Consider the following 141,393-nt stretch of genomic DNA (forward strand, 5'->3'; position numbering starts at 1 on the left):
TTTTGCCAGTACCATGCTGTTTTGTTTTGTTTTGTTTTGGCATGGGCAGAATCCGAGAATCGAACCCAGGTCTTTGGCATGGCAAGTGAGAATTCTGCCACTGAGCCACTGTTGCAACACCCAGTACCATGATGTTTTGACCACTGTGGCTTTATAATAAGTATTAAAGACAAGAAGTGTTAATCCTCCCACTTTGTTCTTCTTTTTGTTAGGATGCTCTTAGCTATTTGGAGTCTCTTTTCCTCCCAGATGAATTTGGTAACTAGCTTTTCCAAGTCTTTGAAGTAGGTTGTTGGAATTTTGATTGGTACTGCATTGAATCTGTAGATCAATGTGGGCAGAATTGACATCTTAACTATAGTTAACCTTCCTATCCACAAGCAGGGAATGCCTTTTCTCCTGTTTAGATATTCTTTGATTTCTTTTAGAAATGCTATTTAGCTTTCTGTGTACCAGTCCTTTATGTCCTTAGTTAAGTTCATTCCTAGGTACTTGATTCATTTAGTTGCTATTATGAATGGATTTTTTTCGTTAACTGACTCCCCAGTTAGGTCATTGTTTGTGTATAGAGACATTAGTGATTTTTGCACATTAATTTTATATCCCATCACCATGCTGAATTTGTTTATTAGCTGAAGTAACTTTGTTGTAGATATCTTAGGATTTCCCAAGTATAGTATCACGTCATCTGCAAATAATGAAAGTTTTACTTCTTCCTTTCCAATTTGGATGCTTTTATTTCTTTTTCCCTCCTGACTGCTCTAGCTAGAACTTCTAGGACAATGTTGAATAACAGTGGAGACAGAGGGCATCTTTGTCTCATTCCTCATCTTAGGGGGCAAACTTTCAGTCTCCCTCCGTTGAGTATGATGCTCGCTTTAGGTATTTGATATATGCCTTTTATCATACTGAGAATGTTATCTTTGATTTCTATCTTTTGGAGTGTTTTTATCAGAAAAGGATGTTGAATTTTGTCGAATACTTTTTCAGCATCACTCGAAATGATCATGTGATATTTTTCTCTTTCGACTTGTTAATGTGCTTTATTACATTAATTGATTTTCTTGTGTTGAACCATCCTTGCATTCCTGATATAAACCCCACTCGGTCGTGGTGTATAACTCTTTTAATGTGTTGTTGGATTCAATTTGCTAATATTTTATTGAGAAATTTTGCATCTATGCTCATTAGGGAGATTGGCCTGTAGTTTTTTCTTTCTTACAGCATCTCCACCAGTTTTGGTATTAGAATGATATTAGCTTCATTAAATGAGTTAAGTAGTGGTCCTTTTCCCTCAAGTTTTTGAAAAAGTTCGAGCAGGATTGGTGTTGTTCTTTTTGGAATGTTTGATAAAATTCCCCTGTGAGGTCATCTGGCCATGGGCTTTTTTTGTAGGAAGATTTCTGATGACTGATTGAAGCTCCTTACCTATGATTGGTTTATTGAGAGCTTTTATTTCTTCCTAAGTAAGTGTAGCTTGTTTGTGTGTTTCCAGGAATTTGTCTATTTCATCTAAATTGTTTAGTTTGCTGGCATATAGTTGTTCATAGTATCCTCTTATGATTTCCTTTATTTCCTCATGGTCTGTGGTTTTCATTTCTGATTTTGTTTATTTGCATCCTCTCTCTTTTTTCTTTGCCAGTCTTGCTAGTGGTCCATCAATTTTATTCATTTTCTCAAAGAACCGATTTTTTGTTTTATTGACTCTATTGTTCTTTTGTTCTCTAATTCATTTAACTATGCTTTAATTTTTGTTATTCTTCTCTTCTATTTGCTTGGGAGTTAGTTTGCTGTTCTTTCTCAAGTTCCTCCAGGTGAGGGGTTAAGTCCTCGATTTTTGCTCTTCCTTGTTTTTTGATATAGGCATTTAAGGCAATGTATTTCCCTCTCAGCACAGTATTTGTTGCATCCTATAAGTTCTGATATGTTGTATTATCATTTTCATTCATCCCCAGATAGCTACTGACTCATCCAGGAATTTCTTCTTTGACCCACTGGTTGTTTAAGAGTGTGCTATTTAATCTACATATATTTGTGAAAGTTCTTGTTATTTGGTAGTTGTTGATATCCGACTTCATTCCATTGTGATCAGAGAAAGTGCTTTGAATAATTTCAATGTTTTAAAATTTGTAAAGACCTGTTTTGGGCACCAGCATATGATCTATCCTGGAGAATGTTCCATGAGAACTAGAGAAGAATGTATATCTTGGTGTTCTGGGGTACAATGACCTGTATATGTCGGTTAGGTCTAATTCATTTATCAAGTTGCTTAAATTTTCTATTTCCTTGTTGATCTTCTATCTGGTTGCTCTATCTGTAGAGGAGTATGGTGTATTGAAGTCTCTTAGTATTATTGTTGAAACGTCTATCACTCCTTTCATTTTTTCCAATGTCTATCTCATGTAATTTGAAGCTCTTGATCGGGAGCATAAACATTTATGATTGTTTTTTCTTCTTGGTGAATTGTCCCTTTTACTAATATGTAGTGTCCTTCTTTGTCTCTTATGATGTCTTTACATTTAAAGTCTATTTTGTCTGATATTGGTCCTCCTGCTTTCTTTTGGTTACAACTTGCATGGAACATCTTTTTCCATCCTTTCATTTTCAATCTATTTGTATGGTTATGTCTAGGATGAGTCTCCTGTAAGCAGCATATTTCTTAATCCATTCTGCCAGTCTGCATCTTTTAATTGGTAAGTTTAGTCTGTTAACATTTAAAGTTATTACTGAAAAGGCATTTCTTGAGTCCACCATCATATCTTTTGGGCTTTATTTGTCAGATCTAAATATTCTTTTCCTTCTTTCTCTTTTTATCCTTTAAGTTATCCTTATTGGTACTCTTAAATTCTGTGCTCTCCTCCAGACCTCCCTCTCCTGTCTTTTTTTTTCTTCAACTGGCATGACTCCCTTTAGTATTTCTTGTAGAGCCAGCCCCTTGTTGACAAATTCTTTCAGGATTTGTTTGTCTGAGAAAATTTTAATCTCTCCCTCAGTTCTGAAGGACAATTTGGCTGGGTACAGAATTCTTGGCTGGAAATCTTTCTCTTCCAAGGTATTAAATGTATCATGACACTGCCTTCTTGCCTCCATAGTGCCAGTTGAGTAGTCTGAACTCAGTCTTATGTGGCTACCCTTGTATATAGTAGATTGTTTTTCTCTTGCTGCTTTCAAAATTTTCTGCTTCTCTTCAACATTTGAAAGACTAATTAGTATGTGTCTTGGGGAAGGCCTATTTGGAGTTTGTGCTGGTTTGAAGGAATTTATGTACCCTAGAAATGCCATGTTATAATACTAATCAATCTTGTGGGAGCAACATTTTCTTCTAATCCCTATTCAGTACTATAGGTTGGAAATTCGATTAGGTTATCTCCACGGAGATGTGACTCAGTCAATTGTGGGTATTAGACTTGATTAAACAGAGACATATCTCCACCCATTCTATGAGTCTTGATTAGTTTACTGAAGTCCTATAAAAGAGAAGACATTTTGGAGAGAGTGCCTTTTGAGAATGAGGAGAGAGCTGCAAAATGATGACAGAATGATGAGAGAACCACGGAGTCCACCAGCCAGCGACCTTTGGAGATGAAGAAGGATAATGCCTCTGGGAAGCTTCATGAAACAAGAGGCCTGGAGAGGAAGTTAGTAGGCATCGTCGTATTTGCCACATGACTTTCCAGCTGAGAGAGAAAACCTGTATGTCATTGGCCATTCTTGAGTGATGGTAATCTCTTGTTGGTGTCTTAATTTGGGCATTTTAATGACTTGATTTAATTGGAAAATTTTCTTGGCCTTAGAACTGTAAACTAGCAACTAATTAAATTATCCTTTTTCAAAGCCATTCTGTTTCTGGTATATTGCATTCTGGTGGCTAGCAAACTACAACAGATTTTGGTACCAGAGGAGTGGGGTGCTACTGCAGTTTGCAAATACCAGACATGTTGGAATGCTTTTTTAAATGGTTAAGGGGAAGATTTTGGAGGAGTTGTGAGGAGCCTGATAGAGAAGGTGTAGAATGCCTTGAAGAGACTGTTAGTAGAAATGTAGACTCTAAAGACACTTCTGATAAGGCTTGTTCTAGTTTGCTAGCTGCCAGAATGCAACACACCAGAGACAGATTGGCTTTTAATAAAAGGGGATTTATTTTGTTAGTTCTTCAGAGGAAAGGCAGCTAACTTTCCTTTTTTTTTAACGAATGAACATAGAGGGGTTTATGTTGTTAGAATGGATGATTGCCTCTGATAGTTTAGTTGCTGATGACCTCATGGTGCTTTTTGTTCTGCTTGATATTACAGAGGTATATATTTTTTGTCATTTACTATCTGGATAAAATACAAAACTAACACAAGAACACACACTTATGTATTTTCTCACTTATGTAGAAAATTAGTCATCCAAATAAGTAAGTGAAAAAATGTTTAACTTGCATCTTAGGAATTAAGTTCTTGTGGAATCATTTTTTTTTTGCAATTGTTGTCTTTTTTTATTAATTTTTAAAAAATATATAACAACAAACTAGCACAAACATTCTTAACTTATGATCATTCTGTTCTACATATATAATCAGTAATTCATAATATCATCACATAGTTGCATATTCATCATCATGATAATTTCTTAGAACATTTGCATTAATTCAGAAAAAGAAATAAAAGGACATCAGAAAAAATTCATACATGCCATACCCCATACACATTCTTTTCATTGATCACTAGCATTTCAATCTAAATTTATTTTAACATTTGTTCCCCCTATTATTTATTTTTATTCCATATATTTTACTCATCTATTGATAAGATAGATAAAAGGAGTATCAGACACAAGGTTTTCACAATCACACAGTCACATTGTGAAAGCTATATCATTATACAATCATTTTCAAGAAACATGGCTACTAACTCTACATTTTCAGGCAGTTCCCTCCAGGGAAAGGCAGCTAACTTTCAACTGAGGTTCTTTCTTATGAGGGAAGGCACAGGGTGACCTCTACTGGCCTTCTTTCCAGGCCTCTGGGTTCCAACATCTTTCCCAGTGTGATTCCTTTCTGCATCTCCAAAGGCCTGGGCTGAGCTGCGAGTGCTGAGATGAGGTATGCTGAACTACTTGGGCTGTGCTACAGTGAGCACTCTCATTTAAGCACCGTCAATTAAATCAAACATCATTCATTGAAGCAGGCATGCCTCCTAGCTGACTGCAGATATAATTAGCAAAAGATGAGGTTCACCCCCCATCGGCTCATGTCCACAACAATATAACTAGGCACCTTCCCAGCAATATAACTAGGCACCTTCACCTGGCCAAATTGACAACTGAATCTAACTACCACAAAGCCTTCAACAGAAATGAGGCATGTGTTATTATAGACTGAAAGGAAGGTGGGCCTTGGGTTAAAATGACAGATAATTTGGAGAAATTGACCTGTGGCTTTGGCAAGAAGGCAGATTGTAAAAGCCATGAACTTGGGTATTTAGCAGAAGAGATTTCCAAATTAAATGTGAAAAGTGCAGCCTGGTTTCTCCTTGCAGCTTATAGTGAAATGAGACAAGAAAGAGATAAGCTGAGAACTGACCTCTTGGGTACAACAAAAGCAGAAATCGATGTTCTTAAAGATTCTGGGCTTCCAGGAAGGGAGACCCCAGAGAGTGGTGCCCCATGTGAGGATTTGGCCAAATGTGGAACAAGACAGCCATTTCAGAGAAAGCCAGGGTTGAAGATGGAGTTATCCAGGAAGGATTTGTGGAAATTCCTTATGTCTGGTAGGCATGATCTGAGGCTAACTGCATAAAAAGCCAATGAGAGTGTTGCTGGATAAGTATAAATAGAACCACTGCCATTCAGGACTGAGAGGGACAGAGAAGGGACACAATGAAGGAAAAATAAGTTCAGAGGTAGAACCATGGAGGCTGAGGTCTGAAGCCAAGAAGCCTCAGGGTAGGAAAGCAGATCCACCCAAACACATGGAAAGGATGAGTTTGCCCCAAAGACAGGTCAGGCCTTCCACCTTATTGTAGTGGAAAAGTGGTGCCACCTCAGGCCTTGAAAAGTGTACAAGACACTCCTTAGGAATTGTGGAGAGCCTAGCTGCCACCATATACAGGGTTGAGCATGTGCCCCAGAGATGGCAGAGAGCCCAGATGCAGCCCTGATGCTTTGAGAAGGTGAAGCCAATAAAAAGTTGGTCTCCCCGATGTCCCCCAAGGTTGCATTTGGAGAGAGGTGGACCACTGCTTAGGCCCTTGGGAAGGGTGGGACTGCCAGTTTCTAAAGCCCCAAAGATAAATGACTCTCAGACTTTGAATTATAATGAACTTTGTCCTGCAGGTTTTCAAAACTGCTTGGGTCCTGTGACCCCTGTGTTCCTTCCTCCCTATGGAAATGGGTATATGTATCCTATGACTGTTCCTCTTTTGTATGTTGGCAGCAAGTAACTTGTTCTGAGTTTTACAGGTCCAGAGCCAGAGAAGAATTTTGCCCTAGGACTGTCCATGCCTGTAGCTGACTTTGATGAGACTTTGTACTGTTTTTAACCCTGTATTGCATTTGATTGTTACTGAAATGTTTTAAAGTTTTCTATATTGGATGGAATTGATGTATTTTGTATATGGGGAAAACATGTCTTTTTCAGAGTCCAGAGGGTGAAATGTGCAGTCTTGAAGGGATTTATGTACCCTAGAAAAGCCATTTTAATCCTAATCAATCTTCTGGGAGTAATGGTTTGTTCTAATCCTTATTCAGTACGATAGGTTGGAAACTTGATTAGGTCATCTCCATGGAGATGTGACTCAATCATCAGTATTAAACTTGATTAAAATGGAGACATGTCTCCACCCATTCTATGTGAGTCTTGATTAGTTTACTGAAATTCTACAAAAGATGAGCCATTTTGGAGATCCAGTGATCCAACATGTGGTCTATCCTGGAGAATAAACCATGAACATTTGGGAAGAATGTGTATCCTGCTGTTGTCCAGTGCAATGTTCTGTAAATGTCTAAGTCTAGTTCATTTATCATACTGCCAAGTGACCTTTGGAGATGAAGAAGGATAATGTCCCTTGAGCGTTCCAGCAGCTAGTAAACTAGAACAGAGTTCATTGAGCTTCTTTGACTTGCATAAATTTATGTCCTTTATAAAGTTTGAGAACTTTTCTCCATCGTATCCTCAAGTAATCTTCCTAGTTCTTTACTCTTCTCTTCTCCTTCTGGGATGCCAATGATTCTTATATTTGTGTGCATTGTTTTGTCCACCATTTCCCTGAGGTCCAATTCAAATTTTTCCATATTTTTTTGTCATTTGTTGTTTTGAGTGTTCGAAATCAGTTGTCCTGTCCTCTAGTTCACTTATTCTTTCTTGTGTCTCTTTAAATCTGCTGTTGCATGTCTCTAGTATGTTTTTTATTTGAAATACAGCATCTTTAATCTCTGTGCTATCTGCCATTTTTCTATTTATTCTTTCAAATTCCTCTTTATTCTCTTCTAGTGTTTTCTTGATCTCCTTTATGTCATTAGCACCCCATTTATTTTTTTAATAGAGTTATAGGAACGTCTTTGATTAATTGTTCCAACATCTGTGTCTCCTCTGGTGTTTTCATTTGGTTGTTTGGTTGGGTTATATCTATCTGCATCATGATATACTGAGTGATCTTCTGCTGTAAATATCCTGATTGGTTTACTTTGGAAGTAGATTTCCTTCAGTAGTCTAAAGCTTTTTATTTGAGGGATGGATGTGGAACAGGATGTAGGGTTCAGGTCAGGGCACAACAGCAGGGTGATGCATTGCAACGCAGATATAGTCACAGGTTGGGGATGCTACACTGATGCCTGTGAGCATGGGCACCCAACCCTATAGGTTTAAAATTTAATATCCTAAATATATAACAACCATTTATAAAATGATACCATTTTAACTATAATAGCATACATATACACTGTTCCTATACCCCTAAATCTCCCCACCTTTTTTTGAACTCATTGCAAGTTATAGTTTTGTATATGGTATAAAAAAAACTCATAGATATAACATTAATTTCCTTGCCCTTCAAGGAAGCTTGCATTTATTACAATGACATTAAAATATTAGACACCTTCTTAAAAGCTAAGCTAATAGTGTTGTGTTTTTTTTTTGTAAATAATTTTATTCACACTCCATACAATCCTTCCAAAGTGTACAATCAATGGCTCTGGTATAATGTCAGAGCTGCACATTCCTCACTACAATCAATTTGAGAATATCCTCATTGCTCCAAAAAGAAACATCCCATATTCTTTATACTGCTTTATTATTGACACTTTATCCAAAATGCTTACTCTTTTAAAGGATTCCAGTAAACCAATCAAGACCCATGTGGAATGGTGGAGTAACATCTTCCTCTAATGAAAGATTAATACCCACAATTAAGTGAGTCACATCTCCGTGAAGATAACCTAATTAAGTTTCCAAACTATAGAACTGAATAGGGACTAAAAGAAATGTATGCTTTTACATGGAACAGGATTAAAGCATGGCTTTTCTAGGGTACATCATCCTTTCAAACCAGCACAGCTCTCCATTCTCAACCCTCATTCTATTTCCTGGCAATGTATAACCTAGATTTTACTTCCATGAATTTGCTCCTTATAATTAGTTCTTATTGATAAGGCTATAAAATATTTGTCTTTTTGTGTGTGGTTTATTTCGCTCAACATAATGTCCTCAAGGGTCACCCATGATATCTCATGCATCAGGACTTCATTCCTTCTTACAGCTGAATAAAATTCCATCATATGATATACCACATTTTGTTTATCCATTCATCCATTGATGGACTTTTGGGTTGTTTCCATCTTTCAGCAGTTGTGCTTTGAACATTAGTGTGCAATATCGGTTTCCATCCCTGCTTTCAGTCCTTCTGAGTATATGCCTAGTAGTAGGATAACAAAATCATATGGTAATTCTATACTTAGCTTCTTCAGGAACTGCCAAAATTCTTCCACAGCAGCTGCACAATTCTAAATTACCACCAGTAGTGAATAAATGTTCCTATTTCTTCATATCATTTCCAACACTTTTAGTAGTAGGTGTGAAATGATATTTTATCATGGTTTTGATTTGCATTTCAGTAATAGCTATAGCTAGTTATGTTGAGCATCTTTTTATGTGCTTTCCAACCATTTGTATTTCCTCTTTAGAAAAGTGTCTAGTAAAGTGTTTTGCCTATTTTTAATTGGCTGGTTTGTATTTTTATTATTGAGTTGTGGTGTTCCTTTATATATTCTGGATATTAAAGTCTTATCAGATATGTGGTTTTCAAATATTTCTTCCATTGATTAGGCTGCCTTTTAATTTTATTGAAAAAGTTCTTTGAAGCACAAATGTATTTAATTTTGAGGAGTCCCATTTATCTATTTCTTTTCTTCTTTTTCTTTTGCATAAGCAGGCACTGGGACTAGAATCTGGCTCTCTGGCATGATAGGTTAGAATTCTGCCTGCTGAGCTACCATGGCTCGCCCTCTATTTCTTTTTTGCTGCTTGTTTTTGGGTGTAATGTTTAAGAAACCACTGCCTACCAGAAGATCTTGAAGATAATTCCCTCTATTTTCTTCTAGGAGTTTTATGGCCCTGGATCTCATGTATAGGTTTTTGATCCATTTTGAGTTAATTTTTGTATAAGGTGTGACATAGGGGTCCTTTTACTTCTTTTGGATATGGATATCCATTTCTCTCAGCATGATTAAGAGGCTTTTTTGTCCTAGTTGAGTGGATTTGTCAGACTTGTAACAAATCATTTGACCTAGATGTGAGACTATTTCTGAACTCTCAATTCAATTCCATTGATCAATCTATCAGTCTTTATGCCAGTATGCCAGTACCATACCGTTTTTTTTAGTTCGACCATGACAACATTTAATGTTTAAAATGCAAGTATACAGTTTTGGCAGCTGACCAAATGGTATCTAAGTTAGTGTTTAATACTTAGAATTTAAGAACCTTGCTATCTGAATATGTAGATTTGTTTCCTTAATTTTAAATTGCTTTGTGAAACTTACGGTGCAAATACAGGCTTTGCAATTATTATATGGATACTTTATTTAAATATGCCTATGGTTAAGCTAACTAATATATCTATTGTTGGTGGTTCGAAGTATATTGTTTGTTTTCTTATTAAAAAAAGAGAATAACCTCCAAAAACACATATAAAATAAAATGTATGTATCTTCTAATTAAATTTTGGTGTTGTGATTCATAAAATGTTTCACATTTTTCTAGCACTCTGTGCAATGTGTGGACCATGTAGAAAAGCCATAGATAAAAGCACAAAGTAAATTCCAATGAATTAGTATTGTTGTCTTGGCTTTATTGGTCAATTTTGGATTGTGCTGGAAGAAAGGGGTACTTGGAATCATTGTAGAACAGATGCTAAAAAAGGTTGAATCATCATTTCTTGGATTTTCTGTAGAAAAGAATGGACTCAGTGGCTCAGAAGTGCAAATTTTGGTAAATGTGAAGATATGGGATCCATTGCTAGTGTCACAAAAAGTGATGTTTCCAATATCCATATCCAGGAACATGCCCACTTGGTGTAACAGAGGGTTTACTCCTTGGTTTAGTGCTGGCCAAGGTTTCCTTTTCTCAAACTCAGTGTCCAGAATCCAAGTTCTTTGGTTATTAAGGTCTTCCCTTCTCATTGAACAGATTCTTTGTAGATGCCCAGATTCCATTCTTTGCTTGTTCCCATGTCCACCTCCCAGTCAGTAATGGTGGCCAGAGGTGAACCGAGAGGAGCCCAAGACACAGATTCCAATGCTGAATCTCTCGGCATGCTCTTCCCAGTTCTGTCTACTCTGCACACATCAGATGCTCCTCTGGTCCTCAGAAATAAGGAATTAGTTGAAGGCTGTGTCAACGCCCAAGGTCATGTCCATTTCAGCATCCTTGGGGTCATCTGTAATGCAGCTTTCAGGTGGGACTCCAGGTCCTTAAGTTTGGAAACCAGCTTCCCCAGCTGACAATTTGCCTAATGTCATCCTTCTGAGAAACCAAACAGCAGATGTGACACAGAAATCTATCCCTATGGGGGTCCTTCTGCAGGGAATTGATGCAGTGGTGGCAGCAGTTTTATCCACATTTTAAGTACATGGGTTTCTCAAAATAGGTCCAATACACAGGATATCTGCTTGCTTCTTGAAAGTGTTCTGCCATGTCTCCTGCTCTTGTATTAGTCAGGGTTCTTTAGACAAACAGAACCAACAGGAAAGATCTGTAATTATGAGATATATATAGGTGTCTCACACAACCATGGGAATGGAAGAGTCTAAAATCTGTAAGGTAGGTTGTGAAGACACTGGCTCTAAAGAAGGGGGTCTGGACGAACTTTGCAGGAGTGGCTCACTGGCTGAAGAAGCAGTGAGTGTCTCTCTTCTTTCTTAAAAGCCTTCACCTGATTGGATTATCTCATTGTTGCAGGTACATCTTAGTTGATCGCAGATGTAATCAGCCACAGATGCAGTCACCTGACTGACAACTTAATACACTGGCTTTCCAGTTTATCAACCAGCCACAAAATATCCTTGTAGCAATGGTCAGGCCAGTGCTTGCCTGATCAGAGAACTTGTCAAAATAATTTTTCTCCAGATTTGTTCCTGTTTATCAATATCATTTTGACTATTTCAGGGCCCCTTACCATTCCAAATAATTTTGATGATTGACTTTTCCATTTTTGTAAAGTAGGCCGTTAGAATTTTGACTGAGAGTGCATTGAATCTATAAATTGCTTTGGGTAGGATTGACATCGTAACATCCTGAGCTTTTCTTATTGGAAGGGTTTTTTGGGAGGCGGGGGAGGTTTTTGAAGATGCTTTCAACCCCTTGTGATTGTTTTGTTTGGGTTTTCTATTTCTTCTGGAGTCTTCCAATCCATGAACAGGAAATGCCCTTCCATTTTTTATGTCTTCTTTTTTTTTTCTTTTAGCAATGTATTCTAGCTTACTGTGTACGGGTCCCTTACATCCTTAGTTAAATTTATTCCTAAATATTTTACTGTTTTAGTTGCTATTGTAAATGGATTTTTTATTGATTCCCTCTGATGATTGCACGTTATTGGTGTGTAGAAACAGTACCATATTTTTGTTGTCGTTGTTTTGACTGTGTATCCTGCAACTTTGCTGAACTTAGTAGCTTTGTTGTGGATTTTTCAGGACTTTCTATATGTAGGATCAAATCATCCAAACATAGTGAAAAGTTTACTTCCTCCTTTCCAGTTTTGGATGCTTTTTACTTATTTTTCTTTCCTAATTGCTCTAGGTAGAACTTCTAGCAGAATGTTGAATAGTAATGTTGACAGTGGTCATCCTTGTCTTTTTCCTGTCCTTAGAGGGAAAGCATTCAGTATTTCCCCACTGAAAATGTTAGCTGTGGGCTTTTCATATATGTTCTTTATCATGTTGAGGAAGTTTTCTTCTATTCCTAGTTTAACTAAGCATTTTTATCAAGAAAGTATGCTGGAATTTGTGAAATGGTTTTTCTGCATCAATTGAGATGATCATGTGTGCTTTCACCTTTGATTTATTAATTTAATGTGGTATATTACATTTATTAATTTTCTTCTGTTGAACCACACTTGCATATACCTAGGATAAGCCCTCCTTGCTCAAGGTGTATAATTCTTTTAATGTGCTGTTAGATTCAATTTGCTAGTAGTTTGTTGAGGAGTTTTGCATGTATATTTATTAGAGAAATTGGTCTGTAATTTTCTTTTCTTATGGTATCTTTATCTGGACTTGGTATTTGGGTGATATTGGCTTCATAGGATGAATTAGGTACTATTCCCTCTTCAATTTTTGGAAGATTCTGAGCAAAGTTCATATTAAGTCTTCTTGGAATGATTGGTAGAATTCCCATCTGAAGCCATTTTTTCCTGAGCTTTTCTTATTGGAAGGGTTTTTTGGGAGGCGGGGGAGGTTTTTGAAGATGCTTTCAACCCCTTGTGATTGTTTTGTTTGGGTTTTCTATTTCTTCTGGAGTCTGTATGGGTTGTTCTTGTATTGTCAGGAAATTGTCCGTTTCATCTAAGTTTGTTGGCATACACTTTTTTGTAGTATCCTTCTTATGATCTTTTTTATTTCTATGTGGGTAATAGCAATGTCCCCCTTTCAATTATGATTTTATATGCACCTTCTATTATTTTTCTTTGTCTATCTAGTAAAGGTATTATCAATTGTATTCATTTTCTCAAAGAACCAACTTTTGGTTTTGTCAATTCTCCCTATTGTTGTCTTCCTCTCAATTGCATTTACTTCTGACCTAATCTTTGTTATTTTTTTTTTTTCATTCTTCTTGCTTTGGTAACCCCAAAGTAAGTTCTTTCTCTATTTCCTACAATGTGCAGTTAGGTCTTCAATTTTAAATCTTTCTTCATTTTAAATATAAATGTTTAGGGCAAGAATTTTCCTCTTAGCACTGCCTTTACTGCATCCCATAAGTTTTGATCTGTTCTCAGTTTCATTTGTCTCAAGATATTTACTGGTTTTTCTTGTAATTTCTTCTTTGATCTACTGATTGTTTAGAGTGTGCTATTTAACCTCCTTATGTTTGTGAATTTTTCAGTTCTCTGCGTGTTATTGGTTTCCAGCTTTATTACGTTTTGATCAGAGAAGGCACTTTGTATAATTTCAAAGTTTTAAAATTTATTGAGACCTGTTTATGGCCCAACATGTGCTCTATCCTGGAGAATAATCCATAAGCACTTGAGAAGAATGTATTTCCTGATGTTTGGGGGTGCAATGTTCCATAAATGTCTGTTAGGTCTGGTTAATTTATCATGTAATTCAAATTCTCTGTTTTCATATTAATCCTACCTAGATGTTTTATTGATAAAAGTGGTGAATTGTTGTATCCAAGCATTATTGTAGATATTTATTTCTCCATTCAGTTTTTTTTTTTTTTTTTTTTTTTTTTTTAGAGAGAGGGAGGAAAGGAAGGAAAGAAGGATGGAAGGAAGGAAGGGAGGAAGAAAGGGAAACATCTTTATTTTTATTATATTTTGTTTGTTTGTTTGTTTTTTACATGGGCTGGGGCCGGGAATCGAACCGGGGTCCTCCGGCATGGCAGGCAAGCACTCTTGCCCGCTGAGCCACCGCGGCCCGCCCTTATTTCTCCATTCAGTTTTTAATGTAATTTTATTGAGATATATTCACATACACTATTATCATCCAAAGTATAACATCAATGGCTCACAGTATCATTCATCACCACAATCAATTTTTGAACATTTTCATTATTCCAAAAATACATATAAGGATAAAAATAAAAGTGAAAAAGAACACTCAAAATATCCCTTATCCCTAATTAAATATTTATTTTTAATCCTTATGTTTTACTCATCTGTCCATACTGGTTAAACAAAACATCAGCCACAAGGTTTTCACAATTGTGTACATGATTATATAACTGTATAGCTTATATAATCATCTTCAAGAATCAAGGCTACTAGAATACAGTTCAACCATTTCAGGTATTTCTTTCTAGCCATGCACATCCAATAAAAATTCAAAAGGGACATCAAGTAATGCATAAGAATAACCTCTCAACTCTATGTGAAATATTTCAGCCACTGAAACTTTATTTTGTTTAATTTATCTTCATCCTTTTGGACATTGCCAGCGTGACTTACACCCCTGGCAGTTACATCCCACAGAGTGGGGAGGGCAGTGGGATTACCTGAAGAGTTGGTTTCAAGAGAGAAGCCACATCTGAGCAGGAAAAGCAGTTCTCTGGGGGTAACTCAGGCATAATTATAAGTACACTTCTGTTTTTTTTGTTTTTTTTTTTTTACTTGCCTCTTAGTTCATTTTACTGGGAATGGAATTGTGGTAGTTAGATTCAGGTTTCAACTTGGCCAGGTGAAGGTGCCTAGTTCCCTTGTTGTGGACATGAGCCCATGGCATGTAAACCTCATCTGTTGCTGATTACATCTGCAGTTGGCTAGGAGGCATGCCTGCTGCAATGAGTGATGTTTGAGTTAATTGGCTGGTGCTTAAATGAAAGAGCTCAACATAGCACAGCCCAAGCAGCTCAGCAAACTTCATCCCAGCACTCACAGCTCAATCCAGGCCTTTGGAGATGCAGAAAGGAATCACCCTGGGGAAAGGTGTTGGAACCCCAAGGCCTGGAGAGAAGGCCAGTAGAGATCGCCTGTGCCTTCCCATGTGAGAAGGAACCTCAGTTGTAAGTTAGCTGCCTTTCCTCTGAAAAACTATATGTTAAATCAATAAATCCCCTTTTACTGAAAGCCAACCCATCTCTGGTGATTTGCATTCTAGCAGCTAGCAAACTAGAACACAATAAATCATTTTGCAAGTAAAAACAAATCATGCTTTCTGATTCCTTGTGTGCAAGCTGGAAGAAAATGTAGGTCTATGGAAAAGGATCTAGAGGCCCTCTTCATGGGGAGCTAAGAAGATGGTTATACATGCAAAATATAAAAATTTTTGTTATCTGAAAGTTAAACTAGACCAATTTTTTAAAACTTGTATCTTTTTAAAATTATCTTTCTTCAACATGTGTTTACATTATTTAAAATTATTCTATAGTTATAAAAATTAATTTCAACATTGGAAAGAAAAAATCATAGTGATTTTTGGAAGGAGAAAGCTATGGCTTTTAAGGTGACATTAACATAGAAGATCACCTTTAGACTCACATTTCACTTAAACCAAGTTCACTTCTGTCAAACAAATCCATGCTGGCATTTTAATCTCCAAATAAACCTGTCTCAGCATCATAAACTTTTTGATGAAAAGAAAAATTGAATTTCCAAAAGTTCATCATATATTATTTTCTAACTTCTTTATGCACACTATCAAATTCTCTCCTGAAAATCTAAAGTGTGGAAGTCTATTTTTTCCTGTAAGAGTTACTTCTAAATCTATATGAAAGTTTATTTCACTACTATTAATTAATGCAAAATTCACAGAAAAACATTTGAACTTTATATGTTTAGAGAAAGTGGGCTTTTGACATTTAATGAATTAAAAATTATGAATTTCAACAATTACTTTTACTTTCTGCACTCGTTTTTCTTTTAATAAAATAAAAGCCAAGTATACTATAATGATTTTAAAAGTTGCAAAAATATTGTTATATATGAATACAAAATTACATGTGTTGTATAAATGAATAAGGTGACTTGGCCAAACCAGAATAAAGACTGTACTATGTTTGCCATCTGATGCCGCAAAAGCACCCATTCATCAGCAGGTGCACACTCCTAGAGGGAAGTGAGTGATGGGGAATCAACTCAATGCAGACTACATGAAACTGTGGGTTTTAAAAAGTGCTAATATAACTTAAATCAAGGCTTGTTACAATTATTTATTGAAAGGATCAGAGTAAGTCACTGAAAATATAGTGTGATAAAATTATGCAAATGCATAGGTGTACAAATAAATAGACATTATATACAGGCAGGAAAGTTACAACTTGCATGGAAAATCTTTTTCTGTCCTTTCACTTTCAATCTATTTGTATCCTTGTGTCTAAGATGAGTCTCTTGTAAGCAACATATAGCTGGATTATGTTTCTTAATCTGTTCTGCCAATCTGTATCTTTTAATTGCTAAATTTAGTCTATTGATTCAAAGTTATTACTGAAAAGGCATTTCTTGAATCCACCATCTTATCATTTTAATTTTGTCACACATCTATATATTCTTTTCCCTCTTTCTCTTTGTGTGCATTTAATTATCCTTAGTGCTACTCTTCAATTTTGGGCCCTCCTCCAGACCTCCCTCTCCAGTTGTTTTTTGTTTGTTTGTTTGTTTTTTCATCCAGCAGAACTCCTTTTAGTATTTCTTGTAGGGTCAGTCTCTTGTTGACAAATTCTTTCAGGACTTCTTTGTCTGTGAACATTTTAATATCTCCCTCAGTTTTGAAGGACAGCTCGGCTGGGTCCAGAATTCTTGGCTGGAAGTCTTTCTGTTTCAGGAAAGTTCTGAAACAGCTGACTGGTTCCATGTTTGGCTAAGTCCTCACAAGGGGCACTAATCTCTGGAGTCTCCCTTTTTGGAAGCCCATTTCTTTCAAGGCCACTGCCTTCTTGTCTCCAGGGTGCTAGTTGAGTAGTCGGAACTTAGTCTTGTGTGGTTTCTCTTGTATGCAGTAGATGGTTTTTCTCTTGCCACTTTCAGAATTTTCTGCTTCTCTTCAACATTTAGCAGACTGATAAGTATGTGTCTTGGGGAAGGACTATTTGGATTTATTCTGCTTAGAGTTCATTGGGCTTCTTTGACTTGTATATTTATGTCCTCTGAAAGGGTGGGGAGTTTTCCCCCATTATATCCTCAACTACTGTTCCTAGCCCTTTACTCCTCTCTTCTTCTGCTGGAACATCAATGATTCTTATATTTGAGTGCTTTGTTTTGCCTAATGTCCCTGAGATTCAATGAAAAATTTTTCATCTTTTTTGCCACTTGCTGTTTTGAGTCCTCGAAGTCAGTTATCCTGACATCTATATCACTTATTCTTTCTTCTGTCTCTTCAAATCTGATGTGGCATACCTCTAGTATGTTTTTTATTTGATCAACAGAGTCTTTAATCGCTGTTATATCTGCTATTTTTCTATTTATTCTTTCAAATTCCTCTTTATGCTCTTCTACTGTCGTCTTGATCTCCTTTATGTCATTTGTCATCCTTCTCATTTTATTAAGTAGAGTTGTATGAACATCTTTGATTAGTTTTTCCAATGTCTGTTTCTCCTCTGGTGTTTTAATTTCGTCATTAGGCAGGGCCATATCTGGCTGCATTGTGATATGCTTAGTGATCTGCTGTCTTTGTGGCATGTCAATATCTTGATTGATTTACTTTGGGAGTTGATTTCTTTCAGTAGTCTAAGGCCTTGAGTTTACAAGATGGATGTACATCAGGCAGCAGAGTACAGGGTGGGGCACTCAGTGCAGTGATTTGTTTCAGGGCAGGTATAGGTGCAGGTGGGGGATGTTATGCTGCTGCTTGTGAATGTGGGCACCCAGCAGCCAGGGAGAATGAAGCTGTGCAGGTGCACCAGTCTAGGGGGCATAACCCTGGTGTGCACTGGTATAAAGCATGGGGCCCTTTTTGTGTATGCATAGATTTGTAGCTGCAAGTCAGTGTTATGCCTTCATGGGTTGGGAGCAGATGTGATCTGGCAGCACAGGTCAGCACTTTCTTAGAGCTGGGAAGTGTGGCTGAGGACCATTTGCATGTGAAGTTCTAGAACTGCTGTAAACTGAGGTTCCCAGTGCTGAATGATGTGATTGGGGACCCGTGTGCATGTGCGGGTTTGGGACTGCCATAAACTGATGTGCAGAGCTCAGGGGGCAGGGTTAGGCTTTGTGACACTTTGGGCAGGGGGCAGGGGTAGCCTGGGTATGGAGATTAGCGTCTGCAGCCTTTATGCACTGGCAACAGCCTGTAGGGAGTAGGGAGGGGGAGGTAGTGCTCAGGAGGGGTGCAGGAGGGGTGGGTTGGTCTACACTTGGGGTGGGGGTGGGGGGCAGTTGCATGCACTGGGGGCTGGTGGGGTGGGGATGCCTGTGGCACAGGGAATGGGAGCAGGTGATGGGGTTCAGGTACATGGGGTGTGGGGTGAGTTGCCGGTCATGGGGCTGTTCCAGTGAGGGTAGCATGCCCAAGGAATATGACCTGACTTAATTCCTAGTCTCCAGCTCCCATCCATGCACTTCTGCAGGCTCCATGCCTCTGTGCCAGGTTCCAGCTTTCTGCCTCTCATTTCCTCAGCCTCTGAAACTAGGGCCACCCTATGTGGTGCAGAAGGTTCTCCCAGGTTAGCTGCACTCTTGAATTGCTGCCTCAGTCGCTCTCCTATCCCTTCTCTAACTTTTTGGTGGAGCAGGGCTGATCTTGAGCTACTCTATTTGGCCATCTTCCCTGAAGAGGATTAGCTTATCTTTTGCAGGAATAAATTTCATAAGGGCAAGTCCCAAGATCAAGGACTTGGCCTATTAAATTCATACTCCTAAGTGCTTGTGAGAATATCCGGAATTTCTCAGGTGGGGGAGTTTAATATTTCCACATTTTCCCCCAGTCCCTCAAGGGGGCTTTGCAAGTACTTTTTTATTCTCTGCCCAAATTACTCTGGAATTTTGGGGGTATCACATTAACTTGTACAAACCAACAGGATATCACTCCTTATTCAAGGTTCCATATAATTTTGGTGTTCAAATAAATGAGATAGTTTGCTACAGAAAATAAAAAAATTGTACCAAATAAAAATCTCTTCCTCTGGTCTCACACAGAAGTTAAAGTTTTAAGATACAGTCAATATAATCTTTTATCCTTTAGTCTAATGTATCTTAGTATTAAGCAGATCTGCTTCATTCGTTTCTGTAATTAAAGTCTGCTCTCTTTTTCAGTTTTTTAGCAGTTGCTGTATGACATAATGCTGACTTTCATAACTACAGAACTCTAGCCCTGAGTCTCATGTGTCATGCAGATACCCAATATTCCAGGGAATGACCAGGTTAGCACAAAGAGCTCTGTATTTCAGAATTTAGAAATAACAGTTACAACTCAGAAAGAGATGTGACTGCTGTAAGAGCTTACAATCTAGGAAACATTACAAGAAGCCTTCCCCTGATAACCTAGCCTCTCAGGTTCAATTCTTAGAGTTTGCACGTTATAATTATTCCATATTAGTGAGGCATTATAATGTCTTTTCATTTTTGGCTTATTTCACTCAAAGGTCCATTCACCTAGTTGTGTGCCTAACCACTTGATTCCTTCTTGCAGCCACTCAATATTCTATTGCATGTATACACTGGAGTTCTCCCTTCCACTCTTCAGCCAGTGTTTCCTTAGGCTACCTCCATCCATTGCAAATTGTGAATTCTGCTACCATTAACACCAGTGTGCAAATGTCCATTCACGTCCCTGCTTTCAGTTAAAGTATCTATCTAATAACAGAGTTGCTGGATGACATAGCAATCTTATACTTAGCCTCTTTTGAAAGTACCACACCACCTTCCAGAAGGGGCCTCTCCATTCTACTTTGATACTTCTTCAGTTTGCTATGCTGCCAGAATGTAGTATTACAGAAATGGGTTGGCTTTTATAAAGAGGATTAATTAAGTTACAAGTTTACAGTTCTAAGGCAATAAAAAGTCCAAACTAAGGCATCCAGAGAAATATACATTGATTCAATAAAGGCTGACGCTGCAAGGAAAAACTCTGTCAGCTGGGAAGGCACATGGCTGGTATCTACTGGACATTTGGCTTCTCGTTTCTAACAGCTTCCCCGGGGAGTGTTTACTTTCTGTACCTCCAAGCATCTCTGTCTGTGTTAGCTCTGAACTTTTTCCAAAATGGTTCCCTTTCAAAGGATTCCAGTAAACAGAATAGGAATCCACCTTGAATGGGCAAAGACATATTTCCATGGAAATAACCTAACCAAAAGGTCTCACACACAAATGGGTGGGTCACATCTCCGTGGAAACAATTTAATCAAAATTCCACACTACAATATTGAATCAGGATTGAAAGAAAATGGCTTTCCTGGGGTGCATAGTTTCAAACCAGCATATTCCACCCTCTGGACCCCAAAAGATATGCTCTTTCCATAAAGAAAATACATTCATTACATTGCAATATAACAAAGTCTTAAATCATTTAAGTAACAATACAAATACAATACAAAGTTTTTAAAAAGTACAAAATTTCATCAAAGTCAGTTACGGGTCTGTTCTAGGGCAAATTTTTCTGGATCAGGAGGTGTAAAATTTAGAACACATAAAATCTGCTGCCAATATAAAAGAAGGGAGAGTCATAGAAGAAATGTTCCCATTTCCTTAGGGAGAAGTTGGAAGGAGCATAGGGGTCACTGGACTCAAACAGTTCCTAAAGACAGCAGGGCAAACCCCATTAGATTTCAAAGTCTGACAGTCACTTATCCTTGGGTCTTAGCAGAGTGGCAGACCCATCCTTTCTAAGGTTTTCTGGTTTGAAGCTATTATGTATTCCTAGAAAAACCATGTCCTTTAATCCTCATTCAATATTGCTGGGTGGAATCTTTTTTATTGTTTCCATGGAGATATGACCAACCCAATTGTGGGTGATAACTCTTCATTAGATAGTTTTCTTGGAGATGTGTCTCCACTATTCAAGGTGGGGTTTCTCACTGCAAACATTTAAGAGGGAACCATTTTGGAAAATGCTCTAGAGCCACCAGAATTGACAGTGAAAACAACGGACAGAGCCCTGGGGAAGCCATTACAGATTCCTGGAGAGAAAGCTAGCAGATGTCACCATGTGCCTTTCCAGCTAAGAGAGAAACCCCAAACATTATCAGTCTTCTTGAATCAAGGTATCTTTCCTTGTATGCCTTAATTTAGACGTTTTTATAGACTTGCCTCAATTTGAACATTTTCACAGTCTTAGAGCTGTAAACTTGCAACTTAATAAATTATTCTTTTTAAATTCCATTTCTGGTACAACACATTCTGGCACTTATAAACTAAAATACAAGGTCTTACACAGCAGCTCTGTTTTCTCCAAATGCTGGGGTGAGAGTTGCAATCTTGTGGAACTCTGGGAAGTCCACCATTTTTTATAGCTTTCCACCCTCTCCAGGCATTGGGGCAGCACCTGGGCTATTCCATCTCTGAGGCACATACTCAATCCCTCAGGACAATGGGAGGCAGCAAAGTTTTCTCCAGTTCCCAAGGAATGTGCTCCACCATCTTTGAGGCCCAAGGTGGCAACACTCTTTCACCTGCCCTCTGCCTCCACGGCAAACTTATCCTTTCCACGTGGATGGGTGGGTCCACTCCTATGACCTGAGATTTCTTTACTTCATACCTTTGCTTCCATGGTTCTGCCTTTGAAGTAGTTTTTCATTCAATTTGTACCTTTTATGTCCCTTTAATCCATAACTGGCAGTGGTCCTGTTTATACAGGTATTGTAAGAAACTTATTGCTTCTCCATACTGTATACATGGATCACACCCCTAAGTTAATAACAGCTTCCATAAATCCTTTCTGGATAGCTCCATTTCCAATTCTGGATTGTTCTGAAATGGCTGACTGGTTCCATGTTTGGCTAAATCCTCACAAGGGGCACTGATCTCTGGAGTCTCCCTTTTTGGAAGCCCATGTCTTTCAAGGCCATCAATTTCTGGTTTCTTTGTACCCAAGAATTCAGATCTCAGTTTCTCTCTTTCCTGTGGAATTTTGTTATAAGCTGCAAGGAGAAACCATGCTGAACTTTCCACATTCAGTTTGGAAATCTTTTCTGATTAATATCCAAGTTCATCTCTCTCAAATTCTGCCTGTCATGCACTACTAGCACTTAATTTTGTCAATTATCTGCAACTTTAAAACAAGGATCCCTTTCCTTCCAGTTTGCAATGACACATTCATCATTTCTGTCTAAAGCCTCATCAGAGGTATCTTTAGAGTCCACATTTCTAAAACACTCTCTTCAAAGCATTCTAAGCCTTCTCTATCATGATCCTCACAACTCTTCCAGAATCTTCCCCTTATCCATTCAAAAAACCATTCCAACATGTTTTATACTTGCAAACTGCATCACCCCAGTTCTCTAGTACCATGATCTGCTTTAGTTTGCAATCGCTGCCAGAATGAAAAATACCAGAAATGGGGTGACTTTTATAAACAGGATTTATTAAGTTACAAATTTGCAGTTAGTTCTAAGTTCATTAAAATGTCCAAACTAAGGCATCTAGAGAAAGATACACTGACTCAAGAAACGATGATGGCTTGCAGAACACCTCTGTCAGCTGAGAAGTCATGTGGTTGGTGTCTGCTGCTCCTTTGACTTCTGGTTTCTAACAGCTTCCGCAGGGGTGATTTCTTTCCACATCTCTGAACATCTCTGTCTATGTCAGCTCCGAGCTTATGCCCAAATGGTTCCCTCTTAAAGGACTGAGACACATCTCCATGGGAACAACAGAATCAAAAGTTTCTATCCACAACTGGTTGGGTCATATCTCCATGGAAACAACTTAAATAAAAGTTTCACTCTAGAAAGTTGAATCTGTATTGAAAGAACATGGCTTTTCTAGGTACACAACAGTTTAAAAGAAGCACATCTATGAACAGGGAATAGGGAACAGTACATGCCTCTCTCCACACTTTCTGCAGCACTTGTATCATTCTGTTTACTTTTTAAACAGTTTTATTCACATACCGTATAATCTATCCTAAGTTATACAATCCATGGTTCCCGGTATAATCACTTAGTTATGTATTCACCACTACATTCTATTTGGGGACATTTCCATTTCTTCCACAAAGAAAAACGAAGAGGAAGAAAAAGAAAAACGAAGAATAAAAAATAAAAATTAAAAAATAAAAAGAGAAATGCCAACGCTAACAACGAGAACCATGCCTCCTCTTTATATCCCCCTCTCATTGATATTGAGCTTTGGTATATTGCCTTTGCTATATTTAATGGAAACATATTACAATGTTACCATTAACTATAAACTCTAGTTTGCAGTGATTGTATTATTTTCCATATACCATCCTGTTTTCAAGATCTTGCAATGTTGACATTCATTTCATCTCCTTCATGCAAAATTAATCTTATATTTGTACATTTAATCACCATCTTTGTCTACTCTATTTATACCATCTAAGTTGTACCATCTTCAGTGTTTACCCTCTCCTTTCTTCTGGTGCCATTCATGCACCACAACCCTGCTCCCTCAACCATACTCACATTCAGCTTCATTCAGTGTACTTTATATAATTGTGATACCATCGGAGAGTATTGTGCTATCCATTTTTGGAACTTTACAATCAGTCCTCTTGCACATTCTGTAATCCTTAAGCATCCATTGTCCAATCTCTACCCTCTTTCTATCTTGCTATTGAATCCAAGAGCATTTGCTGTTCCAGATGTGGTATCATTTCTTGAGCAAATCAACACAGTACTTCAACACACTGCCTGGTACCTGGTATGCAGCTATTGATCTGGCAAATGCTTTTTTTCTCAGTAGTTGTCAGTAAGGACCACCAAAACAGTTTTCATTCAGCTGGCAAGGCCAGCAGTGTACCTTTAATGTCCTGTCTAAGGGGTATATCAACTTTCCAGCCCTATGCCACAATCTTTTCTGCAGGAAACTTGGTCATTTCTCCCTCCCACAAGACATCACACTGGCCCATTATATTGATGATGTCATGTTGATTGGACCTAGTAAGCAAGACATAGAAAGTACTCTAGACTTACTGGTAAGGCATTTTTGGGTCAGGGGATGGGAGAGAATTCCAACAAAAATACTGAGGCCTCTCATCTCAGTGAATTTTTTAGGTGTCCAATGGTGTGAGGCATGTCAAGATGTCCCTCCTAAGGTGAAGGATAAGATGTTGCATCTGGCCCCTCCTATGACGAAAAAGGAGGCATAATGCCTATTGGTGTCTTTGGATTTTGGGGACAATATATTCCTCGTTTGGGTGTACTACTCTGGCCCATTTACCAAGTGACCAGAAAAATTGCTAATTTTGTTTGGGGACCTGAACAAGAGGAAGCTCTGCAACAGGTCCAGGCTGTTGTGCAAGCTGCTCTGCCACTTGGGCCATATAATCCAGCAGATCTAATGGTGCTGAAAGTGTCATTGGCAAATAGGGATGCTGCTTGGAGTCTTTGGCAGACCCTTAATGGAGAATCACAAGGTAGATCCTTAGGATTTTGGAACAAAGCCTTACCATCTACTGCAGATAACTGCTTTCCTTTTGAGAAATCTTTTAGCCTGCTACTGAGCCTTAGTAGAAACTGAATGCTTAACCATGGGCCACCAAGTTTCCATGAGACCTGAGTTGCCTATCATGACTGAGTGATGTCTGACCCACCAAACCATTAAGTTGGGCGTGAACAGCAGCACTCCATCATAAAATTTAAATGGTATATTAGAGATAGGGTTTGGGCAGGTCCTGAAGGCACAAATAAGTTACATGAAGAAGCGACCCAAATGCTCACGGCCCCCTCCTGCCTCATTACCTTCTGTTTCTTTGCCCAGGGCTATGGACTCTTGGGGAGTTCCTTACAGTCAGTTGGCTGAGAAAGAGAAAATTCAGGCTAGTAGACAGATGGTTCTGCATGGTATGCAGGCAACACTGGGAAGTGGATAGCTGGAGCACTAAAACCCCATTCAGGGACATCCTTAAATGACAGTGTGAGAGGAAATCTTCCCAGTAGGTGGGCCATTGAGCCATGCACTTTGGTGTTCATTTGCTTGGAAGGAGAACTTGGCCAGAGATGCATTTGTATACTGACTCTTGGGCTGTTGCTAATGGTTTGGCTGGATGGTCAGGTACTAGGAAGGAGCATGATTGGAAAATTGGTGACAGAGGTCTGGGGAAGAGGTATGTAGATAGACCATTCAGGATGGGCAAAGAACTTGAAGATATTTATGTCCTATGTGAATGATCACCAGAGGGGGACTTCAGTAGAGGAAGGTTTTAATAATCAAGAAGATAAGATGACCTGTCCTGCGGATATAAGTTATTCTCTTTCCTCAGCCACTCCAGCTATTGCCCATTAGGCTCATGAAGAAAGTGGGCATGGTGGTAGGGAAGGAAGTTATGTATGGGCTTAGAAAAATGTATTTTCACTCACTAAGGCCAATCTGCTATGGCCATTGCTGAGTGCCCACTCTGTCAGCAGCAGACTCACATTCAGGCCCCAATATGGCAACATTCTCCGAGGTGATCAGCCTGCTATCTGGTAGCAGGTTGATTAAATTGCACCATTTTAATCATGGAAGGGACAGTGATTGTTCTAACTAGAATAGACACATTCTCCTGAATGGGTTTGCATTGCTGGCACACAATGCTTCTGCAAAAACTACTGCATGTGGCCTTACAGAATGCCTTATTTTTCTAATTTGCTAGTTGCCACAATACAATATACCAGAAACAGAATAGCTTTTAAAAAGGGGAACTTAACAAATTTCTAGATTACAGTTCTAAGGCTGAGAAAATGTCCCAATTAAAGCAAGTCCATAAAAATGTCCAAATTAAGGCACCAACACGTGGTTACCTTCACTCAAGAAAAGCTGATGAGGTTCAGGGTTTTTCTCTCCACTGGAAAGTCATATGGCAAGCATGGTGATGTCTACTAGCTTCCTCTCCAGGCTTCTTGCCTCATGAAGCTCCACTGGGGGGGTGGGCATTCACCTTCTTCATCTCCACAGGTTGCTGGCTGGTGGATTCTGTGGTTCTCTTGTCATTTTGTTATTTTTCTGCAGGACTGTCCTCATTCTCAAAAGGAACTCTCTCCAAAGTGTCTCCTCTTTTAAAAGATCCCAGTAAACTATTCAAAGCCCACATAGAGTGGGTGGAGACACATCTCCATCTAATCAAGTTTAATACCCACAAATGATTGAGGCACATCTCCTTGGAGATAACCTAATCAAGTTTCCAACCTATAGTACTGAATAAGGATTAGAAGAAGCCGTCACCCCCACAATATTGATTAGGATTAAAACATAGCTTTTCTAGGGTACATAAATCATTTCAAATGGGCACACTTATCCACCATCCTGGTATTCCACACTGCATTGTTTCTGTTTAAGGAACCCACTTCACAGCAAATGAATTGTGGGTATGGGCACATGCTCATGGATTTCTTTGGTCTCACCATGTTCCCCATCATCCAGAAGCATCTGGGTTGATAGAATGGTGGAATGGCGTCTTGAAGACCCAATTATAGTGCCAATTAGGGGGCAATACCTTGGAATGCTGGGACAATGTTTTCTAGGAGGCTGTGTATGCTTTGAATCAACATCCACTGTGTGGTGTTGTTTCTCCCATAGCTAGAATCCACAGGTCCAGGAATCAGGTGGTGTAAATGTGAGTGGCACCATTCACTATCATCCCTATTTATCTGCTAGGAAAATTTTTGCTTCCTGTCCCTGAAACCTTAAACTCTGCTGGTTTACAGTCTTAGTTCCAAAAGGAGGAGTACTCCTTCCAGGAAACACAACAATTATTCCACTGAACCAGAAGCCAAGACTGCCACCTGGCCACTTTGGGCTTCTGATGCCGTTGAATCAACAGACATGAAAGGGGATTACTTTTCTGTCTGGCGTGATTGATCCTATCATGGGGAAATAGGGCTGCAACAACACAATGGAGGTAAAGAAAAGTTTTCCTGGGATTCTGTAGATCCCCTAGGGAGCCACTTATGATGACCATGCCCTGTGATTAAAGTCAATGCAAACTGCAACAACCCCATCCAGGCTGGACTAAACTTCAGGAATGAAGGTCTGGGTTACCCTATCTCAGAAAGAACCATGGCCAGCTGAAGTGCTTGCTGAGGGTAAAGGGAACATGGAATGGGTAGTAGAAGAAGGTAGTGATAAATATGAGCTATGAGCACGTGACCAGTTACAGAAATGAGGGCAATGATTATATGAATATTTCCTCCCTGTTTTGTTATGAGTATGTTTGCATTTGTACATAAGAAAATATTTTGTTTTCCTCTTATCATATAAGTTGTATTGTTCATGTTATAGTATTTAAGTCACAGGATATAAAGTTTAAGAGTGAATGTTACATAAGGACTTGCACCCTATTCTGGAGAGATATCATGTATTTCTTATTGTAGAAAGGACAGTTGAATATTGTTAGGTAAAAATATGTCTATTATTGTGTTCTATTTGGAAATGAAGCATGTTTCAAGTTGACAAGGGGTGGACTGTGATGGTTACGTTCTGGTGTCAACTTGACCAAAAGATTATGCCCAGTTGTCTGGTCAGGCAAGCACTGGCCTGACCATTGCTGCAAGCGTATTTCATTGCTGGTTGAAAACTGGAAGGCTGGTACATTAAGTGTTCAGTCAGTTGATTGTATCTGTTGCTGATTATATCTTTGATCAACTAAGGCATGTTTCCCACAATGAGATAATCCAATAAGATGAAGGCTTTTGAGGAAGAGGAGAGACTATTTCACTGCTTCTTCAGCTTAAAAGCCTCTCCTGTGGAATTCATCCAGACCCTTCATCAGAGCTGGCAGCTTCACAGCCTACCCTACAGATTTTGGACTCTTCCATTCCCATGGTTGTGGGAGACACGTTTACAAATCTCATATGTACAGATCTTTCCTGTTGGTTCTGTTTCTCTAGAGAAATCTGACTGATTCATCTGGTAACTGGTGTTCTTCATTTTAACTCTTAAAGTTCACTCATTAATGTTAGTTCATATTAGCGATACCATAAAGTCTTTGTCCTTTTGTTTCTGGCTAATTTCACTCAGCATAATGTATTCTACTTTCATCCACATTGTTACATTCTTTTTGTCTTTATTCTGTTTTACAGGTGAATAATAATCTATCATATGTGTATTCCTCTGCTTGTTTAGCCTATTTTCTATTTGTGGACATGTGGACTGTTTCTGTCTTGGCAATTGTGAAAAATGCTGCTGTAAACACTGATGTGCAAATGTTCGTTTGTGTTCTCACCTTCAGTTCCTCTGAATATATACCTAGTAATGGGATTCTGGATCATATGCAATTCTATACTTAGCTTCCTGCATTATTCAGGTTGTTTATGTTGTTTTGACCACTGTACCTTGTAATGTGCTTTATAGTCAACAGTGTGAGACCTTTCCTTTCATTTTTCTTTCTCAAGATCTTTGTTTTTTGATATCCAGGGCACCCTGCCCTCCCAAATAAATTTCATTATTGGTTGTCCTGTTTCTTCAAATTAAATTGTTGAGATTTTAATTGGCATTTCATTGAATGTATAAATGAATTTGGGTAGAATTAGCATCTTGTTTATATTTAGTCTTCAATTCACGAACATGGTATGTCTTTCCATAGGTCTTCCATGATTTCTTTAGCAATTTCTTTTCGTTTTCTGTGTATAGGTCTTTTGTTGTCCTTAGTTAAATTTAATCCTAAGTATTTGATTCTTTTGATTGCTCTTGTAAATGGAATTTTTCTTGATTTTCTCCTCAGATTGCTCATTACTAGTGTATAGAAACATGACTAATGTTTGCGTGTTGATCTTGTACCCTGCCCCTTTTCTGTACTCATTTATTAGCTCTAGAAGCTTTACTGTAGTTTTTTGGGATTTTCGACATGCCATCTACAAACAGGGAGAGCTTTACTTCTTCCTTTCTAATTTGGATGCCTTTTATTTATTTTTCTTGTCTAATTGCTCTGGCTAGAAATCCAGCACAATGTTGAATGACAGTGGTGAAAGTGGGCATCCTTTTCTTTTCCTGATCTTAGAGAGGATACTTTCAGTCTTTCCTCACTGAGTATGATGTTTGTTGTGTGTTTTTCATATATTCCCTTTATCATGTTGAGTAAGTTTCCTTTTATTCCTGTCCTTTGAATTCTTTTCATCAAGAAACGATGTTGAATTTTGTCAAATGCCTTTTCTGCATTGATCTATATGATCATGTGGTTTTTCCTCCTTGATGTAATGATGTGGTATATTACATTAATTCATTTTCAAGTTCTGAGGCAGTCTTGCATACCAGGAATAAATCCCACTTGGTCGTGGTGTATAATTCTTTAAATGTGCTGCTGGATTCGATCCGCAAGCATTTTTTGAGGATTTCTGCATCTACATTCATTAAAGATATTGGTCTGTAATTTTCTTTTCTTGTAGTATGTTTGTCTGGCATTGGCATTATGGTGATGTTGGCTTCAGAGAAGGAGTCAGGTAGCATTCCTTCTTCTTTAATTTTTTGGAGAGTTTGAGCAGGATTGGTACTAATTCTTTCTTGAATGCTTGGTAGAATTCACAGTTGAAGCCATTTGGTCATGAACATTTCTTTTTGGGCAGCCTTTTGAAGACTAATTCATCATTTTACCTGTGATTCATTTGTTGAGACTGTCTATTCCTTCTCAAGTCAATGTTGGTTTTTCATGCTTTTCTAGGAATTTGTCCATTTCATCTATGTTGTGTAGCTTCTTAGCATATAGTTGCTTATAATATCCTCTTATTACCTCCTTTATTTCTGCTGGGTCAGTGGTTATTTCTCCTCTACCATTCCTGATTTTATTTACTTGCATCCTCTCTCTTTTTTTTTTTATCAGCCTAGTTAAGGGTTGTTCTAGTTTGCTAGCTGCTGGAATGCAATATACCAGAAATGGAATGGCTTTTAAAAAGGGGAATTTAATAAGTTGCATGTTAACAGTTTTTAGACTGTGGAAATGTCCCAATTAAAGCAAGTCCATAGAAATGTTCAATCTAAGGCATTCAGGAAAAAATGCCTTGATTCAAGAAGGCTGATGAAGTTCAGGGTTTCCTTCTCAAGGCACATGAAAAACATGGTCAGGGTTTCTCTCTCGGCTGGAAAGGTGCATGGTGAAAGTAGCGTCATCTGATAGATTCCTCTCCAGATCCTTGGGAGGTGTTTTCCTTCTTCATCTCCAAAAGCCACTGGCCAGTGGACTCTCTGCTTTGTGTTTCTGTGGCGTTCTTTTGTCCTTCTCTGCTCTCTCTGAATCTCCCTGCTTTTTTTCTTGTCATTCTCTGGGTTTTTTTCCCAAAATGCTTCTTCTTTTAAAGGATTCCAGTAAAACCAATCAAGACCCACCTGGAATGGGTGGAGACATGTCTCAATGTAATCCAGTCTAATACCCACTCTTTTTTGTTTTTTGGATTTTTCCATCTTTTTAAAAAATTTTATTTATTAAACATACCTACATACAAACAAACATTTTCACCATATGTTCATTACATTCAACATATATAATCAGTAACTCACAATATCATCATATAATTGTATATTCATCATCATGATCATTTCTTAGAACATTTGCATCAATTCATAAAAAGAAATAGAAAGAAAACAGAAGAAAAATCATACATACCATACTCCTTACCCCTCCGTTTCATTGATCATTAACATTTCAATCTACTAAATTTATTTCAACACTTGTTCCCTCTATTATTTATTTATTTTTAATCCATATGCTTTACTCATCTGTTGATAAGGTAGATAAAAGGAGCATCAGACACACGGTTTTCACAATCACACAGTCACATTGCAAAAGCTATATCATTATACAATCATCTTCAAGAAGCATGGCTACTGGAACACAGCTCCACATTTTCAGGGAGTTCCCTCCAGCCTCTCCATGACACCTTAATTTAAAAGGTGATATCTTTATTATACATAATAATAACTTCCAGATAACCTCTTGACTCTGTTTGCAATCTCTCAGCCATTGACACTTTATTTTGTCTCATTTCACTCTTCCCCCTTTCGTTCAAGAATGCTGAGTCCCAGCTCATTCTAGGATTTCTGTCCCACATCGCCAGGAAGGTCCACACCCCGGGAGTCATGTCACATGTAATGAGGGGGAAGGCAGTGAACTTTCTTGTCTTATTGGCTGAGAGAGAGAGGCCACATCTGAGCAAAAAAAGAGGTTCTCTTGGGGGTGACTCAGGCCTAATTTTAAGTAGGCTTAGCTTATCCTTTGTGAGGTTAAGTTTCATATGAACAAACACCAAGACTGGGCTCTCAGCCTATTGCTTTGGTTGTCCCCACTGCTTGTGAGAATATCAAGAGTTCTCCACCTGGAGAAGTTGAATTTTCTTCCTTTCTCACCATTCTCCAAGGGGGACTTTGCAAATACTTTTTTATTCACTGTTCAAATCATTCTGGAATTTATTGGGTCATCACTCTGGACAAACCTACAAAATCTCATGCCCTACCTACTCAAGGTTCCACGTACTATGGTGCTCAATTAAGCTGTCCACATAAGTTATATTAGGAAATGCACTAGTCAAAATATAAATTCTGTACCAAATAAGCATTTTCTGTTTTAGTCTCACACATAAGTTAAAGTTTTAAAATATTAATTACCATCTGTTTTCAACACCCTACAGTATTGGCATTCCTTTGTTCTTCCTCATGCAAAAGCATTTTAAAATTTGTACATTTAGTCACTATCATTATACACTCTAGGCATTCCTAGATTATGCCATCTCAGTCTTTATCGTCTACCTTTCCTTCTAATTTCATTTGTAACACCCACTGTTGAGTGAGTCACATCTCCATGGAGATAATCTAATTAAAGTTTCCAACATACATTACTAAATAAGGATTAGAAGAAACAATTGCTACCATAAAATGGGATTAGGGTTAAAATATGGCTTTTCTAAGGTACATAAATCTTTTCAAGCTGGCACATTAAAGGTGATGTGCATAACTGCCAAGTTGACAAGGAATGGACTGTCTCGATATCGCTGGTGTTAGTGGAGGATGGCTTCTGTATCAAAACAGACTGTTCCATGTCCCAATCTGCACTCCCTCCCTTCTTCGGCCAGCAGCTCAAGGCCCTTTCCTTTTCCATTCCCACCAAACCCTGGCATCACTTATCACCTGCCTAGTCCCTCAAATATAAAAGCTCCTCCATTATCCCCCCTGGGCAGGCTGAAGTCTGACTTCAGACCCCCAACATGCTGGTGCCTGAATAAATTCCTTCATCTGTTGTCAGTTTGTTTCTGGGCATTTTTCAAACCTAACAGCCATGTGCCTATCCATATGACAGAGGAACCCAGGAGGCCATCGACCTTTCTTCAGAGTCAAGGTATCTTTTTCTGGATGCCTTAATTCAGACATTTTCATGACTTTAGGACTATAAATTTGTAACTTAATAAACGCCTTTTGAAAAAGCCAAAAAAAAAAAAAATACACTGTCATGGCCAGGTTCAGGTGTCAATGTGGCCAGGTGGTGGTGCCAGTTTGTCTGGTTGGAAAGTGCTGGCCTGTCTGTTGCTATGAGGACATTTCATAAAATTAAATCATGATCATGTTGGCTGCATGCTCAGCTGATTTCATTTGTAATCAGCCAAGGGGAGTGTCTTCTGCAATGAGTGATGTCTAGTATAATCACTGCAGTACTTTTAAGGAGGATTCAAAAGAGAAAGTCTCTCTTCCTACTTTGGCTGGTGAGCCTTTTCTGTTGAGTTCATCCAGACCCTTCATTGGAGTCATCAGCTTCACATCCTGCCCTACAGATTTTGGACCTTACATTCTCATGGTTATGTGAGACACTTTATAAATTTTATATATACAGATATTTCCTGCTGATTCTGTTTCTCTAGAGAACCCTAGCTAAAACAGGGTCCATCAATTTTATTTATTTTCTAAAAGAACCAACTTCTGGTTTTGTTAGAATTCCCTCAACTTCACTTATTTCTGCTCTAATTTTCATTATTTCTTTCCTTTTTTGTTTTGGGGTTACTTTGTTGTTCTTTAGTTCTTTGAGATGAACAGTTAATTTCTCACTTTTTGCTTCTTTTTTAAAAATAAGGTAGTGTCAATTTAAAATTAAGTTTTTCCTTTCAAGTGAACAGGACATTTTCTGTATTTAAACTTAAATTCTAGTCAGTCAAGACTGGGTTTAAAATGCTTATGTAATGTGCATATATGCAAAAACAGATAAACTTACTTTAAGCATTATCTTTGCAGGAAAAAAGTTAACTCCTCAAAACATGATAGAACAGGTCTGGTTAGCATGAACTATTGCAAAATAAAAAGATACTGTGCATCAGTACAAACAGGAGAAGCAGGAAAAGAATGTCCCAAACATGAGTTCAAGTTAAATCATGTTCCAAAAGCCTAGAAACCTAAGAAGACACTGTATTGCTCACAGTGTCCTGATATGTATAACTGCTTAAGCAATTAAGCTGCTTCTTCTTGTGAATTTAGAACCACATTCCAGTCTACTTTCTATTCTGAAGACATTTAGATTTCCTAAGAGTGTCTATGGCTTCTACTGCCTTTTTACATTTCTGAGGAGATTTCTCATTCTGCTCAGATACTGCACTTTCCATTTCCTTCTGGTCCTGGTTTTTAAGCTGTTTCTGCTGTTCTTGCACTTTGGTTGCAAAGCTCAGAAACTTCACACCTGAGAACAGTCACACAGCACCATTTGTTTTAACCTGCTGCTGGAGTTTAGTAATTTCTTGTCTTGAAGGGTTCTGCTTGGAGAAGAGGTGCATTGTTATTAGGGCTACAGAAGATCCTGGGATTGAAGCAGACCCCATGAGTCTTCCAGACACATCTGATCCTGGTAATTTCCTCTTTAGAACTGGAACAACCTTCTCATCAAAGTATTTCATCTCCATGGAGGAAATAACTATCGAAGTACTTCATGAACTCACTGAGGGGCTCTGGCAGAATTGACATATCTCGACACTTAATAACTTTCATCAATAATCTTTGCTGCAGGTCTTTCTTTCCTTATACTGCTTTGAACCACTGTCTAGAGTCTTTTCCTTTCAGTCTGAAGAACTCCCTTTAAGCAATGCGTGAAGGGCTGGTCTAGTAGCAATGAACCCCCTCAGCTTGTGTTTACCTGAGAATGTCTTTATCTCTCCCTCATTTTTGAAAGAAATTTTCACTGGGCATAAAATTCTTGGCTTGTAGTTGTTTTCCTTCAGCATTTTAAATATTTTAAGCCACTACCATCTTGCCTCCATGGTTTCTGATGAGAAAGCCACACATAGTGTTATTAAGCTTCCCATGTATGTGATGAATTGTTTTTCTCTTGCTACTTTGAAAAGTCTCTTTATCTTTGACATTTGACAATCTGATTATTAACTGTCTTGTAGTAGGTCTATATGGATCTCTTCTGTTTGGGGTATACTGCTCTTCTTCGTTCTGTAAATTTATGTCTTTCATAACAGAAGGGAAATTTTTTTGTGACTATTTCCTCCATTAGTCTTTCTGCTCCTTTTCCCTTCTCTTCTCATTCTGGGACATCCATAACACTTATATTTGTGTGCTTCATGTTGTCATTTAATTCCATGAGACTCTGCTCATATTTTTCCATTGTTTTTCCTGTCCTTTTATGATGTAGGATTTCAGATGTCCTGTCATGTAGCTCACTAATCCTTTTATTTGCCTCTTCAAATCTGCTTTTGTAAGTCCCCATTGTGTTTTTCATCTCTTCTATTGTGCCTTTCATTCCCATAAGTTCTTCCATTTGCTTTTTCAAGCTTTTAAGTTCTTCTTTATGGCTACCCAATATCTTCTTTATGTCCTTCATCTCTTTTACCACATCTTCCCTCAACTCATTGATTTGATTTTTGATATAACTTTGCATGTATGTTTGAGCATCCTTAATTAGTTGTTTCAACTCCTGTATCTCATTTGAAATGTTGTTTTGTTCCTTTGACTGGGCCATATCTTCAATTTTCCTAGTATGACTTGTTATTTTTTACTGGTGTCTAGATATTTGAGTTCTTTAATCAATTTATTCTGGAGGTCATTTTCACTCATTTACCTAGGATTTTCTTGTTTTTATTTGTTTTTTATCTGTCAATTGGCATTCAGTCCAAATAATTCTAGTCCTCTAGAATAGCTTCTGTTTAACTGATCAGATTTTTCAGCTCTAGTTTTTCTGGCTCTTGCCCTGCCTATATCAAACCTTTTGTCAAGGAGGATATCTTCAGATATGACTGACCCCAGCCAAATTTTCCCAGACCAGACAGACCCACATCCAAAGGAGGAGAGAGTAGGCAGTATTCAGTTTCCTTGAGGGTGAGATCCAGTAATTTTTCAGACTTTCCTATGAATCATCTGGACCCTGTGCCTTTCCTATCATGCCCAGTCTGTGGGGCATTTCAGCTTGCTGCTTCCCACTAGAGTAAAGTGATGCCATGCCTTTAATTCTCAGGTGCCCCTCCCTGCCAGTGGTGTGGTTGACACAGGTTGAGGTAGGAGGTGGTGTTAAGTTGCTTCTGTTTTCCTACCCCTGGAGCTTGAATTCCCTGAAGCCACTTGAACTGGGCCACACCCTATTTTCTTGGTGGAGATACACCCTTTAAGGAATTATCCTCCCAATTCACCTGACTAGTTACTTTGTCTCTCAGGCATGCCTTAATTCTTCCCTTGTCTGGGGCAGTACTGAAGCCTGAGTGTGCTAGGAAAGCTATCTAGTGATCTGTTAAGAGGTTAAAAAAAAGAGAAAAAATGCATTTTCAGAGCCAGATCCTACTCCCCTGTGTTTGCCAATCAATAGCTGGATTTGGTATATAGCTGTATGTGTCCCCAGGCTCTATGTAGCTCTTTCTCTTGGGGACCCAGCAATTTTCCAGAATTTTGTGCTGTCCAACTCAAAAAAACCTCTATTGTTATTCATTTTTTTTTGGTCAGCCCTGCTCACTTTCTGCTAGGGCAACCCCCTTCCCCCAGTTCCTTTAGTGCTTACTCCAATTTTACCTGTGCTCAGGGCCTATTTACAGCAGTCCAAATTTGTTAATTCTGCAACTGCAGATTGGTTGAGTTCCCTTTCTTGACCCTAGTACTGTCTGTTGGTTTTTCCTCCAGGAACCAGCCTGCCATGCCCATGGACGAAGGGCACTAGCATCTGTATTTTGGGAGACCTACAAATATGCATGTGATTTCACCCATTACACCCATTACAGACAGGTGGTTGCTGTGTGTCCTGTCACTGAAGTCCCCCAAACAGTTGTTCCATACAGTTCCTGGCTATTTAGCAGCTGCTCTGAAGAAAGAACTAAATTCCACACCTCACTATGCCACCATCTTTCCCCATCTCCTCCAGTGGTTGTTTTAGAGTTTGTTATTTAGCTTCCATAAATTTCTGAAATTTCTGGACTTCTCTCTTTTATTGATTCTCACCTTCATTCCATTATTTTCTGAGAAAGTGTTTTCTATAATTTCATTCTTTTTAAATTTATTGAGACTTACTTTGTGACCCAGCATATGGTCTCTCTTTGAGAATATTCCATAAGCACTTGAGAAAAATGTGTATCCTGCTGTTGTGGGGTGTAATGTTCTGTAAGTGTCTGTTAAGCCTAGTTCATTTATTGTATTACGCAAAATTTCTGTTTCCTTGTTGATCCTCTGTTTAGATGTTCTATCTGTTGATGATAGCAAGGAATTGAAATCTCCAACTATTATTGTAGAGGTGTTTACTTATTCCTTCAGTGTTGCCAATGTTTGTCTCATGTATTTTGGAGCACTCTGGCTCAGTGCATAGATATTTATGGTTGTTGTGTCTTTGTTGAATTTTTCCTATTATTAATACATTGTGTCCTTCTTTGTTTCTTTTAATTATTTTACATTTGAAGTCTAAATTGTCAGATATTAGTATACGTACCACTGATTTTATGGTTGTTGTTTGCATGAAATATATTTTTCCAACCTTTCATTTTCAATCTGTTTCTGTCCTTAGGCTAAAGTGAATCTCTTTTACAAAGCATATTGATGGATCCTGCTTTTTAATCCATGCTGCATGTCTGTGTCTTTTGTTTGGGAAGTTTAATCCATTAACATTTAATGTTATTACCGGAAAGGCAGTACTTTGTTCTACCATTTTGTCTTTTGGATTTTGTATGTCATAACCTATATATTTTCTCTTTTTACTTGTACTGATGGTCTTAATTTCTACACTATTCTGTACACCTCTCTCTCCTATCTTTTCTTATCTATCTGTAGTGCTCCCTTTAGAATTTCTTGTAGGGCTGCTCTCTTAGTCATAAATCCTTCCAGTAAATGTTTGAATGAAAATATTTTAAACTCCCCCTCATTTTGGAAAGACAGTTTTTCCTAGTATAGAATTCTTGTTTGGCAGTTTCTCTTTCAGAATCTTAAATATACATACCACTGCCTTCTCACTTCCATGGTTGCTGCTGAGAAATCTGCACACAGTCTTATCAAACTTCCATTCTATGTGATAGATTATTTTTCTTTTGCTCCTTTGAAAATTCTTTGTTTGTCTTTTACATTTGACAACCTGATTAGTAACTGTCTTGGAGTAGTTCTATTTGGCTGTCTTATGTTTGTGGTATGCTGCAGTTCTTGAATCTGTAATTTTATGTCCTTCATAAGAGATGGGAAATTTTCAGTGATTATTTCCTCCATTAGTCTATCTGCTCTTTATCCCTTCTATTCTGGGACACCCATAATACCTATATTATTACTTCATGTTGCCATTCAATTCCCTGAGCCCCACTCATATTTTCGCATCTTTTCCCTATCTGTTCTTTTGTATGTAGGATTTCAGATGTTCTGTCCTTTAGGTCACCAATTCTTTTTTCTGCTTCTTCAAATCTGGAGATCTGAAGTTCAAAACTTCATAGTTCTCTTTTGTTTTGTCTTTGCCTCATTTGTGACCCCCATTTCACCCACCTTCCTTGCCAGCCATAGCTCCACATACCTTTTGACTATTTTCTGTTGGAGGGTGAAGATTTGTTGCTGCTGAGGAGATCCAGAGGGAGGAGACCAGGGTGTCAGATAGCAGTGTGCAGCAAGGAGTCTAGGGTGGTCTAAACAAAAGCAGTGTTCTTGGAGTAAGTTTCTAGCCCCTAAGACAGTGCTCTGAATGAGGTGGCCTTCTCCTGTGGTACTGATTGTGTTCATAACTGTCCCATGGGCCTCCTTGGGGTAAGATCTAAAACAAGAAATTCCAAGCCACCACTTCTCGGTGGTGCTTAGCAATGCAGGCCTCAAAACTGTACAATATGATTCATCCCTGGAGCAAGGATGGCCTTAGAAGTGACCAACTTCCCTACTGGGCAGGGGCCCTAAGACAAAGCCAGGGAAGCCTGGTGACACAGGATATACTGGATATGGGCCAGAGAAGAGGCTTCCCCTGAGTACACCCTGGGAGTAGGGAGGGTGTACACAGAACCTTTGACAAGGCTAGTCCCTTAGTCAATAAAAGCCTTTTTTCTGGTTTAGTGGGACCCCAGAGTCTCCCTGATAGCTGACCCAGGCCACCAGGCTGAAAGTACTCAGAGACACCCCTCAGGAGAACCCAGTTTAGACCAGAGAGCAGAAACATAGGAGGAGAAACCTTGTAAATTGCCACTGACCTTTTTTCTTTCCCTAAAGCTTCTCTTTCTCCGTCTTTTTGGTGCTTCCTAATTCAAGCAGCTTGGCTTTAGAAAAAGTAGAGGACCTATGAAGCCATTAACATGCCATGTGACTTTATGCAAGTCATTCCCCTCACTGAGCCATAGTTTGTCTATCTTTGAAATGAGCATAACAGAAATACGTAATCCTACCTACCTCACAGGGCTGTTGTGAGGATCAAATGAAGTAATGTATGAGATAATGCAGTATAAATGATAAGTGATTATTAAAAAAAAAACTTCATAGTTCTCCAATGTTTTTTCATCTCCTCTTTTGTGCTTTTTCCTCCTGTAAGTTTTGCCTTTTTTTTTCAAACTTTTGAGTTCTTCTTTATGGTCACCCAATGTTTTCTTTGTATCCTTCATTTTTTTTTTCTTCATCTTCCCTCAACTCGTTGATTTAATTTTTGATGTAATTTTTCATGTCTGATTGAACATTTGTAATTAGTTGTTTCAATTCCTGTATCTCACTTGAAATGTGGTTTTGTTTCTTAGACTGAGCCATATCTTCAATTTTCCTAGTAGGACTTGTAATTTTTTGCTGGTATCTAAGTGTCTGGTTTCCTTGATTAGTTTATTCTGAAGGTCATTTTCATTCTTTTATCTTGCATATTCTTTTTTTGTTTGCTTTGTTCTCTCTCTGTCATTTGGTGTCCATTCAACTTATTCTATACTGCTAGCATAGTTTCTTTTAACTGATCAGAATTTTTCATCTCTTATTTTTCTGGTTCTTGCCCTGCCTGTATGAAGCTTTCTTTTTGAGGAGGGTCTCCCCAGCTATTATCACCACCAATATGGTTATCCCAAACCAGACAGGCCCAGGTCTCAGAGGGAGGCAGTAATCAGTGTCATGATTCCCTAAGGGTGTAGGTTGTCAGACTATCCTTTTAAGTCTCTAGACTCTGTGCTTTCTCTACCTTACCCAGCAGGTGGTACTTGCCAGCCTGCAGCATCCTACAAGTATAAAGTGATGTGGTTCCTTTAATTCTCATCAGAACCTCCCTGCCTGGAGCATGGTTGAGCCAGATGCTTAGGTGGAAGGTGAGCTTACGTTGCTTCTGTTTTCCAGACGCTGGCACCTGAATTCCCTGAAGGATGGCCACCATTTGAGCTGGACCCTGACCACACTTTTCTTGGAGAAGATACACCCTTTAGGGAATTATCTGCATCACTTGACTCATTGCTTTACCAGACCTATCTTAACTCAGCTCTTGTCTGTGTCCCACTGGCAATTGAAAATGCCGGAGGCTTTCTCTAATGAGCTACTTAGAATACTTTTAAAAAAGGAAAAACCCTTTTCAGAACCAGTGCTAAGCTCCCAAGGTTTGCCAATCAAGAGCCAGAGTTGGTACCCAACTCTGTAACCCCCTTTCCAGGACTGTGAACTCGACTAATTCCAAAATCCCCTGTCTTTATTTTTTAATTTTTATTTCATTTTAGTTTTTGTTTGTCAGCCCCACTCCCTCTCTACCAGGATTAAAACCACACGTGGAGCTTTGCTGTGCTACCTTTCCATTCTCCCCAAAAATATTATTTAATGATTAACCTTTTAGGGAATTCTCTCTTTCACTTAACTAGTTATTTTGTCTCTCAGCATACATTAATTTTACCCCTTTGGGGATGTGCTGAAGCCTGAGAATGATTACAGTACTATCTAATGGGCTGTTAGAAAGTAAAAAAAAAAGTTTTTTTTCCAGATATTTGGATGGATACCCCACATTTTTATGGTTACTGCTACATGGAATATCACTTTTCAACCTTTCAACTATTAGTTGAAACCTAATTGTCCTTGGATATAATGTTAGTCTCTTGTAGACAGCATATAGATGAATCATATTTTTATCCATTATATCAATCTGTGTCTTTCAATTGAGGAGTTTAATCCATTAACATTTGATATTATTATGTAAAGGCAGTAGTTATTGCAATGATTTTATCCTTTTGTCTTTTATATGCTGTTCTAGTTTGAAAGCTGCTGGAATGTGATACACCATAATTTTAGAAATCAACATTCCCATCCTTTCCAAGGACCTATGCAGTGGCCTGCCTCTCTGACTGCAACCTTGCAGGACATTAGGGAGACCATATTTTTCTCAGCTTCACCCTCTCCAAGCATCAGGGCCACACCTGGGCTCTCTGCCATCTCTGGGACATATGCCCAACTCCCCCATGTGGTGGCAGCCAGTCTCTCCCTCATTCTCATGGAACGTGCTCCACCCTCTTCAAGGGCTGGGGTGACACAACTCTTCCACTGCAATGAGGCAGAAGGTCCACTTTCTGCCTTCAGGGCAAATTCACCCTCTCCAAGTGCTTGGGTGGGCCTGCTCTCCTGGCCCAGGATTTCTTCACTTCAGACCTTAGATTCCATAGTTCTGCCTCTGAAGTTATTTTACCTTCACTTTGTCACTTTTCTGAGACTTTTACTCCAGACTGGCATTGGTTGCATTTATACATATCTCACAGCACTCTTGTTGGCTTAGGTAGTTTGGATCATGCCCATCAGACACAAGGAGTTTCCACAAATCCTTCCCAGATAACTACATCTCCAATCCTGGCTTTTTCTGAAATGGCTGACAGGCTTCATGTTTGGTTAAATCCTCATGTGGGGCACTATTCTCTGGGGTCTCCCTTTCTGGAAGCCCAGAATTTTCTAGATAATCAATTTCTGGTTTCTTTGTACCCAAGAATTCAGTTCTTGAGTTCTCTCTTTCCTCTCACATTTCACTATAAGCTGCAAAGGGAAACCAAGCTGCACTTTCCACATTTAATTTGAAAATCTCTTCTGCTAAATATCCAAGTTCATTGCATTTAAAATCTGCCTTCCAGACAAAACCTCTAGTCAATTTTGCTAGATTATCTGTCATTTTAAAACAAGGATTGCCTTCCTTCCAGTTTACAATGACACATGCCTCATTTCTGTCTAGATCCTTACCAGAGATATCTGTCTAGATCCTCGCCAGAGGTATTTTTAGAGTCCACATTTCTACCAACAGCTCTTCAAAGCATTCTAGGCCTTCTCTATCATGCTCCTCACAACTCTTCCAGAACCTTCCCCTTATCCATTTAAAAAGCCATTCCAACATGTTTGGTGTTTTCAAACCACAACAGCACCCCACTTTTCTGGTTCCAAAATCTGTTTTAGTGTATAAGCTGCTGAAATGCAATATACCAGAAACAGAATGGCTTTTGAAAAGTGGAATTTATTAAGGTGAAAGTTTACAGTTCTAAAGCCATGAAAATATCTAAATTGAAGCCAAGTTATAGAAATGTCCAATATAAGACATCCAGGGAAAGATATCTTGGTTCAAGAAGGCCAATGACATTCAGGGTTTATCTCTCAACTGGAAAGGCACATGGTGAACATGGTGATATCTGTTAGCTTTCTTTCCAGGCTTCTTGTTTCATGTATCTCCCCCAGGGGTGTTTTTCTTCTTCATCTCCAAAGGTCTCTGGCTTCGTGGGCTTTTGTGACTCTTTCCAGAATGATTCTCTCTCAAAGTGCTCCCATGAGCAACCCCACTTTGAGTGGGTGGAGAACCATCTCCACGGAAACCATCTAATCAAAAGTTATCACCCACAATTGGGTGGGTCACATCTCCATAGGAACAATAAAAAAGCTCCTTACCAGCAATATTGAATGAGGATTAAAGGACATGGCTCTTCTGGGGTACACAAATTGGCACATATGCTATATCTTAATTTTGTCTCTTTTTCCATTTTAGTTATGCTTACTGATATTCTTCATTTCTACATTCTCCTCCAAGATTCTCTCTCCTTTTCTCCTTTCATCCTTTAGCACTACTTTTAATATTTCTTATAGGGTAGGTTTCTTTGCTACTAAACTCTCTCAGTTCCTGTTTATATATGAATATTTAAAGCTCTCCCTCATTATTGTAGTACAGTTTTACTGGATAAAGAATTCTTGCTTGACAGTTTTTTTCTTCCAATACCTTAAATATATCATACCATTGCCTTCTTATCCCCATGCTTTCTGATGAAAAATCAGGCCTTAGTCATTTTCAGCATTCCTTGTATGTGATCCATTGCTATTCTCTTGATGCTTTCAGAATTCCTTCTTTGACTTTGATGTTTGACATTCTGATTACTGTGTGCCTTGGAGTAGGTCTATTTGGATTTATTATAAGAAACTTGCATTTCTGGACATGTACCTTTAGGTTTTTCATAAAAGCTCAGAAATTTTCAGGCATTATTTCCTCAAATATTCTTTCTTTCCCTTCTCCCTCCTCCTCTTTAAATTTTCTTTCTGCCCCTTTTCCCTTCTCTTCTTCAGGGACACCCATGATACATCTATCTGTATGCTTCATTCTGCCTTTCCATTCCCTGAGACATGAGCCATTTTTTCTATTCTTTTTTTCTATTTGTTATTCCAATGGCAAAATTTCATATTTTCTATTGTCAAGTACACTGAACCTTTCTTCTGCCCATTGAAATCTGCTATTGTATGCCTTTCATGTTCATTTTATATCCTCTGTTGTCACTTTCATTCCCATAAATTTTGTTATTTTTTTTCAGCCTTTCAAATTCTTCTTTATGCTCACATATTGTCTTCTTAATATCCTTTACCTCTTTTGCCATATTTTCCTTCATCTCCTTTAATTGATTTAGGAGATTTGTTTGAACAGCATTGATTAGTTGTTTCAACTCCTATATCTCATCTGAAGTTTTAATTTGCTCATTTGACTGGGCCATATCTTCCTATTTTTTAGTAAGCCTTGTATATTTTGCTGACAAGAAATCTAAGCATATAATTTTCTTGATGAAGTCACTCTGGGTGTCAGTTTCTCTTGCCTAGGGATTTCATTTTGATTGTCTCTGTACTAAAACTCTTCTTTGACACTTGTTTCAACTTATTTTAGACCTTTAAAACAGCTCATGCTTAACTGCTCAGAATTTTTCAGTTCTTATTAGTCTGAGTTTTGCACTGGATATGTGGTACAAGTTTTTGAAATGGCACTATTTGTGCAATTTCTTCACCCTCAGGAAAATGTTTTCTTTCCCATTTCTCCTCCAGGAATGTTGGCCTGTTCTGTTTATTTGCCTTGATATGTTTTTGGGGGAGACATGCATGGTCTGGAAATCAAACCTGGGTCTCCCACATGAAAGGCGAGCATTCTACCACTGAACCACCTATGCACCCCCTTGATAAGATTTTTAGTAATGTATGGGCAGGCACTAGGAATCGAACCTGGGTCTCTGGCATGGCAGGTGAAAACTCTGCCTGTTGAGCCACCAAGGCCCATCCCCGTCGATAAGTTTTTAACACTACTTTCATTATTCATTGCTGATTTTACCTAGAGGGATAATTCTGAGAGGAGATTCTCCCTGGAGAGGAATTTCACAAGTTAGTTTTCTCCCATCAAAACAGGCCCAGAGACTGATGATTAATTCCAAAGTGTCCTGGGGAGGAGATCTAGAAAGATGCCAATCTTCTCCATGATGGCTCCATGAAACTGTACTTTCCTTGCATGCCTAACGGATGGTTCTCTTAAGCCAACTGTTCCCTGCAATCCAAAGGTGTTCCTACGCCTTTAATTCTTACCTAACTCTGCCACTGCTGGGGGCAAAGTTGAAACAGACTCTGCCCTGCTTTTGGCCAGGACATGTTGAAGCTCTTGCTCAGATCCAAGACCCTGTGATCTGAATTCTGTAATGAACAGCCACCAACTCTGCTGGGCTGTGTTCTCCCCCACCCATTTCTTTGGGAAGAGCTATCCTTCAGAAAACTCTTTACAGTCTCCCCAAGAATGTCTATGTCTCTCTCAATCTGCCCCATTTCTGCCCCTGCTGTGGAAGGGTTTGAAGCAGAGATTCCCGGCTGCTTTCTGTGGTGGGCAAATTGAGTCTGTAGCTGAACTTGGAGCTGGAACTGAGAAGCCTAAATTCACTAATCAAAAATTGAAGTTGGTGTTTGGCAATGTCCATTTCCCATTCTTGGAAGAGGATTTCTAATTCCAGACAGATAGTGGTTCCCAAAGCAGCCTGTTGTGCCAGTGGGTGATAGGCACCAGTCTGCACATCATAGAGAGATCTACTCACAGATCTTCATTGTGGTTTACCAGTCTCTTCCCTCTGCTCTTCCCTGGATAGTGTACAGTGTTCTTCTGGTCATGGGAGGACCCCAAACAGTAGCTTTAGCCAGTTCCTGGAGATTTACTAGCTGCCTGGAAGATAAACTGAATCCTAGTGCTCCCTACACTGCCATCTTGAAAACTCCTCAATCCATTGTTACTTTTTATGCATTTGCATTTTAGCCCCTGGGTGAAATAAGAAGTGATGCTACATCCAAAATATAAAATACAATTTTATGGCATTTATAATTTCTCATATGCTTACCTTACCAGATTTCTCTATTTTTATGCTGGTTTGAACCACTTTCTAGTCCCCTTTCCTTTCAGTCTGTAGAACTTCCTATAGCATCGTTTGTAGGACAGCGTGTCTAGTGATAATAAACTCCCTTGGTTTTTGTTTATATTGTAATTCTTAATCCCTCCTTCATTTTTTGAGAGAAAGATTCTTGGATATAGCCATCTTTGTGGCAAATGTTTTCCCTCAGAACTTTAAGTATTTGAGCACACTGTATTTTGGCCACCATGGTTTCTGATGACAAATTGAAACTTAAGATAATTGTGACTCCCTTATATGTAACAGGTTGCTTTTCTCTTGCAGCTTTCAGAACTAACTCCTTGTCCTTTGCATTTGACCATTTCACCTCATATCTGGGCATATTTATCCTCAATTTTACCCTGTTTCATCTTGATTGGGATTCTTGGATGTTCATATTCATGTCTTTTGCCAAGTTTGGGAAGTTTTCCATCATTAGTTATTTGAATATTCTTTCTAGTCCCTTTCTCTACTTCTTCTCCCTCTGGGATTTTCATAATGTATGTATATAGTGACATGCATATTGGTGTCCCACATGTCTCTTAGTTCATTTTCACTTTTTTATTTTAAAGCAATTTTATTGATATATATTATATATTCACATAACATGTAACCATCCAAAGTGTGCAATCAATGGTTCACAGTATCATCATATAGCTGAGTGTTCATCATCACAATAGACTTTTTCATGAAAAATAACATATATATAAGAAAGCAATAAATTTCAAAGCACACAAACTAATAAGTTGTAAAACAGATTTCAGAGTTTGGTATGGGTTGCAATTCCATAGTTTTAGGTTTTTACTAGTAGCTGCTCCAAGACACTAGAGACTAAAAAATATCAACATAATGATTCACCAATCATACTCATTTATTAAATTCTACATTCTCGGTATGACTCCCTCATCTACTTTGATCTTTCTCCCATACTTCAGGGGTATTTGGGCTATGGCAATTGTAATTTTTTCATGTTTAAAGGGGCTGTCAATAATATGGGATAGAATGATGGAACTGGTTGAGGTTCTGGTTCTGGAGAGGCTGGCATCTCTGGTTTTCAGGACTTATCTAGCCTAGGAACCCAACTGGAGGTTGTAGGTTTCTGGAAAACAATCCTAGTGCTTGGAAACTTTGTAGACTCTCATATAAAACCTTAGGTACTCTTTAGAGTTGTCAGGAATGGTTTTGGTTGGGGTTGGCAAACTATGATAGGCAATAATGTCTAGTTGAAACTTGCATAAGAGTAGTCTCCAGACTATCTGAACTCTCTCAGCCACTGGTACCTTATTTGTTACACTTTTCCTCCCTTTTGGTCAGGATGACATGGTCTATCCCATGGTACCAGATTCAGGCTCATCCCTGAGAGTCAAAGCACACATTTCAGGGAGAATTTCACCCCTGGATATCATGTCCCATGTTGGAGGAAGGGTAATGCTTTCACTTGCAGAATAGGGATTAAGGATAGTGGCCATACCTGAGCAAAGAAAATTAGGTCCACTGGAATTAACTCTTGGATATACCTATAGTTATGTCAAGCTTCTCTGCTACAGAAATGAACTTCACAAGAGCAAGCCTCAGGATCAAGGGCTTGGCCTATTGACTTGGGTGTCCCTAATGTTTGACATAGTATCATGGGTTTCCTCAGTAGTAGAGTTTGATTGTTCCACATTTTTTCTCCCATCCTTCAATGGACCTTGCCAATACTTTATTTTCCATGATCAATTTTAGACCATTTGCCTCACTCCAGATAATAAAATAAAAAGAAGAAAAAAATGCATATATTCCATACCCCTTACCCTTCTATGTCATTGATAACTAGTAATTCAACCTACCCATTTTTTAACCTTTATCTCCCTATTATTCATTTATTTTTTATCCTTATTTTTAATTCATTTGTCCATAGACTAGATAAAAAGAGTACCAGACACAAAGTTTCCACAATCACATGGTCACCTTGTAAAAGCTATATAGTTATACAACCATCTTCAATAATAAAGGCTACTGGAACACAGCTCATCAGTTTCTGGTACTTCCCTCTAGCCACTCCAATACACCATAAATTAAAAAGGAATATCTATATTATGCATAAGAATAGCCTCTAGGATAAACTCTCAACTCTGTTTGAAATCTCTCAGCCACTGAAACTTTGCTTTGTCTCACTTTTCTTCTCCCTTTTGGTTAAGACTTTCTCAATCCCTTGCTGCCAGGTCCTGGCTCATTCTGGGATTTCTATCCTATGTTGCAAGGGAGATTTACACCCCTGGGAGTCATGTCCCAAATAGTGGGGAGGGAGTGAGTTCACCTGACACGTTGGCTTAGAGAGAGGTCACATTTGAGCAACAAAATAGGTTCTCTGGGGATGATCCTTAGGCATAATTATAAGTAGGCTTAGCTTCTCCATTGCAGGAATAAGTTTCATAAGGTGAACCCCAAGATCAAGGGCTCAGCCTCCTTGCCAATGCTTTTTAATTACCTGCTTAATATACTCTGGGATGTATCCAGGCATTACATTAAACTATATGAGATTACAGGCACACATTCTCATTCTGGACTCCTTATGTTTGGGTTGTTTAAATGATCTATACAAAAAGGTTGAGTTAGATTATGTACTACAAAAAATCAGGCTCTGGAAAAAATAAAACTTTCTTTCTTTGGTCTCATAGAGTGGGTGACATTCTAAAATACAGACAATATCTTCCTTACCCCTGTATTCTGAATTACCTTAGTGCCGACCTGACTGGTTTTGTTCTTATCTCTAAACTCTTGGTTGTACATATACGGCACTTCCTCTCAAAATCTAGAAATAACATTTACACTCTGGACTTAATGTGACTGCTAGAAGAGCTTACAATCTAGGCCCCAATTTTCCTAAAAGTATTAATAAGTGAGTTACTTATTTTTTTTTGTTTCTGGCTTATTTTGCATCACAAAGTGTTCTACAATTTCATTCGTAGCATTGTATGCTTCACAACTTGTTTTTTTTTGTAATAGCACAATATTCAATCATATGTATATACCATCGTTCACCATTCTACTTCTCAGTCAGTTTATCCTTCAGCCACCTCCATCTATTAGGCATCATGTATAATGTCCAAAGTCAACAGTCCATCAACACTCTGAATTTTAAACAATTTCATTGTTCCAAAGAGTAACATAACTGATAAACACACCCTCACAAAATAGAAAATTTAAACTTCCCCTTAATTCTGTTCCCTCCCTCCCCCATTATTTCCTCCTGGTATTGCCACATTATTGTTGATGTTTTCCTGTTGAACATAGCCCATAGCATGCAATACCAATTTCCCCCCTATTCCCTGAAATTATACAAAGAAATTGTACAAAGAGTCACAACTTTGAAGTAGTTCATGCAAGAACATAATTATATTTCTGCTGTTAATTGGTGGGACACATTAGTCTTCAAAACCCCTTTCAATCATGTTCACTTTCAATATTTCAATATTACTTATAGACTTACTAATGATCTGCTTTCACTTATATCTATTCCCTTACATCTAAGTTCAATTTCTTTAGATAACCATTCACCCATTTCTAGCCTCCATGTATCTCTAGGTCCTCTATGTTCTGTATTATAAGCCTCTGACTTTACCTTTACCATGTCATAAAAGTGGAATCATACAGTATCTATCTTTTTGTGTCTGGCTTATCTCACTCAGCATTTTGTCATCAAGGTTCATCCACTTTATCATGGGTTTAAGGACATCACTTCTTCTTACTGCTGCATAATATTCCATCATATGTATGCACCACATTTTGTTAATCCACTCATCTGTTAATGGGCACTTGGATTGTTTCCATCTTTTGGCAAGTGTGAATAATGCTGCTATGAACATCGTGAAAATATTTGTTTGTGTCACTGTAGATCTTCTAGGTATATACCGAGTGGTGGTGTTGCTGGCTCATAGGGCAACTCAATATTTAGTTTCCTAAGGAATCATCAAACTGCCTTCCATAGTGGCTGTACCATTAAACATTCCCAACAACAGTGCATAAGTGCCCAAATTTCTCTACAGCTTCTCCAACATTTGTACTTCACTGTTTATTTAATAGCAGACATTCCTATAGGTGTTAGGTGGTATCTCATTGTAGTCTTTTTTTTGTGGAGAAGAAAAGAATTTATTCACAATCTTGCAAGAATGGGCACCCAGCCAAAAAAATGATGGCTGGTGCACCAAGTAATTGGCATGCCACAGGCTTTATACCCTAAGCTTAGTACACAGATTCCTCCCCTGTTTCTCCACTGATTGGATGCTCCAGAAGTCACAGCCTATCTGGATGGTCTAATTCAAATTTCCTGCCAAAGTTTCCTTCTTTCAATTATGGTTTACATTTCAGTGAGCCTGGTCATTACTTATTTAAACTTGTTTTTATCTGTATAAGGGTTTGTCACCAATTCTAGACTTACATCAGAGACTCTTCCCTTTCCCTACCCATACACCTTGTGTGAAAGCTAAACTTAATTTTATTCTTACAAATCCTTCACTTTCTTTTAAAACTTAATTTTCACATTTTAGTCTTTCTTCAAACTTGATAAGAGCCTTTCCACACTCTTCATCGTAGTGATCTTTCTCTTTAACGGGGTACAAATTGTTTTGCTGGTACTGAATAGGCATTTGTCTGGTTAAGTTAGCCTCAATGAGTCTCTGAACTAACCCTCGGGCTTATGGGCTAATGCAGCACCCAAGTGCTGTGACTACCCCAGCTATGATGATTAAAGAAGTTAGCATGGACAGTGCCACCCCTTTCCATTTTCCCAAACCAGTTTTCTAACCATCCCATGAGGGGGTTATCAATGCCTGAGTTTTTCACCAGTTCTTCAAATAAGGCTGCTAGGCATTGTAAATCTTTGGTGATAGTTCCATCTGGGGTTGTATTATTGTGGATAAATGTTCAACAACCACCCCAGTCATAGCACCAACACCTCCCTTTTCAGCTAGCATCATGTCTAGGGCTATTCTATTCTTCCACGTCATTTGGCTAGTAGCACCCAACTGTTCTGTTATTCCTTTAACTGCATTCTTGGTGTAATTGATAAATCTATGCTGATTAATCCAATCCACATTTTTGTTGATGGTGACCCACCAGAATAAGGATGGCTCAAATCCTGCAGCTACTTGATTCCTAGTCTTCAACTCTTCTGGGATTCCCCTTGGCATTCCTATACTATCTAATACACTTGATCATTGAAGGAATCAAGTAAGCTTCTTTTCCCTTGGGTTAGAACTTCCTCCTTCTTTTCAAATGCCAGGGTGAATGGGGTGGCCAATTGGACCAGAGCACAGATCCTCTTCCACTTCTTAGGTAATACTGGTTGGAGGATGCCCTTTCCACAATACCACCAAAAGTTTGCTCAGGGTATGGTTAAACTGGAGAAGTTGACAGTAGTATCCTCAGTCGCATCCCATGCATGAGTACACGAAGCCATGGTCCCAAGGTCCTGGAGCCCTTCTCCCCATCTACAGAGACAGGCAGAGAGGTTTCCTGAACTGAGGCAAGAAGCTTTGGCTGTTCTGCCCCTGATTGGAGGGAAAAAAGACAGCATATTACAGTTTTCACCAGGAGTAGTATTCTAATAGAGGAGCACCATGACTTTGAACTCCTTTTTATGTTTCTCCATACCTATTAGAAAGGGCATGATAGAAGCAGTGGGTTGGCCTGTTATGCAAGCATAACAGTTGCATTTGTTTAGACTTTGGACTGTATATTTAATCCATTACACCCACACATTTGTATCTCCATATTATGTTTCTATTTCTATGGTTTGCTTCAAATTTTTTGCCTTGACCACCCTGACAACTTTGGGATCATTCTGTGGGGGGGGGGGGAATTAACCTCCAGTCAGGTCTCCTTTGGCACTATTGAAGAGTTAATCAGAGAGGGCATTGTTGGTGTCAGGGGGAGGACTTGTATGCTGAGCCTTCCTAGAGGGTCTTTTCCAGTGAGGTCTGCCCCCATCTCTATCAACTACTACTGCATCTTTGCTGCAGCCTCCGCTGGATATTTGCCTGCTTTCTTGAAGGCTATCACCACCAGGTTACACATATGATTTTTGCAATTTGGTGGGCAGTTTCCTTTATAAAAGGTTATTTTATCCTTAAATGACCTCTAAATCTGTGAAATTAATCCTATATTCATGGTCCAGCCTTGAAACTGGGTTGTCCATCATATATCATCCCAGGAGGGATAAGGAGAAGCTGGACTATACCACCCCCTTACTGGTTCTGGACACTGGTACTTGGTATACTTGACACCCATTCAATTGCCATTGATTTGTTGTCTCCACAGTCTATTTCTTAGCAAGTATCAAGCTGTACAGTTTGGAACTCTAAACCTTGGTTATATTCACGATCAATCTGATGGGGCTTTTTGCATCCCTAACTTGGAACATTATGAATAGTATAATTATTTTCATTTTAAAATTGGGCCTCAGATCCCTTATCTGTCCTTTGACTAAGGTCACTATTAACTATGTTATAAAAATACAGAATCCCAAACCTCAAATGTGAAAAACCCTTCTATGCTCCCAACTATTGTTTCTTTAACATAATTTTTAAAGGGCCCAAAGTTGGAGTTATTTTCCAGGAATCAAACTTATCATCTGGCTCAGGTACTCGTCTTTTCACTCAGGTGCAGTGAGACCAGCCTTTCTCTACCATCCAGATGGCCATCTCAGTTGTCAGCAGAACTTGATAGGGTCCTTTCCAGGCCGGTTGGAGTTTGGACTCTTTCCACAATTTGATGAGAACCTAACTGCCGGGTTGGTGTTGATGAACAGCAAATTTCAGAGGTGGAGTCTGGACCAGCAAGCCAAGGTGCCTGAAGGATGACAGAGTACAGGACAAAGGTAGTACAAAATTCTTGATAAAGAGGTCCTTTGCAAACTCAGCTACTGGCATGGTCTGTCTTAAGGCAAAATTCTCTTCTGACTCTGGACCTGTAAAACTCAGAATAAGTTATTTGCTGCCAACATATAAAGGGAGGATGGTCAAAAGATAAATACCCCCCATTCCTATAGGGAGAAATTAGAAGGAACATAAGGGTCACCAGACCCAAGAATTTTGAAAGCCTGTAGGGCCAACTCCCTTGGATCTTAAAGTCTGAGTGTCATTTATCTTCAGGGCTTACCCTTTCCAAGGACTTACACAACAGCCTGCCTCTCTCTGAATGAGACTTGGGGGACATTGAAGAGATCACCTTTTTATTTTTTGGCTCTATCCTCTCCAAACATCAGGGCTGCAATCAGGCTCCCTGCTATGTCTGGGGTACATGCTCAACCCCTCCATGTGATGGCAGCCAGGATCTCTCCAATTCCCAAGGAATGTGCTTCACCCTCTCCAAGGACTGTGGCAGCAACACTCTTTCGCTGAAAGGAGGTGGAAGACCCATTCTCTGCCTCAGGGGCAAACTCACCCTCTTCAAGTACTTTGGTGGGTCTGCTCTCCTGGTCAGAGCTTTCTTGACATTAGACTTTAGCTTCCATAGTTCTGCCTCTGAAATTAATTTACACTATCCTTTTTCTGTCTCTTTCAGTCCTGACTGGGAGTGCTTCTCTTTATACAGATACCACAAATCATGCCCATCAGCCAGTTCCATGGGTACTATCAGGTACTTTCCCAGCAAGTTCCACCAGCTTCTGGAATGTACAACAGGGTGATTATAATTTAGTTATAAATGAGGGCTTTAAATCCATTCCCTTTTACCCCCAAAACTGTGAGGGAGCTACCAGAGAATTCAATCCCCTTTGGGATGTAGGTCACAGAAGATTGAGCTGTCCCAGTGTCTACCCAAAATGTAATTTCTTCCTGCTGTGGGCCCACCTTCATATTTACCAAAGGCTCTTGGTGGGCTTTTGAGATGAGGAGCCTCTGACCCTCTAATCCTCAAAACCTCTCAGGGGTATCACCCAATCTTCTTTCTTCAATTTTGGGCACTCCCTTTTGAAATGACCAGGTTTCCCACAGTGATAACACTGTACTGAGTCCTGTGCTCTCCTCACTCCTTTATCCCCTTTGGCCCAGACTGTTTCTTCATCTCACCTCTCCCTATCTCCTCCCTGATTTATCTTTACTCTCTTCTTGACCATGTGGTCAACCATTTTTAACATGGCTTTAGCTTGTTGCTTCCACTTTTTCTTTTCCCTCTTCACAAACTCTTTCTGAGACTCTCTCAGTAACTCTCCTACTGGATTATCCATGCACCCATCTACTTTTTGAATCTTTTTCTGAATGTCAAGCCAAGGGCCCATTACATTCTTGGGCCACAGAACTATCAGGGTCCATCTCTGGGTATTTTCTCACCTGGTTCCTAAAGTTTTGCAGGTAAGCAGAGGGAGTCTTGTCAAAGTTCATTCCTTGAAAACATAATACCCAATGGAAAAGATGCATAAAACATGTGGCTCAATGTCCAAGAGATTATTTAAGGATTTTGCTTCCCAAATGAAGTCTTCAGTTTAACCAATATTTCCTTGGATATCTTTTAATCATCCAAATTCTCCTTGGCTCAGCTACTTGCCCAAATACATCAGAAAGCAGGCATCCTTCCTGCCACCTCAAATAATGCCAACATTATTGCCCAGAAGTAGTTGGTAGGTCCTGTTTGGGGGCACCATAACCATCCTAGAAGTCCAATTCCTGCACTGACACTCTCATCAAGACTGAGCTCTTGAAATTCTCCTGTTCTAGTTTGTTAGCTGCTGGAATGCAATATACCAGAAACAAAATGACTTTTTAAAGGGGGAATTTAATAAGTTCTTAGTTTACAGTTCTAAGGCCGAGAAAATGTTCCAATTAAAAGAAGTCTATAGAAGGCTGAGCCCTCAATCTTGGGGTTTGTTCATATGAAACTTAACCCCACAAAGGATAGGTCAAGCCTACTTAAAATTAGGCCTAAGAGTCACCCCTAAGAATCTCTTCTGATGCTTAGATGTGGTCTCTCTCTTCAGCCAACACAATAAGCAAACTCACCACTCTCCCCCTGTCTACGTGGGACATGACTCCCAGTGGTGTGGACCTTCCTGGAAATGTGGGACAGAAATTCTCAAATGAGCTGAGACTCAGCATCAGGGTATTGAGAAAACTTTCTCAACCAAAAGGGGGAAGAGTGAAATGAGACAAAATAAAGTGTCAATGGCTGAGAGATTCCAAACAGAGTCAAGAGATTATCCTGGAGGTTATTCTTATGTATTAAATAGATATCACCATGTTAGTCAAGATGCAGTGGAGAGGCTTGAGGGAACTGCCTGAAAATGGGTAGCTGTGTTCTAGTAGCCACGTTTCTTGAAGATGATTGTATAATGATATAGCTTTCACAATGTGACGGTGTGATTGTGAAAACCGTGTGCCTGATGCTCCTTTTATCTACCTTATCAACAGATGAGTAAAATATGTGGGATAAAGACAAATAATAGGGGGAACAAATGTTAAAATAAATTTAGATCAAAATGCTGGTGATCGGTGAGGGGGAGGGGTGGGGGTATGGTATGTATGATTTTTTTCTGTTTTCTTTATATTTCTTTTTCTGAATAGATGCAAATGTTCCAAGAAATGATCATGATGATGAATGTGCAACTATGTGATGATATTGTGAATTACTGATTATATATGTAGTATGGAATGATCAAAAGTTAGAAAGTTTGCATTTGTTTGGTGTTTTTTTGGGGGGTATTAAAAAAATTAATAAAAAAAAGAAGAGACCACCTTCCCCTCCCACGTCTTTGACTGTTTACTTTAGAAAAGCCAAAGCTACAAGTAGTACCACATTCCTTGTTCTTTTGAAACGCATGCACATTTGAAATGTGTGTAAAAGTTCAAATGTATCTCTTGTCAATTTTTCTATGCAAAGTCTACACAAAAAAGGAAACCATTACTTCAAAATGTGATCAAGGAAAATTTATACCAGTGTCCTGATAAGAGATAAGCATAACATCTGGCAGTCAGGATTGAGGGGTGTTATTTTTTTTCTTGGCTCCAAATTGAACACCAATCTCTGGTCTTGAAAATATGAGAAATAAATTGAGAATGTTAAAAATAAAAGAGAAGTCTATAGAAATGTCCAATCAAAGGCATCCAGGGAAAGATATCTTGGTTCAAGAAGGCCAACAGAGTTCAGAGTTTCTCTCTCAAGTGAGAAAGTACAGGCAGAACACAGTCAGGGTTTTTCTCTCAGCAGGAAGGGCACATGGCAAACATGGTGTCATCTGATAGCTTTCTGTCCTGGCTTCCTGGACATAAAACTCACTGGGAGGTATTTTCTTTGTTCACCTCCAAAGGCTGCTGGCTGCTCTGCTTCTCATGGCTATGCCATTCTCCTCTGCTCTCTCTGAATCTCCTTTTCTCCAAAATGATTCCTCTTTTATAGCATTCTAGTAAACAAATGAAGACCCACCCAAATGGGTGGAGATATATCTCCACCTAATCCAGTTTAACAACCACTCTTGATTGAGTCATATCTCTGGAGAGATGGTCTAATTACAGTTTCAAACATATAGTACTGAATAGGGATTAGAAGAAATGGCTGTCTTTACAAAATGGGATTAACGTTAAAACATGGCTTTTCTAGGGTACATATATCCTTTCAAACCAGCACATTCTACTCTCTTGGCCCTAACAAAGCCACGTTTTTCCCATATACAAAATACATTAATTCCATCATAATATCAGAAATCCTTAAACCATTTCAGGAGCAGTACAAATGAAATACAAAGTTAGAAACAGTACAAACTGGAAGGGCCAAGATGGTGGCTTAGTGAGGAGTGGGATTTAGTTTCTCCTCCAGAGCAGCTAGTAAATAGCTGGGAATACTGCAGAACAACTGTTGGGGTCACATCAGTGACGAGATACAAAGTGTACAGCAGTCTGGACAAGGTGGACCAGCTGCGATCCCACCCAGAACCATGAGTTCCCCAAGCTGTGGTGGTCAGCGCCCCTACCCCACAGGCTGCTTCCTAGAAGAGAAAGGAAAGAGACTTTACTAGCAACAGGAGCTAAGCTCTACCAAGCTCCAATTGTGGAATTAATTAAAAAAAATTCTGACTACTAAAAATAGGCCCCCAACTCAGCTGAACCTCGAGTAAAAGCTTAGGTCACTGGTTTTTGCCCTGGCACAGAGGGAGCGGGGCTGATGGAAAAAGAAACTAAAACAAATTTTTTGGATTTGAAAAGGTCTGGGCCCTGAAGGAAAGGAGGGGGCGCATAGGACCTGGAGATATACAGAGCAACATACCAATTTAAGCTCTTGATTGGCAAACCCGAGGAATGGGGGTTTGTTCTGAAAAGGATTTTTCTCTTTCGTTTTTGTGGCTTGTGTTTCCATAGCTTAACTACTCTTTGGATACAGCTGCAAGGCTTCTCTGGTTCCAACTGCCCCAGGGGCATAGGCAGAATTAAGCTTGTATGAGTGTTTGCTTGGAGCCAGGGCCTTCCCTGGGAGATAGGTGGGGCCCAGTTCAGGTGGATTCCCTCCCTCAAGGAATTCAGACCCCAGGGTCTGGAAAAGGAAGGTGATTAAAGCCAGCCTACAGCCTCTCCTGTGTCTCAACCACACCCCCAGCAGGGAGATTCTGCTGAAGTTAAAGGTACCACATGACCTTAAACTGGTGGGACCTGTAGGCAGAAACGTGCCACATACTGGGCAGGACAGAAAAAACACAGAGTCCAGAGGCTTCATAGGAAAGCATTTCAATCTGCTGGGTCTCACCCTCAGGGAAAACTGATGCAGGTGGCTCTTTCTTCCTGGGAGGAGGCCAGTTTGGTCTGGGAAAACCTGACTGGAGTCTATAATACCTAACTAGATATCCCTAAGGGGGGAAAGGGGCACCATACAGGTAGGGAAAGAAACAAGAAAACAGGAAATGAAAAGTTCTGATCTGTTAAACAAAACCTAAGCTAGAGGTCCAGAATAAGCTGAAATGAATGTCAAAGAACAGATAGACAACAAAGTCATCCAGCAAGAAAATCTTAAGTAAAAAAAGTGAAAACAATCTCCAGGATAAACTAATTAAGGTAATTAAATGCCCAGATGCCAGCAAAACAATAATGCATCATACGAGACAAATTGAAGATATGGCCCAGTCAAAGGAACAAACCAACAATTCAAATGAGATACAGGGGTTGAAACAATTAATTCAGAATGTATGAACAGACATGGAAAAGCTCATCAAAAATCAAATCAATGAATTGAGGGATGATATAAAGAAGACAAAGAATGAATAAAAACAAGAAATTGAAAGTCTGAAAAAACAAATCACAGAACTTATGGGAATGAAAGGCACAGTAGAAGAGATGAAAAAAACAATGGAAACCCACAATGTTATATTTCAAGACGCAGAAGATAGGCTTAGAGAAGCAGAGGATAGAACATCTGAAATCCGACAAGTAAAAGAAAATATAGGGAAAAGAATGGAAAAATATGAGCAGAAACTCAGGGAATTGAACGGCAATATGAAGTGCATGAATATACATGTTTTGAGTGCCCCAGAAGGAGAAGAGAAAGGAAAAGGAGGAGAAAAACTAATGTAGGAAATTATCACTGACAATTTTCCCTCTTATGAAAGACTTAAAATTACAGATCCAAAAAGTGCAGCATACCCCAAACAGAATAGATCCAAATAGATGTACTCCAAGACACTTACTAATCAGAATGTCGGAGGTCAAAGAGAAAGAGAGAATCTTGAAAGCAGCAAGAGAAAAGCAATCCATCACACACAAGGGAAGCCCAATAAGACTATGTGTAGATTTCTCAGCAGAAACCATGGAGGCGAGAAGACAGTGGGATGATATATTTAAAATACTAAACGAGAAAAACTGCCAATCAGGAATTCTATATCCAGCAAAACTGTCCTTCAAAAATGAGGGGGAAATTAAAACATTTTCAGACAAAAAAGTCACAGAGAATTTGTGACCAAGAGACTCGCTCTGCAAGAAATACTAAAAGGAGCACTAGAGACAGGCAGGAAAAGACAGGAGAGAAAGGTGTGGAGAAGAGTGTATCAATGAAGATTATCAGTAAAGGTAAAAAGAAGAAAAATTAGATATAACATACAAAATCCAAAAGGCAAAATGGTAGAAGAAAGTAATACCCACACAGTAACAACACTAAATGTTAATGTATTAAACTCCCCAATCAAAAAACATAGACTGGCAGAATCAGTTAAAAACAGGACCCATCTATATGCTGCCTACAGGAAATGCATCTTAGACCCAAGGATAAACACAGGTTGAAAGTGAAATGTTGGGGAAAGATATTTCATGCAAATATCAATCAGAAAAGAGCAGGAGTAGCTATACTAGTATCCAATAAATTAAACTTCAAACATAAAACAGTTAAAAGAGACAAAGAAGGACACTATGTACTAATAAAAGGAACAATTCAACAAGAAGACATAGCAATCATAAATATTTATGCACCAAGCCAGAATGCTCCAAAATACATGAGGCAAACACTGAAAAGAGAAATAGACACATCTACCATAATGGTTGGAGACTTCAATTCCCCACTCTCATCAATCTAGATAAAACATCTAGACAGAGGATCAATTAAGAAACATAAAATTTGAATAATACAATAAATGAGCTAGACTTAACAGATATTTATAGAATATTACTCCCCACAATAGCAGATATACCTTTTTCGCAAGTGGTCATGGATCATTCTCAAGGATAGACCATATGCGGTGTCACAAAACAAGTCTTAATAAATTTAGAAAGATTGAAATCATATGAAACACTTTCTCAGATCATAAAGGAATGAAGTTGGAAGTAAATAATTGGCACAGTGCCAGAAAATTCACAAATATATGGAGGCTCAACAACACATTCTTAAACAACCAGTGGGTCAAGGAAGAAATTACAAGAGAAATCAATAAATATCTCAAGGCAGATGAAAATGAAAACACAACATATCAAAATTTATGGGATGCTTGGAAGAACTAGAGTAAGAACAGCAAATTAACCCCAAAGAAAGCAAAGGTAAACAAATAATGAGGATTAGAGCAGAAATTAATGAAATTGAAAGTGTGAAAACAATCGAGAAAATCAACGAAACCAGAAGGTCATTCTATGAGAGAATCAATAAAATTGATGGACCCTTAGTGAGGTTTACAAAAAGAAGAAGAGAGAAGATGCAAATAAATAAAATCAGAAATGGAAGAGGAGACATAACCAATGACCCCACAGAAATAAAGGAAGTAATGACAGGATACTATGAACAACTTTATGCTAATAAATATGACGATGTAGATGAAATGGACAACTTTCTAGAAAGACATGAACAACCACGTTTGAGTCGAGAAGAAATAGACGACTTTAACAAACCAATCACAAGTAAAGAAATTGAATCAGTCATTAAGAAGCTCCCCTAAAAGAAAAACCCAGGACCAAATGGCTTCACATGTGAATTCTATCAAACATTCCAGAAAGAACTAGTACCAACCCTGCCGAAACTCTTCCAAAAAACTGAAGAGGAGGGAAACCTACCTAACTCATTCTATGTAGCCAACATCACCCTCATACAAAAGCCAGACAAAGATATTACAAAAAATGAAAACTACAGACCAATCTCTCTAATGAATATAAATGTAAAAATCCTCAACAAAATTCTTGCAAGTCGAATCCAGCAGCACATTAAAAGAATTATACACCATAACCAAGTAGGATTTATCCCAGGTATGCAAGTATGAGTCAACATAAGAAAATCAATTCATGTAATATACCATATCAACAAATCAAAGCAGGAAAACCACATGATCATCTTGATTGATGCAGAAAAGGCATTTCACAAAATTTGACACCCTTTCCTGTTTGAAACACTTCAAAAGAAACAGTACAGGGCGGGCCGCGGTGGCTCAGCGGGCAAAGTGCTTGCCTGCTATGCCGGAGGACCTCGGTTCGATTCCCGGCCCCAGCCCATGTAACGAAAACGGAGAAACAAAATACAATAAAACAAGAAAATGTTTAAAAAGATGTTTCCCTTTCTTCCTCTCTTCCTTCCTTCTATCCTTCCTTCCTTCTCTCTGTCTTTCCTTTAAAAAAAAAAAAAAAAAAAAAAAAAAAAAAAAAAGAAACAGTACAAACCCCTATCAAAGTTAGTTATGGGCATGGTCTGTTCTAAGGCAAAATTATCCTCTGGCTCTGGACTTGTGAAAACTCATAACAAGTTATTTGCTGCCAACATACAAGAAGGAACAGTCATGGGATACATATATGCATTTCCATAAGGAAGAACGAACAAAGGGGTCACCAGACCCATACAGTTTCGAAAATCTGCAGGGCAAAGTCCATAAGATTTCAAAGTCTGAGAGTCACTTATCTTCAGGGCTTCTGAAAGCAGCAGTTCCACCCTTTCCAAGGGCTTATGCAGAGGCCTGTCTCTTTCCAAAAAGGAACCTTGGGGAATATTGAGGAGACCACCTTTTCTTGGCTCCACCCTCTCCAAGGACCATGGCTGCACCTGGGCTCTCTGTTATCTCGGGCACACGCTCAACCCCTCCCCGCAGCGAGCGTCTCCCCAAACCCCAAGGAATGTGCTTCACCCTCTCCAAGGTGTGAGGCGGCATGACTCTTCAAATGCAATAAGGTGGAAGGCCCATCCTCTGCCTTTGGGGCAAACTCACCCTCTCTGCGGGCTTGGGTGGGTCCGCTCTCCTGGCCTGAGGTGTCTTGACTTCAGACCTCAGCCTCCATGGTTTTGCCTCTGAAGTTAGTTGTCCTCCAATGTGTCCCTTCTCTGAGTCCCCCAGTCCAGACTGGCAGAAGCTCTACTTATACAGGTCCCACAGCACTCTCATTGGCTTTCTATGGATCATGCCCATCAGATATAAAGACTTTCCACAAATCCTTCTTGGATAACTCCGTGTCCAATCCTGGTTTTCTCTGAAATAGCTGGCTGGTTTCACATTTGGCCAATCTTCATGTGGGGTACTATTTTCTGGGGTCTCCCTTCCCTGAAGCTCAGAATTTTCCAGAACATCAATTTCTGGTTTCTTTGTACCCAGGAGTTCAGTTCTCAGTTTATCTCTTTCCTATCACATTTCACTATAAGCTGCAAGGAAAAACCAGGCTGTGCTTTCCACGTTTAACTTGGAGCTCTCTTCTGCTAAATATGCAAATTCATTGCTTTTAAACTTTGCCTTCCAGCCAAAGCCACTAGTCAATTTTTCCATATTATCTTCCATTTTAAAACAGGGATTGCCTACCTTCCAGTTTGCAATAACGCACACCTCATTTCTGTGTAGAGTCGGGTCACAGGTATCTTTAGAGCCCACATTTCTATCAACAGTCTCTTCAAAGCATTTTAGACCCTCTTCATCAAAGTCCTCACAACTCCTCCAAAATCTTCCACTTACCCATTTAAAAAGCTGTTCCAACATGTTTGATATTTGCAAACTGCAGCAGCACCCCACTCTCTGGTACCAAAATCTGTTCTAGTTTGCTAGCTGCTGGAATGCAATATACCAGAAACAGAATGGCTTTTTAAAAGGGGAACTTAACAAGTTGCTAGTTTACAGTTCTAAGGCTGAAAAAATGTCCCAATTAAAACAAGTTGATAGACATGTCCAATCAAAGGCATCCAGAGAAAGATACCTTGGTTGAAGAAGGCCAGTGAAGTTCAGGGTTTCTCTCTCAGGTGAGAAGGTACATGGTGAACACAGTCAAGGTTCTTCTCTTGGCTGGAAGGGCACATGGCAAACATGGTGTCATCTGCTAACTTTCTGTTCTGGCTTCTTGTTTCATGAAGCTCCCCGGGAAGCGTTTTCCTTGTTCATCTCCAAACCTCCCTAGCTTCTCATGGCTATGTCATTCTTATCTGATCTCTCTGAATCTCCTTTTCTTCAAAATGTTTCATCTTTTATAGGATTCCAGTAAACTAATCAAGACCCACTTGAATGGGCAGAGACACGCCTCCACCTAATCCAGCCTAACAACTGCTCTTGATTGAGTCACATCTCCAGGGAGATGATCTCATTACAGATTCAAACATACAGTACTGAATGGGGATTAGAAGAAATGGCTGCCTTTACAAATTGGGATTAGGATTAAAATATGGCTTTTCTAGGGTATATACATCCTTTCAAACAAGCACAACTCCCAAATCCGGATAGTTTTATTCACCCATTTGCTTCACTCTTAGCAGTAACAAGTCTGCAACTCCTGCATTTGGCAAAGGGATTTATCATAGAGAAACTCAGACTCTGCATCAGGTGGTCAAATACTACTTTGAAATAGTTCTGTTGAACTAAACAGACAAAACTAGAAAATTACCAGTGTATCAGTTACTCTGGGTGACTTCTTAAAATCCCTCTCAAAAACGAAAAATTACTGGATAGTTTAAGCTTTTTCTTGAGTCACCTCAAAGACTTTATTTAAGTTATAAAATTTGGGTACACCCAATTTTATCTCCTGTATAATGAGGTCTCTAAGATCCCTCATTTGTGTCCTGTCTTCTTGATCATTATTATTCCAATTGGGATCTACATTGGGGAATTTCTGCTCTGCTGGACATTAACCATTGTCTAGGCAGGTGATGCCTCTCTTATTCTTTCAAAGCTGCCCTCCTCACCATTCCCCTTTCTTCCCCCCATAAAGAAAATATTTATGATAGACATAAGTTCAGACCAGATGTATAACCAATTTTTCCTGGTCCAATAGGTACTTCTCTCAGTGCATATAGATCAATAGGTCTATGTTCTTTCACCTTTTTTCCCTCAAGAGTCCCTGGAAATGGAAAATTCTTATATCTTTCTTACACTTCTTCCTCAATTGCTTGTGCATTGTCATGGGTGCAGCAGTTGGCCCTGATTGCCCCTCCTGCTCCCAGGGCAGAACATGGGTTAATTCCATTGGGCCTTCAGGGTCCAACAGTCTCTGGCCCAGGGAAGAAGCAAAAGGCTGGGAAAGGCTCAATGAAGGATCCTAGGCTTTAGCTTCTAAAGATTTCACCTCTGGCTTTGGGGCTTTGACCTTTACAGGATAAAGAGGGGTCCCCCTTCCCTTCAGCCAATGTATGGCATAATCAGACTCCTCTTTGGAGAAGGGCTTATTTCATTAACATAAAGCACAAGGTCAGCACAAAGCCAATCCTCATCCGCCCTGTATTTTGGGCATAATACATCCAGTGGCACAATGTTTTCTTTGGTCCAAATATAGCAACAATATTTAACCATTTCCTTTTTGTCCTTTCCCTTGGTCTGATCACTATGAGTCCAATATTCGAACATTCTCCCTATGGACTATCCGGGGGAATGTTCCTGCGGGGCTCTATAGGTACCCCCTTCCATTTTTCTCTGGCTGGCTGACTGCCTCTATTACACATTCAAAGTCTTGCCTGGGTTTATTTCTCTCAGCAGCCTTTCACTTCATCTGACTCTGGACCTTTTCCTTGTGGGAGAAGAGAACCATGGACTGGGACTCTGCATTTGCTTACTCAATGCCAGGCTCATCAGAATTCATTCTGACCCTCAAGGCAGTACTTAATATCTTTTTCTTAACTTGGTCCATGCACAAAGTTGCCTGTCCACTGTCGGGAAGATTTCCCCTTCCTCTTTTCTCATTCACAATTGATGGATCCAAGCATCTGGTCTTGGGCCCTCCTGGCTCTCAGAAAGAAGCCCCAAATGGCAGAGTCTGAGACTGCTCAATCAGCAGGCAGGCCTTCCCTTCATCCACGCAGGGGGTCCTCCTCCAAAGCCTCAGATCCTGAATGAGCACTCAAAGTTGTTAGACAGAAAGCCATACCTGAAAGAGAATAAACGCTCACCCGATTGTGGAGAAGAAAATAATTTATTCAGAATTTTGCAAGAATGGGTGCCCAACCAAAAAATGATGACTGGCACCTCATTGTAGTTTTGATCTGCATTTCCCATATAGCTAATGAAAATGAACATTTCTTCAAGTGCTTTTGAGCCATATGTATTTGCTCTTCAGAAAAATACCTATTCATGTCTTTAGCCCATTTTACAGTTAGGTTGTTTGTTCCTTTGTTTTGAGTTGTATGATTTCTGTATGTATACAGGATTTTAAACCTTTATCCAACGTGTGATTTCCAAATATTTTCTCCCATCGAATTGGCTGCTTCTTCACCTTTTTTGATGAAGTATTTTGAGAAACAAAAGCATTTGATTTTGAGGCATTCCCATTATGGTTTTTTTTTTTTGCTTGTGCTTTGGGTGTAAAGTTAAGGACCTATTACTAGGACTTGGTGTTTCCCTACATTTTATTCTAGGAGCTTTATAGTACTGGTTCTTATGTTTAGGTGTTTGATCCAATTTCAGTTAACTTTTGTATAGGGTGTAAAGTAAGGGTCCTCCTTCATTATTCTGGCTATTGATATTCAGTTCTCCCATGCCCATTTATTGAAAAGACTGTTTGGTCCAGTTCAGCAGAATTGGGGGTCTTGTTGAAGATCAGTTGACCATGCATTTTCTGGTCTATTTCTGTGTCTCACTTCAATTTCAGTGGTCAATAATTCTATCTTTTTTTCAGTACCATGCTATTTTGACCACTGTGACTTCATAATAGGCTTTGAAATCAGGAAACTTTAATCTTCCATCTTTTATCTTCTGTTTTAATATTTTTTTTAGCTATTTGGGGCCTATTTCCCTTCCAAATGAATTTGTTGACTAACTTTTCCAAGTATTCAAAGTAGGTGTTTGGAATTTTGCTTGGTGCTGTGTTGATTCTAAATATCGATTTTGGTAAAATTGACGTCTTAACTACATTTAACCTTCTTATCCATGAGCAAGGAATGTCCTTCCACCTATTTAGATCTTTGATATCTTTATCAATGTTATGTAGTTCTCTGTGTACAGGTTCTTTACATCTAATTAAGTTCATTCCTAGATACTTAATTATTTTAGTTGCTATTTTGAATGGATTTTTTTCCTTAACTGAATCCTCAGCTAGGTCATTACTGGTGTATAGAATTATTACTGATTTTTAAAAATTTTTAAAGAATATAACAAGAAACAAACACAAACGTTCTTAACATATAAACATTGCATTCTACATATATAATCAGTAATTCACAATATTGTCACATAGTTGCATATTCATCATCATGATCATTTCTTAGAACATTTGCATCAATTCAGAAAAAGAAATAAAAAGAAAACAGAAGAAAATTCATACATACCATACCCCTTACCCCTCCCTTTCATTGATCACTAACATTTCAATTTACTAAATTTATTTCACATTTATTCCCCCTATTATTTATTCATTTAAATCCATATGTTTTGCTCATCTGTCCATAAGGTAGATAAAAGAAGCATCGGACACAAGGTTTTCAAAATCACACAGTCACATTGTGAAAGCTATATCATTATACAATCATCTTCAAGAAACATGGCTACTGGAACAAAGCCCTACATTTTCAGGAAGTTCCCTACAGCCTATCTGTTATAACTTCACTAAAAAGGTGATATCTATTTAATGTGTAAGAATAACCTCCAGGATAACCTCTCGACTCTGTTTGGAATCTCTCAGCCATTGACACTTTATTTTGTCTCATTTCTCTCTCCCACCTTTTGGTTGAGAAGTTTTTCTCAATCCCTTGGTACTGGGTCCCAGCTCATTTTAGGATTTCTGGCCCATGTTGCCAGGAAGGTCTACACCCCTGGGAGTCATCTCCCATGTAGACAGGAGGGGGGCAGTGAGTTTGCTTGTTGTATTGGCTGAGAGAGAGAGGTCACATCTGAGCAACAAAGGGGTTCTCTTTGGGTTGACTCTTAAGCCTAATTTTAAGTAGGCTTAGCCTATCCTTTGAGGGGTTAAGTTCATATGAACAACCCCCAAGATTTGGGGCACAGCCTATTGCTTTGGTTGTCTGCACTGCTTGTGAGAATATCAAGAATTCTCCACTTGGGGAAGTTGAATTTCCCCCCTTTATCACCATTCCCCCAAGGGAACTTTGCAAATACTTTTTATTCACTGTTCAAATCCTTCTGGGGTTTATCAAGGCATCACTCTGGTTAAACCTACAAAGTCTCATGCCCTACTCAAGGTTCCATGTACTTATGGTGTTCAATTAAGTTGTTCACATAAGTTATATTAGGAAATGCACTAGTTGAAATATAAATTTTGTACCAAATAAGCATTTTTTTGCTTTAGTCTCACACAAATTTAAAGTTTTAAAATATTAATTGCCATCTATTTTCAACACCCTGCATTATTAACACTACTTTGTTGTACCTCATGCAAAACACTTTTAAATTGGTACATTTAGTCAGTATCATTATACACTCTAGACATTCCTACATTATATCTTTTCAGTCCTTATAATCTATCTTTCCTTCTGATTTCATTTGTGCCCCAAGGCCTCCTCCCTCTATCATTCTCACATTCAACTTCATTTAATGTTCTAACATTATTGTATTACAGTTAGGTAGTATTGTGCTATCCATTTCTGAATTTTTACAGTCAGTCCCGTTGCACAATCTGTATCCCTTCAGTTCCAACTACCCAATATCTACCTTATTTCTATCTCCTAATGACCTCTGTTCTTAACTGAAATTCTCCAAATTCATTCATTAATGTTAGTTCATATCAGTGAGACCATACAGTATTTGTCTTTTTGTTTCTGGATACTCTCACTCAGCATAATGTCCTTAAGGTCATCCATGTCGTTACATAGTTCATAACTTTATTCTTACAGCTGCAAAATATACCATCGTATGTTTATACAACAGCTTGTTTAGCCTCTCATCTGTTGAACATTTGGGCTGTTTCCATCTCTTCGCAATTGTAAATAATGCTGCTATAAACATTGGTGTGCAAATGTTCATTTGTGTCTTTGCCCTCATGTCCTCTGAGTAGATACCTAGCAACGGTATTGCTAGGTCATATGGCAATGTTACACTTAGCTTCCTGAGGAACCACCTCACTGCCTTCCACAGCGGTTGTACCATCTGACATTCCCACCAACAGTGGATAAGTGTGCCTTTTTCTCCACATCCTCTCCAGTACCTGTCATTTTCTATTTTATTGATGATGGTCATTCTTGTGGATGTGAGATGATAACTCATTGTAGTTTTTTTTTTTTAATTTTTTCTTTAATATTTGTTTGTTATTTCTTTTTTAATTTTTTTTTTATTTTTTTATTAACGGAAAGAAAAAAAAAGAAATTAACACAACATTTAGAAATCATACCATTCTACATATGCACTCAGTAATTCTTAACATCATCACATAGATGCATGATCATTGTTTCTTAGTACATTTGCATCGGTTTAGAGGAACTAGCAACACAACAGAAAAAGATATAAAATGTTAATATAAAGAAAAGAAATAAAAGTAGTAGTAATAGTAAAAAACAACAACAACAAACAAACCAACAAGCAAACAAAAACAAAAAAAAACCCTATAGCTCAGATGCAGCTTCATTCAGTATTTTAACATGATTACTTTACAATTAGGTATTATTGTGCTGTCCATTTTTGAGTTTTTGTATCTAGTCCTGTTGCACAGTCTGTATCCCTTCAGATTCAATTACCCATTGTCTTACCCTGTTTCTAACTCCTGCTGAACTCTGTTACCAATGACATATTTCAAGTTTATTCTCGAATGTCCGTTCACATCAGTGGGACCATACAGTATTTGTCCTTTAGTTTTTGGCTGGATTCACTCAGCATAATATTCTCTAGGTCCATCTATGTTATTACATGGTTCATAAGTTTATCTTGTCTTAAAGCTGCATAATATTCCATCGTATGTATATACCACAGTTTGTTTAGCCACTCTTCTGTTGATGGAGATTTTGGCTGTTTCCATCTCTTTGCAATTGTAAATAACGCTGCTATAAACATTGGTGTGCAAATGTCCGTCTGTGTCATTACCCTTAAGTCCTTTGAGTAGATACCTAGCAATGGTATTGCTGGGTCGTATGGCAATTCTATATTCAGCTTTTTGAGGAACCGCCAAACTGCCTTCCACAGTGGTTGCACCCTTTGACATTCCCACCAACAGTGGATAAGTGTGCCTCTTTCTCCGCATCCTCTCCAGCACTTGTCATTTTCTGTTTTGTTGATAATGGCCATTCTGGTGGGTGTGAGATGATATCTCATTGTGGTTTTGATTTGCATTTCTCTAATGGCCAGGGACATTGAGCATCTCTTCATGTGCCTCTTGGCCATCCGTATTTCTTCTTCTGGTAGGTGTCTGTTTAAGTCTTTTTCCCATTTTGTAATTGGGTTGGCTGTCTTTTTGTTGTTGAGTTGAATAATCTCTTTATAAATTCTGGATACTAGACCTTTATCTGATATGTCGTTTCCAAATATTGTCTCCCATTGTGTAGGCTGTCTTTCTACTTTCTTGATGAAGTTCTCTGATGCACAAAAGTGTTTAATTTTGAGGAGCTCCCATTTATTTATTTCCTTCTTCAGTGTTCTTGCTTTAGGTTTAAGGTCCATAAAACCACCTCCAGTTGTAAGATCCATAAGATATCTCCCAACATTTTCCTCTAACTGTTTTATGGTCTTAGACCTAATGTTTAGATCTTTGATCCATTTTGAGTTAACTTTTGTATAGGGTGTGAGAGATGGGTCTTCTTTCATTCTTTTGCATATGGATATCCAGTTCTCTAGGCACCATTTATTGAAGAGACTGCTCTGTCCCAGGTGAGTTGGCTTGACTGCCTTATCAAAGATCAAATGTCCATAGATGAGAGGGTCTATATCTGAGCACTCTATTCGATTCCATTGGTCGATATATCTATCTTTATGCCAATACCATGCTGTTTTGACCACTGTGGCTTCATAATATGCCTTAAAGTCAGGCAGCGCGAGACCTCCAGCTTCGTTTTTTTTCCTCAAGATGTTTTTAGCAATTCGGGGTACCCCGCCCTTCCAGATAAATTTGCTTATTGGTTTTTCTATTTCTGAAAAATAAGTTGTTGGGATTTTGATTGGTATTGCATTGAATCTGTAGATGAGTTTAGGTAGGATTGACATCTTAATTATATTTAGTCTTCCAATCCATGAACACGGTATGCCCTTCCATCTATTTAGGTCTTCTGTGATTTCTTTTAACAGTTTTTTGTAGTTTTCTTTATATAGGTTTTTTGTCTCTTTGGTTAAATTTATTCCTAGGTATTTTATTCTTTTAGTTGCGATTGTAAATGGGATTCGTTTCTTGATTTCCGCCTCAGCTTGTTCATTACTAGTGTATAGAAAAGCTACAGATTTTTGAATGTTGATCTTGTAGCCTGCTACTTTGCTGTACTCATTTATTAGCTCTAGTAATTTTGTTGTGGATTTTTCTGGGTTTTCTACATATAGTATCATATCGTCTGCAAACAGTGATAGTTTTACTTCTTCCTTTCCAATTTTGATGCCTTGTATTTCTTTTTCTTGCCTAATTGCTCTGGCTAGAACTTCCAACAAAATGTTGAATAATAGTGGTGATAGTGGACATCCTTGTCTTGTTCCTGATCTTAGGGGGAAAGTTTTCAATTTTTCCCCATTGAGGGTGATATTAGCTGTGGGTTTTTCATATATTCCCTCTATCATTTTAAGGAAGTTCCCTTGTATTCCTATCTTTTGAAGTGTTTTCAACAGGAAAGGATGTTGAATCTTGTCAAATGCCTTCTCTGCATCAATTGAGATGATCATGTGATTTTTCTGCTTTGATTTGTTGATATGGTGTATTACATTAATTGATTTTCTTATGTTGAACCATCCTTGCATACCTGGGATGAATCCTACTTGGTCATGATATATAATTCTTTTAATGTGTTGTTGGATACGATTTGCTAGAATTTTATTGAGGATTTTTGCATCTGTATTCATTAGAGAGATTGGTCTGTAGTTTTCTTTTTTTGTAATATCTTTGCCTGGTTTTGGTATGAGGGTGATGTTGGCTTCATAGAATGAATTAGGTAGTTTTCCCTCCACTTCGATTATGTTGAACTCATTGTAGTTTTGATTTGCATTTCCCTAATAGCCAGGGAAGTTGAGCATCTTTTTAAATGCTTTTTGGCCATTTGTATTTTCTCTTCTGAGAAGTGTCTGTTTAAGTCTTTTGCCCATTTTTTAATTGGGTTGTCTCTTTTTTTGTTGTTGAGTTGAACAATCTCTTTATATATTCTGGATACTGGACCTTTATCTGATATATGTTTCCAAATACTGTCTCCCACTGTGTAGGCTGTCTTTTTACTTTCCTGACGAAGTTCTTTGATGCACAAAAGTGCTTAATTTTGAAGAGTTTCCACTTATTTATTTATTCAATGCTCATGCTTTGGGTGTAAGATTTAGGAAACTGCCTCCTATTATAAGATTTATAAGATATTTCCCTCCATTTTCTTCTAACAGTTTTATGGTCTTGGATCTAATGTTTAGGCCTTTGATCCATTTTGAGTTAATTTTTTAATATTGATTTTTGCACATTAATTTCATATCTTATCACCTTGCAAAGTTTGTTTATCACCTCAATTAATTTTATTGTAGATTTCTCAAGAGTTTCCAGGTATAGTATCATGTCCTCTGCAAATAATAAAAGTTTTTCTTCCTTTCTAATTTGTATAATTTTATTTATTTTACTTGCTTGATTGTTCTAGCTAGAGCTTCTAGGTTAATGTTCAATAATAGTGGTGACAGAGGGCATCCTTGTCTCACTCCAGATCTTAGGGGGAAATCTTTCAGTCTCTCAACATTGAGTGTGATGCTGGTTATGTTTTCATATATGCCCTTTATCATATTGAGGAAGTTACCTTTGGTTCCTACCTTTTGAAGTAAAAAAGAAAAGGATGTTGAATTGTGTCTAATTCTTTTTCAGCATCAATTAAGATTATTTTCCCCATTTGATTTGTTAATGTGCTTTATTACATTAATTGATTTTCTTGTGTTGAACTACCTTTGCATGCCTGGTATAAACCCCACTTGGTCGTGGTTTTTTACATGTCATTGGATTTGATTCGCTAGTATTTTTTGAGAATTTTTTGCATATATGTTCATTAGGGAGATTGGCCTGTAGTTGTCCTTTCTTATAGCATCTTTACCTGATTTTGGTATAAGAGTGATGTTAGCTTCATAAAATGAAGAATAAATAAAACCAAAATTTGATTCTTTGAGAAAATCATTAGAATTGATGAACCTCTTTACCTCAATTCTTTGTAAAATTTGAGTAGGATTGGTGTTAGTTCTCTTTGAAATATTTGATAAAATTCCTCTGTTAAGCCATCTGGCCCTGCTCATTCTTTGTTGGAAGATTTTTGATGACTGATAGAATTTCTTTATTTGTGATTTATTTGTTGAGGTCTTCTATTTCTTCTTGAGTCAGTGTAGCATGTTTGTGTGTTTCTAGGAATTTTTCCATCTCATCTAAATTCTTTAGTTTGTTGGCCTATAATTGTTCACAGTATTCTTTCATTTTTTTTCAGAGCCTGTAGTAATTAACCCCCCCATCCTTTCTGATTTTATTTGCATCCATTCTCTTTTTTTTTCTATGTCAGCATAGCTAGGGGTCCATCAATTTTAATGATTTTCTCAAATAACTAACTTTTGGTTTTATTGATTCTTTCTATTGTTTTTTTTTTTTTGCTCTCCAATTCATTTATTTTTTATTTAATTTATTTTTATTTCTCTTCTTCTATTTGCTTTGTGGTTAGTTTGATTTTCTTTCTCTGGTTCATCCAGGTGAGCAGTTAGACTCTCGATTTTGGCTCTTTCCTCTGTTTTATATAGACATTTAGGGCAATAAAGTTTCCCCTTAGCACAGCCTTTTCTGCATTTCATATGTTCTGATATTTCATGTTCTCATTTTCATTAGCCTCCAGATAGTTACCAATTTCTCTTGCAATTTCTTCTTTGACCCACTGGTTGTTTAAGAGTGTGTTATTTTATCTCCATATATTTGTGAAATTTCTCATTCTTTGGTGTTTATTGATTTCCAGCTTCATTTTGTTGTTATCAGAGAAAGTGCTTTGAATAATTTCAATCTTTTTAAATTTATAAAGTTGTGTTTTGTGCCCCAGCATATGATTTCTTCTGGAGAATGTTCCATGAGCACTAGAGAAGAATGTATAGCTTGGGGTTTGGGGGTGTAATGCTTTATATATAACTGTTAAGTATAATTCACTTACAGATTTTTATGTTCTCTATTTTCTTGTTGCCCTTCGGTCTAGTTGCTCTATCTATAGAAGAAAGTGGTATATGGAAGTCTTCTTATTATTATTGTTGAAATATCACTCCCTTCAGTTTGGCAATGGTTGCCTCATGTACTTTGGAGCTCCTTGATTGGGGACATAAGCATTTATGATTGTTATTTCTTCTTGGTTAATTGTCCCTTTTGTTAATATATAGTGTCCTTCTTTGTCTTTTTGATATCTTTACATTTAAAGTCTAATTTGATATTAGTATAGCTATTCCTACTTTCTTTTGGTTACAGCTTGCATAAGACATCTTTTTCCATTCTTTCACTTTCAATTTATTTTTATCTTTGGGTGTAGGGTGAGTCTCTTGTAAACCACATATAGCTGGATCATATTTTGAAATCCATTTTGCCAATCTGTATCTCTAAACTGGTAAGTTTAGTCCATTAACATTCAAAGTTATTAAAGGCATTTGTTGAATCTACCAGTCATACTGGACTGTGGATGCATGCATGTGCAGTGACACAGGTCGTGGGGATTGTGGGATGTGGGGTAGGGATTGAGTGTGTGCTCATGTTGTGGTGTAGATAGAGCCCTGACAAGTGTGCACAGGTGCATGGGGCTGTGGCATGTGTGTGCCCATACATAGGGCCGTCTCTGTGTGACACGGTTTTGCATGTGAGTACCTGTTGGATAGGAAGTAAGGTGCTTGTACTGGGGGAGGGCAGGGTGTGTGCATCTATGGGTCAGGGTGGACTGGGTCAGGGGTACATTTGCACAGGTCACTGTTGTGTGGTGCAGGGATCAAAGGGTTGGGGTATGGATACATGGGTCCATGGAGAGCAGGACATGTGTGTGCATATGTGTGGTTCTGGGAGTGGGGTGGGGTGCTGGTGTGCTCATCAGCAAAACTGGGGGTCTGAATGGGGGTGCGCATGCATGTGGGTGGTGGGGGTGGGATTCAAGGATTGAGAGGTCGGGGCACAGATGCATGGGTACCTGGGCGGGCAGAACATGGGTGTGCATGTGTGGATCTGGTAGGATATAGTCCTTTTGTATGCATGGTCAGAGCTCAGGTGCAGCGGGGAGATATTGCACATCTGTAAGGGTTGTGGGCATATGTGGCCTGGATGTGTGTGTGTGAGTGCTTGTGCAGAGCTGGCGGGAGCAGGGTGAGGTGCCCACATGCATGGTAAGGAGGAAGATGTGCAAGGGTCGAGGTATCCAGGCATGGATGTTTGGTTGCTGAGGTGGGCAGGACGTGGGTGTGCCTGTGTACAGATCTGGGGGTGATGGGACCCTGGTTTGCACATGAGCAGAACTTAGAGGTGTGAGTCATGGGTACATGCCTGCATGGGCAGTGGGCAGGTGTGGTTTCGATGCAAGGGTGAGCACTTGTGCAGATCTGGGGTCCTGGGGGGATGTACATGTGTGTGGGGTGAAGGAAGCAGGGTGTAGGGTTCAAGGGGGTTGGGCACAGATGTGTGGGTGCCATTGTGAGCATGATGCAGGTGTGCATGTGCATGGGTCTGGGGCGGTGGTACACTTCTGTGTGCACGCACAGAGTTCAGGGGTTTGGGGCAAGGTTGCACAGCTGCATGGGCTGGGGCAGGTTTGGCATGGATGCACAGGTGAACACCTATAGGGGTTGAGGAGGAGAAAGTGGGGGGCAAGCAGCTGGGTGAGGGTGCATGGGTCTGGGAGTGCAGGACGAGAGTGTGTGCTTGCATGGGTGAGGTGGGCGAGGCCTGGGAGGGTGTACATGTTTGCTCAGGGCAGGGATGTGGGGCAGGGATGCCCAGGTGTGGATGGTCAGGGCACAGGGGCTTGGAGTGCTGGTGGGTGGGGCTTGGGTGCGTGAGGTGGGGGCAATCACGGGTGGATGGGCAGCATGCATGATTTTTCATTCAAGGAACATGGCTTGGCTTGCTTCCTAGTCTTTCTCCCTTGTCTGTGTATTCCTGAGGCTTCTGTACATCCATTTGGAAAGGGGCATATTAGGCCGTTTGCACTAGTTGGCTGGTCTTTGGTTCTCTGCATCTCAATTCCTCTGCTTTTACAACCAAGTCCTCCCTGTGTGGTGTAGAAGATCCTCTCAGGTTACTTATATCCTGGAATTGCTGTTCTGGTCACTTTTATGTTACTTCTCTAGCTGTTCCATGGAGCAGGTATGAACACAACCAATCCCATTTTGTCATCTGCCCAGAAGCCCAGTTTTCACATTTTATAGGTCTTTTCCCTTTCTATTCCTCAGCCAGACTCATTTCAATTTTCTTGTTTTCAATTTCACTGAGTCTTTCTTCTACCAGTCCAAATTTGCTGTTGAAAACCTCCTTGGAATTTTTAAATTTGTTTATTGTGGTCTTCAACTCCAGCAGTTCTGTTTGGTTGCTTTAAAAATGTCATCTCTTTATTGAAATTCTCATATTGTTAATTCATTTGTTCCCTGGTATTCTTTAGTTTTTCTTTGTATATTTTTAAATATCCTTGAGCATACTGAAGATATATAATGTTGGAAGGGGGGAGTACATGGTCTGGGAATAGAACCCAGGTCTCCCTCGTGGAAAGTGAGCATTCTATCACTGAAACACCCATGCACTCCTACTTAAGATATATTTTTAAGTGTTTATCAGGTATCTCCAACAGTTTGATCTTCTTCAATGGCATTTTCTGGATTTTTATCTTTTTATATTGGATGGGACATTATTTCTCATTTCTTTGTCTTGTAATATTTTCTTGTACACTGTACATTTTAATACTTTAAAATATTAAAATGTTAGCTCTGGGTTTTAGTCCTTGAACTGTCTGTTTCTTGAGTTTGTATCCAATTAGAGATATAAGAGAATTTTTCTTGTGTGCCAGAAGCTAACAAAACACACAAACAAAACAAAACAATGCAAGAACATCTTTAACAATCTTTGCAAATTGGATTCACATTACCTGGTTTTCTCCTTTTATAATCCAGCCCTCTTTACAAAGTCAGCCCAGGGTAAATGCAAAGTGCACATTCCTCCCTCTCTTTTTTGAGCCTGTGTCTTGTCTTAGACCTGTGCTTTCTAGTGTTTCCAGGTGCTCCACTATTTACAGGAAATCGAGTGACCCTTCTATTCCTCAGAAAACAAATACTTTTCTCTTTCTATCAATGTGTTCCACTGCAGGACTTAAAATAGGTAAGCCTTTGCCTTAAGTCTACAAACTCAATTGTTTATTTCACCACTTTTGCTGTCCCAAGTTTATTTTTCATGTAGGGAAGATCCTGGGTGAGGAAGAGCTGGAGAGGAGATTCCTTGTCAGTCCATAAGGAGGCCAGAGACCCACATTTGGGAGCACTAGATACTTCCACACTTTAGTTCCAGGAGCTTTTCTATCAAAGGTTTGAGGAGCTTCTCCTATGGCCTTTTGATGCTGTACTTCCTTGATTTTGCATTTGCCCAGTTGACTCAGCCTTTTACAGTTTTCTGTAATTTTGAGGAAGTGTAGTGTTTATAAGTCTCCTCTGTTATTTTTTCCCAGCTCCCAGTTATCTGTACTACCTGATAAAAAATAGTGATCAGCAATACAACTACCCCTCCCAAGCATCTTGGGGAACTAGGTATTTTTATAAGCCCTGGTACCAGCAAGCACTAGGAGACAGAGTTAAAGATTTCACTGCTTCCTGTTACAAGCTGGGGGTATTGGGGATGGCCATCGCTGCATGGAGAGTGAAATTCACTGTTATTTACTTGTATCTTTTTCCTGCTTTTCTCTGGATGTTGCACAGTGTTCTAGTAGATTCTGGATTTTCAAAGTAGTTGATTTAGATAGTTCTTGCCTATTTAATAGTTATTCTGATGCAGGGGCTAACACATAGAGCTTCCTAGCATGTCATCATCCCACACATATTGTTTTGTGAAACTTTCTGTTATAATGTACCCATGCTATATGTTTTAGTTTCCAAGATCCTAAAAGAAATACCATGCAATTGGTTGGTTTAAACAATGGGAACTTGTTGACTTACTGTTTTGAGGCTAGAGGAAGTCCAAAATCAAGGGGTTATCAAGCTAATTCTATCTCCCAGAAGACTGTGGTGCTCTGTGGCTGTCTGTTGGTGATCCTTGCCCCTTGGCTTCTGTGTTACATGGAAAACACACATGGAAATATTTCCTATCATCTCTAGATTCCCATTGATTTCTGGCTCCCAGATGCTCTCTGTGGTTTCCTTCTGTGGCCTTCCTTGTAAGGCCTTCAGTAATAGGATTAAGATTTATTCTGATTCAGTTTTGCCACAACTGACCTGAAGTAATCTCATCAAAAGATCCCATTTACAAGATTTCATACCCATTTGCTGGGGTACAGAGCTCCAAGCCACCACATTATATATACACATTTATACATAAACATATATAGTAGCATATAGAGGTTCTTGATGTAAAGTGAATTTCTTATCTTTAGCTGTGATTTTAAAAGTTTGAAACTCACTAGCATAGTGGTTAAGAGTATGAGAATTTGGAGTCAGATATACCTGGCTTTGAATTTGAATTACATACCCAACACCTAGTGGGTGAGTGATTTCTTGTGATCCTAAGTTTCCTCATATGTAGAATTGGTTTAATACTAGCACTTGTGTCATGGAGTTGTTGTGAGGACTTAATGTGAGTAAGAATAAAAGCCAAAGTGCTTATCACAATGCCTAGCATGCAGAAAAGACAAGTGTTCTGTTAATATTTACAAAGTTTGAGTGTTGGCTATATGTATAGACAATGAATGGGGATTCAAGAAATGGGGAGGATAGTGTTGGCAATGAGATTATCTCAGCTCCTCACATATAAGGATGAAATCTATATACTTAAAATAAAAAAATATGAATGTGTGGCCTCACAAAGGATGTTTTTTCAATTCGTGAATTCAAATGAAAAGTTTTACAAAATAAGAAATTCAACTATGCAATCCATTCAAGAACCTTTGAGCACCTGGTTTTGTTCCAGGACTGACCTAGATGCTACAGGATGAGGAGTGACTTAGAGAGATAAGCCAGTACCTTGGGTTTCAAGACAGTCCATGAACTGGTGAGATGCTCAGTGTGAATTGAATAACATCATTAACAAATAACTTCTACAAAAAGTATATGGTGGTCAACAACACAGTGATGTAAGTCATCCTAGGAAAATTTTTGCTTCAAAATCAACTAATAAGAGGGCAAATTCCACTTGCCTGGACCGCTAGAATATGATAATGACTGGACAAGACCTCCGCAAAGCTGAATCGAAGAAACAGAAGAAAATAAACAAAAATCAGGAGATTTCTGTCTCAGGACATTCTGGACCAGTCAACCTCAGTTGGTCTGATGCAGCTTGGGAGTCACACAGAGGCAATATGGCCTGTATCCCTTCTGCCATGAATTCATATCACAGGACCACTCACAGCAGTGAGTTAGAACCCCACATATATCCAGGAAGAGTGACCCAATGCTGCATAGAACCAGAGTGGAATACAAGCAGCTGAGGAGTGTCACATACAAAAGTGCCCTCAGGGAAAACAGAGACCACGATAGAACTCTTGGCAGAAGGTGCACACACTCAATCCTGTCTCTGATTGCTGGACTTCCTAGATGCGAAACAAACCTTTCTAGATTGACCTGATCTGTCTCCCCAAGGTGGGGATACACTAATGGGTGAGCAACTGGAGGCAGAAAACCCTCGCAGTTATAAAGCTGGGGAGGGATTGAACTTCTTAAAGACAGGACAGTTCCCAGAAATAAAAATTGTAATGAAAAGGGGATGTTGAGTGAGGAAGATAGTTTAAACAAACCTCTGGAGCTCGGGAGAAAATTCAGCACAAAAGCAAACAAAACAGATCAAGATTCCCAGAGAAGGAAGAGAAGAAAGGAAGCTTACTCCTGGAGGTCAAACATTTGCCACCAAAGGAAGCAATTAAAAAACTGTATGGCATATCCAAGTTTAAAAAGAATCATAACAGAAATTATAAGGATGAAAAGCAAAATAATGGAGATTGAAAATATAATAAAGCTTTACAATAGCAGATTTGAACAGGCAGAATAAAGAATCAATGAACTACAAGATAGGAAAATAGAAATCATACAGGCAGAAGGACAGATAGAGAAAAGAATAGAAAAAAAATTGAGCAGTGGGCAGGCAATGGTGGCTCAGTGGCAGAGTTCTCACCTGCCATGCTGGAGACCTGGGTTTGATTCCCCAGGTCTGCTCATGAAAAAATTAAAAATAAAATTTAAAAAATTGAGCAGTGTTTCAGGGACTTGAGTGACAACAGGAAGTATACAAATATATGTGCATTAGTTTGTTAATGATGCTGAAATGCAATATGCCAGAAATGGAATGCTTTTAAAAAGGGAATTTGGGTGGTGCACTGGTGGCACAGGGGCAGAATTCTCACCTGCCGTGCTGGAGACCCAGGTTTGATTCCCAGAACTTGACCATGTCAAAAAAGGGGGGAGGATTTATTAAGTTGCAAGTTCACAGTTCTAAGGTCAAGAAAATATCCAAACTAAGGCACTAATATGAGGTTACTTTCACTCAAGAAAGACTGATGCCATCTGGAACAACTTTGTCAACTGGAAAGGCATGTGGCTGACATCTGCTGGACCCTTGTTCCTGGAATCTATTGCTTTCAGTTTCTGTTTCCTGTGGGAAACAGATGCCTCACTTGGCATCTTTGGGCATTCACTTAGCTACTCAGGGACACAACTCTGGGTTGTGGCTTGCTTAGCATCACATAGGACAGCACATGGCAATATCTGCTTGGCCCTGCATCTCCAAACGTCTGAGACTCATGTTGGTTCTGTTAGCTCTGAAGCAACTGTCCTCTGAGCATCTGCATCTGTTATGAGCTTTCTCCAAAGTGTTTCTTCCTTTAAAGGACTCCAATAAACTAACCAAGACCCACCTGGAATGAGCGCAGTCACATTCTCATCTAATCAAAAGGTCACATCCACTATTGGGCATGCCAAATCTCTATATAGATAATCTAATCACAGTTCCATCCAGCAGTGTTGAATCAGAATTAAAAGAAATGGCTGCCACCACAAGATTGGATCTGTATTAAAACATGGCTTTTCTGGGGTACATAATAATTTCAAACTGGGACAATATGTATCATAGGTGTCCCAGAAGGAGAAGAGAAGGCAGAAGGGATAGAAAGAATATTTGAGATAGAAATGGCAGAAAATTTTCCAACAATTATGGAATATATAAATGTGCATGTCCAAGAAATTCAATGAATTTCAAAGAGAATGTCTTAATAGACTTACTCTGAGTTATATTCTAATTAGTATGTTAAATGCCAAAGATGAAGAGAGAATTCTGAAAGCAGTAAGAGAAAAGTGATTTATTACATACAAGGGATCTTCAATAAGACAAAGTGCTGATTTCTCAATCACGGAGGTGAGAAGGTAGTCATATGATATCTTTAAGGTATTGAAAGAGAAAAAGTGAAAGAAAAAATTTCTTTATGCAGAAAATCTGTCCTTTAAAAATTGTATGGCAGTAAGGTGCCAAGATGGGATTTAGTTCATCCTCCAGAACAGCTACTAAATAACCAGGAACAGTACAGAACAGCTCCTGGGGCCACATCAGTGACCCGACACACAGCGCACCCCAGCCTGGACCAGCTGGACCGGCTGTGAGTGCCCCTAAGAACTGTGAATTCCCCAAGCCACAGCAGCTGGCACCGCTCTTCCACAGGCTGCTTCCCAGAGGGGAAAGGAAAGAGACTTCACCAGCAGCAGGGGCTGAGTACAACTAAGCTTCAAGTGTAAAATTAATTCACAAATTCTGACTATAAAAATAAGCCCCCAGCTGAGGTGAACGTGGTCAAAATGGAGGTTGCTGATTTTTGTCCTGGCACCAAGGGGGCAGGGCTGACAGAAAAAGAAAAAAAAAAAGAAACACTGGTCTTTGTGATTGTGTTTCTACAAAGGCTTAACTGCCCTTGGATACAGCAGCAGGGTTTCTCAGGCTGAAACTTTCCCAGGGATAGGAGGAAATAAGCTTGTTTGAGAGCTTATCTGGAGCCTGTGCCTTCATCAGGGGAGGGGTGAGGCCCAACTCAGGTGGAATCCCTCCCTCAAGGAATTCAGACCCGAGGGCTTCATAAATTGAAGCCATTAAAGTCAGCCTAAAACCTCTCCTCTGTCTCCACCATGCCCCAAGCAGGGAGTGTCTGCTAAATTTAAAGGTACCACATCATCTAATGCTGGTGGGACCTGCAGGCAGACAAGTGCCACACAGAGGGCAGGATAAGAAAAAGAGAGTCCAGAGAGTTCACAGGAAAGTCTTTCAACCTGCTGGGTCTCAGCCTCAGGGAAGACTGATGCGGGTGACTCTTTCTTCCTGACAGGAGGCCAGCATGGTCTGGGAAAATCTGGCTGGGGACTAAAATACTTAAGTAGACTCTCCTACAGGTGGGGAGGAAAAGGCACCATACAGGCAGGGCAAGAAATAAGAAAATAAAAACTGAAAAATTCTCCACTGTTAAACAAAACCTAAGATGGTGGTCCAGAATAAGATGAACCGAATGTCAAAGAACAGACAGAGAGCAAATTCATCCAGCAAGAAAATCTTAGGTAAAAGAAGTGAAAACAATCTCCAGAATAAACTAATTAAGGTTATTAAATGCCCAGAGCCCAGCAAAAAATAACAAATCACACTAGGAAAATTGAATATATGGTCCAGTCAAAGGAACAAACCAACAATTCAAATGAGATACAGGAGTTGAAACAATTAATTCAGAATGTACGAACAGACATGGAAAACCTCATCAAAAATCAAGTCACTGAATTGAGGGATGATGTAAAGAAGGCAAGGAATGAAGAAAAATAAGAAATTGAAAGACTGAAAAAGCAAATCACAGAATTTATGAGAATGAAATGCACAGTAGAAAAGATGAAAAAAAAACACAGAAAACTACAATGTTAGATTTCAAGAGGCAGAAGATAGGATTAGTGAACTGGAGGACAGAACATCTGAAATCCAACAAGCAAAAGAAAATATAGGGAAAAGAATGGAAAAATATGAGCACAGTCCAGGGAATTGAATGACAATACAAAGCACATGAATATATGTGTTTTGGGTGCCCCAGAAGGAGAAGAGAAGGGAAAAGGAAGAGAAAAACTAATGGAGGAAATTACCACTGAAAATTTCCAAACTCTTATGAAAGATTAAAATTACAGATCCAAGAAGTGCAGCATACCCCAAACAGAATAGATCCAAATAGATGTACTCCAAGACACTTACTAATCAGAATGTCAGGGGATAAAGAGAAAGAGAGAATCTTGAAAGCAGCAAGAGAAAAGCAATCCATCACATACAAGGGAAGCCCAATAAGGCTATGTGTAGATTTCTCAACAGAAACAATGGAGGTGAAAAGACTGTGAGATGATATATTTAAGATACTAAACGAGAAAAACTGCCAATCAAGAATTCTATATCCAGCAAAACTGTCCTTCAAAAATGAGGGGGAAATTAAAACATTTTTAGACAAAAAAGTCACTGAGAGAATTTGTGACAAAGAGATTGGCTCTGCAAGAAATGCTAAAGGGAGCACTAGAGACAGACAGGAAAAGACAGGATAGAAAGGTGTGGAGAAGAGTGTAGAAAGGAAGACTATCAGTACAGATAAAAAAAATGTAAAATTTGAAATGATATATAAAATCCAAAAGGCAAAATGATAGAAGAAAGTAATACCCACACAGTAACAACACTAAATGTTAATGTATTAAACTCTCCAATCAAAAGACATAAACTGGCAGAATGGATTAAAAACAGGACCCATCTATATGCTGTCTACAGGAAACACAGCTTAGACACAAGGAGAAACACTGGTTGAAAGTGAAAGGTTGGGGAAAGATATTGCATGCAAATAATGATCAGTAAAGAACAGGAGTAGCTAAACTAATATCCAACAAATTAGACTTCAAATGTAAAACAGTTAAAAGAGACAAAGAAGGACACTGTGTATTAATAAAAGAACAATTCAACAGGAAGACATAACGATCATAAATATTTCTACACTGAGCCAGAATGCTCCAAAATACATGAGGCAAACACTGAAAACACTGAAAAGAGAAATAGACAAATTTACCATAATAGGTGGAGACTTCAATTCCACATGCTCATCAATGGACAGAACATCTAGACAGAGGATCAATAAAGAAACAGAGAATTTGAATAATGCAATAAATGAACTAGACTTAACAGACATTTATAGAACATTACACCCCACAACAGCAGGATACACCTTTTTCTCAAGTGTTCATGGATCATTCTCAAGGATAGACCATATGCTTGGTCACAAAGCAAGTTTCAATAAATTTAAAAAGATTGAAATCATACAAAACACTTTCTCAGATAATAAAGGAATGCATTTGGAAATAAATAATAGGCAGAGTGCCAAAAAATTCACAAATATGTGGAGGCTCAACAACACACTCTTAAACAACCAGTAGGTCAGGGAAGAAATTACAAGAGAAATCAGTAAATATCTTGAGGCAAATGAAACTGAAAACACAAATATCAAAACTTATGGGATGCAGCAAAGGCAGTGCTAAGAGGGAAAGTAATTGCCCTAAATGCCTATATCAAAAAAGAAGAAAAGGCAAAAATCGAGGAATTAACTGTCCACGTGGAAGAACTAGAGAAAGAACAGCAAACTAATCCCAAAGCAAGCAAAAGGAAAGAAATAATGAAGATTAGAGCAGAAAAAAATGAAATTGAGAACATGAAAACAATCGAGAAAATAAATAAAACCAGAAGTTGGTTCTATGAGAAAATCAGTAAGATTGATGGGCCCTTAGCAAGATTGACAAAAAGAAGGAGAGGATGCAAATAAATAAGATCAGAAATGGATGAGGAGACGTAACCACTGACCCTACAGAAATAAAGGAAGTAATGACAGGATACTATGAACAACTTTATGCTAATAAATACAACAATGTAGATGAAATGGACAACTTTCTAGAAAGGCATGAACAACCACCTTTGAGTTGAGAAGAAATAGACGACCTCAACAAACCAATAACAAGTAAAGAAATTGAATCAGTCATTAAGAAGCTCCCCTAACAGAAAAGTCCAAGGCCAGATGGCTTCACATGTGAATTCTATCAAACATTCCAGAAAGAACTAGTACCAACCCTGCCGAATCTCTTCCAAAAAATTGAAGAGGAGGGAAACCTATGTAACTCATTCTATGAAGCCAACATCACCATCATACAAAAACCAGACAAAGATATTACAAAAAACAAAAACTACAGACCAATCACTCTAATGAATATAGATGCAAAACTTCTCAACAAAATTCTAGCAAATCGAATCCAGCAACACATTAAAAGGATTATACATCATGAACCAAGTAGGATTCATCCCAGATATGCAAGTATGGTTCAACATAAGAAAATCAGTTCATGTAATACAGCATATCAACAAATCAAAGGAGAAAAACCACATGATCATCTCGATTGATGTAGCAAAGTCATTTGACAAAATTCAACATCCTTTCCTGTTGAAAACTCTTCAAAGGATAGGAATAGAAGGGAACTTCATCAAAATGATAAAAGGAATACATGAAAAACCCACAGCTAACATCATCCTCAATGGAGAAAAACTGAAAACTTTCCCTGTATGATCAGGAACAAGACCAGAATGTTCACTATCACCACTGTTATTCAGCATTGTGTTGGAAGTTGTAGCCAGAGAAATTAGACATGAAAAAGAAATACAAGGCATCAAATTGGAAAGGAAGAAGTAAAACTCACTGTTTGCAGATGATATGATACTATATGTCGAAAACCCTGAAAAATCCACAGCAAAACTACTAGAGCTAATGAATGAGTACAGCAAAGTCATAGGTTACAAGAATAACACTCAAAAATCTGTAGTGTTTCTATACATTAGTAATGAACAATCTGAGGGGGAAATCAAGAAAAGAATTCCATTTACAATTGCAACCAAAAAAAATAAAGTATTTAGGAATAAAATTAACTAAAGAGACAAAAGACCTATTTTTTTTCAAAGCTACAGGAAATTGTTAAAAGAAATCTCAGAAGACCTAAATAGATGGAAGGGAATACCATGTTCATGGATTGGAAGACTAAATATAGTTAAGATGTCAATTCTACCTAATTTGATTTACAGATTCAATGCAATACAATTAAAATCCCAACAACTTACTTTTCAGAGATAGAAAAATCAATAACCAAATTTATCCGGGAAGGTAAGGTGTCCTGAATAGCTAAGAGTATCCTGAGACAAAAAATCAATTCAGAAATCTCACACTATCTGACTTTAAGGCATACTATGAAGGTACAGTGGTGAAAACGGCATGGAACTGGCATAAAGATAGATATACTGACCAGTGGAATATAATAGAGTGCTCAGATATAAACCCTCTCATCTGTGGACAATTGATCTTCGATAAGGCAGTCAAGATAACTCACCTGGGACAGAACAGTCTCTTCAATAAATGGTGCCTAGAGAACTGGATATCCATACGCAAAAGAATGAAAGAGGACCCATATCTCACACCCTATGCAAAAATTAACTCAAAATGGATCAAAGTCCTAAACACTAGATCTAAGACCATAAAACTCTTAGAAGAAAATGTAGTGAAATATCTTATAAATCTTATACTAGGAAGTGGTTTCCTAGACATTACACCCAAAGCAAGAGCAGTGAATAAATAAATAAATAAATAAATAAATAAATTATTGGGAACTCCTCAAAATTAAGCACTTTTGTGCATCAAAGAACTTCATCAAGAAAGTAAAAGGACAGCCTACACAATGGGAAACAATATTTGGAAATGATGTATCCAATAAAGGTCTAGTATCCAGAATTAATAAGCAGATTGTTGAAACCCAACAACAAAAATACAGACAACTCAATTAGAAAATGGGCACAAGACTTGAACAGACACTTCTCAAAAGACGAATACAAATGGCCGAAAGGCACATGAAAAGATGCTAAACTTCCTTGGCTATTAGAGAAATGCAAATCAAAACCACAATGAGATATCATCCCATACCCACTAGAATGGCCATTATCAATAAAACAGAAAATGACAAGTGCTGGAGAGGATGCATTAGAAAGAGGCACACTTATCCACTATTGGTGGGAATGTCAAATGGTACAACCAATGTGGAAGGCAGTTTGGCAGTTCCTCAAAAAGCTAAATATAGAATTGCCATATGACCCAGCAATACCATTGCTAGGCCTCTACTCAGAAGACATGAGGGCAAGGACACAAACGGACATTTGCACACCACTGTTTATATCAGCATTATTTATGATTGTGAAGAGAAGGAAACAGCCAAAATGTCCATCAACAGATGAGTGGCTAAACAAACTGTGGCATGTACATATGATGGAATATTATGCAGCCATAAGACAGAATAAAGCTATTAAATATGTAACAACATGGATGGACCTTAAGGACATTATGGTGAGTGAGATAAGCCAGAAACAAAAGGACAAATACTGTATTGTCTCACTGATATGAACTGACATTAATGAATAAACTTGGAATATTTCGTTGGTAACAGAGACCATCAGGAGAGAGAAATAGGGTAAGATATTGGGTAATTGGAGCTGAAGGGATACAGATTGTGCAACAAGACTGAATGTAAAAACTCAGAAATGGACAGCACAATACTAGCTAACTGTAATGCAATTACTGAATGAAGCTGAATGTGAGAATGATGGAAGCAGGAGGGCTGGAGGCACAAATGAAACAAGAAAGAAAAATAGATGATAAAGACTAAGATGGTATAATCCAGGAATGCCTAGAGTGTATAATGATAGCGACTAAATGCACAAATTTAAAAAATATTTTGCATGAGGAAGAACAAAGGAATGTCCTTACTGCAGGGTGCTGAAAATAGATGGTAATTAATGTTTAAAACTTTTAATATATGTGTGAGACTAAAGCAAAAAGTGTTTGTTTGGTACAAAATTTATATTTTGATGAGTGCATTTCCTAATATAAATTATGTAGATAGCTTAATCAAACACCATAGTACTTGGAACTTTGCGGAGGACCTGGGATTTTGTAGGTTTGTCCAGAGTGATGCTCAGAGAAATCCCAGACGATTTGAACAGTGAATAGGGAAGTATTTGCAGAGTCCGCTAAAGTGAATGGTGAGGAAAGGGGAAAATTCAACTTTCCCAAGTGGAGAATTCTTGATATTCTCACAGGCAGTGGGTACAGCCAAAGCAATAGGCCAAGCCTCCAATCTTGGGATTTGTTCATATGAAACTTAATCCTGCAAAGCATAGGCTCAGCCTACTTAAAATTAGGCTTAAGAGTCACCCCCAAGAGAACCTCTTTTGTTGCTCAGATGTGGCCTCTCTCTCCAGCCAACACAACAAACAAACTCACCACCCTCCCCTTGTCTACATGGAACATGACTCCCAGGGGTGCGGACTTTCCTGGCAATGTGGGACAAAATCTGGAATGAGCTGAGACTCAGCATAGGGGAATTGAGAAAGCCTTCTCTACCAAAAGGGGGAAGAGGGAAATGAGACAAAATAAAGTGTCAATGGCTGAGAGATTCCAAACAGAGTCAAGAGCTTATCCTGAAGGTTATTCTTACACATTAAATAGATATCACCTTGTTAGTCAAGATGTAGTGGAGAGGCTGGAGGGAACTGTCTGAAAATGTAGAGCTTTGTTCCAGTAGCCATGTTTCTTGAAGATGATTGTATAATGATATAGCTTTCACAATGTGACTGTGTGATTGTGAAAGCCTTGTGTCTGATGCTCCTTTTATTTACCTTATCAACAGACATATAAAACATATGGAATAAAGATTTATAATGGGGGAACAAATGTCAAAATAAATTTAGAATGAAATGCCAGTGATTGGTGAGGGGGAGGGGTGGGGGGTATGGTATGTATGAATTTTTTCTGTTTTCTTTATATTTCTTTTTCCGAGTAGATGCAAATATTCCAAGAAGCAATCATGCTGATGAATATGCAACTGTAATGATATGGTGAATTACAGATTATATGTGTAGAATGGAATGATCAAAAGTTAACAATGTTTGTGTTTGTTTGGTGTTTTTTGTTATTTAAAAAAAGTAAAAGTCTAAAATTGTGAAATTGTAAAAAAAAGAGAGAGATTGCTCAACTCAACAACAAAAATAGAGACAATCCAATTACAAAATGGGGAAAAGTCTTGAACAGACACCTACCAGAAGAGAAAATACAAATGGCCAAAGGCAAATGAAAAGATGCTCAACTTCCCTGGCTACTAGAGAAATGCAAATCAAAACCACAATGAGATATCATCTCACACCCACAAGAATGGCCATTATCAACAAAACAGAAAATGACAAGTGCAGGAGAGGATGCGGAGAAAGAGGCACACTTATCCACTGTTGGTGGGAATGTCAAATGGTGCAACCACTGTGGAAGGCAGTTTGGCGGTTCCTCAAAAAGCTGAATATAGAATTGCCATATGACCCAGCAATACCATTGCTGGGTATCTACTCAAAGGACTTAAGGGCAAAGACACAAATGGACATTTGCACACCAATGTTTATATCAACATTATTTACAGTTATGAAGAGATGGAAACAACCAAAATGTCCATCAACAGACAAGTGGCTAAACAAACTGTGGTATACACATATGATGGAATATTATGCAGTCATAAGACAGAATAAAGTTATGAAATATGTAACAACATGGATGGACCTTAAGAACATTATGCTGAGTATGATTAGCCAAAAACAAAAGGACAAAAACTCTATGGTCTCACTGATATGACCTGACATTTGTGAATAAACTTGGAGAATATCTTTGGTAACAGAGACCATCAGGAGATAGAAATAGGGTAAGATATTGGGTAATTGGAGCTGAAGGGATACAGATTGTGCAACAAGACTGAATGTAGAAACTCAGAAATGGATAGCACAATGCTACCTAAATGTAATACAGTTATGTTAAAACACTGAATGAGTTCTTGCCTGCCATGCCTGAGACCCAGGTTCTGTTCCCAGTGCCTGCTCACGCAAAAAAAAAAAGTAAAACACTGAAAGAGGCTGAATGCGAGAATGATAGAGGGAGGAGGGCTGGGGGCACAAATGAAATCAGAAAGAAAGATAGACAATAAAGACTATGATAGCATAATCTAGGAATGACTAGAGTGTTTAATGATAGTGACTAAATGTACAAATTTTAAAAATGTTTTTGCATGAGAAAGAACAAAAGAATGTCATTACTGCAGTGTGCTGAAAATAGATGGTGATTAATATTAAAAATTTTTAACTTATGTATGAGACTAAAGCAAAAAATATTTATTTGGTACAAAATTTATATTTTGATGAGTGCATTTCCTAATATAACTAATGTAGACAGCTTAATTGACCACCATAATTACATGGAACCTCCAGTAAGGCATGAGATTTTGTTGGTTTGTCCAGAGTGATGCCCCAATAAATCCCAGAGTGATTTGAACAGTGAATAAAAAGTGCCCTTTGGGGAATGGTGAGAAAGGAGGAAAATTCAACTTCTCCAAGTCTGATTTTTTATATTCTCACAAGCAATGTGGACAACCAAATCTGTAGACTGAGCTCCCAAATCTTGGGGTTTGTTCATATGAAATTTAACCCACCAAAGGATAGGTCAAGCTTACTGAAAATTAAGATTAAGAGTCACCCCCAAGAGAACCTCTTTTGTTGCTCAGATGTGGCCTCTCTCTCCAGCCAACACAACAAACAAACTCATCACCCTCCCCCTGTCTACGTGGGATATGACTTTCCTGGCAATGTGGGACAGAAATCCTAGAATGAGCTGAGACTCAGCTTCAAGGGATTGAGAAAACCCCTAGAATGAGCTGAGACTCAAGGCATCAAGGGATTAAGAAAACCTTCTCAACCAAACGGGGGAAGAGTGAAATGAGACAAAATAAAGTGTCAATGACTGAGAGGTTCCAAACATAGTCAAGAGGTTATCTTGGAGGTTATTCTTACACATTAAATAGATATCACCTTGTTAGTCAAGATGTCGTGGAGAGGCTGGAGGGAACTGTCTGAAAATGTAGAGCTTTGTTCCAGTAGCCATGTTTCTTGAAGATGATTGTATAATGATATAGCTTTCACAATGTGACTGTGTGATTGTGAAAACCTTGTGTCTGATGTTCTTTTTATCTACCTTATCCACAGATGAGTAAAACATATGGAATAAAAATAAATACTAGGGTAAATAAATGTTAAAATAAATTTAGTTTGAAATGCTAGTGATCAATGAAAGGGAGGGGTAAGGGGTATTGTATGCAGGAATTGTTTCTGTTTTCTTTTGATTTCTTTTTCTGAATAGATGTAAATGTTCCAAGAAATGATCATGATGATGAATATGCAACTACGTGATGATTCTGTGAATTACTGATTATGTATGTAGAATGGAATGATTAAAAGTTAAGAATGTTTGTATTTATTTGGTGTTTTTTGGTATTTTTTTTAAAAATTAAAAAGTTAATTTAAAAATCAAATCAACAAGCTCAAGGGGGATATAAAGTCTTTGGGTGAGAGAAAGAAGAATTTGAAAGTTTGTAAAAATAATCACAGAACTTATGGGAATGAAAGACATGGTGAAACATGGTAGAAGAGATTTAAAAATGGAAACCTACTATATAGATTTGAAGAGGCAGAAGAAAGGATTAGGAACTAGAGGAGTGGACATCTGAAATCCAATATACAAAAGAAAATGTAGGGCAAAGAGTGGAAAAATAGAAGCAGGGTCTCAGGGAATTGGATGACAACATGAATTGCAGAAATAGATATGTTGTGTGTATCCCAGAAGAAGAAGTGAAAAGAAAAGGAGAAGAAAGACTAATGGAGGCAATAATCACTGAAAATTTCCCATCTCTTATGAGAGAAATAAAATTACAGATCCGAGAAGTGCAGCAAACCCCAAATAGAATAGATCCAAATAGACACACTCCAGGACACTTACCAATCAAACTGTCAGATGTCAAAGAGAAAGAGAGAATTATGAAATTAGAAAAAGAAGAGCAATCCATTACATACAAGGGAAGCCCAATAAATCTATATGTGGATTTTTCAGCAGAGACCATGGAGACGAGAAGGTAGTGGTATGACATCTTTAACATTCTAATAGGCAAAAGCTGCCAACCAAGAATTCAATACCCAGCAAAATTGTCCTTCAAAATCAGGGGGAAATTAAAACATTTTCAGATAAATAATCACTGAGAGAATTTGTGACCAAGAGACCAGCTCTGCAAGAAATAGTAAATGGAGCACTATAGGCAGATAGCAAAAGGCAGTAGAGAGAGGTGTGGAGAAGAGTGAAGAAATGAAGACTATCAGTAAAGGTAAAAAGAGAAAAAAAACAGATATGACATAATGATAGGATGTACTGCCTTTACAGTAATAGTGCTCAATGTTGAGAGTAAACTCCCCAATCAAAGACATCGACTGGCAGAATGCATTACAAAAACAGTACCCATCTATATTCTGTCTGCAGGAGACTCATTTTAGACCTAAGGGCAAAAATAGGGTGAAGGTAAAAGGTTGGGAAGAGATATTTCATGCAAACAACAATCAGAAAAAAGCAGGAGTAGCTATACTAATATCTGACTAATTAGACTTCAAATGTAAAACAATTAAAAGTAACAAGAAGACACTATGCATTAATAAAAGGAACAATTCAATGAAAAGACATAAAAGTCATAAATATGTAAGCCCTGAGCCAGATTGCTCCAAAATACATGAGGCAAACACTGAAAACACTGAAGAGAGAGATAGACACATCTACCATAATACTTGGAGACTTCAATTCTCCACTCTCATCAATGGATAGAATATCTAGACAGAGGATCAATAAAGAAACAGAGAATTTGAATAATACAATAAATGAACTAGACTTAATAGACATTTACAGAAAATTACACCCTACAACAGCAGGATACACATTTTTCACAAGTGCTCATGGATCATTCTCAGATACAGACCATATGCTGGGTCAAAAACCAAGTCTCAATAAATTTTAAAAAATTGAAATCATAAAAAAATGCTTTCTCAGATCACTAAGGAATGAAGTTGGAAACCAGTAACAGGCAGAGGGCCATAAAATTCATAAATATATGGAGGCTAAACAACACACTCTTAAGCAATCAGTGTGTCAAGAAAGAAATTACTAGAGAAATCAGTAAATATCTTGAGGCAAATGAAAATAAAAACACAGCATATCATATTTATGGAATGCACTAAGTCAGTGCTAAGAGGGAAATTTATTGCCTTAAATGCCTATGTTTAAAAAGAAGAAAGAGCAATAATCAAGGAATTAACTGTTTATTTGGAAGAACTAGTGAAAGAAGAGCAAACTAACCTCAAAGCAAATAAAAGGAAAGAAATAATGAAGATTAGAGTAGAAATAAATGAAATTGAGAACATGAAAACATTTGAGAAAATCAACAAAACCAGAAGTTCGTTCTTTGAGAAAATCAATAAAATTGATGGACCTTTAGCTGGGGTGACAACAAGAAAAAGAGAGAGGATATAAATAAATAAAATCAAAAACACGGAAAAGGTGCATAACCACTGGCCCTGCAGAAATAAAGGAGTTAATTAGAGGACACTATGAACAACTATAAGCTAACCAACTGGATGATGTAGATGAAACAGACAACTCCTCAGAAAAACATGAACAACCAAAATTGACCTGAAAAGAAACAGACGACCTCAACAAACCAATCACAAGTAAAGAGACTGAATTAGTCATCAAGAAGCTCCCCAGAAAGAAAATTCCAGGACCAAATGGCTTCACATGTGAATGCTACCCAGTATTCAAGAAAGAATTAGTACCAATCTTGCTCAAACTCTTCAAAAATTTGAAGGGAAGGGAATGCTACCAAACTCATTCTATGAAGGTAACATCACTCTCATACCAAAGTCAGATAAAGATACTGAAAGACAATAAAATTACAGACCAATCTCTCTAATGAATATAGATGCAAAAGTCCTCAGCAAAATATTTGCAAATCAAATCCAGTAGCACATTAAAAGAATTATACACCATGACTGTCATGGTCAGGCTCATGTGTCAGCTTGGCCAGGTGGTGGTGCCCATTTGTCTGGTTGGGCAAGTGCTGGCCTGTCTGTGGCTATGAGGATATTTCATAGAATTAAATCATGGTCACGTTGGCTACATCCACAGCTGAATCCATTTGCAATCAGCCAAAGGGAGTGTCTTCTGTAATGAGTGACGTTTAATCTAATCAATGGAAGGCTTTTAAGGAGAATTCAGAAAAGACAGTCTCTCTTCCTGCTTTGGCCAGCGAGCCTCTCCTGTGGAGTTCATTGAGACCCTTCATCAGAGTTGTCAGCTTTCACAGCTTGCTATACAGATTTTGGACTCTGTGTTCTCACAGTTGCAGGAGACACTTTTATGAATTTTATATTTGTGGATATTTACTGTTGATTCTGTTTCTCTATAGTACCCTAACTAATGCAATGACCAAGTGGGATTTATTCCAGATATGCAAGGATGATTTAACATAATAAAATCAATTAATATAATATACCAATCAGCAAATCAAAGCAGAAAAACCACATTATCATCTCAATTGATGCAGAAAAGATATTTGACAAAATCCAACATGCTTTCTTGATGAAAATACTTCAAAATATAGGAATAGAAGGAAACTTCCTCAATATGATGAAGGGAATATACAAAGAAAAACACAGTTAACATCATTCTCAATAAGATCAGGAAGAGCACAAGGCTGTCCACTATCACCATTGTTATTTAACATTGTACTGGAAGTTCTAGCCAGAGCAATTAGACAAGAAAAAGAAACAAAAGACATCAAATTTGAAAGGAAGTAGTAAAACTCTCACTGTTTGCAGATGATGTGATACTATTTGTTGAAAATTCCCCAAAATCCACTGCAAACCTGCTAGAGCCAATAAATAAGTACAGCCAAGTGGTAGGGTACAAGATCCAGAGATCATTAGTGTTTATATACACTAGCAATGAGCAATCTGAGAAAGAAATCAAGAAAAAATGTCCTTTTACAACAACAACCAAAAGAATTAAATATTTAAGAATAAATTTAACTAAGAATGCAAAAAACCTATACAGAGAAAACTCCAAGAAATTGCTAAAAGAAATCATGGAAGACCTAAATAAATGGAAGGACATACCATGTTCATGGATTTGAAGACTAAATATAGTTAAGATGTCAATTCTACCCAAATTAATTTATAGATTCAATGCAATACTGCATTAACTACGGTTCTCTAGAGAAACAGAATCAACAGGAGATATCTGTAAACACAAAATTTATAAGTGTCTCATGTAACCATGGGGATGTAGAGTCCAAGGTCTGTAGGGCAGGCCTCAAGCTGGCCACTCCAATGAAGTTCCTCAATAAACTCTCAGGAGTGGCTGGCTGGCTGAAGCAGGAAGAGTGATTCTTCTGAGTCCTCCTTAAAAGTCTTCCCATGATTATACTAAGCATCACTCATTGCAGAAGACATTTCCCTTAGCTAATTGGGTGCCACCAACATGGTCATGATTTAGATCCATGAAATGTCCTCATAGCAACACACAGGCCAGTGCTTGCCTGACCATACATCTGGGCACCACCACGTGACTAAGTTGACACATGAACTTGACCATGACAAATACAAATTAACATCCCTAAAACTTACTTTGCAAAAATAGAAAAACAAATAACCAAATTTATTTTGTAGGTCAGGGTGCTCCAAATTGCTAAAAATATCTTGAGAAAGAAAAATGAAGTGGGAGGTCTCACACTACCTGACTTGAAAGCATATTTTGAAGTTATAGTGGTCAAAACAGCATGGTACTGGCATAAAGATAGATATACTAAATTGAAAGTGTTCAGACATAGGCCTTCTTATCCATGGACAATTGATCTTTGATAAAACAGTCAAGGAACTGACCTAGGACAGAGCAGCCTTTTCAATAAATGGTGCTTGGAGAACGGGATATCCCCATGCAAAAGAAAGAAAGAGGATCCATATCTCACAGCTTATACAAAAGTTAACTCAAAATGGATCTAAGGCTTAAACATTAGAGTTAAGGCCACAGAAGTTTTAGACAAAAATGTAAGGAAATATCTTATAAAACTTGCAATAGGAGGCAGTTTCCTAGACCTTACACCCAAAGCACAAGCATTGAAAGGAGAAATGGATAAAGGGGAGTCCTCAAAATTAAACACTTTGTGCATCAAAGAACTTTGTCAAGAAAATAAAAAGGCAGCCTACCCAATGGAGACAATATTTGAAAACCACATATCAGATAATGGTTTAGTATCCAGAATATATAAAATGATTCTTCAATTCAACACAAAAAGACAAATAGCCCAATTTAAAAATGGGCAAAAGACATGAACAGACACTTCTCATAAGAGGAAATACAAATGACTGGAAGCAGTTGTATGCTCATGAAAAGATGTTCAACTTCACTGGCTATCAGGGAAATGCAAATCAAAACCACAATAAGATATCATCTCATACCCACCAGAATGGCCATTATCAATAAAACAGAAAATGACAAGTGCTGGAGAGGATGTTGAGAAAGAGGCACACTTATCCACTATTGGTGGGAATGTAAAATGGTACAATCACTGTGGAAAGCAGTTTGGTGGTTCCTCAGGAAGCTAAGTATAAAATTGCCATATGATCCAGCAATACCATTTGCTAGGTATTTATTCAGAGGACATGAAGGCAAGGACACAAATGAACATGTGAACACAATTGTTTATAGCAACATTATTTACAGTTGCTAAGAGATGGAAATAGCCCAAATGTCCATCAACAGATGAGTGACAAACTGTGGTATATACATACAATTGAATATTATAAGCTGTATGACAGAATGAAGTCATGAAGCATATAACAATATGGATGGACCTTAAGGACATTATAGGGAGTGAAATTAGCCAGAAACAAAAGGACAAATATTGTATGGTCTCACTGATATGTAACATTAATGAGTAAACTTGGAGAATTTAAGTTAAGAACACAGGTTATCAGGAAATAGAAATATGGGAGAGATTTTGCAATTGGTGCTGAATGAATACAGATGGTGCAACAGGATTGATTATAAAAATTCAGAAACGGATAGCACAATACTTCTTGATTGTAGTACAATAATATAGGTACACTGAATGAAGCTGAATGTATGATAGAGGGAGAAAGGCACATATAAAACCAGAAGTAAAAATAGAAGAGAAACGGCCAGAAGTACCTGAGAAGGGGGAGAGAACCAGAAGAGAGCAAAACCGGGCTAGTCTTAGGTTAAGGCTTTAGTTGGGTTCTAGTAGGACCTGCTTCTAAGCGTTTAGTGGAAAGATTAAATGGAAGGAAATAAGATGAGAAGGAGGAAAAGGAGTTATCAAACAGATAACTAGATTGAAAGGGAAAAAATGTGGCTACCGGATATTAACATCAGCTGATAGGTAAAGGCTGGCCCAACCGTATTTTAGCCCCGAGTCAGCAAATATTTATTGAGGACCTTTTTGCTTATTCGTGTTTAATTTTCTCTACTCTTATAAGCGGCTCTCCAACCACCACCATGCCCTCTTCCGCCTTCACCGGCTCTTCCCCCACCGTCCTTGACAGCCTTGCCATCCTCACATTTCCTCCTCCAGAACAGCTACTAGGGGAGTAGAAACGATACAGAACAGCTCCCAGAGCCACGACAGAGATCAAAAAGACAGCGTACCCCATCCTGGAACAGCTGACTGGCTGGGAGAACCCACTCTGGTAAGATCGCCGAGGGGCATGGGCTTCCCCGGGCAGGGCGGCAAGCAGCCGGAGTCCCTCCCCTCCTCCTTCCCGGGCCGGCTGGCAGAATTGGGCAGGCAGTCCCCTCAAGCCGCAGCGGCTGGTGCCCCCACCACGTGCGGCCCCCTGGACCAACTGAGAGAATTGGATCGGAAATCCCCAAGCCGTGGAGAATGGTGACCGGGGGGGCCACTTCCAAACACATGACTCTCCGGTCCGGCTGGGAACGGTGCACTCTCCAGAACCGTGGCGGTTAGCACACTCTCACCATGCTTGATGCCCCAGGCCATCTAGGAAATCCAGACGGGCACTCTCCTGGGCTGCGGCGGCCGGCAACCCTCCCTGCATTCGGACCCCCGGGCCGGCTGGCACTCTTCCAAGCCACTTCGGATGGCGAACCTCCCCCACAGCGAGAGTTTTCCAAAGTTAAAGGACCCACAGCACCTTTTACTGGTGGGATCCGAAGAAAAACGTGTGCCACGAGCGCCACCTACTGGGCAGGATAAGAAAAACAGAACCCAGAGATTTCACAGAAAAATCTTTCAACTTGTTGGGCCCAACACTCAGGGAATTCTGACTAAATGCCCAGAAGCCAGTAGAAGATAACGGATCATGCTCAGAAAATTGAAAATATAGCCCAGTCAAAGGAACAAACCAATAGTTCAAATGAGATACAGGAGCTGAGACAACTAATGCTGAATATACGAACAGAAATGGAAAACCTCTTCAAAAACGAAATCAATAAATTGAGGGAGGACATGAAGAAGACATGGGCTGAACAAAAAGAAGAAATAGAAAAACTGAAATAACAAATCACAGAACTTATGGAAGTGAAGGATAAAGTAGAAAAGATGGAAAAAACAATGGATACCTACAATGATAGATTTAAAGAGACAGAAGATAGAATTAGTGATTTGGAGGATGGAACATCTGAATTCCAAAAAGAAACAAAAATTATCGGGAAAAGAATGGAAAAATTTGAACAGGGTATCAGGGAACTCAAGGACAATATGAACCACACAAATATACATGTTGTGGGTGTCCCAGAAGAAGAGAAGGGAAAAGGAGGAGAAAAACTAATGGAAGAAATTATCAATGAAAATTTCCCAACTCTTATGAAAGACCTAAAATTACAGACCCAAGAAGTGTAACGCACCCTAAAGAGATTAGACCCAAACAGGCATTCTCCAAGACACTTACTAGTTAAAATGTCAGAGGTCAAAGAGTAACAGAGGATCTTGAAAGCACTAAGAGAAAAACAATCCATTACATACAAGGGAAACCCAATAAGACTATGTGTAGATTTCTCAGCAGAAACCAAGGAAGCTAGAAGACAGTGGGATGATATATTTAAATTACTAAAAGAGAAAAACTGCCAACCAAGACTCCTATATCCAGCAAAATTGTCCTTCAAAAATGAGGGAGAAATTAAAACATTCTCAGACAAAAAGTCACTGAGAGAATTTGTGGCCAAGAGACCAGCTCTGCAAGAAATACTAAAGGGAGCACTAGAGTCAGATACCAAAAGACAGAAGAGAGAGGTATGGAGAAGAGTGTAGAAAGAAGGAAAGTCAGATATGATATACATAATACAAAAGGCAAAATGGTAGAGGAAAATATTATCCAAACAGTAATAACACTAAATGCTAATGGACTGAATTCCCCAATCAAAAGACATAGACTGGCAGAATGGATTAAAAAACAGGATCCTTTTATATGCTGTCTACAGGAAACACATCTTAGATCCAAAGATAAACATAGGTTGAAAGTGAAAGGTTGGGAAAAGATATTTCATGCAAATAACAACCAGAAAAGAGCAGAAGTAGCTATACTAAGATCCAACAAATTAGACTTCAAATGTAAAACAGTTAAAAGAGACAAAGAAGGACACTATATACTAATAAAAGGAACAATTAAACAAGAAGACATAACAATCATAAATATTTATGCACCGAACCAGAATGCCCCAAAATACGTAAGGAATACACTGCAAACACTGAAAAGGGAAATAGACATATATACCATAATAGTTGGAGACTTCAATTCACCACTCTCATCAATGGACAGAACATCTAGACAGAGGATCAATAAAGAAATAGAGAATCTGAATATTATTATAAATGAGCTAGACTTAACAGACATTTATAGGACATTACATCCCACAACAGCAGGATACACCTTTTTCTCAAGTGCTCATGGATCATTCTCAAAGATAGACCATATGCTGGGTCACAAAGCAAGTCTTAACAAATATAAAAAGATTGAAATCATACACAACACATTCACAGATCATAAAGGAATGAAGTTGGAAATCGATAATAGGCAGAGTGCCAGAAAATTCACAAATACATGGAGGCTCAACAACACACTCTTAAACAACAAGTGGGTCAAAGAAGAAATTGCAAGAGAAATTAGTAAATACCTCGAGGCGAATGAAAATGAAAACACAACATATCAAAACTTATGGGATGCAGCAAAGGCAGTGCTAAGAGGGAAATTTATTGCCCTAAATGCCTATATCAGAAAAGAAGAAAAGGCAAAAATTCAGGAATTAACTGTCCACTTGGAAGAACTAGAGAAAGAACAGCAACCTAATCCCAAAGCAAGCAAAAAGAAAGAAATAACAAAGATTAGAGCAGAAATAAACGAAATTGAAAACATGAAAACAATAGAGAAAATCAATAAGACCAGAAGTTGGTTCTATGAGAAAATCAATAAGATTGATGGGCCCTTAGCAAGATTGACAAAAAGAAGAAGAGAGAGGATGCAAATAAATAAGATCAGAAATGGATGAGGAGACATAACCACTGACCTCACAGAAATAAAGGAGGTAATAACAGGATACTATGAACAACTTTATGTTAATAAATACAACAATTTAGATGAAATGGACGGGTTCCTGGAAAGACGTGAACAACCAACTTTGACTCAAGAAGAAATAGATGACCTCAACAAACCAATCACAAGTAAAGAAATTGAATCAGTCATTCAAAAGCTTCCTAAAAAGAAAAGTCCGGGACCAGACGGCTTCACATGTGAATTCTATCAAACATTCCATAAAGAATTAGTACCAACTCTCCTCAAACTCTTCAAAAAAATCGAAGTGGAGGGAAAACTACCTAATTCATTCTATGAAGTCAACATCACCCTCATACCAAAACCAGGCAAAGATATTACAAAAAAAGAAAACTACAGACCAATCTCTCTAATGAATATAGATGCAAAAATCCTCAATAAAATTCTAGCAAATCGTATCCAACAACACATTAAAGAATTATACATCATGACCAAGTAGGATTCATCCCAGGTATGCAAGGATGTTTCAACATAAGAAAGTCAATTAATGTAATACACCATATCAACAAATCAAAGCAGAAAAATCACATGATCATCTCAATTGATGCAGAGAAGGCATTTGACAAGATTCAACATCCTTTCCTGTTGAAAACACTTCAAAAGATAGGAATACAAGGGAACTTCCTTAAAATGATAGGGGGAATATATGAAAAACCCACAGCTAATATCATCCTCCACAGGGAAAAATTGAAAACTTTCTCCCTAAGATCAGGAACAAGACAAGGATGTCCACTATCACCACTATTATTCAACATTGTGTTGGAGGTTCTAGCCAGAGCAATTAGACAAGAAAAAGAAATGCAAGGCATCAAAATTGGAAAGGAAGAAGTAAAACTATCACTGCTTGCAGACGATATGATACTATACGTCGAAAACCCGGAAACATCCACAACAAAACTACTAGAGCTAATAAATGAGTACAGCAAAGTAGCAGGTTACAAGATCAACATTCAAAAATCTGTAGCATTTCTATACACTAGTAATGAACAAGCTGAGGGGGAAATCAAGAAACGAATCCCATTTACAATTGCAACTAAAAGAATAAAATACCTAGGAATAAATTTAACTAAAGAGACAAAAAACCTATATAAAGAAAACTACAAAAAACTGTTAAAAGAAATCACAGAAAACCTAAATAGATGGAAGAGCATACCGTGTTCATGGATTGGAAGACTAAATATAGTTAAGTTGTCAATCCTACCTAAATTGATTTACAGATTCAATGCAATACCAATCAAAATCCCAACAACTTATTTTTCAGAAATAGAAAAACCAATAAGCAAATTTATCTGGAAGGGCAGGGTGCCCCGAGTTGCTAAAAACATCTTGAGGAAGAAAAACGAAGCTGGAGGTCTCACGCTGCCTGACTTTAAGGCATATTATGAAGCCACAGTGGTCAAAACAGCATGGTATTGGCATAAAGATAGATATATCGACCAATGGAATCGAATAGAGTGTTCAGATATAGACCCTCTCATCTATGGACATTTGATCTTTGATAAGGCAGTCAAGCCAACTCACCTGGGACAGAACAGTCTCTTCAATAAATGGTGCCTAGAGAACTGGATATCCATATGCAAAAGAATGAAAGAAGACCTATCTCTCACACCCTATACAAAAGTTAACTCAAAAATGCATCAAAGATCTAAACATTAGGTCTAAGACCATAAAACAGTTAGAGGAAAATGTAGGGAGATATCTTATGAAACTTTCAATTGGAGGCAGTTTTATGGACCTTAAACCTAAAGCAAGAACACTGAAGAAGGAAATAAATAAATGGGAGCTCCTCAAAATTAAACACTTTTGTGCATCAAAGAACTTCATCAAGAAAGTAGAAAGACAGCCTACACAATGGGAGACAATATTTGGAAATGACATATCAGATAAAGAGATTGTTCAACTCAACAACAAAAAGACAGCCAACCCAATTACAAAATGGGAAAAAGACTTGAACAGACACCTACCAGAAGAGAAAATACAAATGGCCAAAAGGCACATGAAGAGATGCTCAATGTCCCTGGCCATTAGAGAAATGCAAATCAAAACCACAATGAGATATCATCTCACACCCACCAGAATGGCCATTATCAACAAAACAGAAAATGACAAGTGCTCGAGAGGATGCGGAGAAAGAGGCACACTTATCCACTGTTGGTGGGAATGTCAAATGGTGCAACCACTGTGGAAGGCAGTTTGGCGGTTCCTCAAAAAGCTGAATATAGAATTGCCATACGACCCAGCAATACCATTGCTGGGTATCTACTCAAAGGAATTAAGGGCAAAGACACAAACGGACATTTGCACACCAATGTTTATAGCAGCGTTATTTACAATTGCAAAGAGATGGAAACAGCCAAAATGTCCATCAACAGACGAGTGGCTAAACAAACTGTGGTATATACATACGATGGAATATTATGCAGCTTTAAGACAGGATAAACTTATGAAGCATGTAATTACATGGATAGACCTAGAGACCATTATGCTGAGTGAGTATAGCCAAAAACTAAAGGACAAATACTGTATGGTCCCACTGATGTGAACCGACATTCGAGAATAAACTTGGAATATGTCATTGGTAACAAAGTCCAGCAGGAGTTAGAAACAGGGAAAGATAATGGGTAATTGGAGCTGAAGGGATACAAACTGTGCAACAGGACTAGATACAAAAACTCAAAAATGGACAGCACAATAATACCTAATTGTAAAGTAATCATGTTAAAACACTGAATGAAGCTACATCTGAGCTATAGGTTTTTTTTACTATTATTATTACTTTTATTTTTTTCTCTATATTAACACTCTATATCTTTTTCTGTTGTGTTGCTAGTTCTTCTAAACCGATGCAAATGTACTAAGAAACGATGATCATGCATCCATGTGATGATGTTAAGAATTACTGATTGCATATGTAGAATGGTATGATTTCTAAATGTTGGGTTAATTTCTTTTTTTCCGTTAATTAATAAAAAAATACAAATTCAAAAAAATATATAAGATAAAGATGGCACAATTTACAAATGCTTAGAATGTACAATGATGGTGATTAAATGTACAAATTAAAAATGTTTTTGCAGGAGAAAAAACAAAGTAATGTCAGTGCAGGGTGTTGAATATAGATGGTATGTGGGAAAAAGTACAGTCAATATAAGCTAGAATCTATAGTCGACAGTAACAGTGTAATATGCTCCCACTGAATGTAACAAAGGCATTACGCCAAAGCTAAATGTCAGCAGGCAGGGAGATTGGGTAAGGGGTATGGGTTCTTTGTGGAGGAAAAGGAAATGTCTTCATATAGAGCATGGTGGAGAAGGCATGCCTATACATTTAGGCTGGATTGTATGATGTGTGAATAAAACTATTTAAAAATGAACAGAGAGAAACAAGTGCTAGAGAAAATACAGAGAAGGAGATGTACCTATTAACTGTTGGTAGGGAAATTAGAGGCACAGCTCCTTTTAAGGCAGTGTGGTGATTCCACAGGAGGCTAGGGGTGAGTTTGCCATGTGATCCTGAAACCCCATTGTTCAGCATATACCTGGAGGAACTGAGTGTGGGGACATGAATGGATATTTGCACATTGGTGTTTCTGGTGGCAGTGTTCATGATCCACAATGAATGGAGGTGGCCTAAGGGTATAATGACTGAGGAATGGAAGGGAGAACTATGGTGTATACAGACAATGGACTACTGAGTGGCCACAGAAGGAATGAAGTTGCGACACATACAACTAGATGAATGAACCTTAAGAGCTGTCAGGAACAAAAAGACAAATATTATCATGCCTCAATCATGTGGACTAACTATAATATTAAAATTCAATGAATTAAAGTTGAGAGCATAGGTTGTACTTAATGTAAAGTGTCCTAGATTGTAAGCTCTTACAGAAGTCACACATATTCAGAAGGTGTAACTGTTCATTCTATATTCTGAGATGCTGAGCTGTTTGTATACAACATGGTGTGCTGGTTTGAATCTGTGGTGGACCCCAGAAAAGCCATTTCTTTTAATTCTCATTCAATGTTGCTGGCTGGGAGTTTTGATTGTTCCCATGGAGATGTGACTCACCCGATTGTGAGTATTAGCATTTCATTATAGGGAGATGTGACTCCACCCATTCCAGGTGGGTCTTGATTAGTTTACTGGAATCATTAAAAAGAGGAAGTGTCTTGGAGAAAGCATCAGAATGACAAGACAGCCACAAGAGCTACCAGAGCCCATACAGCCAGAGACTTTTGGAGATGAAGAAGAAAAAATCCCCTGGTGGAGTTTCATGAAAAAAGACTCCTGGAGAGAAAGCTAAGAGACAATGCCATGTGACTTTCCAGTTGAGAGAAAAACCCAGAACATCATCAGCCTTCTCAAACCAAGGTATCTTTCCCTGATGCTTTAGATTGCACATTTCTGTAGACTTACTTTAATTTGGACATTTTCATGGGCTTAGAGCTGTAAACTAGCACTTAATAAATTTCCCCTTTTAAAAGCCATTCCATTTCTGGTGTATCACATTCTGGCAGCTAGCAAACTAGAACACATGGTCTTTCCCAGAAACTGTGAGTATTTATGTGACCCCTGAGACTCAGAGTTAGAGCTCTGAAGCTATGAAAGCCAGCAGTAGCCCATGGAACTGTTTAAAAAGTTGAAAAAGTGATCAAATATCGAGTACAGATATGAATGAAGCTGATCTGGATAAGACTAAGGTATATCAGAAGACTAAGTAAAGTATGATAACGTTCATATTTTTAAACTTCAACTTCTTTGTGAGACCAAAGGGAGAGACGTATATTTGGTGCAAAATTTGTACTATAGGTAGTGCAGTTCCTAATTTAACTTGTATGGTCAGTTTAGTCAACCACTGTAAGTACATGCAATCTTAAATAGGGTATGATATTTTGTTGTTTTGCCCAGGTTAATGTGATGCCATGATAAATCCAAGAGTAATTTGGACAGTGAATAAAAAAGTATTTGCAAAGTCCTCTGGGGGAAATGGGAAGAAAGGGGGAAATATTCTAAACTTCCCCATTCAGAGAATTTCGATATTCTCACAAGCATTGGGGACAATCAAGTCAATAGACTAAGCCCTCGATCTTGGGGTTCACCCCTATGAAACTTATTCCTGCAAAGAATAGGCTAAGCCTACCTAAAATTAGACCTAAGAAGGTGCTGCAATGGTGGCTCAGTGGCAAAATTCTCACTTGCCATGCCAGAGACCAGGTTCTAGTCCCGGTGCCTACCCACGCAAAAAAAAAAATTAGACCTGAGTCACCCCCAGATAACCTCCTTTGTTGCTCATATGTGGCCTCTCTCTAAGCCAATGTAGCAAGTGAACTCACTGCCATCCCTGCCCCCTACATGTGACATGGTTCAAAGGGGTGTAAATCTCCCTGGCATTGTGGGACACAAACCCCAGGATGAGCCAGGACCCAATTTCAAGGGATTGAGAAAACCTTCTTGTCCAAAAGGGGGAAGAGAGAAGAGAGAAAAAATAATGCCAGTAGCTGAGAGGTTTCAGAGTTGAGAGGTTATCATGGAGGTTATTCTTATGCATTATATAGGTATCCTTCCTTAGTTTATGGTGTATTGGAGTGGCTAGAGGGAAGTACCTGAAACTACAGCTGTGTTCCAGTAGCCTTGTTTCTTGAAGATGATTGTATAATGATATAGCTTTTACAATGTGACTGTACGATTGTGAAAACCTTGTGTCTGATGTTCCTTTTATCTAGGGTGTGGATGAATGAGTTAAAAATATGGATAAAATAAACAAATAATAGGGGGAACAAAGGTTAAAATAAATTGGGTAGATGGAAATACTAGTGGTCAATGAGAGGGAGGGAAATAGGGTATGGTATGTATGAGCTTTCTCTTGTTTCTTTTTTATTTATTTCTCTGGAGTGATGCAAATATTCCAAAATATGATCATGTGATGAATAGACAACTATGCCATGACATTGTGAGCCATTGAGTGTACACCATGTCTGGCATATCGGTTTGTTAGGAATGCTTTTGTTAAGTTTTATCAATAAAAATGTTTTCTTAAATAATCATACATACACAGAAACTGAGAGTTCATCAATGGAAACCTGCAGTACAAGAATTATTAAAGAAAGTGCTTCAGGTTGAAGGGAAAAGGAAGGAGATATGTTTGGGTTAGTATGAAGAAATGAAGATCTTCAGCAAAGGTAATTAAAAGGGTAAATGGAAAACTAATAGTACCATATTTTCAATATATAACTATACTCTTTAATTTCTATGAGAGTGTGCCAGTTTGAAAGTATTATACACCCTAGAAAAGTGATGTTTTAATCCTAATCCAATCTTGTGTGAGCAACCATTTCTTTAAATCCTGATTCAATACTGTAGTGTGAAACTTTTGATTAGATTATCTCCACAAAGATATGGCATATCCTATTGTGGATGTGATTTTTTGATTGGGTGGAATTGTGACTCCACCCTTTCCAGGTGGGTCTTGTTTAATTTGATGGAATCTTTTAAATGTGGTAACATTTCAGAGTGTCAGAAATGATAGAAATGACAGAAGTCTCAGTGCCAACAGAAACATCACAGCAGAGCTGACATAGTTGTGGACATATGGAGAACAGAGACATGGATGTTTGGACATGCTTGGAGTCCAGCAGACATTGCCATGAGAGTTAAGCCAGCCAGAACCTTGAGAGAGCCAAGGGAAGCCAAGAGAAGAAAGCCAGCTCTGGGGAAGTAAAGTGATGAACTCCCACAAGAACAGAGGCTAAAAGCAGTAGAGCCCAGAAGCAATGGACCAAGCAGATGCCAGTCATGTGACCACCTAGCTGAAAGAGGTGTTCCAGACCCATCAGCTTTTCTTGAGTGAGGATAACCTCTTGTTTGTGCCTTAATTTGGACACTTTTACTTCCTTAGAACTGTAAATTTGTAACTTATTAAATTCCTTTTATAAAAGCCATTCTATTTCTGGTATGCTGCATTCTGGCAGCTTTCAAACTAATACAAAGTGTAAGAATACAATTGAACAGGAAAAAAGTTGTATTTCCTGATAATGGACATGCAAAGTATAAAGAGGTAATGTTGAAAAAAACGTATATAGAGGAGAAACCTAGGGATATGGGAGCAGAGAACATGTATTCTGATGAGGCTATGATGACGTTTTTTATTTCATAGGTCACAAATGCAGGTTGTGCAATTTAATCCCCACAGGAAACACAAATACTATAATTTTAAAAATATACAGAAACAGAAATGATAAAGGGATCAGACAGATACATCACAAAAGATCAAATATACAGAAAAGGACAATGTAATAAAAGAAAAGAGGCAAAAAAGATAAAGTACAAAATGGCTGAACTGAATACTGCCTTTACAACAACAACACCAATAATAATAATTACTCTCTTCTTTTTTAATCAAATCTCCCAAAAGACACAGATTGGGAGATTTGATTAAAAAGCATGATCCAATATTATAACAGGAGACTCACCCAAGACTCAAAAATACAAATAAGTAGAAATTGAAAAGGTGCAAATAGATAATCCATGGAAATAGTAACTAACAAAGAGCTGGGATAGCTATATTACTATTGGACAAAGTAGACTTTAAGTGAAAAGATTTTACAACAGGCAAAGAATGACACTATATATTAATAAAATGGTTAAACTATCAAGAAGAAATAGCTATCAGCAATATTTACGCACCTAACTATGGTGCCCCAATATACATGAAGCAAAACTGAATGGAGAAATAAACACCTCTACAATAATTGAGACTTCAATTCACTACTTTCATCAATAGATAGAATATCTAGAGAAAAGATGAATAAAGAAGCAGATTATTGGGGACTTCCAGGTCAAGAGGGTGGCTTAACAATGTGCGCATTTTAGTTCGTCCTCCAGAACAACTACTAAATAACCAGACACAGTATAAAACAGCTCCCGGGGCCACGTCAGTGACTGGACACACAGCGTACCCCAATCTGGACCAGGTGGACTGGCTGTGAGCCCCCCCCAGAGCCGTGATTTCCCCAAGCCATGGTGGCTGGCCCCCTCCCTTACAGGCTGCTTCCCAGAAGGGAAAGAAAAGAGACTTTGCCAGCAGCAGGGGCTGAGCCCAACCAACACCAATCATGGAATTGATTAACAAATTCTGACTACTAAAAATAGGCCCCCAGCTCAGGTGAACCTGGTCAAAGTGGAGGTTGCTGATTTTTGCCCCAGCACCAAGGGGGCAGGGTAGACAGTAAAGGGGAAAAAAAAGATAAAGAAGCAGGTTTCTGTGGCTGTCTTTCTACAACTGCTCGACTGACTTCAGATACAGCGGCAGGGCTCCTCAGGCTACAACTGCCCCAGGCGTAGGCAGAAACAAACTCATTTGAGGGCTTGTCTGGAGACTGTGCTTTCCCCAGGGGAGGGGTGAAGCCTAACCCAGGTGGAATCCCTCTCTCAAGGAATTCAGACAAATTCAGGGTTTGGTAATTTGAAGCCATTAAAACCAGCCTACAACCTCTCCTCTATCTCCAACATGCCCCCAGCCAAAGTTAAAGGTACCACATCATCTTATGCTGGTGGGACCTGCAGACAGACAAGCACCACATACTGGGCAGGATAAGAAAAATAGAGTCCAGAGACTTCACAGGAAAGTCTTTCAACCTGCTGGGTCTCACCCTCAGGGAAAACCAACGCAGGTGACCCTTTCCTCCTGATAGGAGGCCAGTTGGGTCTGGGAAAATCTGGCTGTGGTCTATAACACTTTAGAAGACCCTTCTAAGGTGGGGGGGCACCATACAAGCAGGGCAAGACACAAGAAAACAAGAACTGAAAAATTCTGATCTGTTAAACAAAACTTAAGCTAGAGGTCCAGATAAAGCTGAACTGAATGTCAAAGAACAGATAGAAAACAAATTAATCCCGCAAGAAAACCCTAGGTAAAAGAAGTGCAAGCAATCACCAGAATAAACTAATTAAGGTAATAAAATGCCTAGATGCCAGCAAAAAATAAGAAATCACACCAGGAAAATTGAAGACATGGCCCAGTCAAAGCAATAAACCAACAATTCAAATGAGATACAGGAGCTGAAACATTTAATTCAGAATATACGAACAGATATGGAAAACCTCATCAAAAACCAAATCAATGAATTGAGGGAGGATATAAAGAATGTGAGGAATGAACAAAAAGAAGAAATCAAAAGTCTGAAAATACAAATCATGGCACTTATGGGAATGAAAGGCATGGTAGAAGAGATGAAAAACACAATGGAAAGCTACAATGGTAGATTTCGAGAGACAGAACATAGGATTTCTGAGCTGGAGGATGGAACCTCTGAAATCCAGCAAGAAAAAGAAAATATAGGGAAAAAGTGGAAAAATATGAGCAGGGACTCAGGAAACTGAAAGGCAATATGAAGCATATGAATATACGTGTTGTGGGTGTCCCAGAAGAAGAAGAGAAGGGAAAAAGAGGAGAAAAACTATTGGTGGAAATTATCATTGAAAATTTCCCAACTCTTATGAAAGACTTAAAATTATAGATCCAAGAAGTGCAGCGTACGCCAAAGAGAATAGATCTGAATAGACGTACTCCAAGGCATTTACTAATCAGAATGTCAGAGGTCAAAGAGAAACAGAGAATCTTGAAAGCAGCAAGAGAAAAGCAAACCATCTGTTCTAGTTTGCTAGCTGCCGGAATGCAACAAACCAGAGACAGATTGGCTTTTAATAAAAGGGGATTTATTTTGTTGGTTCTTCAGAGGAAAGGCAGCTAACTTTCCACTGAGGTTCTTTCTTATGTGGAAGGCACAAGATGGTCTCTGCTAGTCTTCTCTCCAGGGCCCTGGGTTCCAACAACTTTCCCCAGGGTGACTTCTTCCTGCATCTCCAAAGGCCTGGGCTGAGCTGCTAGTGCTGAGATGAGGAATACTGAGCTGCTAGGCTGTGCTACGTTGTGTTCTCTCATTTAAGCACCAGCCAATTAAGTCAAATGTCACTCATTGCAGCAGACAGGCCTCCTAGTTGATTGCAGATGTAATTAGCAACAGATGAGGTTCACGTACCATTGGCTTGTGTCCGCAGCAATAGAACTAGGTATGCTCACCTGGCCAAGTTGACAACTGAATCTAACTAACACATGTCCACCCCTTGTCAACTTGGCAACTTCAAGCATCACCTTAAACAGATGTAAAAAATTCTCTTGCTGTGGACCTGTGAATCCCAAAACAAGTCTGGTGCCAATAAGCAAAGGAGGATATTCACAGGATACAGATTTTCATTTCCATAGGGAGAAATTAGAAGAAACACAGATGTAAAACCTGCAGGGCAAGTGCTGTGGGATTTCAAAGTCTGAAAGTCATTCATCCTTCGGCTATAGAAAGTAGCAGTCCCACCCCTTCCAATGGCCTATGCAGTGGCCGGCCTCTTTCCCAATCAACCTTGGGGAACATCGAGGAGACCACCTCTGGGCTCCACTCTCTCCAGGCATCAGGGCCACCCCTGGGCTCTCTGCCATTCCTGGGGCACATGCTCAACCCCTCCATATGGTGTCAGCCAGGCTCTCCCAGTCCCCCAAGGAGCGTGCTCTGTCTTCTCCAAGGCCCGAGGCTACACAACTCCTCCACTGCAACGAGAGGGGAGATTCATCCTTGCCCTTCAGGGTAAACTCACCCTCTCCATGTATATGGGTGGGTCCACTCTCCTGGCACACCAATGTTTATAGCAGCATTATTTACAATTTCAAGGAGATGGAAACAGCCAAAATGTCCATCAACAGACGGGTGGCTAAACAAACTGTGGAATATACATAGGATGGAATATCATGCAGTTGTAAGGCAGAATAAAGTTATGAAGTATGTAATAACATGGACGGACCTTAAAGACATTATGCTAAGTGTGATTAGCCAAAAACAAAAGGACAAATACTGTATGGTCTCACTGATATGAACTGACATTAGTGAATAAACTTGGAATATTTCTTTGGTAAAAGAGACCATCAGGCCATAGATATAGGGTAAGATATTGGGTAACTGGAGCTGAAGTGATACAGATTGTGCAACAAGACTGAATATAAAAACTCAGAAATGGACAGCACAACACTACCTAACTGTAATACAATTATGTTAAAATACTGAATGAAGCTGAATGTGAGAATGATAGAAGGAGGAGGGCTGGAGGCATAAATGAAATCACAAAGAAAGATAGACAATAAAAACTGAGGTGGTATAATCTAGGAATGCCTAGAGTGTATAATGATAATGACTAAATGTAGAAATTTAAAAATGTTTTTGCATGAGGAAGAACAAAGGAATATCATTACTGCAGGGTGCTGAAAATAGTTGGTAATCAATATTTTAAAATTTCAACTTATGTGTGAGACTAAATCAAAAAAGGTTTATTTGGTACAAAATTTATATTTTGACTAGTGCGTCTCTTAATATAACTTATATAGATAGTTGGATGAACAACATAAGTACATGGAATCTGGGGTAGGACATGAGATTTTATTGGTTTGTCCAGAGGGATGCCCCGATGAATCCCAGAGTGATTTGATCAGTGAGTGGAAAAGTATTTGTCAAGTCCCCTTCGGGGAATGGTAGACAGCGGGGGAAAATTCAACCTCCCCAAGTTGAATTCTTGATATTCTCACAAGCAGTGCAGACAACCAAAGCTATAGGCTGAGCCCCCAATTCTTGGGGTTTGTTCACATGAAACTTAACCCCACAAAGTATAGGTCAAGCCTACTTAAAATTAGGCCTAAGAGTCACCCCCAAGAGAACCTCTTTTGCTGCACAGATGTGGCCTCTCTCTGTAGCCAATACAACAAGCAAACTCACCACTCTCCCCCTCTCTATGTGGGACATGACTCCCAGGGGTGTGGACCTTCCTGGAAATGTGGGACAGAAAACCTAGAATGAGCTGAGACTGAGCATCAAGGGATTGAGAAAAACTCTAGAATGAGCTGAGACCCAGCATCAAGGGATTGAGAAAAACTTCTTGACCAATAGGGGGAAGAGTGAAGTGAGACAAAATAAAGTGTCAATGGCTGAGAGATTCCAAACAGAGTCGAGAGGTTATCCTGGAGGTTATTCTTATGCATTAAATAGATATCACCTTGTTAGTCAAGATGTAGTGGAAAGACTGGAGGGAACTGCCTGAAAATGTAGAGCTGTGTTCCAGTAGCCATGTTTCCTGAAGATGATTGTATAATGATATAGCTTTAACAATGTGACTGTGTGATTGTGAAAAACTTGTGTCTGATTCTCCTTTTATCTACTTTATCAACAAATGAGTAAAACATGGAATAAAGATGAATAACAGGGGGAACAAATGTTAAAATAAATTTCGATTGAAATGCTAGTGATCGATGAAAGGGAGGGATAAAGGGTATGGTATATATGAATTTTTTTGTTTTCATTTTATTTCTTTTTCTGGATAGATGCAAATGTTCCAAGAAATGATCATGATGATGAATATGCAACTAAGTGATGATATTGTGAATTACTGATTATATGTGTAGAGCGGAATGATCAAAATTTAAGAATGTTTGCGTTTGTTTGGTATCTTAAAAAAATTTAAAAATTTTAAAAAAAAAGAAGCAGATTACTTGAATAATATGATAAATGAACTAGACTTCACAGATCTATACAAAACATAGCACCCCCAAACAACAGGATAACATTATTCTCAAGTGCACATGGATCATTCCTCAGGATAGTTCACATATTGCATCACAAATGAAGTCTCCATAAATTTTGAAAATACGAAATTATGCAAAACATCTTTTCTGACTACAGTGGAATGAAGATGGAAATTAATAACAGAAAGAGAACTGGAAGATCAATGTATATATGAAAATTAAAATAATATATATGGAAATTAAATTATACAATCAAGGGTAAAAGAAGAAATTACAAGAGGGCTCATTAAATATCTAGAGAGAAATGAAAACAAAAGCATAGCATAATGTTACAAGGCTTATGGGATGAAGTCTATGGAAAGATGGCAGAGAAGGACGCACGAAAACTCATTACTTCCACCAGAACAACTATTAAACTGGATATGGGCAGCAGTAGCCATTGTTTCCAACTGCCCATACAAAGCTACAGCTGCAATTCTTTCAAACCACCCCATAAAGGGGCTGCAGAGGTGCTTCTCAGGGCTGTGGGGGACAGTTAATCAAGGGGCTACGTTTTCATGGCTGGGCAAGAAAACACAGCTTTGGGGAGCAATGAAAGAAGCAATTTGTGCCTTTCTTATTCCATTCTTAGTCATTGTGGAGGCAATCTGCACCATCTTGAAAGTTCGTGACCTACTTCAAGCTGGGACAGACTGATTTGGAAAAGTCGTCTCCTACATGTCCCTCCTCCAAGAATTTGCTCTACAGCCAAGCAAGTGTAAGAATCTATAGAAGCAGGCATTGGGGGCAAAGGCTTTTCTTGTTTCAAACACATGCAAAACAGAGAGGACAACAAAACTCTTGTAAACAGTGGGACTCCAGAACCACTAACAAGCAAAAGCCTAGAACAAGAGAGAAGCCCAGAAAGACTGGCAAAACCCTGCACACTGCAGTCACCTTGGGCAGAGACCTCCCTGATAGGAAAGTTGAAGGTCGTGGAAGTCTCTGTATTATCACAAGCTCGTTATAAAATCAAGAAGCAGACATCTCAGGGAATAAATTCCAGAGTTAACATTTTAAAACATTAAAATCTACACTGTGCAACAAAAGAGTACAACACAAAGAAAAGGGAAATAATGGCCCATGTGCAGGAAGAGAATAAAAATCAAGAACACAGCAACAAAGAGCAGAGTGTGGACATAACAAACAAACTTTTAAAAAATGATGATGAAAATGCTCAAGAAGATGAAGGAAAATATAGAGAAAGAATTAAAGAATACCAGGAAAACCATGATTGAACAATATGAGAGTCTTAGTAAAGAGATAGAAAGTTTAAAGAGGAAACAAACAGAACTATTGGAGTTGAAGACCAAAATAACTGAATAGAAAAATGCCCAGAAGGGTTTCAAGAACATATTGGAGTCGGAAGAAGGAAGAATCAGTGAACTCAAAGACAAGACACTCAAAATGCATCAGGCTGAGGAGCAGAAAGAAAGAATTATACAAAGTGAAAGTAGTAAAAGGGCTGGGAGTATGTGGAAACAAGATCCAGGTTAAAAAGATTTCTCCATGATCCAGTTCAGTTAAACTTGTGTGCGCAAAGTTTTGTTCTTTTTACAAAAAGAAAAACAATTAAGAAATTAAAGTTTAAGGAACCAAAGTCACCTTCAACAAGTGGGTGGATTTGAAAGTCTCAAACTAATTCTAGAACAATATCCAACCAGGTCACACATTGCAGTTTGTATGCTCTAGACAATACATAACACATATGATGACTTGTAAATAAAGTGGTTGTGGATTTAGGATGTGGTTGTCCAGTTCTTAGCATTGGACCTGCAATGTTAGGAGCAGGATTGTTGTCCAGTGCTTAGCAGGAACTGCAATTGTTAGGAGCAGTGCTTAGCATCGGAACTGCAATGTTAGGAGCAATTCTGCTCCTAACATTGCTATAGATTATTGATATAGGTAAAGGAAAATTTAGTAGGAATGTGGCAGAATTTGAAAATTTAGTAGGAAGGTGGCAGAATTTGAATTAACAAATATTGGCATGATTCAATGTGATATGTGCCCATTATCTAATAAAATGTCCCAGTCATTTGATAGAGTAATCATGAAACTTCACTTTGGAACAAAAAATAATAAAGGGGCAGATGGCTTTTCTGAAGACTATTTTGGAAATAGCAAGAAAAGTAGTATATTCTTTACACAAATCCACAACTAGAGAACATATCCAAAAGAAAGCTGAAGAATGGAAAAATCAAGATAGATGTCATTGCAGAGCTGAGATATGACCTTCCAGCATCATGCAAATTTCATAAGAAATCAGTGGATATTGAAGTAGACCTAATTCTGCTTTCTTTTTAAAAACCTCCAAAGACAAAAGGAGCTTAAAATCTAATTAAAATGAACAAAAATTTTGTTTCCTAAAAAAAAAAGGGAAAGTAGCCTAAGACTCCTTTGGAACACCATCAGGTATACTAATATAGGCATCATGGGATTCTCAAAAGAAGATAGTTAGAAAGGGACAGAAGGAATATACAAAGAAATAATGACAGAGAACTTGCCAAACTTAGCAAAAGAGGTGACTATACACATTCAGTAAGAAAAGAGTACAGCAAATGGGATAAACATAAAGAAAAATGCACACCATTATGCATTGATCACACTGTTGAATGCAAAGGACAAGGGGAGAGTTCTTAAAACTGTAAGAGAAAAACATCATATTAGGTCCAAGGAAGTCCCAACTAGAATGAGTTTCAATTTCTCGTCAGAAATCATGGAGGAAAGAATACAGTGCATTGAAATACTTAAGATGTTGACAGAAAACAAGCTGTCAGACAAGAATTTTATATCCATGAGGCCTTCTATCAAAAAATGAAGCAGAGATTAAAACATTCACAGACAAACAAAAGCTGAGGGAGTTCATCACCACTAGACCTGCCCTACAAGCAATGCTAAAGGAAGTTCTTTAGACTGAAAGGAAAGGACATTAGACAGTGGTTCACAGTGGCATAAAGAAATAAAGACCCACAGTATAGGCAATCATTTGCATAATTATAAATGTCAGTATTATTGAAGTTTATTATTTATATGTCACTCCACTCCTTCGTACAGATGCTAAAATGCAAATGCATAGAAAGTAATAATGAATCTATGGTTTAGACATGCAACTGTCAGAGATATAGGTAGCAGCAAGTACAAAAAAAAGATGGGGATGACAATGAGAGGTCTTCCAGACCAAAATGGTGGCTTAGCAATGTGCACATTATAGTTCATCCTCCAGAACAACTACTAAATAACCAGAAACAATACAGAACAGCTCCATGTCAGTTAATGGACACTCAGCATCATAAAGCTATGAAGTATATAACAACATGGATGGACCTTAAGGACATTATGCTAAGTGTGATTAGCCAAAAACAAAAGGATAAATACTATATGGTCTCACTGATATGAACTGACATTAGTGAATAAACTTGGAGAATTTCTTTGGTAACAGAGATCATCAGGAGATAGAAATAGGGTAAGATATTGTGTAATTGGAGCTGAAGGGATACAGATTGTGTAACAGGACTGAATGTAAAAACTCAGAAATCGACAGCACAATACTACCTAACTGTAATACAATTATGTTAAAACACTGAATGAAGCTGAATGTGAGAATGATGGAGGGGGGAGGGCTGGGGGCACAAATGAAATCAGAAGGAAAGATAAACTTTGGAGATTGAGATGGTATAATCTAGGATTGCCTAGAGTGTATAATGACAGTGGCTAAATGTACAAATTTAAAAAATGTTTTTGCATGAGGAAGAACAAAGGAATATCATTACTGCAGGGTGCAGAAAATAGATGGTAATTAATATTTTAAAATTTCAACTTATGTATGAGACTAAATCAAAAAAGGTTTATTTGGTACAAAATTTATATTTTGACTAGTGCATTTCCTAATTTAACTTATGTAGATAGCTTGGTTGAACAACATAAGTACATGGAAACTTGGGTAGGACATGAGATTTTGTTGGTTTGTCCAGAGTGATGCCCCGATGAATTCCAGAGTGATTTGATCAGTGAGCAGAAAAGTATTTGCAAAGTACACTTTGGGGAATGGTGAGAACGGGAGAAAATTCAACCTCCCCAAGTTGAATTCTTGATATTCTCACAAGCAGTGCAGACAACCAAAGCTATAGGCTGAGCCCCCAAGTCTTGGGGTTTGTTCATATGAAACTTAACCCCACAAAGGATAGGCCAAACCTACTTAAAATTAGGCTTAAGAGTCACCCCCAAGAGAACCTCTTTTGCTGCACAGATTTGACCTCTCTCTCTAGCCAACACAACAAGCAAACTCACCACTCTCCCCCTCTCTACGTGGGACATGACTCCCAGGGGTGTGGACCTTCCTGGCAATGTGGGACAGAAATCCTGGAATGAGCTGGGACTCAGCATCAAGGGATTGAGAAAAAACCTAGAATGAGCTGAGACCCAGCATCAAGGGATTGAGAAAAACTTCTTGACCAAAAGGGGGAAGAGTGTAATGAGACAAAGTGTCAATAGCTGAGAGATTCCAAACAGAGTTGAGAGGTTATCCTGGAGGTTATTCTTACGTATTAAGTAGATATCACCTTGTTATTCAAGATGTAATGAAGGGGCTGGAGGTAACTGCCTGAAAATATAGAACTGTGTTCCAGTAGCCATGTTTTTGATGATGATTGAATAATGATATAGCTTTCACAATGTGACTGTGTGATTGTGAAAACCTTGTGTCTGATGCTCCTTTTATCTACCTTATCAACAGATGAGTAGAACATATGGAATAAAAATAAATAATAGGGGGAACAAATGTTAAAATAAATTTAGTTTGAAATGCTAGTGATCAATGAAAGGGAGGAGTAAGGGGCATGGTATGTATAATTTTTTTTCTGTTTTTGTTTTATTTTTCTGTCATCTTTTTATTTCTTTTTCTGAATTGATGCAAATGTTCTAAGACATGATTAATATGCAACTAAGTGATGATATTGTGAATTACTGATTATGTATATTGATGTTTTAGTTCATTTGTTAAATTTTTTTAATTAATAAATAAATTTTTAAAAAATTAATAAAAATTGTTTTTAGAAAAGATTGGGATGGAAGACATAGGAAAAAGTATATGCTACAAAAATTAATTTGTTACCAAACCAAATGCATTGTTATATATTTAGAATGTTAAATTTTAACCACATGGCAATCACAATGAAAATAGATGAAAAATATATCTGGATAGAAAGTCTAAAACACTCAAAATGGTATATTACTCAAAAAAATCAAATAAATATAAAGTTAGGAATTAAGGGAAGAATTCAGCGGCAACAATGTAATGGCATACAAAGACTTAATAGCAAAATAGAGAAGTTAGTCTTGTATTATTAGTAGTGACTCAAATGTAAGTTGATTATACTGTCCAATCAAAAGCCAGAGAGTGCAGAATAGATGGAAAAGCATGACCCAATTATGTGTTATCAGCAAGACACTCACCTTAAATTCAAAGATACAAGTAGGCTGATAATGAAAGAATGTGAAAATATACACCTTGCACTTAGTAACTGAATTGGTTTGGGTTCTCTAGAGAAACAGAATCAGCAGGAGATATCCATAGATATAAAATTTATAAAAGTATTCTACATAACTGTGGGAATGTAGAGTCCAAGTTCTGTATGGCAGATCAAAAGCTGGTAACTCTGATGAAGGTCTGCAATGAACTCTCAGGAGAGGCTGGCTGGGCAAACATGGGAATGCAAGGGTTCAAGGTCTGTAGGGCAGTCCACAAGCTGGTAACTCTGATGAAGTTCCTCAAAGAACTCTCAGGAGAGGCTGGCTGGACAACCGTGGGGATGGAAGAGTCCAAATCCATAGGGCAGGCTGTGACGCTGGCAACTCCAATGAAGGGTCTAGACAAACTCCACAGGAGAGGGTCACTGGCTGAAGCAGGAAGAGTGACTGTCTCTTCTGAATCTTTCTTAAAAATCTCTGCTGTTTAGATTAAGCATCACTCACTGACTACAAATGCGATAAGCTGTGGACACAGCTGACATAATCATGATAAAAACCCATGAAATCTCCTCATAGCAACAGACAGCCAAATGTTTGCATAAGAAGATGACTGGACACCACCACCTGTTCAAGTTGACACACGAACCTGACTATGACAGTCCACCCTTTGTCAACTTGGCAGCTATGCACATCACCTTAAACAATACTTAATCTCTAAATAGAAAATAACCGACACATTTTTCCTCACTTAACATTACTCAACTGTCCCAAGTAAAAGCAGAAACACATTAAATCTCACCAGAATAGGGTGCAAGTCCTTGAGTAATATTCACTCTTAAACTTGATATCTCACAACTTAAATACCATAACAGGAATAAAACAGCATTAAAGTTCTCATTTCTATAGCTGATCATGTGGTGGTAGTTCATATTTATCACTACCTTCTTCTACTACCCATTCCATGTTCCCTTTACCCTCAGCAAGCAATTCAGCTGGTCATAATTCTTTATGTGCTGTGGTGACCCAAACTTTCACTCCTGAAGTTTGAGAGCCATTGTTATTCCTGCCTGGTTTGGGTTGCTGCAATTTTCATTTATTTTAATCACAGGACATAATAGTACTAAAAGACACCCTACGGGATCTCCTATTTTCCAGGAAAACTCTTTTTTACTTCCATTGTGTAGTTGCAGTCCTATTTCCCCCTGATAGGATCAATCACCCCAACCAGTAATGTAATCCCCTTCTTGGCTTGTTGATCCAGGGACATGAGTAACCCAAAATAACCAGGTGGCAGTCTTAGATTCCAGTTCAATGGAATCATTGTTATTTCTACTGGTGGAAGCAGTCCCCCTTCTAGAAGTAAAACCTGTACCAGCAGAGGTCAAAGTTGCAGGGATAGGAAGCAAAAAATTTCCTTGTGGATTGCTAGGGGTAACAGTGAGCGGTGTCACTTCCATTTCCACCCCTTGCTTCCTGGACCCATGGATCCTGGCTATGGGAGAAGCAGCACCATACAGTGGATGCTGATTCAGAGCATACAGAGCTTCCTGGAGAAAATCACCCAGCCCTACAAGGTATTGCCACCTAGTTGGCACCATAATTGAGGTTTCAAAGGGCCATTCCACCATTCTATCAATCCAGCTGCCTCTGAATGATGGGGAACATGGTAAGACCAGAGAATTTCATGATCGTGTGCCCATTTCTATACTTCATTTGCTGTGAAGTGGGTTCCTTATTCAGAAGCAATGCTGTGTGGAATATCATGATGATAGATAAGGCATTCTGTTATGTCCATAGATGGTAGTTTTGGAAGAAGCATTGCATGAAGCTAAAGCAAACCCATATCCAGAGTATGTGTCTATTCTAGTTAGGACAATCGCTGCTGCTTCCATGATGGGAGTGGTCTAATGTAATCAACCTGCCACCATGTAACCAGCTGATTGCCTTGGGGAATGGTGCCATAGTGTGGGTCTCTGCTGCTGGCAGATTGGGCACTCAGCAGTGGCTGTAGCCAGATCAGCCTTGGTGAGTGGAAGCCCATGTTGCTGAACCTATGCAGAACCTCAGACCCTACCATCATGACCACTTTGTTCATGAACCCATTGGGCAATGACAGTAGTTGCTGGGGAAAGAAGCTAACTGGTATCCAGAGAACAGGTCATCTTATCCACTTGATTATGAAAACCTTCCTTTTCTGAAATCACCCTCTGGTGTTCTTTTACATAGGACACACATATCTTCATGTTTTTAGCCTACTTAGAAAAGTCTATTCACATACCTCTTACCCAGACTTCTTTGTCATCAATTTTCCCATCATGCTCTTTCTAAACTCACTGACCATCCAGCCAAGCCATTAGCTACAGCCCATGAGTCAGTATACAAACACACATCTTGCTAGTCTTCCTTCCAAGCAAAATGAACAACCAGGTGCACTGGCTAGTCCTCCTTCCAAGCAAAATGAACAACCAGGTGCACTGCTCAAAGTTCTGCCCACTGGTAGAATTTCCCCTCACCACTGTCCTTCAGGGACATCTCAGAAAGGGGTTGTACTGCTACAGTTGTCCACTTTCAGAACCATCTGTAAACCAGGCCTGAGTTTTCTTTTTCTCAGTCAATTCACCATAAGGAAGTCCCCAAGATGTCATAGCTGTGGTCTGGGGAATAGAAGGTTATGAGACAAGAGCACAGACCAAGCAAATTTTGGGCCACTTCTTCATGTAACTTACTTGTACCTTCAGGACCTGCTATGGCCCTATCTCCTATATACCATTTCCATTTTATGATGGAGTGCTGCTGTGCACGCCCAACTTTATGGCTTTGTGGGTCAGACAACACCCAGCTCATGATAGGCAACCCAGTTGTCATGGTAACTTGGTGGCCCATGGTTAAGCATTTTATCTCTACTAAGGCCCAGTAGCAGGTCAAAAGCTGTTTCTCAAAAGGATGTAGTTGTCTGCAGCAGATGGTAAGGTTTGCTCCAAAACCCTAATGGTCTGTGTTGTGATTCTCCTATAGCAACCTGCCAAAGGCTCCAGACAGCATCTCTCTTTGCTACTGACACTTCCAGCACCATTGGATCTGCTGGATCATATGGTCAAAGTGGCAGAGCAGCTTGTACAGCAGCCTGGACCTGTCACGGAGTCTCCTCTTGTTCAGTTCCCCACTCAAAATTAGCTGCTTTTCTGGTTGGTCACTCAAAAAATGGTCCAGAGTAGCACACAAAAATGAGGAATATGTTGTCACCAAAAATCCAAAGAGACTAGCTAGGCATTTTGCCTCTTTTCTGGACGTAGGTGTGGCCAGATGCAGCAACTTATCCTTCACCTTTGAAGGGATATCATGACATGCCTCACACCACTGGGCACCTAGAAATTTCACTGAGGTTGAAGGCCTCTGTAATTTTTTTTTGGATTTATGGCCCAAACTATGATACATGAATGCCTTACCAATAAGTCTAGAGTACTTGCTACTTCTTGCTCTCTAGGTCCAACCACCATGATATCATCCATATAATGGACCAGTGTGATGTCTTGTGGGAGGGAGAAATAATCAAGGTCTCTGCAGACAAGATTATGACATAGGGCTGGAGAGCTGATATACCCCTGAGGTAGAACAGTGAAAGCATATTGCTGATATTATCAGCTAAAAGCAAACTGGTTCTGGTGGTCCTTACTAACAGCTATTGAGAAAAAAGCATTTGCCTGATTAAGAGCTGCATAAACAGGGATTTACAATGTAGTGAATAATTTGTTTCTACCTAATGCCATTGCTATCATTTGGACTAATAAAGGGCAATTTTAAAACATGTTTATAGTAAACAGTTGGTATTTCCTTATCACAAACATGTTAGATCTAAATATAATGAACCTGTCCAACATTTTGTATTTCTAAATCCCTGCACATATCAACAAGCTTGAGTTTTCAGGAACAAAAGGCCAATAAACTTACAAGATGAATTGTTTTAAATGACCCATTTAGGAGTAATGTAGTTGAATTAAGGCAATAACTATAAGCCTACCTCACCTTCATTATCTTTCTAGTCAGTAGAATTGAGGAAATAATTTTGGTACATCTCTATAAAAATATTACCCATATGCTACCTAGTGTGTGACAGGGACAAAACAAGTCTTAGCCGTGTTTTTTTTTTTCTAAAGTGATAATAGACTCAGGCAGAGAAAACCATATTCAAGCATTTCCTTTTCCAAGATACCCCAATCCATTTTTCCTCCTCAATTGATTTAACTTTTCACCTTAATAGGTGCTATAACAACCTTATGTTTTCCCTGAAACTATGTATTTTTAATTAAGAATTTTCTAAAATAAAAGTTTGAAAGCTACAGAGCATTCTCAGAAATGTCAAAAATCACATTTTACCTAAGTTAAAGGAGAACAAAACCACAAGTCAGCACTTTTCAACAAGACAAGGAATCAATCATACTCTATTTTCCTTTCAGGACTTAATAAAATCCCCAGGATAACACCTTTGGATGGGCTGAATGAGTAACTGAACTAAAGTTAATATATGAAGCTTAACATTCAACACTGTGGTTTAAAACTTAAAATTGCTCAATTTTTCATCCAAGCTATGTTAGTACAACTTTTGGGTGACCCCAGTACCTAGGGGCCCAGGATTCCTCAATTTCCAATGCTTGTGGCACAGGCAAAAACAAGTCACCCTCATTATATTACTGCAGTCATAGCATCACTGGTCCCTTTAACTGTATTCACAGGATTTGTACAGGTTCAGCAGTTACTAATTTACCAGGAACAGGAGTGGGAGTAGCTGCTCAGGGCTGTGAACAGAGGCTGGTTAACATTGGATACAGCCCATGGGTCTGTTGGTTTGTATCTGTCTTGGTCAAAGAGTGTCTCCAATGCTTAGCACAAAACCTTAGCACAATTCTCTCCACAGAATTGATGTTGTCCCTATGACTATGCAATGATGAGGAATCTGCTGAGATTTAAAATCTGTAAGAAAATCTTTTATTCTCAAACCCCAAACATCAGGAAACAGGAATGGACCAAGGCATACAGCATATAGAATCAATTCATGCAATTCAGGTGAGGTCATTTGGCTCCATAAGGGTGGCTATCACCAAGTGTTTTCCATAATTGGGTAGCTCCAGGTAGGTTGTCTGTCCACTTGTCTGTGCAAATATTAATGTGTTTCCTGGTTCAGAAACAATGACCATGCATACAGCCTTTAATTCAGCCCATTGGCTGCTTGGTATAGTCCCAGTTTTCCCACCATATAGTGTCCATACTAGGTTGCATGGCTACTGCTTCCACACAGAAAACTGGTCCTAAGATACCATGCATCTTTGTGTTTAAAGGGCTGTTGTTGAGAATCCTGTGCTGTAGTGGATAAGCTTTCCATTCCATTAATATTCATTGTTGTGCACTGCCAGGTGAGGCTTAGTGGAAGTGTTCAATACCTACCCTCTATGGTGATGGCTAGTCTCAATTTAACAAGGCATTTCTGAGTTAGTCCCTTAACTTGCAGTAAGATTTTATAGGCAGCACAGTCATTTTTCTAAAGAACTATACCACAGTTTGACTCCTTTCTAGAGCTAAGCCCCAAAGCCAGTGGAAATGTACTTTGCCTGTTTCCTTTGCCACAAGCCCTACCCAAAGCCAATATCAGTACTGGCCACACCTGGATACACCACCCATAAAGCCTAAGACAGTATGATAGATAGCTCATTTGGCTTTTTCAAAAGCAGCCTGCTGGGAGTTATTCCATTCCCAGGGGTAGATTTTCCTAATCAAAGCACACACAGGTTTTGACATTTGAGCTAAGCGAAGAATGAAAGGCTTCTAATACCCCAACAATCCAATGAATTTGACAGGGCAGCCAAAGCATTGAAATTTATCCCATCAATTGCCCATCCCAGACTTCCAAGGTGAAACAACAATGAGCCTGAAGCTTCTTTCAGTTCTGAGAAAGAGTTACTGATTAACATAACAATATATTGGGTTATAATTTTCTTCTTACCCAAATTCTTTGCTATGAGACTTTGGCCATATAAGTAGCCTCATGGGAGCAAGATGAAAATCCTTTTTTCTTTTCCAGGTGAATATGAAAACTGACCCTATTTAAGGGAATACTAAAAAATTGAGTGTTAATTTCTTATAGTAAAGAGGCAACCTTTGGAACTGCCTAATAAACCTCTGCTCTTTGGGAAGCTTGCTCCACAGTTCAACTAATACTGCATTTAGCTGCCTGTCAATATCCTCAATTTTAGCTCTAGCAGCTATTAGACCTTTCCACTTTTGTGTAGGTGAAACCCAGTTCTGATCATCATGTCATCTTGGACACAACCTGCAGCTCTAATTCTAGCTCTCCTTCATTTTAGGCTGTCTCCCCCAGTTGTGCAATCAACTGGCCAGCCTGTGAGATGGGCTGTTCTATAGGTGGACTGATAATTGGCACAAAAGTCCCATAGCACTCATTGGGAGGAGCATGTAGAATTGTCTCAATTCCTGTGGTGTAAGTTACACTATCTGGTCCAATGGTACCCAGCATATAAATTGCATGCCTCATTCCTAGCCCCCTTAATAAATTTTGTAGTGTGTCAATGGTGTTCCAATAGGGGGGTTTAAGGGACAAATACCCTTCATTGGGCCACACCTGCTTACACTGGAATATGAGCCAATTAAGTACTGAATTTGTTTCCATTGTAGGAGCTAATAAATACATGGATTGATGCAGAGAAGAATGGGTGGTGAGAGAGGATAATTTTCTCATCTCACCCTGAGAGCAGTATGCCATCTGCACCAGAATTCCACAATCACAGTAGCCAATTTGATAAAAGATCTTCAGGCTTTTGCCTATAATGAGCCTCAATCTCTCATAATTCAGAAGCAGTAAAATCTCACTGCACCATGCATTTATTTGCTCAGTGGGCATGGTTGGGGCTGGGGCCACACCAGATGCATAATCTCTGTCTGCCTGATTATGGGCTGGGAAATACTCTGACTTAATTTTACATTGGACCAGAGGGTAAACAAATTTGCACCCTTCATCCTCCTTCTGCCGGTCAGACTGGGAATCCTCATCGCTTGAAGAAAAATCCACTGGGTCCCAAAATTTGGGATCCCAAAAAATACTAATAAAAAAATTTTAAAAATGAAGAAAAAGAACAAAAAAAAACAAAAAGAAAAAAAAAGAAAAATTTGGGATCCCAATTGGAGGAATTTAGAGTATGTCTTACTTGACTCTTAGGTAACACCTGTCCCCTTACCTTAGCTCAACAACATGCTCTTACTAATTTTCATCTATTCAGCATAGTCTCTCATTTAAAGTGTCTTTCAACTCCCCATGCATTACCCACATATCCCTCTCTAATTTAAGTTATTCTTCCTCGTGACCCCTTCAGGGCCTCTTCTGTAGCTGAAAGCATGGCCTTCAAAAGCAGCCAGGCTACAGCAGTGGCCTGGTGGCTTTCCTTATTCCTATAAAATCCCAACTGTCCTAGGCCTGTTACAGGAGGGCTATTAATCATTATGGGGAGTTATAAACATCACCATATCCCCTTGGTGGTCCCATTCATATAAGAAAGTAGTCATCCCTCCCTCCATGGAGGTTTCAGCCCAACCAGGGATTCCCCTTGGGGAGTCTTTTTTCCCATTACTCATGCCTTTTACTGCCAACAGCTTTTTGGTCTCCTGGCTGCCTCACCAAAGGTTCAAGCCCAGCTTAAACCTGAAACAAAAGAACATACCAGGCAGAACTTTCCCCATGAGTTTAATTTGGGACTTACTAACAAGGGACACCTTTTCCTAATGGTGGCTGGTTGGGAAATGTAAATCAGTGATCCACAAAAACAAGAGGAAGGGGAGTCCCTTACATAGCAGAGTCTCATGAGACCTGGCCACAAATAAGTCTCTGCTGAGTCCCTTGAAAGTTGATTATCAAAGGTGATTATACTCAGTTACCTTCAATGTCTGTGTTCTGGTCACATGGGTTACTGCATGCTCAAGGTTCCATGATTTTCCCTAAAGGAGGTGATTCCAATCCGTGGGCTCCCACAGCATGATCAAGTGGGGTTTATCTCTGGTACATTAGGATGATTCAACATAAGAAAGTCAGTTAATACAATATATATCATATTAACAGAAAAGGCATTTACAAATATCCTACTCTCCTTCATGATAAAAACACTTTAACAGTAGTATTAGAAGGAAAGTTCCTCAATATCACAAAGGGACTAATATGAAAAGCCCACAGCTAACATCCTAGTTAAGATCAGGAACAAGATAAGTCATTACTGTTATTTAACACTGTACTGGAAGTTCTAGCAAGAGCAATTAGAGAAGAAAAGTAAATAAAAGGCATCTAAATTGGAAAGGAAAAATAAAACACTCCCCATTTACTGATGATCTGATCCTATGAAAAATCCAGCACAAAGTTCCTAGAGCTAACAAATGAATTCAGCAAAGTAATGGAGTATAAGATCAACACTCACAAAAACAGCAGTATCTCTACATGCAAGCAATGGGCAATCAGAAGAAGAAATTAAGAAAACAAATTCCATTTGCAACAGCAAATAAAGGCATCAAATATCTAGAAATAAATCTAACCAAGTTTGTAAAGGACTTATTCACAGAATTTCTTCTGCTAAAAGAAATCAGAGAAGACCTAAGTAAATGGAAGGACATTATCTGTTCATGAATTGGAAGATTAAATGTTGGAAAGATGCCAATTCTGCCCAAAGCAATTTATAGATTTAATGCAGTACCAATCCCAATCAATATTCCAACAATGTTCTTTGCAGAAATGGAAATGCCCTTTATGTGGAAAGGACAGGAGATGCTGAGCAGCAAAAACCATCTTGTGTCTATGAATTTAAGGAGAGTCTTTTGAAGACAACAGGAACTTGGCCATACTTTTTAAAATACAATCTTCCAATCTCCACCTTTTGACAGGAGAGTATAATCCATTTTCCAAGTGATAATAAAGAACGTTTTTCTGCCATTTTGCTATTTATGCTGTGCATCTCTGTAAGAATAAAATTAAGTTTAGCTTTCACACAAGATGATGCATGATGAGAGAAATGGACTCACTAAACAAAGGGCTGCAAAATGACTCACACTGGTCTTACAAGTAGGGAAAGGGGAGGGCCTCTGATGAAAGCCTAGAATTAGCACCAAATCCTTACATAGGTAAAAACAAGTTTAAATAAAGTTACAGCCAGGGTCACTGAAATGTAAAGCACAATCAAAAGTGGGAACCTTCAGTGGGAAATTTGAATTAGTTAGACTATCCAGATAGGCTGTAACCTCTGGAGTATCCAATAAGTGGAGAAACAGGGGAGGGACCTGCATGTTAAGCTTCGGGTATAAAGCCTGTGGTGTTCTACTGCTTGGTGCACCAGCCATATTTTGGTTGTGTGTCCATTCTTGTAAGATTGTGAATAAATAAACTTCTTCTCCACAATTGGGTGAGTGTTTATTCTCTTTTAAGTGTGGTTTTCTTTCTAAAAACTCTGGGGGCTTGTCCAGGATCTGAGGTTTTGGAGGATGACTCCCAGGGAAGATGAAGGGAAGGCACACACCACTTATTGAGTGATCTTGTAAACCACCATTGGGGGCCCAGTTCCAACAGCCAGAAGGACCCAATTTGATCTCTTGGATCCACTGATTGTGAATGAGAAAAAGGGGAAGGGAAAATCTGTCTCACAGTGGCCAGGCAACTCTGCATGGACCAAGGTAAGAAAAAGACTATTAAGCATTGCCTTGGTAGTCAGGAAGAATTCTGATGAGCCTGGCATTGAGTAAGCAAGTGCAGAGTCTAATCCATGGTTCCCTTCTCCTGAGAGGGAAAGGGCCAACATCAGATGAAGCAAAATGGTGCTGTGAGAAAAAAAAAACCAGGCAAGACTCAGAATAGGTAATAGAGGCAGTCAGCTGGCCAGGGAGAAAAGGGAAGGGGGTACCTATAGAGCCCCTCGGGAACATTCCCCTGTATAGTCCATATGGAGAATATTGGAACATTGGACCAATAGTGATTGAAACAAGGGAAAGGACAAAAAGAAAATGATTAAATATTTCTTGTTATATTTCGACCAAGGAAAGCATTGTGCCACCTGATATATTCTGGACAAAATACAGGGCAGAAGAGGATTGGTTTTTTACATTATTAAAATAAAAAACCTTTTTCCAAAGAGAAGTCTGATTATGCCGTGTGTTAACTAAAGGGAAAGGGAACCCCTCTTTATCCTGTAAAGGTCAAAACCCCAGAGTCAGAGGCTAAATCTTTAGAAATTAAGTCTGGATTCCTTTATTGAGCCTTCCCCTACCCAAGGCTTCTCCCACTGGGCAGGGACATTTGGACCCTGAAGGCCCAATGGAACTAACCCACATTCCCCCCAGGGAGAAGGAGGGGCAATCAGGGCTAACTGTTCCACCTGTGACAACCCACAACAATTGAGGAAGGAGCTAGAACAGTGTAAGAAAGATATACAGAATTTTCCATTTCTGAGGGCTTCTGAGGAAAAAAGAGTAAAAGAACATAGACCTGTTGAGTCCCTATACCCTCTGAGAGAAATACCTATTGGACCAGGGGAAATCAGTTATGCAAACACCCCTGACAGAAGTAAGGAACTAAAGGAAGAGATTAAATCATTAATGGATGATCCAGCAGGGCTAGCCTAACAACTGGATCAATTTTTAGGGCCCAGCTTATATACCTGGTCTAAACTTATGTCTATCCTGAATATCTTCTTTATGGGAGAAGAAAGGGGAATGGTGGGGAGGGCAGCTATGAAAGAATGGGAGAGGCAGCACCTGCCCAGACAAGGGATAATGGCAGCAGAGCAGAAATTCCCCAAATGTAGATCCCAATTGGAATAATAATGATCAGAAAGACAGGGCATGAATGAAAGATTTTAAAGACCTCATTATACAAGGGATAAAATTGGCTGTACCCAAATCTCAGAACTTAAATAAAGCCTTTGAGATGGCTCAAGAAAAAGTTGAGACTCCCACTACTTACCTGCAAATGTTGAGGGAGCAGATGAGGAAATATTCAGGAATGGACCCTGGTAGTCCTGTAGCCCAAGGAATATTAAAGTTCAGCTATGTGAAGAGATCTTGGCCTGGCATTCAGAAAAAGACCCAGAAAATAGATGGGTGGATGGATAAACCACTAGGTGAGTCATTGAGAGAGTCTCAGAAAGTGTTTGTGAGAAAGGAAGAAGAAAAGCAGAAGCAACAAGCTATTCAGGTTAAGCACGGTTGACCACATGGTCAAGAGGAGATTAGAGATAAAGCAGGTAGGAGACAGGCAGAGGTGAGATAGAGAAACAGTCTGGGTCAAAATGGATAAAGGAGTGAGGAGAGCACAGGACTCAGTATGGTGTTATCACTGTGGGAAACCTGGTCATTTCAAAAGGGAGTGCCTGAGCTTAAAGAAAGAAGATTGGATAATACCCCTGATGAATTTGGAGGACTATGAGGGGTCAGAAGCTTCTCATCTCAAGATCCCACCAGGAGCCTGTGGCAAATCTGAAGGTGGGCCCATATCAGGAAGAAATTATATTTTTGGTAGACACTGAGACAGCTCGATCTTCTGTGACCCACATCCCAAAGGGGATCAAATTCACTGGTAGCTCCCTCAATATTTGGGGGATAAAAGGGGAAGTATTTAAAGCCCCCATTTTATAACTAAATTATAAGCCCCCTGCTGTACATTCCAGAAGCTGAAGGTAACTTGTTGGGAAGGGACCCGATAGTACCCGTGGAACTGATTGATGGGCATGATCTGAAGCTACGGCATAGAAACCCAGTGAGAATATTGTGGGATCTGCCCAAAGAGAACCACTACCAGCAAGGACTGAGAGGAACAGAAAAGGGACAATGTGAAGGTAAAATAACTTCAGAGGCAGAACTATGGAAGCTAAAGTTTAAAGTCAAGAAGCCTCAGGCCAGGAGAACTGACCCACCTAAGTATGTGGAGAGGATGAATTTTCCCCTAAGGCAGGTGATGGGCCTTCCACATCATTGCAGTGGAAGAATGGTACTGCCTCAGGCTTGGGGAAGGTGGAGCATATTCTTTGGGGATTGGAGGGAGCCTAGCTACTACCATGCGGAGGGTTTGAGCATATGCTGTAGAGATGACAGAAAGCCTGGGTGTAGCTCCTATGCTTGGAGAGAGTGGAGCTGAGAAAAAGTTGGTCTTCCTAATATCCCCCAAGTTTGCATTTGGAGAGAGGCAGACCACCGTGTAGGCCCTTGGAAATGGTGGGACTGCCACTTTCTAAAGCCCCCAAAATAACTGACTCTGACTTTGAAATCTAATACAGTTTGCCCTATGGGATTTTGAAACTGCTTGGGTCCAGTGACCCCTGTGTTCCTTTCAATTTCTCCCTATGGAAATGAAGATATGTATCCTATGACTGTCCCTCTTTTGTATATTGGGAACAGATAACTTGTTCTGAGTTTTACAGGTCCAGAGCCAGAGGATAATTTTGCCTTAGGACAGACCATGCTGGTAGCTGGCTTTGCAAGGGACATCTTCCTTAAGAATTATGTACTGGCTTTGTCATTTACTCTGTCATCCCTCAGGCACCTTGGTTTACTGGCTCAGACCCAACCTCTTGAATTTGCTGTTCATCAACACCAACCCAGCAATTGGGTCCTCATCAAATAATGGAAGGAATCCAAACTCCAACTGGCCTGAGAAGGATCCTATCAAATTCTGTTGACAACTTAGATGGCCGTCCAGACTGCAAAGAAAGTCTGGATTTACTACATCTGAGTGAAAGGACCAGTACCTGAGCTGGACGATAAGTACCCAACAATGCAGTCTGATTCTTGGGAAATAATTCCAACTTCAGACACTTTAAAAATTACATTAAAGAGACAATAGTTAGGAGCATAGGGGTTTTTGGATTTGGGGTTTGGATTCTGTGTTTTGTTCTAACATAGTTAATATTGACCCTGGTAGGAGACACTTATCAAGGAAGATAGATGAGTTTTGTGGGGTGCACCAAAAGAGAGACCATATAATTCAAAACTGCAAGCCAAATTGGAATCTTTATTAGCTGGCCGGCAACTACCCCAGAAACTTCCAAGAAGGAAGATTCAGAGAGCAGCACCTAGAGGTTTTCAAGGTGTGCTTATAAAGGCTAAAATTATGTTGTGGTTTTGCAGTTGCTAGCAAGCAAGTGTATCATAGAAGCAGAAAAATGCTGTTAGCTGTCACCAAAACACATCCCATTCTCTAAGTTTCCTAACATTGGTTATTGTTTAACTCTTGGGGACATTCCACTCCAATGTTGTGGGAACTTTCCTTGCTTGGGCCTGATTGATTGCTCCTGCTTGGGCCTGATTGATTGCTCCTAACCCTCCACATTCCCCACTGGTTTTATGAGAAAATCAAATCATTGTTTCTTTATTTTGATTAAAAATTTTCTGATACTGGGTTTCAAGGACCAATGATTTGCATGTATGAGGTTAGACAGTTGGTTATACACGGTCCAAACATTAAGCTTAATAATATGAGAATTAGGGGCCCTGCTATGGCAGACAAGAGTATGGTCAGCCATGGGGACCAGGAAAATAATTTTCATATCATTGGCAGGGGTCCCATCCACCAGGCCTCCAAGGTGGCTGGCTGAAGCTTCTTTATCCAGACTAGGCCTCCAGGCTGCACCTGAAATAGATCTTTCTTTAGGGGCAGGATTTGGTGGTCCTGGACAGGCTGCTTTCACCGGTTCCTGAGTTTGCTGGGTGGTAGACTGCAGGACCTGTAATGATTTTAGAAGAGAATGGTTATTTAATTCAGCTATTTTCCCCCAAATTTAGGGATTAGTGGAGGTGGTTGTTTGATTCCCTTAACATAGGGAGTACATTAAGTTTTCAGGAGGGCAAATGGAAGCAGACTCACCCAGTTTTCACCAGTCTCAAGCTTTAGCTTATTTGAAGTTTCCTTTATTGTTCTATTCATTCTTTTAACTTGCCCTGAACTCGGTGGCCTATAAATACAATGTAATTTCCATTTGATATTTAATATTTTTGCTAACAATTGGGTAACTTGGGCAATGAACGCCAGCCCATTGTCGGACCCCATTGCAGTCGGGAAGCCAAATCAGGGGAGAATTTTAGAAACTAGTTTTTTTTACTATGAGAAGGTGTCAATGAAGACTAACAGGTATTTGTATCCATATGGACCAGGTAATATTTCCATGAAGTGTATTTCCCACTGTTCCCCTGGGGCTTGTCCCCTCAGCCTGGTTCCTTGGGACATTTCTCTCCCTTGGCTGGAAGTTATCTGGGCACAGATGTGGCATCTGGATGATACCTGCCGGGCTTGTTGTTGCAATCAGGGAATGTAGCAATCTCTCTGTAAGAGTTCAATTAGTTTCATACTGCCCAGGTGTATACTTTGGCGAATGTGGGTAATCAAAAATTTCCCCAGGTGCTCTGGCACTAGGATTCTCCCTTCCGGGAGAATTTTCCAACCATCTGGATCTGTTCTAGAGCCCACAGTTTCTCCCAGTCTAATTTCTCCCCCAGTATATTTTGGAGGGCTTGGCAGCACTCGCCCCGGTAAAACAGGAAGTATCTGCAGCAGCCCCACTGGTTTTTGGGCAACCTCTTTTGCCATTTTATCAGCCAGGGCATTTCCTATGGCAATTTGAGTTTTGGCAGTCGATGTCCTTTGCAATGTATAACAGCTGCCCTTTTTGGTAACCAGATAGCCTCTATCTAGCAAGGCGAGTATTTCTGGTATATTTATTATTTCCTTTCCTCCCAAAGCCAAAAGTCCCCACTCCTGATATAATGCCCTATGGACATACACAGTTGTGAAAGCGTACCTCCTGTCCATGTAGATGTTGACAACCTTTCCTTTTCCCCACCTTAGAGCTGGGTCAGAGCTATTAGTTTGGCCTTCTGGGCTGAAGTCCCACATCTTAGGGCCTGAGCCCAGTTGACCGTGTCCGCAGTTACCACTGCTGCCCCCGCATACCTGATTCCCTCTGAGATGTAACTGCTCCTGTCTGTATATAATTCTTCATCAGGATTTGGCCATGGGTTGTCGGTGAGGTCAGCCCTCAGGTTCGTGAAAGATTCCAAGATCTCACGACAGTCATGGATGGGCTCGGATGGGTCACCACCCGGGAGCAAGGTGGCGGGGTTAAGAGCCGCCTTTTTTAGGAAGTGGATTCTTGGGGAATCCAGTAACAATACCTGATACTGGGTTATCCAGGCATTTGAGAGCCATCTCTGGGGTGGGCTCCTTAGTAACATTTCTACTGAATGTGGGGCCACCATGTGTAAGTCCTGTTCCAGAGTTAATTTAGATGCTTCTTTTACCAAAATAGCAGTGGCAACAATGGCTCGGAGGCAGCTTGACCACCCAGCTGCCACACAGCTTAATCTTTTAGACAGGTAGGCAACTGACCTTTTCCATGGTCTTAGCAAAAGACTCCTTTTGCTATTCCTCGGGTTTCAGTGACATGTAGTTGAAAAGGTTTGGACAGGGCAAGGTTAAGGCAGGGGCGCTCACAAGTGCCTGTTTTAGCATTTTAAAAGCTTTTTGCTCAGCCTTGGTCCAGGTTAGAGCTTCCTCCTTTGCCCCTGTGCTAGTGTACAGGGGTTTTGCTATTTCTGCAAACCCGGGAATCCAGAGCTGGCAATATCCAATTGCTCCTAAAAACTCCCGTACCTGCCTTTTTGTTTTTGGTTGGGGTATTTTTTGGATAGCTTCAATCCTATTAGAAGACAGAGATCTTTTTCGCCCTTCTAATTCATACCCTAAGTATGTTGCTGAACTGGTGCAGAGCTGAGCCTTTTTGGCTGAAACCCGATAGCCCAACTGGGCTAGTTCCTGTAACAAGTTTTTGGTTGCCTTTTTGCAGTTTGATAGATTATTAGCTGCCAGTAAGAGGTCACCCACATATAGTAGTAGGGTTATCGCTGGATGCTTTTGTCTAAAACGAGCCAGATCCTGGCTTAAGTCCTCATCAAACAGGGTGGGAGAAATTTTGAAGCCTTGCAGCAACCGAGTCCAAGTTAGTTGTCCAGAGAAGCCCCCTCTGGGTCAGTCCATTCAAAAGCAAAGATGGGTTGACTTACCATGGCCAGGGGAAGCGAAAAGAAGGCATCCTTTAAGTTCAGAACAGTGTAGACCTGCTGGCTGGGAGGCAACAGTCTCAAGAGCATATGTGGGTTAGGCACAGTGGGGTGAATGGTTTCATTTTTTTTTTTTTACCTCTCAGAAATCTTGCACTGGCTGGAAATCATTGGTCCTGGGTTTCTGGACTGGGAGAAGGGGGGTGTTCCAGGTCGAATGGCAGGGGACTAGAATACCTGCCTCTAGGAGTCTTTTGATATGGAATGCAATGCCTCTTTTAACCTTTAAGCTTATTGGGTATTGTCGGACTCTGATTGGGGTGGTGGTGCTAGTCAGCTGGATAACAATGGGGAACCGGTGGGCAGTTAATCCTGGTAGGTTAGTTTCTGCCCATATGCCTGGTATTTTTTCTTTAAATTCCCACAAATATGGAACTGGGGCCGGCAGTGCCACCTCTGCAGTAAGTAAATACTCTTCTGATAAGGGGCAAGTGAGGAGGATTGCTGAGGGGTTTGTACTAAAGGAGAGCTCAGTCGAATCATTTTTGAAAGAGATGGTATCTTGTAATTTCTGGAGAAGGCTTCTCCCCAAAAGGGGGTATGGACACTCTGACATTAGAAGAAACGAGTGGGTGACAGTTCTTTCCCCAAGGTTAGTGATCCTAGTGTTAGTCCATGGGTAAGACTTTGTCTTTCCCCTTGCTCCCTGTATGGGGATTTTTTCCTTAGACATGGGCCCTTCTGTCTGCTGGAGGATGGATAAGGTCGCCCCACTATCCACAAGAAATTTTATATGTTTGCCCCTGATTTCTAAGGTGACCTTGGGCTCCCAGGGGCTCAACAGAAGGCGACCCAGCCCCCTCAATTCACCTCTTCAACTAGAGCAGGGGCTGGTTTCAGTCCTTTAAGTCCTCTTTTAGGGCATTCATTTTTCCAATGTCTGTTTTCTTTGCAGTAGGTGCAATGGTTTGCACCTATGCCCAACCTTTTTCCTTGGTTTCCCTTTCTTTTTTCAATGGTTTTCCATTTATTTTTTGTTTTTCCTGTTCAGCCATTGTGGATACTAAAATATTGGCTATTTTTTGAACTGCGTGGTCCTGGGGTCATCTCTGTTATTAAAAGTCTTTTGGGCAATCTCTATCAGTTCAGGCAGCACTTTACTCTTAAGTCCTTCTAATTTCTGTAATTTTTTTCTTGTATCTAGGACCGACTGGGTGACAAATTCTATATTTATGACTCACCTATTTTCGGGCGCCTCTGGATCTATAGGGGTATACAAGTGGTATGCCTCAAGGAGGTGCTCAAGGAAAGGGGCCAGATATTCATCTGGCTTTTGTACAGTTTTGCTTACCTGAGACAAGTTGGTCAGCTTCTTGGTCACCGCTTGTATTCCCGGGAGCAGAGTCTGGCGATACCAATCGAGAGCCTCCTTACCTCTATCAGTGTTAGGGTCCCATCTGGGATGGGTGGAGGGGAACACATCCTCTAATTGGGTCGATTCAGTAGTAGGTTGTCCATCAGGTCCAAGAATTAACTTCCTCACCTCTCTCCTGACTCGGTCTCATTCCTCAGAGGTGAAGAGGGCCTGGAGGAGCTGTTGGCAGTCATCCCAGGTGGGCTGGTGGGTAAAAAAGACAGTCTCCAAGAGGAAGATGAGCGCTTGGGGCTTTTCAGAGAAAGAGGGATTCTGGTTTTTAGATTGCTAGAGAAAAAAGGGATATAGACCATGAAAGGTGAGCGGTCATCCCCCAGGGCAGGGCCAACCTGCCTCAAGGGTAAAATTGGAGCTCCAGAAGAATCCGGTGATTGTGCACCAGAAGAAGGGTGGTAAACAGAGCCACTTCTGGTATGGGGGGGGACTGAAGGGCACCTCCCAGCTATTAGAGGGGCTGGTTGCCACCTCTTGGTCCTTTTTCCCCTCTGGTCTTAGAGGTGGCGGAAGGGCTGTTGGGTATGGGGGAGGTTCCATCAAGAGTGGATCCTCTGATGGTCCTGTCAATACTGGAATCCCATTAGTCCTTTCTTTTTGAGAGGTTTTTATTAAGAGGGTCATTTTAGCTCTGGGGCGGGTCTTCCTTTTTGGGACTCCAGGCAAGATTGTAACCACTTAGGTTTTTCTGTTAAAATTTCAATCCAAATTAGTATATAGGGGATTCAGTCAGGGTAACCTGGATTACCAAAAATTGTTCTTTGGAGTTTATAAGCCACAGGTAGCTCTGGTTCCCTCAGGAAGCCACCCAGAACCTAAAATTGGCCACTCCTGTGAGCAGAATTTTTTTAAGTTGAAGGCGTTGACAGAGGCTCTGTAGTCTCTGGCTTTCCACTGAAATTCCTGGAAATTTTTCAGAAAACATTGAAGGGGAGTACAGACATATAAGCTTGACTGACCCATGGCAATTATGACAAGAACAACACAGAATGTGACAGAGTGACACAGAATGCGATGAGACCAACAGATGAGAGAAGGGACAAACTAAACCAAGACACACAAAAGCCTTATCCTTAATTGATTCCTAACCAGAAGTCCTGGGAAACGTGACCTGATCTTGGATATAATACTGCATCCAGCCTTCCAGAGGTCCCTGACCTGGATCCAGTAACAGACTTGTACTCACTGGTGAGGTTTCCAGAAACAGATGAATCCACCAGATTTTGTATAATTTCAGATGGTCCTGTAGAACTGGCCCGGTTCCTGGTCCTTGTCTGGGGCAGAGGAACGTCTCTCTGAGCCCTTCCTCTAGGCCAGACCTCAGTTCCGGGGGTGATCCCCAGGACCTGTGGTCATCAGATGTCCCATTAGGGAAGATCTCGCTGGAGCCTCCAAATGTTGCAGGGTGCACCATAAGAGAAATCACATAATCCAAAACTGCAAGCCAATTTGGAGTCTTTATTAGCCGGACAGTGACTGCTTCAGAAACTTCCAAGAAGGAAGATTCAGAGAGCAGCACCTAGAGGTTTTCAAGGTGTGGTTATAAAGGCTAAAATTATGTTGTGGTTTTGCAGCTGCTAGCAAGCAAGTGTATCATAGAAGCAGAAAAAATGCTGTTAGCTGTTGCCAAAACACATCCTGTTCCCTCAGTTTCCTAACATTGGTTATTGCTTAACTCTTGGGGATGTTCCACCCCAATGTTGTGGGGACTTTCCGTGCTTGGGCCTGATTGATTGCTCCTGGCCCTCCACAATGAGGGATTTAAAGCTCAATCTAAAAATGAAAATAATGATACTAACTATCATGTTCCAAATTTGGGACAAAATGAGCCCCATCAAATTTGTAGTGAATGTAACCGAAGGTTTAGAGTTCCAAACAGTACAGTTTGTTGCTTGCCAAGTAATAGACGGTGGCAATCTAATGAGTCAATGGCAATTGAGTGGGGAAAACAAGTACTTGTGTTCAGGCCAGTAAGGGTGTGTTACAGTTGAGCCTCTCTGCCCTTCCTGGGATGATATATGATGGACTACCCAGGTTCAAGGATAGACCATGAACATTGGATTAATTTCACAGACTTAGAGGCCATTAAAGGATAAAATAACCTTTTATAAAAGAAACTCTCCACCTAATTGCAAAAATCTTAAGTGTAACCCAGTGGCGAGAACCATCAAGAAAGCAGATAAACATCCAGCAGGGGGAGACAGCAGAGATGCAATAGTAGTAGTTGATAGAATATATGAGATGGGGTAAGATCTCACAAGAAAAACCTTATAGGAAGGTTCAGGATCCAAGTCCTGTCCCCAGCACCAATAATGCCCTCTTCAATTAACTCTTTAATAATACCAAAGGGGACCCAGCTGGAGGTTATATCCCCAATGCAGAATAATCCCAAAGTTGTCAGGGTGGTCAATGCAGAAAATTTGAAGCAAACTATAGAAATAGACACAGGGTATGGATACACAAACGCCTGGGTGGAATGGATTAAATATACAGTCCAGAATCTATACAAAGGCAACTGTTATTCTTGTGCCACAGACCCTTATCACGCCCTTTCTTATATGCATGGGGAAACATAAAAAGGAGTTCAAAGGCATGGTACTCCTCTTTCAGAATACTACTCCTGGAGAAAATTGTAGTACATTGTCTCTTTTCCCTCCAGTCAGGGGTGGAAAAGTCAAGGCCATACTGGCTTCCTGGCTTAGTCCAGGAAACCATTCTCCCTGTCTCTGTAGACAGGAAGAAAGGCTCCAGGGCTTTGGGAACACAGTATTGTGTACCCAAGCATGAGATGTAACTGAGGATAGTACTGCATTTTCTCCAGTTTAACCATACCCCAACAGACCTTTGGTGGTATTATGGAAAGAACATCTTTTAACCAGTATTACCTAAGAAGTGGAAGGGGATCTGTGCTCTGGTCCAATTGGCCATTTTGATAAGGCCAATTCACCCTGGCATTTGAAAAGGAGGAGGAAATTCTAACCCAAGGAAAAAGAAAGAAAAAAAAGCTTATTTTGTTCCTTTGATGATTAAGTTTATTTAGACAATAAAGGGGTGCCACAGGGAATCCCAGATGAGTTTAAGTCTAGGAATCAAGCAGCTACAGGATTTGAGTCATCCTTATTCTAGTGGGTCACCATCAACAAAAATGTGGATTGGATTAATCAACAAAAATTTATCAATTACACCAAGGATGCAGTTAAGGGAATAGCAGAACAGTTGGATGCTATTAGCCAAATGACATGGGAGAATAAGATGGCCTTAGACAGGAGAGCTGAAAAGGGAGCCATTCGTGTTATGGTTGGGGGTAGCTGTACATTTGTCCCCAATAATACAGTTCCAGAAGGAACTACCATAAAAGCTTTACAAGGCCTACTGGTGTAATCTGAAGAATTGGTCAAAAATTCAGGCATTGATACCCCTTCACAAGGATGGTTAGAAAGCTGGTTTGGGAAATGGAAAGGGATGGCACTATCCATGCTAACTTCTTTAATCATTGTAGCTGGGATACTCACAGCACTTGGGTGCTGCATTATCCCATGCACCTGAGGGTCAGTTCAGAGACTCATTGAGGCTACCTTAACCAAGCAAATACCTATTCAGTACAAGCAAAGCCACTTGTACCCCCTTAGAGAGGAAGATCCCTATGATGAGGAGTGTGAAAAGACTTACCAAGTTTGAAAAAGACTAAAATGTGAAAACTAAGAGTTTAAAAAGAAAGAGGGGGGATTTTTAAAAATAAAATTAAGTTTAACTTTCATGCAAGATGGTGCAAGATGAGAGAAATGGAACTCACTAAACAAAGGACTGCAAAATGCTCAGACTGCTCAGACTGGCCTTGCGGGGAGGGAATGGGGAGGGCATCTGACACAAGCCTAGAATTGGTGCCAAATTCTGATATAGATAAAACCAAGTTTAAATAGGTAACAGCCAGGGTCAGTGAAATGTAAAGCATAAACAAAAGTGGGAACCTTCGGTGGGAAATTTGAAATAGTCAGACTGTCACCTCTGGAGTATCCAATCAGAAAAGAAACAGGGGAGGGACCTGCATGATAAGTTTAAGATATAAAGTCAGTGGCATTCTATTGCTTGGCACACCTGCCATATTTGATTGTGTGCCTATTCTTGAAAGGTCATGAATAAATTCTTTTCTTCTCCACAATTGGGTGAGTGTTTATTCTCTTTCAGGTATGGCTTTCTTTCTAACATGCCTTATACATTTTTGTGCTACTCAATTCTTCTTTTAATGCCTACTTTTTTATTTATTTGATTTTTTGTGTCATACCATTTTGAGTTACTTCTCTTTTCTATCTGGATATATTTTCCTTGTAGTTACCATGGGTTTAAAATATAACATCTTAAATATATAGCAATCAAATTTGATCCCAACTTAACTTCCAAACATGCACATATACTTTTCTTATAGTCCTCCATCTGTCCACCCCACCTATTCTTTTTGTACTTATTACCAATTATATCTTGTAAACTATATATCCACAACCATAGATTTATCATTACTTCTTTTGCATTTGAATTTAACACCTATATGAAGTAAGGAAGGGAGTTACATATCAAACAATACAGCACAGTAATATTGGCATTAAATACCTTTAAGACAGGCATTTATTTCTTCATACTTTTTTGGACCACTGTCCAGTGTGCTTTCATTTCAATCTGAAGAGCTCCCTTTAGTAAAGTTTGTAGGGCAGATGTAGAGGTGATAAACTCCTTCAGTTTTTGTTTATCTGAGAATGTCTTAACCTCTCCTTCATTTTTGAAAGATATTTTTGCCAGATATAAATTCTTGGCTGGCAGCTGTTTTCTGTCAGCACTTTAAGTATTTCAACTCATTATCTGATTGTTGCCATTGTTTCTGAGAAGAAATTGGCACTCAATAATTGGGAAATCTTTGTATGAAACACCTTGCTTTTTTCTTACAGCTTTCAGAACTGTCACATTTTCAGAACTTCGTTTGATAGTGTGATGAGTATATTTTTCTTCATGTTTATTGTTTGGTGTTCTTTGGGATCCTTGGATATGTCTTTTTCTAAGTTTGGAAGCTCTCTGTCATTATGGTTTTGAATATTCTTTCTGCTCCTTTCTTTTTTTCTTCTCCTGTAACTCACATAAGGCAAAACTGGTATGCCTGATGGTGTCTCAGGGGTTTCTTAGGCTATTTTTGCTTTTTAGAATTCTTTTTTATCTTTCTATTCCTCAGGCTGACTCATTCAAAGTGTCTTGTCTTTGAGATCATTGATTCTTTCTTCTTCCTTCTGCAATCTGCTTTTGAACTTTCTTGTGCATTTTTCATTTCAGTTGCTATGTTCTTTAACCCCAGTAGTTCTGTTTGGTTCCTTTTCAAAATTTCTATCTCTTTACTCAGATTCTCAAATTGTTCATTCATTGCTTCCCTGATATCCATTAATTTTTCCTCTGTATTTTCTTTCATCTCTTTGAGCATATTTTCAGGTCATTTTTAAAAATGCTTTGTTTGCTATGTCCACATGGTGGTCTTCTTTGTTTATGTTTTCTACATTTTTGACCTCTTCCTTGGATGAGCCTTCTTTCCCATTTCTTTGTTTGCTGTGAACCTTTTTATTATAGAATTTTTATTCACAAAGTTGTGTGTTTACAGAACAATCATGCATAAAATACAGGATTCCCATACACCACTCCACTGCCAACACTTGCATTAGTGTGGAAAATTTGTTATAATTGATAACACATTTTTACTAATCTACTATTTTTTAACAACAGTTGCATTTGTTACAATTGATGAAAAGTTATTGAAGTAGTACTATGACTTTTGTCTATTGTTTACCTAAGGGTATTTCCCCCATCTTCCTGACCTTTTATTATTTTTTCCATGCATATCTTTATTTTATTATTCATCTATCAATACACTGGATAAAGGGATTGTCAGTCACAAGGATTTTACAATCACACAGCCACACAATAAAAACTATAAGTTTATAAAAACATTTTCAAAGATCAAGATTACAGGATTACAGTTCAGCAATTCCAGGCATTTCCTTCTGGCTAGTCTATATACTAGAAACTGAAAAGAAATATCTAAATATCTCTGTAATGAGTCTGTAGTAATAAATTGTTAAATCTTAATTTCTCAGTTACACCTCCTCCCTCTCATTTGATCATTCTATCAATCTTAAGGGATAAATGGACAATGACTGTTGTAACTTCTTTGTGCTGTAAAGTAGAGTTGGCCTTATGGGTACAAGAATGAAACTGGTTGATGTTCTTGGAGAGTGTTTGCCATGTATTCTTGTTGCATGTTGTAACTCTGGGATTTATTCCATAAGCTGCTTGTTTCTTGATTTTGTAACCAGTTAGTGATAAGACAGATTTTTCTTGAGCTTCAGCCTTCCTATCTAGAAGATCTTCCCAACGCAAATGCAACCTTCTGGGTTTTCCCTGGCTTTCTGGGTCTGTGGCTTGTCCTAGGCTTTTGCTTGTTAGTTATTTTGGAATTCCCATATATAGGAGTTTGGCTTCTGCTCTGTTTCCCAGGAGACAGCTTTCCCTCTCCCAGGTATTTTAGTCCAACAACTTTGCCCCAGATTGTCCTCCTCTATTGTTTCTCTTTGTCCTTTCATTGTCTCAAGATGATTTTTTCCTAGAAGGCAAATTCTGGGAGGAGAATCATACCAGAGGGGATTATCTAGTCAGTCTTTCCCAACCAGGGTCAGTGACCCAGGAAGTGTTGCACACTGACTCCAAAGTGCCCTAGGGAGGGGATCAGGTAGTTGCCAAGAGCTTCTCCCACTATTTCCAA

The 141,393-nt window shown here is 39.0% G+C and overlaps 2 pseudogenes; one reads left to right on the top strand and one right to left on the bottom strand.

Annotated features, from left to right (window-relative positions):
• Positions 1–10,236: 10,236 nt before the first annotated feature.
• On the bottom strand, positions 10,237–11,173 carry LOC143672001 (ret finger protein-like 4A pseudogene; annotated as a pseudogene).
• Positions 11,174–11,269: 96 nt separating this feature from the next.
• Positions 11,270–113,932, top strand: LOC143672002 (rRNA N(6)-adenosine-methyltransferase METTL5-like; annotated as a pseudogene).
• Positions 113,933–141,393: the final 27,461 nt, after the last annotated feature.

This window comes from Tamandua tetradactyla, chromosome X (assembly GCF_023851605.1).
Source record: "Tamandua tetradactyla isolate mTamTet1 chromosome X, mTamTet1.pri, whole genome shotgun sequence".
NCBI lineage: Eukaryota > Metazoa > Chordata > Mammalia > Pilosa > Myrmecophagidae > Tamandua > Tamandua tetradactyla.